At 36.8% G+C, this 121896-nt stretch overlaps 1 protein-coding gene across 1 annotated transcript; it reads left to right on the top strand.

Annotated features, from left to right (window-relative positions):
* Window positions 1-5233: 5233 nt before the first annotated feature.
* Window positions 5234-75512, top strand: LOC121342245 (pseudouridine 5'-phosphatase). The gene is made up of 4 exons (XM_041416522.1): window positions 5234-6147; window positions 33163-33381; window positions 47187-47416; window positions 74924-75512. Exons 1-4 carry the CDS (start codon window positions 5787-5789, stop codon window positions 75098-75100), a joined length of 987 nt encoding a protein of 328 aa, XP_041272456.1. The 5' UTR covers window positions 5234-5786; the 3' UTR covers window positions 75101-75512.
* The last annotated feature ends 46384 nt before the right edge of the window (window positions 75513-121896 follow it).

The raw sequence follows: 121896 nt of genomic DNA, 5'->3' as shown, positions 1-121896 counted from the left end.
ACTTTACAGAACTCAAGGTGAAATGTTTGAGATTACCTGATTAAGAGGAGCTAGCTCTCTTAGGGAAAAAAGTCAGGGCCTGATTGGCTTGACAACACTTGAACTTCATTGCATTCTTCTAGGACTCCCTAATGTCTAACCACCTAACTGTATTAGTATTTATGAGTGGTGTTCCTTGTTTTATAAATGTCTTATGAAAACAAGAGACTGCTATTGGTCTTCTACAAAGAACAATTCAATTGAAAGTCTAAAGCAAGAAATAAAGCTACATTGTTTCCTTATCTGTTTTGTTACAATACACAGAACCTAATTCCTTAAGATAGGTAAACATAAACTGAACTTAAAGTAAGTGGACAGCTTAGTGATGGAACTATTTCCTCACCCAAAACTTAGTCAGCGCCTTACTTGGTAGTGGTCACAAAGCCTATCTGCCACTGCCTGTACACAAGAGCATGTTCTGAGGTATACTACCAGTACTTTTGTGTGTCTGTACATGGGAGAAGGAGAACAGAGCCGTAGCTTCTGGGGCAAGAGAATTCAAAAAATTGAATTATGACTTGTTTGGGAGGCACACTAATTGGCAGTCAAGGAAAAGTCCCAGCTTCTACAGTAAGGAACAGCCTGGATGTCCAATACAACTCTACTGCAATGGGGACTCAAGAAGCTGGCTAAGTCTGCTTGGCGTTGCCCCTTCTCCTCTCTGCACTATTTCTTCTTCCCGATCAGAGTTGTTATTTTTTATATGTATCACTACAGTACTATTGCTTTTCTGCCTAGATAATTCTAGAAGCTGAGAATCACTGCAAAGAAAAAAAGGTCACAGTACTGTACAATAGCTGGCCTCCAGCTGCCTCCCTGCACTTGCCAGGCTGTCAGCATGTTCTTCCTGATCATGTAGCCATTCTAGGCTGAGTGTCAGTCAGTTCATTTATTTCTACTCAAATCTTCTGGATAGATGCAAACTTTTAAGGGCACACAGCCACAGAGTAGGCAGAATGTCTGAGCTCTGGAGATTCAACTCCCCAGCTTGTTGCATCCTAAAAAGGGAACGTGCATATAAAACCTGAACACGAAGCAGAATTACAGATCAGTGGCTTAGAGACCTTGTGACCCTGAGAATCACAATTCCCTCTCTCTTCTCCATCTGAAGATCTAATTACCACAGCCTTTGAAAAGTTTGAGCTTCGGAACCCAAGGCTGAAAGGGACCACTGGAAGGGTGACTGCATTCAGTTTCACCTTTACTGCCAGAAACCAAGTTATAGATGACTTGCTCAGAAAGGTTCACAGAATGTGCATTCCACATGACAGCAGAAATACAAAACTTTTTGATTAATCTGTAACAATCAAACTGTAGTAAAATGAACAAAAAAGCAATTAAATCCACATGCAGACAAGATATAAAACCAAGTTAATAACAAATATTTTAAGTTCCAGTAAGAATGGGAAGTTAGATAAATAAATGAAAGTCATACTATAACAAAAAAAAGTTACAGCAAATCCATATCACAGGAAAAATAAAGCAGGATACAATACTTCATATAATATCTGGAGATGCAATCCCTTCTGTTCTAATCTTCCTGATAGTTTAAGGCTAAGCAGGACCCAGCCATTAGGCACTTCAGGATTTTCATTACAATGACACACTGCTAATTACCTGAACAGTGTGCCTGTTTGCAGACAATATTTTATTAAAAGACCAAAAAAGTATGTCAACAAGCTAAGTCACAATCCATAAAGTAGAGTAAATGGTTCTCAGTGACCTTAACAAAAGCAATAATGGCCCTAAAGTATGATATTAAATCTTCGTTTCCCAGCTTCAGAAACTTTGTTCTGTTGTACAATCCCACCAATAAATACAGCAATTGACATCTAAAAATGAACCTTTCTATAGTGCCTCATCTAAATTTACTGAGATGAACACATGTAACACATATCTTCACTTCATTCTCCTGCAGCGTAACACATCATCTTCCTTGCCTTTGTAACTATCTCACTTGTAACTGGTTGTCAATACCAAAACCTAGAAAACACATGGCTCTCCTATCCCTGTTTGCCTGGCTGAGAGAAGACACATGTGATTGATTAAAAGAGCATATACACCCTTTTAACTTATGTAATCAATAAAACATGACCTAGATCAGGAGTTCCATGGTACTATTTAATTGCTTTAAGACATATGGTCATCTTCCATTTTGTACCTATAAAAACATGAACTGAAACAATACAAATCATATAATTCATAATCTTGAGGTGAAAAGCTCATGTTTGGTGACATCCAGCACTCAGAGGGGTTTCATTTTCTGAAAGCTTATAGGCTTAACTATAGCAACTGTTGAGAATCTCAGCTGATACCTGAATTTACATTTAATTCTTAATCATTCCAAGTAATTTGTTCCTAATAGTGGGTTTAACAGCTGTTTATGTAAAACATTATGAAAGCTTTTAAACTACTGGATTAATTCAAGTCTTTCGATTCTTTTTTAATACTCAAACCAAAATGGATTATAATCTGTTTATCCTCTTTGTCAAGGCGCCTGCAGAAAAAGAAAAATAAAGTCAGTCATTTCTGTGTGAAACACATAGTGCATGATGCTCCTATGAATGGCATAAAAAATAGGTAAGTGAATCGGTGCTTCGAGCACAGTATGAAATAATGAAATAGGAAACTGCAATTATTGAATCAAATGTATTACCTATGAAAACACTTAAGTATATTCTGGCGCTTTTATTCTCCAGGAAAGAACTCAGTCACATAAATTTCAGTGAGGTACAAAACTTCCAGCCTCAAAGTAAAGAAAACTCAAACAAATATAGAAGTTTAAAAACTATTACGATTACCTAGTATATGAAACATTGTGTTGCATACTTACTAACCCCACAGCACCTGAGTATTTTTACTTTATCTCACATTCAAGAACAATAAAACCAATGAGATTTTAACATATTATTACAAAACCAGAGAAAATAGATTTGTTTGGCATTAAGTACAGCTACCTACAGGCAGCTAATTTAAAATGCCCAGGTGTTTACAAAACTGGACATCCAGATATATATGTACCTTAAAACACCATATATCTGCTTTGGTGTATCCCCAGATAGCAACAATTATTTTTACAATGTACATGAAGTTAAAATTGTGCTCTTCAGACTTCCCAGGATTCAAGTCCAGTTACAGAATTACATCTTAATTGTTACATTGAAATTCATTCTTCTCAAGAATAGGCATACGTGAGGTCTGTAGGAATATAATTAATTATTGGTGTTCATAATTACTGCGCTTCAACTACAATATGCTTCCCACAACTCTAAAGTTATTGAAATCCTCATAACTTAAAGCCAGCTTCAAATAAGTAATAAAAAATAGTAGCAAGGGAAAAATCAATTCTACAATTCTTAATATCAAATTTTCAAAATCAAATTTTCACTCCCTTTCAAGGAAAAAATAACCCAACAACAAAACCAAATACTACTGATGAGTCGTTAGATATAGATATTTAAGACCGCTCAAACAAAACTTAGATCAGCACAATTTCTTCCTTATGTATTTAGAAAATTATGCTCTACCATGTTACTTGGACTTTTACTTCATTTCATTCTGTTAGTAAAAATACTTAATCACACAGAATAAACCTAAACAGTTTTCTATCTTGGGAAGATTTTCCTGTGTTTGAACACAGCTTTGAAGAATCAAGTAAGCTAACATCACACTGATTATCACTGATGAGCCAGAGCAAAGCAAAGCAAATTGAGGTCATCAGCCTGTCAGTAATGTGACAGTCCTGAAACGTGTACCATAGGATTTGTAACCCAGACCATTTAACCCTAAAAATGTTCAACTTCTGTATTACACTTTAATTTTGTGGACTACTTTCACATAGATTGCCTACGACTTATTTCCACTTTAAATATTGAAGAGTTTTGCAAAACCCTTGTTTTCTCAGATGAACTAGGAATTTACATGCTAAAAATAGTAATTTTCTCCCCTTTTTAGGAGCTAAAAGCAATGGAAGTTGTGATCAAATACTTTTTTCTAATTAGAACAATTAATCAAGGTAACAAGAAAAAGCTACATCTGTTGAATAACACATGAAGGTTTTACTCTGTTACCATACATACAATTAAAAAGCAGATTTGTACAATATTTGTTAATTAGAAAGTTAATAAATCTGCCTCAGGTACCACTGTCATAAAACATCATTACCCATCCCCTTTAAATATTTGTCTCTTACAGCAGAATCACATTCTTTCTTAGGACAGTGCAACACAACCATTATAACTACTGAAATTACTATTTTTTAATTGCCTTTAAGAGGTTAACACCTTTTTTGACCTACTGTATTTATGATTTTACCTCTATTGATTCTAGCCATGCTCCCACCTAAGTGTGCTACAAAAGAAACTATAAATATTTGCTGGAAACAAAACTGGAACATTGACTTGTTGCAAAGTATTTATTGCAGAAACAAAACAGCCGTGGGCATTTTTAATACTCATATATTGTAAGGTTACAAAAAAAAACCCTCAAAGCTCAGGAGCCATTTCCTTAAATCTACACAGGAACCAATTCCATGACTACATGCGGAATTTTTAAAAGATATTGAAGGTACTGTGCACAATCCTTTTCCTAGCCTACACAGACAGGGCCTAAGCAGCATTATCATTACAGAATGAGACATGATAAATAAGAGAAAACCAACCCAAAACTCAAAAAAAAGTTGTTTGAAAGTCAAGTTTTATTATTCAAAAAGTACAAGTAAAGGCCAAGGATGTTTTATTTGACTTATTTCCCGAACAGGAGAAGGTGTCAGGAGAATTCTGTGTCTACATTTCACACAAATGTAGGGTGAACGTACTTTCAAGGGACAGGTTTTGGGGGTAGGTAAGATGCTTAACAACCCTAAATTAAAATTCAAATATAGCTATGTGACACCTACAGTTAAGGCTTTAATGGCCCCCACTAACTTGCTAAAATGGTGAAACGTTGCCAATTCAAATGAAGGCACTGATAGGAAAATGGAATTGCTGCAATGCCTACCTCAAAATGAGACAGGAGGACTCCCCCTATGTGAAGCTGCCACTAACAACTACCCTCACACAGAATGGCACAGCAGTACACATCTTCAAGCCAGTATGTCACCTTGGGAGCCTGGTTCAGCTCTTTTCATGTCTGCCTCTGCAACTGGTGCTTCAATGATCTTGATGCCCAGTGGAGAGTTACCTGCATGAAAAAATACAAAAGAGAAAACTGATGAGTCGGTGCCCTCTTTCCCTCCCAACTGCCCAGTAAAAATTGGATGATGTGTCCATGCAGGAAGATTTTGTTTCAACTTAAGAGCAGTCTTGTTTCTTGAACTTCAGAACTTCCTGAATGTTTCAGAAAAAAACATACAACACCCAAACCAGCTTTCAATTAACCATTCTTGCACACAGTAAGAGATAGATTTACTCCTTCCTCACAGATTTTTTTCTCTCCATTACTTTACTCATCCCTCACAGTTTTACATAGATCTTTTTGTTTCAACTATAGTCTGGTGGTAATAGTACCCCTGTAAATCTCTACACATGTATGCAGAAGAGACATCGTCTAACACATCAACGTGAGAGCAACTGTTCTGTATTTCCCACCAGCAGCACCAAACAGGACTCAGGAGTCACAAAACAGGTCTGGTTGGAAGGGACCACCATGGGTCGTCTGGGCCAACCTCCCTGCTTAAGCAGGGTCATCCCAAAGCACGCTGCACATTGCATCCACGCAAAGAATTGCATCCAGATGGCTCTTCTTGAATGTTTCCAGAGAGGGAGACTCCACAACCTCTCTGGGCAAGAAGCGCTGTTCTGCAAGATAAGAGGCCCCAAGAAGAAAAATGGACTTTGCTTAAAAAAGTAGAAGACAGAACAAAGGTCCGGCAGGCCCGGCCCGGCCCGGCCCAGCCCGCCCCGGGTGCCGCTATAAACCGCCGCCCTACCCCGATCTCCCCGTTAGGTTTCCGGCCTGGCCAGTCTCGCACCGCGCGGGCTCCATCTGCCTCGGCTCCTGCTCCTGCGCTCCGGCTGCTCTGCCTCGCCATGGCCGCTTCCTCCTCCTCGGCGACCGCGCTGCGCCCGGTCACTCACCTGATCTTTGACATGGACGGGCTGCTGCTGGGTGCGTAGCCTGAAACCCTCTCCCTTCCACGGCCAGGTCCCGCTCCGCTCCGCCCCGCGCCGGTGGGTTCCACCGCGCCACCAGGCCCGGCCCGCCTGCCCCGACAGCGAGGGGCCGTAGCTGGCGGCGGGCAGCCTCTTTCCCTTCCCTTTCCCCTCCCCTCCGCCTCCCGCGGCTGGAGCAGCCCAGGCTGTGGCTGCTCATTCACGGCCTCCTCGCTCCGGGAGAGCAGCCAGAACGCCCCGGGCGGCGCTGCTAAAACCAGGGTGAAGGGATTAAAACAACATGAAACGAGTGAATTTCTTCTCCTGCTTCCGCTACTTGCTGCCTTTCGGGCGCAGATTTCGCCTTAAAGTAACAGACCAAGGGCTGGGCGTGAGCGGGGCGCTTGCGCTGGCTGGCGGAGGGCTGAGCGAGGCTGGGGTGCCTGTGCGGAGAGCGGTGAGGGGCGGGCCGGGGCTGGCAGCCGGGGCGAGTGGGTGGGGAGCAGAACGGGCATCAGCGTGGGGCTGAGGGACCCCCGGGCCGCGCACTGCCGAGGGCCGGACAGCGCTCGGCAGCCTTCAGAGCTACCTTCTCCAGCTGATGAGCCTGGACACCACTCTGATAGTTTTCTCTTAGTTTTGGTATTAGTAGACTTTCTGCTTTGCAGGGTTACTGTATAGCTTGATGCTTCCCCCTCCTGCAGCTCGATTAGATATTGATGTTTGAATAGTCGCTATAACCAGGACAGTTTTTAAGTCTGCTCTTAACTATTCGCTTAACTATCAGGACCCTCTGATGAAAAATAATGAAATATTTTGGCATGCGACTTAGTTATTGAAATAGTTATTGTGAGTTATTATACAGGAAGCAGTTCTGGATATACGTGAATTCCTAAAAGGTGTGAACTGCAGGTGTGTGCCTTCTTTCTACAAAACCTGAATTGTTGCAATTTCTGGGAAGACTGCTGTGAAGTCTGATGAATTACACTGTGTTTCCAAGAAAGGTGCACTTTTCCCTCCTTCAGAGCTATAAGAGGTGAAGGTGATCCACATTTACCTTTTAAAACAAAAATAGCTATGCTATGCAAAACAGTGATTGAGTTGCATTTAAATTTTAGTTACATTTTCAACTTCTCTGGAGTCTCAGATACCCTGGGGATACACACACATATAGTGTGTGTGTGTGTGTGTAATCCTATAATCCAGAACCAGTTATTTTAATTTCATTCTTAGAAGTGTCAGGAAAGCTTTTTTTTTCGTTACTACTGTTCTTTGTCAGAAGGTGGAAATCTCCTTCACACAGACAATAGTCAACTTAACGGGACAGTATTGGTAATGATACATATATGTGACTTCTTCTATTTTAAAAAGTTACATATAAAGTATGTATTGTATTTCAGAAATCTTTCAGCTGCAAGGAATTAGATTGAAAATACTCTTCAAGTATCTTCCAGTACAGAGGAGTAAAAGTGACACTATTTTGGTGACTTTCATTCTGTGCACTTCATTTCAGAGAACTTCAGTATGTTTCAGCCTCTGAATACTATGAAATGTTTAACATTCTTGGTGAGCCTATTTGTTTCATGGTGAGCAGTGATCCTTGGGAGGCAAAAAGGCATTCAGGAGACTGCTTGGACTTTCCCAAGATTCCTAAATGTTTCAAGAAATTTGGAATGATTTGGGGGAAAGACTGATAAAAGGCATGCACAAATTAGATTCCCTCTGCCCAACCTACCTACTGTAAATCTTCTGTATGAGACAAATGTTCATATTGATGTTAACATAAGAACCCCATAATTTTCTTAAGAATTTTTAATGTGTCCATTGTAGGTTATAAAATGAATAACATACATGTTTCAAGAAGCTACAGAAATGGCCCAAATGTATTTCCTTTCAAAGAGCACAAATAAAAGTTTTGTTATTGAATATCTATTATTACTAATGTTTTAAAGTGGTTGATTGCATAGTTTCGAATCAAATTTAGACATTTGATTGCAATTTTTAGAATCTGAAGCTTCAGGTTTTGCAAAAATTTTTCCAAACAGAGTAGTGTCTGCAAATGTACATGATTATTTTTATATGTTTTCACCTAAACCCTACTGATCTTATCGAACAAATATAAATTGATCTATAAATGATGAGAATAATCGAGCATTAAATTCATCAGATGTGATGTGCTATGAACTTGATTTCTGTAATTGACATACTTCTGATTAAGAAAGGTAGGATATCTTCTGATAGACAGATTTCCAAAATCTTTGTGGGTATAAAGTCCTTAAATGAGGAGTTTACAAGGTTCTTGACTTTGGAAAGAATCCAAGTGTTACCCTATAAAACCTGCAGCCTATACTTTACTGGCTAATCCTTGGCTGTGTGAAAGTGTTGCTGAGTCTGATCAACTGATATTTTATCTCCCCCCTCCCTCTAATATAATTGAGGCTGATTAAGTTGTCCTTGAGTTGCACCTTGGTGTATCAGCTTACTTTCAACACAGAAGTTATTGCCTCTGAGCTGCCTGTGGAAGTCCTTCAACCCTTTCATTCATAGTCCTTCTGTATCATTGTTTCAAAGGTTATCTAACACCAGTTTTTTCTGCATTCCTAATCAATGCAATGTACTCTTCCTTTTTTTTCATTACCTAATCTTTCCCTTTGAGCTCTTGGATGAAGTCTTAGGGGTGATCACGCACTGTTCACCTGTCTGTCAGCCTCCTTTGTCTGCATTTCTAATCAATGCAATCTACCCTTCCTTTTTTTTTTATTACCTAATCTTTCCCTTTGAGCTCTTGGAAAGAATCTTAGGGGTGATCACGCGCTGTTCACCTGTCTGTCAGCTTCCAGCAGGCTCCTCTCCTCAGGGGTCTGTCGCGTGACACCTCCTCCCAAGGTCAGGTCAGCTCTGTGCTGCCATGTGCTTCTGCAGGTGCGTGCCACAGCCTGCAGCTCAACTCCATCCCATCCCTTAGCATAAGCATAAGGTTCATTGAGTCCAGCTCCTTGCAGGACTTCTGAAAACTAAAGCAGAGGACTGAGAACCTTGTCCAAATGCTCCTTGAACTCTGACAGCCTTGGTGCCATGATGACTGCCTGGGGGAGCCAGTTCCAGTGACTGATCACCCTCTAATTAAGTATCATAACTGATTAGTGGTGCACCGTGTAGTACAAAGGAAGGACTAACTACATCTCAATTTTTGTTGTACTGCTGTACTTTCTCAAAAACAACAACAACAACAAAAAAAAACCCCAAGACAACAACAACAACAACAACAACAACAACAAAAACACAACAAAACCTCCCAGCACTTTAATTAAGGCATTACATTTCTTAAGTTAAATTTTTACTTGATTTCCTACAGCAAATAATGACATTAAATGCTCAGAATAGTAGATTGCTTTTTCTTAAAATGCGGTAGTCTGTACCTACAGAAGAGTACTGTTCTAACCACTAGCATGTGGTATAGTTAAAAATAATAAAAGAATCTAAATATTAATTAATAAATAAATTAATAAATATAATAAATTAAGTAAATATAATCAATTAAATAATAATATTAGAAATATTAAACCTACTTATGCACTTATCCAACAAATAGTACAGGGTTAATAGATAATAAGAATAACAACAACAGAAACTAGAGTTATTTGATTCCTAAATAAGTCCGGTTATTATGGTTGTACAGTTTGGATCCTGGCATTTTAGCATATTGTATAAACATACAAAATCAATGCTAAAGATAGAGAAGAAAAAAATCTATTAACTTGTGCAAAATATAAAACCAGAGCAATGCCCCCCAGGAGCTGTTTTATAAACTCGCTGCATAAGTTTCTTTTTAAGCTATGACAAGTAGCTTAAAAAGCTACAATTGTTATATAATTGTAGCCAATAGCTACCCTATTACCAAAACACAAATAGGATTGAATGTTGCCTTTCATGATGTGTGCTTAAAATTATAGGGGGTGGAAAACATTTAAAATTCTCTGCAAGCTACAGGTAATGTGAAAAACACATTCACTACCTTGTGAAAGTTTAAAAATTTTATTAAAGGACGATAGGAGGTATGGACCATAAAGGAAAGGTTATTACGGCCAGGTGCATCTTGGCTCTCGTCTAAGACCACACCATCACCTTCGGGGATACCCCTTAAATACCTTTTCCCTTACATCAGCTTGTTGTATGTTCATAGATCCATATGCATATCCATAAACTAGTTTACATTTTCCAGGAACTATTTTACACAGCTCCTCCTTGGGTCCGCCTTTTAAGAGCATGCATGTTTTTGGGCTGTGGTTTTGGCTCCTCTTTATCACTTCTAGTCTGGGCCTTGGCCCATGCTTCCTTCAAATGGTGAGCGCTGATATTTGGCATATCTCTAGCAGGTGTCCTCATCCTGTGTTTATTGAATGTTATCCCATCCAGCAGGCATTTAACGCAAGCATAGCTATTTCACTATGTCTAAGCTTAATTAACAACAGAAACACAAACTATATCTTTATAACAAAGTTACTTTGACACCACGTATATAAAACCCATTTTAATACTTGCAAAAAGGCAATATTATAATATGTATCTATTATACATAATAGTAACCTTTCCCAACTGACAAATGAACTTAAGAAAATGGCTACAAAGATAAGATATTTCTTAGCATTGTGCTTAAAGCTGAACTAGAGCTAAATTAACATGCAAAGAGCATAACACTTTAGTATAGAAAGTTTAGTCATGTATTTATTTTTGTTTAAATTTCTTGTAGGAGTAAGGATTGTTTTATGTAAATTATTATCCTTGTCAGTGCCCCTTAGTGTTGGAAAAGAGTATCTTTACATGAGATAAATCGGTGTGTTCACATATGAGAGATGGTTCCTAAAGCAGCTTAGTTTTGTAAGATACCTTCACCATAACTCAAAGTCATGTTGGACTGCACAGGCACAGGTATGCCAGCTAGTGACCATTTCCAGAGGGATGAAAAGTAGTTAAGACAACTGGGATCAGAAGTTGCTGCTTTAATAGCCGCTGTCTCCTTTGTGTGGAGACCGCTGTGTTTTGTGCCACTTCTAAGACACTTCTGCATGGCTGGCCAGACAGGTCATCTCTGGTCTATAATACAGAAGGAATTAGCTTGCAGTTAAATTTGTTGTAGTGTTGTGAGATTCACAAGAATTTCAGCATGTTTTCTTTCTCCCCAGTGTTACCTACTCATTGTCACAAGGTCAGAAGTCAAAAATGTACTCTTACTTTCATTTTATTGCACATGTTGCCTAGGAGATGGTTGTTACAAGGAAACTGATGAGAGTTCTGTGCTGGAGTTTGCTTATGTGCATGCTGTCTTTTATTTAAAACAGCTTCCTAGTTCTTCTGCATCCAAACAAATAACACAAATTCCATTAAACATCAGTCCTTTCTAGAATGGTTTATGTTATGCCTTAAGTGCAGGAATTAATCTTCTTAGGCTACAACCTGGCAATCTTTGTAAGCCTATTTTCTGCTTCTGTGTAGTGGAAACTTACTTTGTTGTCATTCTCACATTCCATCAGATTTTGGGAACAAAGAGGGAAAGGAAAATATTCTCTTGCCCCTGTGTTCAGTACTTGAAATGTCTTGCAAAATTAAAGAGATTAAGGATATTATTGGATTAGAATAGATGCTTCATGAGCAATTCTCGGACATAAGTAAAGCATCTCCTCTTTGAGAATTAACTAACCATAAATACGGTAAATAAGAGTTGTCATATGCTTGAAAGCTAACATTTTAATCTAACAGCAAGAAAAATTTTGGCGAGAACATAAGAAACATACTAACCCAGAGTCTGACTTCTGTTATTCCCTTGATTGATTTGCGAATTGCCCATCCACATGGTTGCTTGTTGTTTGTGGTTAGAATAATCCAGAATCAGTGTAAGTTCAGCATTCAACAGCGTATTTTTTTTTTTTTTTTGGTGGGTTTTGGTTTTGATTTCTGTAGTGGCTACCGCATTTCAAAATGCCATGGGCAGCATGAACAATGATTTTTTTTTTTCTTGAGAAATTAACCAAGGAATGCTCCCAAGCTGAAAGATCCATGATTTGATTTTAATGTTGCGCAGGAATTACACACAAATGCAATGTAATTTTGGTGCTTATTTATGAGTTTCCCCAGACCCAAAACATTTGCCTGTAAAGTAAGGAAAAAAAAAAAAAAAGAGAAACCACATGCCAAACAAGTTAATCCCAAGAGTTTTCCAATTTCCCTTTCAATAATGTGGCTTTTGTTTTCTGACTGTTACACACTTGCAATTGTATAGAGAGCCCGTAGTAAGTGAAGAGGTATGTTTTGAAAATGCTGGGAGTGTAAAGGTTCTGTTTAGTGATTTTAGAGGCGCATACAGCAGTTTGACCATTTATAATTAGTCTCTTGCTATGCCTAAAAGTGGATTTTCAAATCTGTTTGTAGATGATAAGAATTTGTTGCATACGTAAACTGTCATGTGTATAAAGTTCCAATTATTTTTCTTTAATGTAAATAATAAGGTGTCATAAATGGAACAGAATTACACACAAAGAAAAGGTGCATAGAATTTTCCATTATAATAACACAATTTCTAGCTGCTGTATTCCAATTTTCTTCTTACTTAAGAAAAACAGCATTAACAACCTTGGATTTATTATTCTACATACTGGCAATAGTTACACTCTGTACCAGCTCTGCAGCTCTTGTTCTGAGTAGCTGTAATTCATTCAATGTAGCCTTGTTGTGAGTTGGCTAATTGAGCTCTTGAGAGTGGAATTTTTCAGAACATCTTAATTTGGGCAAGGCAGTTTCTGGTCTATGAATTCTGCTGGTATATTTTCTCTGGGACACAATCCCGCTCTTGAATACTGGCATTTATACTTCTAATAGAGGAGGAGGAAGGGTGATTGTGGTTGTTATTATTTTTAACTCTTTTTCTTTTATATTGGCAACAGACCTTAATGGAGATGATAATTTTCACACTATGACCATTGCTCTTTTTAAGACCAGGAACTATGTTAACTAAAACTACAGAAGCAATTGAGCCAAATATCTTCTCCTCTCAAACTTTATTGCATTCATTATGGACATCTCTGGCATGAAGTAGATACTGTTAATGATTGTTGCTGCTCCTATTATGTGTTTATGTACATCTTTGTATTGATACTAATTTCTTTCATAAGACTACTGAGAATTATATAACAAAGATAATTTTTGTGGCTTACAGTGGTTCTCTCAGAGGCTCCTGACCTTGACTTATCCCTTTTTGCATCTCTTGAATTATAATATTTAAAAAATCATTGTTCTGACCTAAGGTTTGTTGAGGTAGTGTTAACCTTCATCAAGATTGTTTTTGATACTTAGGAGAAAACCATCCTGTATTTTTTAGTCTCTGCTTTTTCTTCCTTTGCTTCAATAACTGGGGAAGAATGTATCTTTTGTGGCTCTTTTTTTTTCATGGCTAAAAACTTTTTTGAACTTTTTTTTTTAAGCAATATTTTGTTTCTTGAAGGGTTGCATACCTGTTGACAGTATCAATTGTTGCTGTCTCCATGTATGTTTTCTGTATTTGTGCAGCTTTTAATAATCTTTTTATTCCTCTTGTAATGAGTACCATATTCAGTAGCAGTTTGGCAGTATATCTGATGCTGCATTTTGGAAAAACTTTCATCTAACCGTACATTACTCTTTCTCATGTACTTTTCGAAGGTATTGTTATATATAACAGCTGGTTTCTTTTTAAAATGTATTCTTACTTTTCTTTCCCTTTCTCTTTAGAGATATATGACAAATTTTTGTAAAAGTCATCAAATAAGTACTAGTAGACTGTGTCTCATGAAGCAAGTTAATTTCTAGTTCTTGAATGATTTCCTTTTGGCACTGTGGGAAGAGATAGGATAGAATTGAGTTACAGGCTGTGGCACGTACCCGCAGAACGCCGTGGTGGCACAAAGGAGCGTGTGGTGGCACAGAGAGGCTGTCTCCACCTGACCTTGGAGGAGGAGGTGCCGCGTGGCAGAACCCTACGGAGAGGAGCCTGCCAGAAGCTGACAGACAGTGAGCAGCACATGATCACTCCATAGAAGGACATTTAGAAAGTGTGTTGCTGACATGGCAACATGGGACAGGTCACATAGTGAGAATTACCATGTGAGGAAATACTATGCCTTGACAAAGTGTATAAAACCAGCTGGCTTCTTTGAATAAAGGATTCAGATTTCCTGCTGGTCTGAGTCTGTGCTTCAGTCATTACAGGGCACCACTTATGTGTTAGCACTCCAAACATGGCTTTTTTCTCTGCTGCTTGTTTTTGGATTGCCTCTACCTGTGTGTCGTTCTTTTGGATAAATTTCACATGCAGTTTGTCTCAGGGTAATGCAAGGCATTTAAGAGGAAAGCCCACTTTATTATTTGTCAGTCCAGTCTTTCTGTCTAACATCTCTGTGAATGTGCTCATGACCTTTGTCATTATGGGCAGTGTTACGTGTTATGGTGTCTCATTCTCCCAGCTCATTAATGTGTGCTCTGTGACCTGCTGCAACAGGGCCTCGTGTCACCTTTGCTCTCCACTGGATGGGCTGGTGCTAGCCCTTTGCAGCAGCCCTATGCTCGCACGTGCTGCACTCACTGGGTTTGCTGCCAAGCTGCTCAGCCCTGGGCATGGATTGTCTGCTGTGCATAAATATGAGTTCACTCAGGTTCTCTTTCACAGTGTCACTGTATACAGGAAATAATCTGTTTATGTCAGGGCATCTTTTGGAACGTTGTGTCCTCAAAATTATCTTCTGCTTTAATCGCTCCATTTGTGTGTAATGTAAGCTGATACAGAGTACCTATTCAAACTAATAGAATATACCTTTATTTGATTACTGACCTGTAATAAGTGGGATTATATTTTTTGGATTGGGATGTTTTATGAGTTTGACACTGGTACTGGTAATTTGGGAACATTTCTAAGCAAGAGGAAAAAAATTGTACTAGCACTAGAAGAATGAAATGAAAGATAATGTGTGTTTAATGAAAAAAAAATAGGATTATAGTGTATCAGAAGGTTTGAAGTACGAGAAATTAAATGGATTAAGGTGGAGCATGAGTATACGGAGACATATTTCATTTGAATAAATTGTTCTATGGTAAAGATATTTTTCTTTGTTTGTTTTGTAATTTACATACAGTAACCTCCTCTGACCTGTCTCTCCAGGGCAGAAGAGTATACTCATGCATGCCTATAAAGTGACATAACCTTGGATAAAAATCAGCATTCTGCTACAAAATCATTGTTACAAAAAATTACACCATGTAAAATGGTGGATCTTTTCATGCTAGGACTGAGTCTTCTCTATAGCATTATATTATTACTGGACTAACAAAATGTTCTTTGCTTTATGGCTCAGGGGAGATGGAGCCATAAAGAGCTTATCACAATGTAATAAATTTCTAGTCTTTAAAAATTAAAACCAGTGTTTCATGGGGAACATGTCTCAGGAAAATGAAAGTATTTGGGCCACTAAGGTATTATAGTCTATCTAATTGCTATTCTGCTGCCTAATAACTTTCACTGTTATTATTGTTGTAGATCATATTTTTCTTATATTTATCCTTCTAACATTTTTAATTTAAATGTTTTCATTTTTCATGGATGAAGGCATCTAGGAGTAAAGAGCAAGAAGGAGTGTTGCTGTTCTGGTTTTTTGTGTTCTAAAATGTCAAATGTTTTATGTGTCAGTTGATTGCAAATTCTAAAGTATTGCAAAATTTAATTCCTTGGAATGTTTGATTCAGAGTTCATTTTGCATAGTTTACTGTGTATCATGGCTTTGCCTTTTTCAAAATGGAAGTGAACTATTCCCCTTATTCTTTTGCAACTTGTTTTAGAGAGCAGGTAGTGAGTATATGGATTTAACAGTAACAAGATAAAATTCTAAGTTCTTAAGTTAAAAAAAAAGTTTTACATCTTTATACCTCTTTTCATGAAGTGTCAGTTGTCCTATTTGTAATAATAATAATAAAGAGTTCTATTTTAAGGATTTAAAAAAAAAATCAATTTTACTAGCTCATTGTATTCAAAGTTTTGAAGAACTTTTGATGTATGATTTACCTGCCTATTACATGAGTCTTCATACCTGCCTCTGCATCTTTCAATAACCTTATATTTTACCACTGCAAAATTTCTGGGTGGCTGTGACCTGTCAGACACAACCTCCCCTGCTCAGGCTAGCTCCTGACCTGCTGTCAAAGGAGAGCTTTCTGCAGTCTGCTGTGGCACCACTACGCTGTCCAGACCATTCCTCTCCTAGGGAAAGCAGGATGGTGCAGAAGGGTGACAGTCTGTGCATATATTGGGAGAAGACTTGAAATAACATGTGACATGACTGTTTCTGCGTCCTAGGGTGCACCCATAGCCTGTGATTTCCAAAAAATCTATACATTGGACCCCAAGGAGTAACTGCACTTACTAATGGCAGTGTTAACAGTGTCTAAGAGTTTATACTTACATGTGTGTGCAAATATACTTTATACAGCAGTTTTCATATGGCATCTTGGTCTCCTAGGGAATGTCTTAGCTTTGCTTGCTTCTTGGGAGGTGTCATAGCATTAGAATTTTTAAATTTATTTTATGTTTATTGTTTTTTCCAAGATTGCTCTAAATTCTGCATTTATCAGATATGGATATATGGATATCATTCCTTGGATATGTTATGTTAAGTGTTGCTTTTTGTCTCAAATACTTTTCATAAATAGAAGGTCTTTGAAATGTTATTATAGAGTTAGGCTTTCTGTATTGTTAATTAATTTTTTTGTTCTAGGAATCTGTTTCTTTTACACACTCTAGAACTTTTTAAATAATATTCCTTATGTTTGGAAATTTTCCAGTGCTCTACAAAACCCTACAATTCTTGTTTAAAGCTTTAGAGATAGAGGGGATGTCTTTTCATGTGTGTGTATGTATACAAAGGAGAAGATTCTTTTAATTTAAATAACTACTAAGATAATGAGCAGCTCTTCAGTAACTCTGAAGTTGTCAAAGAGAAATGCCTTAAAGATATGTCAAAAATTTCTTGAAGAAGTCTCTTAGCATAGTGGAAAGCTAACAGTAAAACTGGATTATAGGTCTTATGTTTATTAAACCAGGCCTGGTTTTTCCCTAATCAAAACTCCTGGCCTTAGGAGCTGACATTTCATGATCTGTAGCTGGTACCTGTCTGCATTATACTGGTTAAAGTGCTCTCAACATAAATCCTCATGTTTCCCCTGCCTCTCTCATAGACAATAATACAAGATGTTAAATTGTGTGTTAGCATATTTTTTCTCTCCTCATTCCCCTGGTTAGTTGAGAAGTGGCTCTATGTTTTAACTTAGAAGTTTATATTAAGAGGGGGAAAAAGGGAGATTCTTAAATTTATCACAAAACTATGGAAGTTATTCCTCTCTTAACCCATTCCCTTTTCTAATACTGTAGATCAACATGGAACAGATTAATGTTTTCTTTTTCTTCGTTCTCTTATAATTGCAGCTTTCAGGGACTAATGTAAGTATTCCTATTTGATCCAGATATTTTTGTATTTGTATGTAACAAAAAAGAAGGCATAGTACTTATTTTCCCCTATGTACTTTTCAATATATGCTTAGTTTACCTTTGTCTTCATACTGTCTTACATACTGAAATTGTGAGCTTCAGTTCTCTGCTTTACATTCTAATTGTATCTATGAGAAACTACATTGATACTCTAACATTCCTAAATATAGCTCAGGAGACTTAACAATACGAAAAATACTTTCAGTACCTATTCATTCTTTCAGGGTTGGATCCTACATGTACATTTCTTCTCTCATCCTGTTCCTTTAAAGCATTCTTGTGTTGTGAATTAAAAAAAGGCTTGCTTTAGAAAAACAAAAAACCAAACCTCTGTAAGTTTAGCTTCAACTAAGATTTGATCTGATTTTCCTAGAAATTATTCTTATTACCATCTTGAAATTCTCATTTTATCTGAGTCATCTTGACTTGGCAGCTGATTTGATAGTGCATATAAATAACTTTTCCCAAACCCAATTAATAATTAGGATAGAGAGTACTGTGAAGAAGAAATCCCTCTCCTGAAGAAAACAGCTTTATTATTTTTGTTCTTTGTGCCATTCTTTTTCTCAGAGGAGACCCTCATATAAATACATAATTCAGAAAAATGGTATTTATGACTGGTTACAAAGTGCCCAATACCTAGGTGATGTAGGATATCAAAGGTGTAATATGGAGTAGGTTACAGATGGGTAGAAGTAAAGGAATTGGTTACAATATCCTGTAGTTCTATTTAAATAACAGTAGCTACTCCCTTCCTTCAATCTATAAAAAAGTGGTATTGATAATGTAAGCCCAGAAGTGTAAATCATATATTCAACAAAATAATTTACAATTATCTGTGATTACATCTTTTGTATAACTGTACTTAATGGCAGTCTAATTTTGGAAAATGTATTACCCGCTTTAATTTTTACCCACTTTAATTGTCTATAGTGGAGCCTTGGAAACAATTGCAGACTACCAAAGAAATTATTTTTTTCACAGAATAATAATGATGATGCAATTTAATCACTTTGGAACTGACAGTGTAGATGACTCCTATTTCCAGTTCAAGAGCTACTTAAGCTCCTCTGTGAGTCCAGTGTAGGGAGTTAAAATCTCAAGAGACATGCTAGATTTTCTATAATTAATAATTAGGGTAGAGAGTACTGTGAAGAAGAAATCCCTCTCCTGAAGAAAACAGCTTTATTATTTTTGTGTAATTTCAATTTTATTTGTTAGTAGAAAAATTTTAAAGTTGTATAGAATACAAGTTCATAACAGATATTATGAGAGCCTGACAGCCCTGACAGCAATACCACCATGATCTGTGTCAACCTAGCACAAGGAGAAAATCTCCAATCTCTTTGCTTATGACAAGGTCAATGACTAAAGCAACCCTTTGTATTAGAGAATGTAGACAGTAGCTGTAGTCAGGAGTGTGTAGTCAGCAATGTGTAGTTCTCTCTTCTCTGATTGCAATGTTCTATACAATTGGATTCTTTTATTAATACTTAGATTTGCTTTTCAGAAAATAGAACAAAAAAAAAGGTAGTTCTGCTTGTTGATGCAAACCAAAATGCAAAAACCAAGTTTGCATTTTTGTGCAGTTTTTAGTCTCTTTGAAAACTACTACCCAGAGGTTGTTAGAAAGATGTGGCCTAGAGTGTATGCATCTCTTGCAGAAAAGAAAGGTCCTTGGTTGACCATCTATTTTATTATTATTGAACTTGTACACCTCATAGTTATTTTTCCCTTACATTTAGGAAACATGTAAGTTACCGTGTATAACTGGTTATGCAGCTCTAACTGTATGCCTAGGATGTGTTCTGTCAGTTAAATAAACATAATGGGTCAAAAAGGATAGGACTTTTTATCCAGAAGTCATTAAGTTCAGTGGCTCAGCCGAATGTGTTCAGCAAATAAATCAGACGCTTTTCCTTTTGCTGATTGTGGGAGAAAGGGTACTGGATTTTTTTTTTTCCTTCTTTAGTTTTTAGATAGAGCGAAGGAAGTTTAGGCTATTTTTGTAAATAAAGTAAAAAATCTCTTCTATCTGCTTATTGAGCCTATGATTTCCCAGCCTGTCTTTTGCAAGCAATGTTACAGTAAAACTAAGAACACCCCAGAGTAGTAACTCCTGTGTCAGGCTTATTAAATTTCAGCCCCTGGAGAGTGAAGCTGTTTGTGTCTCAAGATGTAAACTTTGACCTCAGCTTGCAGAACTGAGGCAGAAGGAAAGAAAGATTGAGGGAAAGGGGAATGACTTCTAGTTCAGTTCTCAGTATCTCTTTTTTTTTATCACATTACTCATATGGAAGAATGAAATGATGGACTGAAATTTCTTGCACTCTTTGAGTCTCTAAACACATTTTTTTTTATTTCATTTAGTGGGATACACGGCAGTGTTTCTTGTAACTCTAAGCTGTCACACTGAGAGTCATAAAGTAATATTTCCATTATGCCCAGAACCACTCTCTAGCAAAAGAAGATTCAGCCTCTCCCCTTTGAGATACCTAAGAATATAACCCTAATAGCTACTGCCGGAGAGTCTCCTTCCAGGTTTCCATTTCTCCTGTAGTCCTCATGTGAATTGGGTTCACTGACGTGTTAGTGAGATTCTCTCTCTGAACATTTTTGTAATTACAGTATTCTTTCAGGATTGTACTGTAAATAAGTTTTATGTCTTCTTATAAAACATCTCTGATACTGTTTTATTATTTTTACCTTTTTAAACAAGAGATAGTAGTATTTAGGCTAAATGCATTTTGATGTTTGAAGACCTTATGCTACTTTAAAGTTTTCATAATGTGCTAAAATAATACAAGGTCAGTTTGACTCAAGCATGGGAGTTAAGATTTCTTGATTACCTCCTCTTTGCCAAGAAAGGGACACTCTCAGAAAAGCTTTAAAAGCTAAAATACTTTACTCAAAGTGGGCGCTGGATCCAGTACTTCAGCCTTTAGGTTCCTGACATGTGCCAATCTTTTAAGTGTTGTCTGTGTCACTTCTACTACAATAAAATAATAGTGTGCAGTTGTTAAGATCTCATTATTGGGAGATGCTTCTATCTGAATTAAGGTGAAAGCAGGATCATATGCCCAAATCAAAAGTATGGATTTTATTTAACAGTAAAGTATGAGGTAGAAAGATAAAAAAGAGAGGAGGGAGAGACAGACTGACAGACAGATTAAGCAACATATAGTCACCACCCATGGATCCAGAGCATCCCATTGGTCCTTCTTCACCCTGGGCTTCTTGGTGGTGAGGGTCCCAAAGTTGTCAAAAATTTTTCACTATTTATACATTTTAGCAGACAAAGAAATTGGTGTTCTTTGGCTACATAATTCTCTTATTCTATTGGTTAAATGATTCCCTCACTTCTAATGCTAATTAATCCCATGCTCAGTCCTTCTGGGTTTTGAGTCAGCGTGTTTCTTGAGTCAGTGGGCTCTGATCTCCCCCTGTCGGATTTAGTCTGATCTGATTTTTAGCAGTGTTGATCAGTTGGTTTTCCTTGTCCATTACCAGTGATGTAGTCTTCTCCTACAGCTTTTTTTACCTCCCTCTAGTCTGAGATAACACTCAGACAACAGTACCACCTTTATATTTTCTCAACTTCCTGTCAGGTGGCTTAATTTACAGTCCGAGTTCCAGGAATCAATGCAGGTATATTTGGGGGAGACACCTTCAGTGGTTGCAGATGAGCATTTGCTTCTTTACATATTTTGCCACAATGGGCAAAATCCTTCAGTGGTAACAGGGTTTGAGGCAGGCAACCATAATTTTTAAATTCTTACGACAGCATAGAGGTTGATGAAGTTTTTTGCAGATGAATGTTCCTGGGGTGGTTTCAAACTGAGGTGATTTGAAATCCTTTCACAGGTATTTTGCATCAGATATTTAATTTTGAAATGTTTCTTTCATATCTTACTTGAACTGTAGTTGATGCTATTTGCTATTGTTTTTCAGGCTTCCTAATCTGCATCTGCCATAATAAGTAGAGATTTTATATGATGGGAGGTAGAAATTTTGGGCAATAATTTTCATGACAGAAGGCTAACTTAAAATATTCTGGTAAGATGTTCCACTTAATGAAAGTTAACTCAGTCTATTTTTAGTTATATAATAACTAAACTAGTTGTAGTTCTAACTATAGAACTGTAGTTAGAATTAATACTAATGAATAACTAGTATAAGTTCTATACTTGTATTACAAGGTAGACTAAAACATGTATGCAGAGAGGCTAAAGCTTTTCAGCAAAATTTCAGATGCATACTGGGAGAAAAACTATGCAGCTCTTCAGCATCAGGACTGAGAATTGTTGTGAAAATACTCATGAAGAAAATGAATGCTGTTAAAAATCTGTTATTGTGTACTAACCTCTGTAAGTGGCAGTTTATTGGGGAATATTGTTACAAAGACCTGGTACTGATACAGTATGACAGCATTTGAGTGACTTGCCTAATTTCCTGTGAATAGGCATTCTTTTTGCCATATGAGGTGTTCTCTATGCACAGCATTTGTCAGCCTGTGGTTCAGGTTCTGAAGTACAAATGGTATTTTAGCTCACAAACACAAAAGCATTGTATGTTGGATGGGGCTATGAGCAACCTGATCTAGTGAAAGGTGTCCCTGCCCCTGTCAGGGGGATTGGAATAAGTTGTATTTGAAGGGTCCCTTTCAACCCAATACATTCCATGGTTTATGTATCTATCTCCCAGTGGGTTCAATGGGGCTTAGTTAAAAGTTTCTATGGCCAAGTGTAAGTTTTATTTCATCCTGACGATCTTAAGCAAGCTGATTATATTCTAAAGCAAATTGCAGTCTTCCACTATTTCTGTGCTTTTGCCAATGGTGTTGGGAAACCAAAAGACCATAATTTGTGACAGTTCTAACTTTAGGTGGTCTTTCTCTGGGCTACAGGCTGTATTTGACCTAAGACTCAGTTAGAACTTGCCTCTGGCTTACTGCTGAGTCTGGAGACAGGACAACTCTTTCTGTTGTGTGAGGCCTTTGAGTACTCTGTGAGACTAGCTCTCTATTCTGATCGTCAGTCCCACATGGGAGGTGAGGGCAGTGGTCATGCATCTTCAGAGAAGCCTATGGCTCACCTGTGTGGAAGTTCCCTGTTATGTTGTGTTATGTTTTGTTGGTATCTATATAATGGGTTTGAATTTTCTACTGTTTTCAAACAGTCATTGCAGCTCATAAAACATAATTTTCAATTCACTGTATAATACTTTCCTCATGAATCTCAAAGGTTTTATTCTTTTTTGTGTATTTTAGATTATAGGTAGTCTAAGAAGTACTTGGTATACAACTATTAAAGAATTATTGTGGCCTGGTCTTCTGCAGTATTTCTGTTTCTTTGCTCTTGTATGTAGATAGTTAGCCATGATGAAATGTCCTTGCTCTTGGAAAACCAAGCTGTTTGATGATGTTTGGTTTTCTGCTCTTGGTGTTATCACTGCAGAGAAATCACTCCATCAACAGATTAACCTCAAAAATTTTAGGCACTCTTCAGTGGACAGAAGAGATTGTCTTTATTAATCTGTAGTTCTCTGTGCCTTCTCTGTGGTAGTATGTTTGACACATTGCCACCATTAAATTTAGAACATTGTTCAAGGCCTCAGTAGAAATGTAATTCTGTTTGGGTTTTTTTTTCCTATTGAAATCACTCTGTCTGAAAATGTTTCCACTGTTGAGGAAACAGACATTTTGACAGTATTACAGAAAGTGATTTAAAAACATGTAATGCTGAAAGTTGAACACCTTGAATTTGCAGCTTGATCAAGTCTTTAAAATATATATATATATATATATATATAATTTCTCTGAGAATATATGTATACATTCTTAGAAAGATGAAAGCTTTGTGAGAATAAGGAAATTGGTATAAGGAGAGACCTGTGGTGTGCTGAAGAGAATTTTCCCTATGGCCTGATTTTGTTGTGTTTCTTTTTGAGGAAGGAATAAAGTTTCCTGACCTTTTTTCTCCTTTCAAACCTTTTTGTTTTTCCATTTCTGCTCTTTTATGTTGTGGGTTAAACAGAACAGCTCTGGGATATCTGTTTAAGGAAGGTTATGTTTCTTATAGGTAGCTCTTCCCAGAGAAAGTATGTATTTGTATTTGGCTTTGTGTGGCAAGATTTTGGTAGCAAGGAGTTGTGGGGAAGGGTGGGTTACAGGGGTAGCTTCTGTGGGAAGATGCCAGAAGCTTTCCCGATGTCTGACGGAACCAATGCCAGCCAGATCAAGACAGACCTGCGAAGGCTGAGCTCATCAGTGACAGTGAAAGCACCTCTAGGATAACAGACTTAAGAAGGTGAAGAACACCTTGTGAACAACAGCAGCCAGGACAGAGGGGCTAGAATATGTGAGAGAAACAGGCCTGCAGGCATCGAGGTTGGTGAAGAAGGAGGGGGAGGATGTGCTCCATGTGCTGGAGGAGTCCTACCCCTGCAGAGAAAGGAACAGCAGAGATGTGTGACAAGCTGACCACAACCCTTCTTCTGTGTTCACCTGTGCTGCTCCAGGAGAGGAGTTGGAGAAGTTAGGAATAAAGCTAAGCCTAGGAAGATGGGACGGGTGTAAAGGAAAGTTCTTTAAAATTTGGTTTTATTTCTGATTCCCCTACTCAGATATAATTTCCCCAAATTGTGTCTGTTTTGCCTGTGATGGTAACTGGTGGGTGATCTCTCCCTGCCCTCAACTTGACCCATGAATCTTTTGTTATATTTTCATTCCCTTGTCCAGCTGAGGAGGAGGAGAATGACAGAGTAGCTTGGGGCTTAGCTGGGTACCTGGCCCAAACAGGGCCGACCCACCAGATTGTTAATTAAGAAGATACAATTAGCTATTCTTCTGCTGACTTTGATAACACAGTGACACTTCTGGTTTCATCTACCTTGTGGGGGAGTGGTTTTATACAAGTATCTTGGAGCATCTAATTTCAAAACAACCTTTTAAACCTTGTTTTGCATCCCTTGGGCCAGTGAACTGCTGCTCTGTGTTTTCAGCAACATCTCAAGAAGAGGAGATACCTCCTTGGTGAAAGGCTAACTCTCTTGTGAATATGCTATAAGCTGATAGGGTGTTCAGAGCTGGTAATTGATCCTCTGGTTGAGACCATTGCTTGTATGAATTTCCATGTTATAGTAGCTCATATACTAATGACAGTGTAACTGTTGCCTGACTTGAGTCTCCCCATACACATTTTAAGAAGCTGGTCTCTGTAAACTGTAGATTTCCACCCAACAGGCAGGGTTTTGCAGGCACGATATCAACTTTTGTTTGCATAGTTCGGTCTTTAATGGTTAAGAGCCTAAGAAAGCGTATCAAGCAGTTGCTATGAATCAACAGCTTTTCTATTTTTATACTAATGAGATGCTGTCACACAGATGATGCTTAATAAGTACAGTTTTAGAATGTTTTGTATTAAGTCATGTATATTTTGTATTTCAAAGTTTGATTCCCTCATGCTCTGGAATTGAAATGCAGACTTCTCTTTATGTTTTCATATGTTTTGCATTGGTGCCAGCGTACTGTTTACCACTCCACATTGAAAAAGTTTGCATGCTTTATTTGTGAACTGTTTCTTTCACTTCACTGTGGCATTAAGAAATAAGGATAAGGTGTATACATAAATACAAGATAGCATTAAGATATGTGTGCTGTATTAATGTAAACAAAAAGCCTTTTGTATTTGTTCAGAAGTTTCTTCCTCTCCCCATAGAAGTACCATGTTTTTCTGCTTATAAAATGAGAAATTGGCTTCCTCTGTAGCTGCCATTTAAAAATTCCCCTAGTAATACAAGCCCACAGGGGGAAATACGTGATACTCATTTGGGAACAGTTTCATGCAGCGGCTGTTGTTTGAGAATCAAATTTACTTCCTTTTTAAACCTGTTAGCAATTACTTGAATTCATGGTAGGATCTCTCAGAGAGGGGCAAACAGACGGACAGCACTGAATTAGCCAGTAGCAACATGTTTCTCTGGACTTAGTAAAGTAATCACAATGCAACATGTTTGTCTACATTGGAGTGTGCTTACATTAACATTCAAGTACAAGGTAAAATAAGAAGTAGGTTTGCAAAAATTAAAGCTCCAGAATAGTCTTAGACCTGCTCCTTACTAAAATGAATAATGGATCTTTTCAGTGAGTTTTTCTAAATGCTAATCAAAAACTTAATGGTTTACAAATCATTACTCAGTTAAATTGGAAGCAGTAATTTTAATTTTCAGCAATTATTTTTTTTCTGTATCTTTGGAAGTTATGGTTTATCAATCATGTAAAATGGATTACTAAATAATTTGTTCTTTGTAAGTAGCTTATGATTTTGAAGTAGCCATTATTTGGTGCTTGATGTTTGTTTTAATAGGTACTTCACCTTCCTTTAACTTCCAGGGAAGAGTAAGATGAATTTAAGTGGTGCTGGTTATGAGAGTGGAAAGGTACAAGACATGAATATGATAGCAGCATTTCCCTTGGTTTGGTGGTCCAGACTGCCTTTAGGTTCAGTTTACCTGATTGGGCACATCAGCCTTGACATTTAGGCATGGCTCAAATGTTTCACTTGAGCATGTGTGAAAACAGTGCTTATTTCCTCCTGTGGCAGTGAAGTGGGTATGTCTAAGATGACAAATTTAGATTTCATTTTTCTTCCTAAACAAGTTCATGGAAGGAATGGAGGAATACTACAATAAAGAACTGAACATCCCTTTTCTTTTTTGTACTTTCAGTGCTAAGCATTTTGAACCACATTCCTCTAATGAGCCCTTAAGTCAAGAGGCTCCAGGTTGATTTGTATTCATTGGCTAATACTCATCCTAAGTTTCCTTCTTTAAAGGACACTTTTGCCATAAAACACAGTTCTACACATACACCATATAAAAGTAAATATATTAAAAAAAAAGTCTGTATGCTTTACATATATATATGTATGTATATATATGTATATGTATATATGTGTGTGTGTATATATATATATATATATGTGTGTGTGTGTGTGTGTATATATATACCAACATATAAATGGTTTATCTGTATACAAGTGTATATATGTACATATCATAATAGCTTAAAAAAAATGTCAGGTTATGTTAGAAAACGGCCTTAGGCCCTTAGGGTGGATTGAAGGACTGAGTTTTGTTTTCTGAGCTAGTGCTCTAATAGTTAGGCTATTATGCAAAAAGTAATGTCTGTTGCCTGCCTTTCTCATCCCTACTTTTTCTGGGCTGCTGTAAGTGATTTTGAGGTCAGCTGTAAAACTGCTTTATTATTTTCCTTTTAGCCATCATGGGTGACCATAGTCATACATTTTTAAACTAGCTTTCATAGTAATGAAAGTGTGAATGGTGAAATGTTGAGGGGGAAGTGCAAAACTGACCTTTTAACACAAATTGCAAGACAGTTGTCTGCTATAGTTGTCTGTCTGTCAGTTGTCTTTTTAAAAAAAAATCGATCTTTATTTTCTCTTTGCTTACTGCTAACTTGCCTCCTGCTAACTCAGGAGGCTTCAACTCTAATTCTTAAGTGGTTCTGGTGATTTAAACTAACTTTTTCAATTTCAGACCTGTTTCAGCAGCAGTTGTATGCTTGCTACTCTTTTGCATTGTTCATATTGGTTTTATCTGTCTTGTTTGCCTCATCCCTACTTTTTCTGGGCTGCTGTAAGTGATTTTGAGGTCAGCTGTAAAACTGCTGCATTATTTTTCCTTTTAGCCATCATGGGTGACCATAGTCATACATTTTTAAACTAGCTTTCATAGTAATGAAAGTGTGAATGGTGGAATGTTGAGGGGGAAGTGCAAAACTGACCTTTTAACACAAATTGCAAGACAGTTGTCTGCTATAGTTGTCTGTCTGTCAGTTGTCTGATTAAAAAAAAAATCATCTTTATTTTCTCTTTGCTTACTGCTAACTTGCCTCCTGCTAACTCAGGAGGCTTCAACTCTAATTCTTAAGTGGTTCTGGTGATTTAAACTAACTTTTTCAATTTCAGACCTGTTTCAGCAGCAGTTGTATGCTTGCTACTCTTTTGCATTGTTCATATTGGTTTTATCTGTCTTGTTTGCTGATATTGTAAGAGGAAAGTCTCAGATTCGCTCTGAGAGAAATAAGGGAGAAAAAAAAGAATGGGGAATGAGTTATGCACAAACCTTTATTCAGTGACATAGACTATTGCTCCCTCAGCAACCATTTTTGGTTTTGTAGGTTTTTTGGGTCTGAGATGGAGCTGTAATTTATAAATTGTGGATAATAATACATTGACTACTTTGTCTTGAGAGGATGTTCCATGTTCCACTCTAAGTTTGCTGTTCAGAGGCCATTGGTTTCCCATTCTTTTCTCTTTTCCTGCTTACCAAAACTACCAGTAGAATCTTGCAAATTTGTGGATAACCTTGTGGCTTTTATCTTACCAGTGGTGCTTCCTAAAATTTGTGGCTGTCCACATACCATTTGGAAATGTGTTGAATGGCTCACTGTTTGATGCTCACATCCTCAGTTGTTGAAATCCACATATTTCAAGAATTGGTTCAAGTAACTGAATGAGCTAAAAGCAGGTACTTGTCTGTGGGGAGAGAGGTTGTAGAATGGCAGGATTGATGAGAGATCTCTTTAGAGTACAGAGACAGCTGAAAGACGTCAATTCCCTGGCTTTCATGCAGTGCTGCAGCATTTCTTTTACTTCTGAGTCTCACAGACTTGACACAACTGGTCCATGAGCTGCTCAGCCATGTCTTCCATGTGTTTGGGAGAGGGAGAGGAAGAAGAACTCTATGTACATGATTTTGCTGATATTGAAATAGGTGGATGAAAGGATCTGTGACTGAGCATGTGGTGCTCTGGACTAGACAAGCATAGTGTTCTGATGGGAAATCTGTCACTATTTTGGCTTTGCCACTGCTGTGTTTAAATCTCATGTTCTTTAACATTGTTCAGTTGATACAATGGGAGAATAAACACACAACACCAAGGCCTGTGTTATATCCTGATCAAAAGTGAGAGAAAATGTGAATGTCATTACTATAAGTGTAGAGGATATATCTAATCTTGATTGATCTAGTCCCAGTTGTCCCCATTTCAGCTCTTGTATAGATTTGTTTGCAAGTTAACAGTTTATACTGCACTAAATGCCACCAAATTAGTTGCAAAAAAGCAAAGTAAAAATTCACACTTCTATAATTATATTCTGGTTTATAATTGTATTTATCTCCTGTAACCATCTGAGCATTTCAGTAATTTGTGTGTTTCTTTACACTGTTGCATACTCTAAAGATGGATTATGGAAATAATGTGAAAGCTGATAGGAAAGCAAAATCATAGTTTTTAACACCTATGTTTTCATTCAGTATTGATGATGACAAAATCTAATGAGTCTTTCTCAGTCCTGGGCCAAAATGTTGGTGGAAATGACTGATTGTGTCTAAATTATGCTAAATTGAATACTGAAAATGATTCTCTTCTGCATGTGAATAGAAATTTCCTCACAGGTATGGACACAAGAAACTTAAAATTCTTCTCTTTGGTTACTTTTCTATCAATAAGAAAAATAATAATTTTTTAAAAAATCCTGCAGTTTAGTTGTCCAGAGTCTGATTTTGAATTACTGAAATATATTGAATGCACACACAATTAAAACTCTTTTTAAGATGGTTTAGGCTTCTAGCAGGATAAATCATAGGTGTACTTCATCTGGGAATCTTAATGCAAAATTGAGATGGGTTATTCAAACAAAGAACTCAAAACTAGTGATTAAGATGAGCTATGGCTAAAAGGAGGTTTCATGCCTACTAATCTCATCTACTTGATGAACTAGAGATTATTTTAGAATAACAATAACATAATAATCAATCACGAGGTGTATAACCTTCTGAAATTAAGTTCTGTATTCATGAAGTCATAATTTTCTGTCTTAAACTGTCTTTATGTAGAAGTGATGAGGCTTCCATACTGTTTTAATGTTTGCTGTACACCCAGCCTAGGTAGATCTGCACATCTAATTGTGACTCTGCAGTGATTTGAGCAGATCATGCACTTCATACGTTCACTGTCGTGTGTTTCCAAGTGACCTGCAGGTCTTCCTGAATACATATCAGCATATTTTTGGGCCAGATCAAAAACTGAGTAATCCAGTGCCTCTGTCATTTTGGTCACTTTATTTGTATTTATTGTGGCTGGCTTTTACACACTCTAAGCAACACCAGTGGAGCTGACGGTGCTTATATATTGAAGAAGGGTCACTATAAAAATGACTAGAAGATGATATGTGACTAGGAAATGAATATTACTCATTCTCAGAGAAATGTAGCAACCAGATGGACAGAATATTGGGCTGATAATGTCCATGTAAAAGATATTTCAAGAGATGAGATCTAGAAATAAAAAGAGTATTTTGAAAACTTATGCATTTACTCAGAATTGCAGAAGCTAAGGATTCTTGCTTTTCCTTTCCATTATTAGAACGGGCCACTGCCACATATGTCCTGTTGTGTTCTCCATTTGTATTCCTGATGGAGGCTAGCAGCTGGGGCTGGATTCACTTGCTTAAATGTGTGAGTGTGAAACACTTGGGATGCTGTAGGGCATCATCTGGCTGCTTATGCCATGAAGTTTGAGTCTTGCCCAAATTACCTATTTAACATTAGATGTGTGTGGATATCTTGAACATACCAGAGTAAATACTTGTAGGTGCTTGTAATTAGGCACTAGAGTTGAACTTCTAATTCTTCTTGCTTGTGTCATTTCATCAATGGGTTTTATTCATGTGTGGGAGATATAGTTTGTTTTGTATAGTGGATTTATAGCAGGATGAAATTATGCTTCACTGATATATTTAAACTCTGATCAATCCTTTGAACTGTGTGTTGTTTCTTTCTTGTTATAATGGTGAAAAAGCTAGCCTGCCTTTTTTTTGAGATTGCTCCTTTCCAATAGGAATAAGAAATCTTGAAGTTATATCATTATTTAATATTCATGTAATGCTCTTTAATTATTAGGGAAGCATATAGATCTTTCTTTGTCTTCAATCAAAAGAAACACGTTCTTATCTGTTACACATGTATGTAGAAATGCAGCTTTATCCGCAGTGATTTTCTCAGATTCCAGCTGGATTTTACAGTGTATGTGTACATAATTTTTTCCGCAGATTTCAGTTTTTATTCATGTGTTGTAGTGAAACATAACTATTTCAGAAAGTAAAATGCCTACATCCATGCTTTTGTCATCTACTCATGAAAATTAAAATCATGTTGATTTTTTAAAGGAAAAGAAATAAAATTTCATTTACAAGTCAGCTATGTAATATTTGAAATGCAGGAGGCTGTTAAAGTAGTATATTTAGCTATAAAGTTGAACTTTTCACTTCAAATAGATTAACGTGTAATTACTGTAGAGACCCATAGGAAAATTTTCATGTTCTAAAATTTTTGTTTCCTTGCTTTGTTTTAATTCTGCTTAGCTTGTACTATTTAATAGGATGAGGATTGATTTTCAGTTTCAAGTTTAAACTTAGAATAAGAATTTTATGTCCTTCACCTGATGAGTCTGAGATATGGAAGAAAAAATAGTCTTTTAAAAAAAAAGGAAAGTGAGGGCTGTGAATTTAAAAAATTGTATTCTTAATTTACGTTCCTAGCTTGCAGAGAGTACCAGCTGGCATTTTCAAGCAAAATTGAGGAATTTTTATTATTGTTCTTTTTTCCTTTCTCCTTTCTTCTGTCAGCCAGCTTAAAACTTTTCAGAGCCCCCATTTGCCTGTGTTTCAGTTGTGATACCTTTCCTGTGTGTTTGAGAGGTCTCCAAGATCCCTTGTCATTTTTTTCCCTTAAGTGTAGTTGTTTGAGGAGCATTTACAGTAGTACAGGGGTTTTTTGCCTCTATTTTAAGGCAGGAGGTTTTTGTGAACCCTTTGGTGCTCTGTTAAACATTCCAGACAAGTATGTTGGGTCTTCATGTGATCTTTTTGCCCAGCATCCCCTCTAGTTACTGAGAGGAGACATGGACTAGAGCACTCTGACAGGTGGCAGAGAATCTATTCTGCACTGCTGTAGGTTCACACCATGGTGAAGTGGCCCCTGTGTTTCTCATTCGCTTTCAGATGAGACTCATCTGCTGATCTCATGATGACATTACTGCGGTGAAGTAAAGAGTGTTTGTCAGACTGCAGGGAAGGTCTTGGCATCTGTTGTAGTCATGGGCTCTGTGCTTTTCTTCAGACTGTGTTCTTCATAGTACCTCTGTTAAAGCTTAACTCCTGCATAATTCTTATGTATTCAGGAAGTGACACAATATTCATATGAATAATTTCAGTATTTTATTATCTCCATTAAAAATATTTTACGTGGCAAAGGACACGTTGATAAGTGAAGTCCCTAGTTTCTCTAAATAAATCTTGTAAGAGCAACTTCTTTCTTTCCTTGCTTTTGCCTTTTGTTTCTAAAGTGATGATAATAGACATATCTTTAGAGATACAGAAGGCAGAGACATGCATGCAAAGGAAATTAAAACAATGGTTAACAGCAGTAGCTGACTTTTCAGAGGAGATTACTTAAAAAGATAAACACACTGGTAGAAAAGCCAATGTTTGAGATCTTTGCTGAAATGAAGACGAGAGCTGGAAGTACATGTCATCCCCATATTAGTGTTAAATTCAATGCTAATTACCTTCTTTTTAAAAAATGTGTAGGGGGAGGAAGGAAGGAAAGGATGAATTGTTTGTTTGTATTTAAAAAAATATCTTTAAACCTAATACCACCTTTGAGATATAAGCTGATAGTATATCTGCCAAAATTGAGTCTGAAGTTTGCTCTTGAAGGATGAATTGTTTGTTTGTATTTAAAAAAATATCTTTAAACCTAATACCACCTTTGAGATATAAGCTGATAGTATCACTGCCAAAATTGAGTCTGAAATCTACTGGAAATACAAGTGAGTGTGTTTTGCTTGAGTAATCTCTTGCAAATGCAGTGGTGCCAGCAGCTCTGTAATAATGACCATAATGTCTTTGAAGGCACTTAGAAGCTTCCTCTCAAAGGCACTCTTAAATAATTAAATCTTTTTTCTTTTTTTGATTTACATGGAATATGTAATGGCATCCCCCCAAAGTACCAGATTTCTTTCCTTCCTTTCTTTTCTTTCTCATGAAAAGCATAAATAGAGTATTTAAATTAAGACACTGCTTGCTAACTTGGGTAGTGAAGAAAGGTGATGAAAGAGCAGGTCCAGATAGTTGTTTGTTGAGATGCTAAGATACATTTTCTTAATGCAGAATGACAGCTTGAAAAACCTGGGTACCTCTGAGGTGATGGTAGAAGCCTTGGTTCCCTCCTGCAAATAAAGGGAGGCATTTTATCCACTCTGCTACATGCCCTCTGGCTCCTGGCAGTTCATGCTCTGACCTTTTATGTGGTCTCTTAGCAAGACCAGCTGTCTACTTGTTTATACATAGGTTTAAATTTCTTTTTTCTTTTATTTTTTTTCAGACACTGAGATTCTGTATACAAAAGTGTATGACGAGATCTGTCAGCGTTATGGAAAGAGCTATAACTGGGATGTGAAATCCCAGGTTCTGGGTAGACAAGCCCCAGAAGCAGCAGGGATTATTCGAGATATTCTAGATCTTCCAATAACCAAAGAAGAGTTATTCAATGAAAGTAAAACAATGCTGGAGAAGATATTCCATACTGCTGGACTGATGCCAGGTATGTTTCTTTGCAGCATTTATAACCTCTTTAGGGAATTATTTAAATGCTAATCAAAGTAGAAGTTTGTAATCTGCCTTCCATAAAACTGTCTCTCTTACAGATTATGTTTCATTGCTCTTGTTTTAAAAAAATTACTAAATCTGCCTTTTATTTACCTGTTTAAGAGGATATTTTGCCTTTTAATGTTGACAGATTTTTTTTTTTGCCCTGTTTACATGGAGAAAAGCTTTTTTAATGTTTTAAAAGAACAAAAAAGACTAGATACGTGTGCACGAATTCTGTTTGGTAAACTAGAGATTTTTTGTAGCTGTTTTTGGCAGCTGAGTTTTACGTGGCTGTGAGCATAGTCTGACTTTGTTAAACACAGATGCATTTGCCTGCACATATAAAAGTATGTGGACCCATGGGTTCTTTCTGTAGGAATTATTCTCGCCTAACCCAAATATTGTAATTCAAGTACAGTGTCTGAGTGTGTCAGTGGAGAAGGAGGGTTTTTCAGGTTATCCTAAGATGGGAATTTCCTTACCTTCTGAAGATAAGTCTTTTACCAGTGATTGTGTAGGATGCTCAAGTGAGTAGCTTCAACAAGGTAACTCAAGATAAGCAAGAGGATGAATCTTACCTGTAGTGTGAATGCATTCTTTTGTATTGAATTACATTTAGATTTGAAATGCTTAAAGAGAAATCTTCAGCCACACAACACTATCAGTACGTAAAGCTGGGATTGCTGCTAACTTTAAGTACAATTTAAACTTTATGGAGCAAGTATCAATAATTTATGATAGGGAAAAAAAAAACCAAAAACAGAAGGAGAAGACTATAAAAAAAGTATTAGAAGTGAAATAACAGCATGTCACTGTACATGTTTAACAGTTATTTTTTCTCTTTGAATGTGTGCTCATTTGTTCTGACAATTTCCACAGTACATTAATATTTTAATTTTTAGGGCAACTTTTTATGCCTCGTTTCATAATGCATTAGGAAGATGAAAGTTAAAAATATGTGATATGTTAGGAATAAGTAACAAGTAGCAAAAATAAAAAAGTGTGATTTTTTTCAGCAGCTTAAAAAGCTTTAGTATATTTTGTGTCTAACTTAGTTCTCACTCTTAGTTATCTTCCTAATGTCTTTTATAAGCAAGATTTTTCAAATTGCATCTCTGTCACTTATGCATCCACCTGACATTGTAAGCCTAGATAAACTTTCTAGAAAACAAGTTGTATTGATGTGTCTTTTGTTTTTCATCTCAAGCTTCTGGGACTGACTTTTCAAATATATCTTTTACAAGCCAAACAAAAACACCTTGTATGGGTTTAGAAAATGCCAGATGAACAGACTAGGTAAAATGTTGGGTAGCACAGAAGAGATATTCCATGCCTGCTGAAGACTGTGATAATGTGGCTGAGCTGGCTTGAACAGAGTTAGAAAGGTGGTGGAACAAATTAGCCAGAGGAAACATGAGGTTTTCTACTGTTTCAAGAAGTGAATTTTGTTCTCACTGAAGCTGGACTATTATGGATGAAACAAGCAAAATTTGTACTAGAAGAAGGAAGTAAACATTTTCATCATCACCAAAATTGTTCAACTATTATCTTTTCAGTTCAACTAAATACACATGATAATTTTTTCAGTTCATATTCTAAAGTAGAATTGATGTCAACTAGGATGCAAGCTGAATTGCCATGAATTTTGGGAAACCAGGTTGATGACAGCTAATAAGATAGGGGAAAATGTCTCCAGCTACTTACTATTCAGTTTCTTTAAGAACTGTTTACCAGTTAACCAGATTTTTAAATCCAATTCTGTCGTTTTGTATCTTCTGAGGATGTTTATTAATGGATTGTGCATTTATTCTACAGTCAATGTTGTTCAATTAAGCATGGGCTTCTTGAAAGTTTTGTGCAAGATGTAAGATTATGTTAACATTTTGAGTTTACCATTGTTCTCTGACTAAAATGATCTTTCAGATGGTTACAGGTAAATACAGGAAAGTGAAAGTTAATTGTCATGTTAACAGTGTAAGAGGACTCTAAAGTTCTGTGTCTCTGGTCGTCTTTTGACAGTTAATAGACAGGTGACATTCTATTTTTCAAACCGTTTCTAAAAGTTGTGAAAAAAATTAGATTGAAATTTGATTTGGTGGAAAGCACTGCTAAACAGTGGCCAATGATGTTTGAAAAAGTGACTCAAATAAAGTGGTACTTTTTTCTGGATGAGCTATGCACATGATCTTGCCAAAGATGATAGTGCTATAAATTCCTAAATCAAGAAAATTACAGATATGTCAGTGATGGCTAAGGAGAATGTGGAAGTTGAATGAATATTTAATTGGCAAAGCAGTTCTTCATCTGACAAGTTAGAAACTTGTCCTAGTTCTGACTGAGATAGAGTTTATTTTCTTCTTAGTACCAGGTGCAGTGCTGTGTCTTGGATTTAGTAGAAGAATGAAGTTGATAACACACTGATGTTTAAGTAGTGCTTACCCCAAATCAAGGATTTTTCATTTTCTCATGCTCTGCCAGTGAATAGGTGCACAATAAACCAGGAGGGAGCATGGCCAAGACAGTTTATCTGATCTGGCCAAAGGGATATTCCATACCATAGCACATCATGCCCACTGTATAAACTGAGGTTGTTACCCAGGAAAGGGACCAGCTGTGGCTTGAGGATGGTAGGGGCATCAGTCAACAGGTGGTGAGCAATTGTTGCATCACTCTTCTCAGATTTTGTCTATCTCTTCCCCTTTTCCTTTCATTTTACAACTCGTAGAATTAATATTATCATTACTACTTCATTTTTACTATTAATCTGTTCTTATCTCAACCCAAAAGTTGTTTTTTTTCCTGATTCTTCTTCCTGACCCACTGGTAGGAACGCGCACAAAGTGAGAAGCTGTGTGGTACCTAGCGTCCTGCTGGGGTTAAACCATGGCACAGGCTATATGACAGGCATACCACTTAGTGTACGACACCTCTGAGACTTAAGTGGCTGAAGACAGAATTTGGGCTATTTCAGTATGACCAAACTGACAGACAAGCTTCAATACATCAGGCTGTGTCAAAATACAAATTTCATTTAAGAAGAGGCACCATCCATTTCTAATATGGAATTTTCTGGTAACTATTTAGGAATTATTTTGGGTAGCTATTTTCACAGTTAGATTTATTTTTAGCTCTGAAAGAATCTTAAAGAATGGTAATTTTGATTCAGTATAGAAAGAAATTAATCCGAGAAGACACTTTAAAAATGACAGGCCTGTCGTTGTGCTGCTTTTCTAAATATTTCTGTCAGAATACAGACATTTTTATCTCTACAAGAGTAATGCAGTAGTCTTTCTGTTTCTGCAAATGCATTTTGAGTTTTTCTATGTTGCAGGGAAGTGTTAAGTCAGAAGAAGAGGGAATGACAAGCAGAACAGAAGAAAACCATGTGATAGGGAAAAAAAAAACACGTATATGTATATTTACCTATACGTATATATGTGTGCTTTTGCATAAACCTAGAATATATACAGAGTGACAAAAACTGAACTCCAAATTATGCAACTACCAACAGTTGCTATAATCATGTCAGGATTATGAAACTACTGTTATTCTTCACTGTATTCTCTGGGTTTTGGCTCATCATCTTTATCGCAAAACACAAATCTTTAAGGATCGTGTGGCTGTGTATGCCTTTCAGACATTTTCCATTCCTGGACCGTTTTCATGATGACTGGGATTTAGTTGTTGCATCACTTCTTCAGCCAGCGCGGAATGTGATCTGTAAACTATTTTCCAGTTCAAGTATAGTTGACTGTCCTTTGCAACCATGAGAAGATAATTTCATACCTCAATTTTAGTACCAAATGAAGCCAGTCAGAAAGCACAAAAAGAGAAGAAAGGATAACAGTTTAAATTTCAATGGCAACTCACTCCAAATTTCATTTTTTTTGAGCAGTTCAATTCAACCAGAAGTCTAGTTTGCTTAACCATTGCTTTCGTGATTCATGTTGTGCCCTTGACAGTTAAAGAGACTTCCTACCATGATCTTTTCTCTTCCTTACTGTTTTTGTTCTAATGGTGGGAGGCTCTAGTGAGTCCATGCTGGGCTCAGTGAGCCTGTAACCCCTAGAGATTAACTAATTAGCTGCAAACTACAGAATGATGCTTCCTGTTAGGCTGATACCAAACATTTGACCTTTGCATTAAGTCCTAAAGGACTGCATCCCAAACATGCTTTTGTCAGGAAATCAGCAACATAGTTGATGCAGGTTTTGAATGATATAAAATTTAATACTTATATTTCTTCTATGGTCATGCATGTCTCAGTATGTCCAGATTCAAATGAAAGTAATGATTTGATGAATAGGAAGTCTCTCCGAACAGAAGGGTCTGTGATACTTTTTAGGGAGCAATAAGATGAGAAGACAAAATTCCATATTTATAGTCATGGCCTTCCAAAGAATGGGGGTAGACTGGTAGTTTCCACTTCCACTTTTGTAGCTTAATGAAAGAATGCCATACCATTGCAAAAGGCATTTTTAAACAGTATGTCATAACAAAAAAGGAAGCAGGTTGATCTGAGAGTTGTGTTTCCATAGTTTCATGAGATTCAGAAATAGAATAGAGTAGAATATAACTATTTCAGTTGGAAGGGACCTACAAATGTCATCTAGTCCAACTGCCTGTTCAGGGCTGACCAATTTAAAGCATTCTTGGCAACTAAACCAAGCAGCGGATAACCCCACCTCTGTCACACTGTCATCTGCACAGCAGCAATCTTGACTTCACCTAAGGATTGAGAGCAAGTGTGTAAAATTAACAGTATCAGTGATGGGCTTGCCATTGTTGTAGCACACCAGACTTCATAAAAATATTTAAAATAATTTTATTACTTAAGTTAAGAAACAGTATCTTCTTTTTCTAAGTGAAGTTGTTTTGTTTTGCTGAGTGCTCTTAGTGTTCAGAGGCTGCTTAGGTTTCTTGCCATAGATTTGTTTTTGTGAACTTAAAAATTATTATTGAATTGGGTAGAAATCTAATCAACGTGACAAAGCTGAGTGCAAATGTTAACTTTGATTAAAGAAAGTGATGAAATCTTGAAAAGCTCTACCACATTCATGTGGTGTCATACCACATTCAGTGTGGGAACTGTAAATGATTTTGGAAGAAAGGAGTGGTCTTTTTAATACACAAGCTATATTTATCCTTGAGATTTCCATTTGTGTACAAGTGGACATAAATTATCAAGACATGTATGATGTATGCACAGTTAATTTAAACACTGCATGGACCACTTTGGTTTCCTTTAGTCTTTTTCTCAGCATTAAATCTTTTCTTCTGGATATACACCACACACTCTTGGACAGCTTGTTCTGTGCAACATTACAGCAAAATGAAGTGGATTTGAATATATGTGTCTAAAGAGCCTTGATTTTCACACAGAGATCAGGTGTCCTCTGTTCTTGTGCTGCTTTGTGTGAGTAGAAAAGTAACTGTATCTGCACAGTGGTGAATGAAGAGCAATGCTGTGGTAGATGTACGTGTAGGAGTACTGAATGTGAGACAAGCACAAAGTTGTATTTTACCTTTGCCATTTAACATTTTTTTTTTGGCAACATGGACAGTGGGATTGAGTGCACCCTTAACAGATTTGCTGATGATACTGGTCTGTGTGGCCCAGTCAGCATGCTGAAGGGAAGGGGTGTCATCGGAGGGGACTTGGACAGGCTTGAGAGGTGTGTAGAGGAAAAGCTCATGACGGTCACCAAGACCAAGTGCAAGGTCCTGCACCTGATTTGAGGTAATCCCAAGCACCAATACAGGCAGGAAGATAATGGATTGAGAGCAGCCATAACAAGAGAGGCTTGGGGGAGTTGACTGACAAGAAGCTCAACACAAGCTGGCAATGTGTGCTCGCATCCCAGAAAGCCAACTGTGAACTGGACTGCATCTAAAGAAGCATGGCCAGCGGGTCAAGGGAGGCAATTCTGCCCTTCTACTCTGTTCTTTTTGAGACCCCCACCTGGAGTGCTGGATCCAGCTGTGGGGCACCAAACATGAGAAGGATGTGCACCTGTTGGAACAAGTTCAGAGGAGGACGAGTGATCATCTGATCAGAGGAATGAAGCATCTCTCTTTGAAGGCTGACTGAGAGAATAGGGGTTGTTCAGCCTGGAGAAGAGAAGACTTAAGGGAGACCTGATAGCACCTTTCAGTATCTCATAAGAAATCTGGACAAGGACTTTTTACAAAGACTTGTAGTGACAGGACAAGGGGGAATGACTTCAAACTGAAAGGGAGTAGGTTTAGGTTAGATATTAGGAATAAATTATTTTCTGTGATAGTGGTAAGGCACCAGAAAAGATTGCCTAGAGAAGCTAGGGATGTCCCATCCCTTGGAGTTTTCAAGGACAGGCTGGATGGGTCTTGGAGCAACTGGATGTAACAAAAGTTTGCCTGCACATGGCAGGGGGTTGGACTCTTCCAGGTCCTTTCCAACATTCTACAAATTTGTGCACAAACTGCATGAGGAAAGAATATGGTGACCGATATCCTTCTTCCAACAAATATTTCAATGCACAGGTCTGAAAATCTGTCGATTAATACTTTGTTCTTTTAAAAAGTCTGTAGCCCATGTTGTTTCTTCTTCAGAATATGCTGCATCTCAGCTACAAGGCTTAGCAAGTGTGGTTGTATTAGCATAGGCAAAATGGCATAGACAAGGTCCAAAATTACAGTAGGGAAAGAGAAACAAACAATACATGTACATCAGCAAAGGAAAAGGGAAACAGAATAAAAGAGGTAGCAGATTAACAGATTAGTCAAACATGATATGAAAATAAAAATAAAAACAATTGTGTTTTTGAATGAGAGTAAGAAGTCAGATTAAATAAATAAATAAGTTACACCACCCCCACTACCCCTCCCAAGAAAGCTTAAGCATGTATAGATAGAATATACATAAGGAAAGATCTGGTTGCCCGTGGAATACAGTTTTTGTTCTCTGTTAAAAATAACTTTGTAATGTATTTCCATACCCTATTTTTTCAAACCACCACATTTCTTATCAAAAAGTTTGGAAAAAAGAAAACCTTTCCTTTGGCTTATCATTACAGTTGACATTAAAATAAATATGACTAATAGTACCCATTAGTACATAGCACAAAGGAAAGTGGTCTTCAAAACTTACTTAAATAAGGAGAATGAGTATCTTTTCAACAGAGAAAATTGACTGGCAACCAAATGATTGTGATTATAAAATATAGACAAACACAGCACAGGATGGTAACTGAATCACTTATCAAGTAACCAGTAACTACCTGGGGAGAGGGATAAGACAATCTGTAAAATTTCCTAAATACCTCACTTTTTCTGAAGTATTTTTGTAGTCCCCAAAACTATGTCAAAGGATACATAGCAGCAGTTGGTAGCACTAAAATTGTTACTTTAATCATAACTGTTTGAGGCCTGTGTGAGTAAATGTTGTTGGACCTGATGACCCTTGTGGAACTCTTCCAAGTCAGCTTATTCTGTGATTCTGTGAAATGAAAAGTAGTATTTTTATTGATCTAATCAGAGTGTGGAGAAGCTTTTGAACATAGTAAGTAATCTTCATATCACTTTTAAAATACACATTTTCTATTTTGAGTTTTCAGAGTTTGCATGTGTTTACTTTCTAAAAAAAAACAACTATGAAGAGAAAGACACAGAATAATCACCCTAAGCCTAGCTAAAGTTTTTATTTCCATACATGTAGCCTTTCACTTTCTGTAATAATTTAATATGAACTTCCACTTGAATCTGAAGAATACACAGAATCTACAGACACTTCACAATATAACCTGTTTTCATTGTCTACTTGGTGCTTCCATTTAATTAGGTTAAGAAATATACTGTATTTATGTATGGATATATTATTATTATTGTTATTGTTGTTATTGTTATTTACTGTCTTGAACTAAAGTAATCCTACTTTATATTGTTTCTTAGATTATTAGATGTCTGACACTGTAATTATTTTAATAAGGACAGTGATAATTTAGAAGAATATGAGGTATTATTTTATATGATGGTTCTCTCTTCCAGCCTGCTCAAAAAGTTTTCCAGTTGGTTAACAGTTCAGCTAAATTAGTTGTAAATTTTAAAGGAATATTATGTGTGATGGTTGGGACAGATCTGAAAGCCCTGGGAGCTGTTTGGATTTTGTTTAAGGGTAGGAAAACATGGATATGTCTGCGATATGTCCTTCCTAGCAGAGAATGCTAGCTTTCAGATAAATTGAGAGCAGCAACACACACATATTTGCTATTTCTCTCTTTCCTGTTGAGTTCTTGGTTTTCTTTCTGGGATTGCATTGTGGATAAAATGCTATTTATCAGAAATAAGATGTAATTGGTACCTAGGTGCCAATCAGGGAAGAACTAAGCAGTGGCAAGAGGGGCATAGTACACCGTGGTGTTTGTGAAAGCATATGCCACTGAAAATGACACTGTTTGTATATTTGAGGGCTTCTCAGCCATGTAGGAGATCCTGTAATGTAATTTTTAAGCTTAGTTTTCATAGAATCTACCTTATAAATTCTAGGTGTTTAACTTATTATGGTCCTATTTTCAGTGTATACTTTCTTGAGAAAAGGTCTTGTGAAGTTCATTTTTAAGGGCTTTTTCCTTACATAGCTTATGTTTATCTTTTTAGGATTGAGACATTAGAGAAGACAGGGGGGCTGTCTTTTTAGGTCTGAGTATTTATGTGCTCCTGCACTCTGTGCTGACAGTACACAAACCAGCTGTTTTCCTGAAACTGGAAGACTGTAGGACTTCAGCTGTGTGTATAAAACATCAAGCAGTGGATTTTCAGGCTAAGGTACTGTCAGAGCTTGCTGTGTGATTGTCTGCATGATGGTGCTATTCCTTCAAATATACCAACTGCAAGCAGAAATATAAACGCCAGTGTGGGTGAGTGGGGGTCCGTAGTGACACAGAGTCCCCCAGGCAGGTGCAAAGGAGAGCTGCTTTATTGCAAAACCCAGGCCTTTTTGAGCAGTTAGCCCATTATCAGCTACATACTTTTAAATCATAACAAATATAATTCAAATCATAACAAGCATAATTCACCATGCACTACGATGTGAACACACCATGGTTACGTAACTTGTTTTCTACCCCTAATTCAGCTGAGTCTCTTTCCCACAGTCCTTTTCTAGTTAACCAAAGCAACAGGCCTGAGCCATTTTATAAGGCCTTCCTTTTATAAGGTTTTACTGATATGCAACACAAGAGACATTCAGTTGGGGAACAGAGGAAACTGAAATTAGGGTTCAGTCCTGAAGTGGTGTGTATAGTTCTCTTCTTTATCTCACGTGTTTTACAAGTTTAGCATGGAGATCACTTTCTTGTTTATCTTGAAAAATATTCTTATATAGTGCTGTAACATATTCATAGATGAAAGTTTGGTTGGAGATTAACATTTTTAAAAAATAGAAGAGCTTTATAGTCTTTCCTTCTTTATCTGAAGGCATTTTAAAAGAAATAGATCTGAATCTCTATATACAGAATTAGTACAAGTTAAGAACAGTGTTTTGTTCAGGGAGAGATAAGTACAAGAAAAGGGATGGTACAAATTTTGAAATTATATAAAATAAAATGTAGCAAGAATGTATGTGCTGTTCACTGTTTTAAACTCTTGTGCATGACACAGAGATTATGTTTGTATAAAGCTAAAAGGAAAATAAAAATTCCCTTCGCTTTCAATCAATTTGAGTCAGCTTTCAGGAGTTTCATCTTGTTAATTTTCACTTCATGATCTACAATGTCATTTGATTATAATATATAATAGCTTAAAAGAAATAATGTAGAAAATAGTCTTGTAATAGCATGTAAATAATTAGATAGGGATTCTCATTAGATCGTTTTAGTGTAACATTATTTGGTTTCCTGAACTCCTGGTGTATATGTATGTATTAGTCAATTAGAAGGAAAATGTGACAGTTAGCCCAAGGGTTTTGTTGTTAAGTATAAGTTTTATTTTTAGTTTGTCAGTTGATCCAATCTATTAGTCACCACGTTATCAGCTGAATCTAAGGAGAACAACACCACATCTGGAGTCTAATGGAGGGATAAAAGTTCATTTTTCAAAAAAATAAAATAATGTATATGCTTTTCCGCAAGTTTCAGAACAAAAGAGCAAATCTCTTTCTTTTAAATGTGTCCGTGGTCTCAGAAGAAATAGGTCCTTTCTGTTCATTTAATTTGTTTTCTTTTTTCCCTCAAAGTTGATAACTTCATTGACATTTGTGATTAATTGGGTTTTAAAGATGCTGACATTTAAAGTTGATCCTCCTTCTTTACTGCTTCTGTAACAAAACTCTGCTTACAATTCTTTTCACCTATTTTTCTGTGCAATAGTCACTGATGCTTAGCTGCTGTAGTTAGTGTATATTAAGTTCTGTGTTGATCTAAAACTTCTTACTTAAAGAGATAGTGTAAAGATACAGTACATTCCTCTTTTACTATCTAGAAACAAGAGTATATTTGGAAATAAATCATAGCAATGTGGGATGTTTATTCCTAATTTTTTATAACTACTTGAAAAATTTATGTTGTTCTGCATAAGATATTTATTGCCTGTGGGCATATTTATTGCCTGTGTGCAACATTTGGAGTGTATTCTTATGCTGGAAAAACAGAGATCCTTATTTCTTTTGATATTTCTCAAATTTTTAATCTTGCTCTATGTTACTAAGCTTTCAGTAGGAGAGGTGGAGGGTAGTCCAAGAAGTTTAGCAGAGGGGTCCCTCTGGGATGGGTGGGCCATGATCCTTTACATGGTGCCACAAGTAAATTAGAAGTTAGGGAGATCAAGGGAATTTTCAGTATCCTTCATAGCCATTGAGTTTTGAATTGTCATTTCACTGAAAAATATTTGTAGCTATAGAAGATAACATGACAGTATTTGCTGGGGGATGTTTCTTAAGGATCTTTAAAGCAGTTCCTCAATTCCCCTTCTGTTGATATTTTCTTAAAAAAAAAAAAAAAAGCATTAGAAAGAGATTAAGGAAGATATTATCTTCTTAATGAAGAATTATATGCTGAATTAGTAAAATAATTGTGTCAGTAATTTGATGTAGTGGCAAAGTGTCTAGAACTAAACTGGTGGTAATTGATAAAAACAAAATAGATTTTCCTGATGTACAGCTTTACAAAGAGGAAAGCAAACCTGAAATTAAAATATTTTTCAGCTGCTACTGTTCTGAGCTTGTCAAGTTATGCTAGTTATTCTTCCAAATGCAGTTTAATTTTTTTTCTGGCAACTGATTTGCCCCCTGCAATTTTTTTCTATTTTGCTCTATTTACATCTATGCAAATAATAATTTTTTTAAGTGGCATGTTCTCTGAATAATGTAAATATTTTCTCTCTGGAGATATTAGGGGCAACTGCATTTTAGCTCCCTTGTTGTGAAGGAAGCCAAAAAGAAAAATCAAACACACATGCATACACATTTACACACTGAAATCATGACATGCTCAAGGAATACAAGAGAGAACCCTGGAGAAATAACATTTCTGCAACAGCTTCTCTCTGGCTGGCTACCTCCAATAGAAACATAGAATAAGCATACCCAGTGAGAGATGAACTGAAGCTGTGATGCAGTGGGACTGAAGAAAATTAGCTATTTGAAAAGAGTACAACCTTAGAGAAAACTAACCATATCATAGCAAGGGTGTAGGAGGTAGGAAAAGTCTTCTGCTTGTGTAATCCTTGGACTGCTTTGTCTTACAACACTTACATATGCTAACCTTGCTAAACATTCCAGTTTATTAAATTCCTTAGAATGAATGCATTTTATTTTAGGGAAGAGACACTTATACTACTGCTTTACATTAAGGAATCAGTGCTACCATTAATTTAATATAGACTTACTTCACATGATTCAGAATGAAGATATAAACTATCTGGAATAAAAAGCTAGCTCGTATTTAACATCGTATTTTAGTGAGAGGACATAGTAGCATCATTTTGGAAAAAGTGCAGTTGCTTAGTATAACCACTTAATGGAGCGTAAGAAAGCTTTTAAATAGCTGATGTATTGACCTTGGAGGAAGAGTAGTGCTTGTTCTATCTGTCCATCTCAAAATCTAACATTAGAGAAGTGCATGTATTTAATGGCCATCTTCAAATACAAGCATGGAGCTGGAAATGTCAGTTATTAATTGTTTCATTCGATTCTGGAGAATAAATGAGAAATCTGCAGAGAGTCATACCTACAAGTCCTATTTCCAGATAGATAGATTAGTTATTGTACCTATTCACTAATCTACATGCTTTGTTATCAGTAGCACTTACAGTTTGTTAAAGTTGGGCATATGACTGTACTTGGGAAAAATGTATGGCAGATAACACAGTTGTTTATAGAATTGAATGGCTGGATCACAAGGGAAATACAAATCAGAGGTGCTGAGGTGACAAAGGAGGAGTAGGAATGGTTTAAGGGAGTGGAGACCACTAATGATCACAGTGAATCAGGAGGAAGGGAATAAGATTATTTTTGTATAACCACGCATGACAAAATAGGATAAGAATTAATGTAGTTGAAATATGAAAATAGAATTGTGCTCAAGTTGTTTCAAGGAGCCAAAAGTCCACTGGACTCTACTTGAACCTAAACTAACTGAAACTAATATCCTGTGTCTGGTACAGTTGGGATTAATGCCAAAGAGCACAGCTGAAATTATTTTACAGGTGTGGAGGATTTTCTTTTGGGAATTGATAAAGACCAGACATCCACACTTGTTCTTCATTAGATAATGCTAATTGTTTTGTCTGGGAAAGGTATCCAGCATTTAGAATGCTTCAGCAAAGAAGCATTAAAAACCCTTCAGAGAAAACTCAAAATTTGCACTGAATAACAAAGTATGTGTCCCTCTTACACAGACTGGTTGTGTTTCACTGTTCACTGCATTAACCTCCCCTAGAAGACTGGATCAGATTGAAGTTTCTACCCATTAGGCTTGCGGTGTTCATTACTCTAAGTTCACAGCATCAATAGATAAAGCTCTGGTATTAACAACTGTGACTGACGGCTGCTCTCCTCTGCCCAGTGTTACTTGCTTTAGTAATTACAAAAGAGAGAAACTGAGCTCTTTTATGGGATGGTTTGAGCCAGCTGGATACCTACTTCAGGAATTAAAACTTTGCAATCCAGTGAGAAGAGTATACATGTTTGATTTTTTTTTTTTTTCCAGGAGCATAACTGTATATGAAAGAAAATGTTCTCTCAAACTTTAGAGTTTTAACTAATAAACTTACATAATGTGGGGACATTGTTTAATGAGTTTCTAGTGGGTTTCATTATGTAGTGATGTTAATCACATTTTTGACAGATTTTGAGAAAATAATTGTTTGATAACAGAAAAAGTATGTCTATAACTTACAGAATGTTCTATGATTTTTGAGTGTAGAAGGAACATTTCAGATACAGCAAGAATTTTCTTTTACACTGACTGTTTGAAATAGGTTTATTATATTCAGTAAGACAGCATTGTTGAAGTATTGCTAAATGCTTTGTAATTGTGTATAAAAATTAATACATATACCAACTTATATGCATATTTATAAAATCCAAAACCATAGATTTGATCTGGAAAAAAAAATAACCAGGAAAAAGAAAGGCTTTTGCTGAATGATATTTTTTTTGTTCCTCTATAATTTACAGAGCTCACATTATTTAAAATCATGCTTTTGGAATTTGAAATACCAGAATATTAATTTTTGATTTAAAAGAGTTTATAGTAAACTAAGATGTGTATATTTGTCTTGCAGGAGTGAAAAAGCTGATCCATCATTTACACAAACACAAGATACCCATTGGTGTTGCCACCAGCTCGAGTGTATCATCATTTGAGATAAAAACAAGCAGACACAAAGACTTATTTAGTCTTTTTCATCATATTGTGTTGGGAGAGGATCCTGAGTTGAAGCGTGGCAAGCCTAATCCTGATCCATTTCTACTTTGTGCAAAGAGATTTGAACCTCCTGCACCACCAGAGAAGGTAAGAGGGGGAGGGCACAAATTAAATTTAGGAATTTTCTGTTTGAGCTATATTTGGATTTATTTTTTTAATATAATAAATACTTAGATTAATATAAACCTTATTAAAATCAGCAACCCCCATTTTCAAAGATGTTTGTGCTGTCAAAGAGAGGGATTTCCATCCACTACATTTAGAGTTTGTTATGCAGATTGCTCTGATTTCCTACGTGGTAGCATGCAGTAATAGGAAAGTAATGATTTTCTGCTGTATATATAAAGCTGCAAACTTAACTTCACTATTCAGAGTTTGGAAACATTCATGGCTGATATACCTCTTAAGTGTCAAAACATTAAATATAGTTCTTTGTGATGAGGACATATATTTTTCTGAAGGTATATCTTTCCACTAGCAGTCTAAATCTCTGAGATCATAGTCCTTGTTTCCGATTTAAAACTATCAGTTTGAGCAATCTTTCTCAAATAAAAGATATGTTAATTTTTCCTGTCTTATATATAACTTTACAAACTATTCTAAAGTAGAAATCTGCAGGGAGAAAATTTCACATAAACTGAGAGTTAGTTAAAACAATGTCTTCATTTTTATTTTAAATTAAATTGCCTTTAAATTGCCAAGTAGAATGTAAGTTCTGAAGTTTTGGAGTTATTTTCATTACTGCAGAAAATGTGTTGCATGCTAATTTTAAGGAAGAAATTTATGTAGATTAGACTGTGATTACTGTTCTCTCAGTAGAATTATTGGTACTACACAAGTACCTATGGAATGATTAGCTAAGATTCCTCACCTTTTATACTTCAAGATCTCACCCAGAGTCTAAACAGTATTTTTGTTGCCTGGGAATACGAAGCAAATTAAATTTGGTGCAGTGTGGTTTAATTTTGAACAGAGTTAGCCAGACTGGATTTGGGTTTTGGTATGATTGTTTTTCTGTTGCAATTTCCCTTGATGTTCTGTATGTGTGAATCTACTTCTTTGTAAGCTTGCATGTTCAGAAATGACATGCCAAATGTACACAGCCAAGGAAATTGAATGTCAGCTGTGTTAATGGCAAATTAAACTATAATTTCATGGGAGGAGCAGGACAGCTTTTCCAAAACTCTTATTTTATGTGGTTCTGTTTCAGAAAACCCACAAGATAGTAATACTTAAAAAGAACAAAAAGTTTAAAAACAAACCAAAAGGAAGCAACAAAACCAGTGAACCAGTGGCACTGTGTAGATACTTGTATTCTTTAGTTGTGTTAGCTTTGAAAAAAAAATATGAGGAAACAATAGCATCTGTATTACACTTAATATTTTTAAACTTTAAAGGTATGTTAGACAATCAAAGTCACAGATCGTTAATAGTAGTTGTGTATTTTTAATTTTGTTAACTTTTCTTTGAAGAAGGGCCTAGATGTTTGAATCCATATTTTTATTTGTTAGAAGTTTACAGCATCAACTTCCCTGAGTGCAGATAATTCAGCTGAACTTTTTTTTTGTTTCATCTACAAAAGTCACAAATGTTAGTGTGGGAAATTTACAATTACACAGAATTCCCAAGAGGAAGGAAGTGAAAACAGTGCATGTGAAACTATCCAAAATGTTTGTGACTAGTTGCAGTGTAATAGTGTCACCTGCAGTGTTTTGTCCCAAGCAAAGAACTAATAGAGCTACAGGTTTGGGTTTCATGCCAGCAGTCATTAACATGCAAAGGTGCAGCCAGGTATCAGGAGGTAAACCTAATATCTACATAAACAAATAATTGGACTTAAGAAAAACAACTTGTTAGAGCATCATAGGCAGAGCTTGGGCTCATATATCTATGTTATTTATTATTTGAATGTTTTCAATTGGATTGGATTTACTGTGATCCTGGACTGAGATGAGGTTCTTTGGAGCTTTGTGTACTCTTAAACATTGGCGGTTGCTTGATGAATGCCTGCAGAGAACTTTCACTGGAGCTGCTGGCTAGAGCAACCTAGTACATACCAAAACTACCCAGTGAAACCAGCTATCGGAGAGAAAATGAGAACTTTCAAGTTTGCTTCAAAACTTTGTTGCTGCTGTTAGCAAAAAATACAATGTAGGCATAGAGAAAACCAAACCCAGAATTTAGCTGTAGTGTCATATCAGCAAATGGCTGTTGCAGGCATATTTGTGCAAGTAGACCAGTATTTAAGTGACATATAAATGGATATGATATTTGCTATGCTGTCATTGAAGGATGTCATAAATATCCATCTTGAAATTTGTTAGATGTTGATCTTTTGGTTTGCAGTCTTCGCTTAACTAGGAACTTAATAAGCATAATGATAAAATGATAGCACAGGAACTTCAAAAAAGATACAGCCTGCAAATTCAACCTAGGTTTCCTATCTTGTGCTGCATGAAGCATCATATGAACTTCCAACACTAGTGACAATGCCCGGTCATATGAGTAATTAAGTAAATCAGCCAGATAGTCAAAATATGATCTGGAAATTAAATACTAGAAATTTGTTTTTTAATAAAATTTATTTTTTAAATATATTCCAAATTCTGCTCTCAAATGCACAGATGCAACTTGTATGAAAACTATCTGGAGCTTTTCATAGTATTATTTCTTTTTGGATTCTGGTCAGGGAATACTTTAACAAACAGAACATTAATAAATCCAGGCATCCTAATTAGATGCACTCTCAAGTGCTGAGAGATCTGGAAGATGTCATTAAAAGAACATTTTCCATAATCTTTGATCTATCATGGCCATTGGGAGAAGTGCTCGAAGGCTGTAGACAGCAAATATCACTCCTGTGTTGAAGCCAGGCAAGAAGGATGACCCATGAAGCTGCAGGCTTCTCAGCCTCATCCCGATCCCTGAAAAAAGATGATGGAACAACTTATCCTGAAAATCATTTCCAGGCACAGTAAGGATAAGCAAACCATCAGGAGTAATCAGTATGGCTACACAAGGGAAAGTCATGCTTAACAAACCTGGTTAACTTCTTTGATGAAGTGACTGTCCTGGAGGACATGCTGAGAGCAGTGGCTGTTGTCTACCTGAACTGCAGTGATGCCTGTGACATTCTCGCCCATATGATGTGGATGAGCAGACAGTGAAATGGTTTGAAAACTGGCTGAGTGACCAGGCTCAGAGGATTGTGATCAGTGGCACAGTTGGGTGCCAGTGATTAGTGGTGTGCTCTGAGGGTGAGTACTGGGTACAGCCCTGTTTAACATCTGCTTTAGTGGTGTGCATGAATTAAGAGAATGCTCAATAGGATCTTATTAATGCATATTAATATCTGAAGAACGACTGTAATGAAGAAGGAGACAGACTTTTTTCTATGATGCCCAGTGATGGAACCTGAGGCAATGGACACAGACATACACAGGACACTGTGCACAAGGAAACACTTTTTTGTACTGTGAGGATGGCCAAGCACTTGCAAAGGTTGTCCAGGAGGTAGTGGAGATACACAAAGTATGTCTGGACACAGTCCTGTGCAATGGAGGAGGTTGGACCAGATGAGCTGTGGAGGTCCCTTCCAATCTCACTCATCCTGTGATTCAGTGATTAACTTCACAGATTTGATCTGGGAAAAAAAAAAAAAAAAAAGGAAAAAAGATAGGCTTTTGCTGAACAATATTTTTCTGTTCCTCTATAACTTACAGAGCTCACATTATTTAAAATCATGCTTTTGGAATTTGAAATACCAGAATATTAATTTTTTATTTAAAAGAGTTTATAGTAACCAGGCCATTTTTTGTGTGTATTTTCATAATTTATACATATATATATTTATATATCAACGATAACTTTTCAGTGCTATCTTGAAGAACTTTTGTTTCATAATAACAGAAATGGTATTCCATAAATTTATTTTAAATATGGCTCTGAATCAGAGGGTTTCTGACATTTGCATGCCAACATTTATTCATATTTCCAATATATTTCTGTCATCAAAACCACACAGATTAATTAACTTCCTGCTTAAGGGCATTGAAGGCTAAGGCATTGCTTTCCAGTATTTTGGTTGATTTGCTTGTAGCTTTTCTGTAAAATGAAGGACCTTAGTAGTAGTTTAAAAGCAAATACATCCATTTATATTCACTTTTTAAACAGAGGGATAGATTGTAGTGATACAAATGGTCATACCTCTCTTAAGAAGAATCAATCTGTTCTATTTAAAAAGTTCCAACTGATGTAAATCATTGCCTTAATTTAAAACACTATTTCTTTGCCGTTTCTTCCATTTCTAATTAATTAATTGATCCCATAGTTACAAATAATTTCTGTACCAAATCTAGAGAGAGCTCATTAAAATTTTTTCAGACTGATTAAATGGCGTTAGGATTTATGAATCTCAGTGGGCATTTTGTCATAGAATGGAGAAGTTCAAAGAGAAATTTCCTGTGACTTTTTTGCTCCAGAAGATATAACAAAAGAACAGTAGATTCAGAACATTATGACATTCCAATATTTTGTAATTTTATTCTATATTGTACAACTAAAACAGGATAAAGAAGGCTAATTTAGCACTTAATGTGACCATTGGTATTGTGGGCTGTTGTAAAAAAGGATGCTAAAACTGGTTTTCTCTATTATCCACTTAATTTTTAAACTTTTTCTACTTTTTTTCCCCTACTCAACTTCTCCATTTTTACTGTATGCAAGTAGTGTATATATTTTACTCACTATGGTTTTCAGATAAACGGTATTTAATTAGTGATGTTGCTGTTATTCCTTGTGTATACCTGGAGGTTGAATGTATTAGGAGCACTTTATTTAAAGTACAGAAATTACAGACATGAACAACCATTCATAAGTGGTGCACTGAGCTGTAAATTGGAATCCCTGCTGTTCAAATCAATGTTTTAGTCACCATAAATCTGTCCCTTTTCAATTTTATTGGCTTATACTCTTTCCTGAGTTTACGATTCACAATTTTTTTATTTTGGAAATAAAGGCATTAAGTGTAAAACCACTGACATTTTTCAGCTCAGTTCAAATATACATCAATGTCTTTTTCTTCAAGCTTGGCTCTAGTTTTTCTTTGCATAGGCCTAGATTACCAATTTTTGCTCATCTAAAACAACCTTCTAAATAGCTGTTCATGGTCTGAACCATTCTGATTTATCCAAGCCCTTCTGTCTTATTTCCTTGGACTCACAGTTCTCGCCAGCTGTTTTAGCATATCGTTAGATAGTTGTTTTTTCCGGTGGATATAACCTGTGATGGTAATGGTCAGGGTATAAAGTTTAAAGTGCTAGGCTGCATTCAGGAGGAGAGGTGACTAACAGTTTGTAGATGATCACTGTTGTTCTCAGACAGTGTGGTTTGAAAGAGGCAGATACAGCACAGACCAGTGGCTGCTTATTATAAAGAGAGATCAGTGTTGCTCCACAACTCTTTCTGGCTGAAGGTGCATTTTGAGGTAGAAAGCAGAATTTAGTCTTTCTTTTCAGAAGCTACTGGACTTTCTTTTCTCTACTGATGTATTACAGTTCATTAATGCATTTGATGGGTTAGGGTCAATAAAGAACTTCTTGCCTTGTCTGATTTGCTGATGCCAACTCCAGTGTAGCCATATGGTTAGTAGACTGAATTAAGGTCTCAGATGTTTGAGTGTTTCTGGGGTGTGTTTTCTTGTTGTCCCTCATCTGAGGGCTGTACTCTGTCAGTGTTCTTGTTAGCCTTGCATACTGTGCTACACAGTGACCAGCTTCCAAACACAGCAGAGAGGATTCTCCCATGGCAGAAGTGTGTCCTGGTGGGGATGGTACACCCTGGGAAGTGGTAGGACAGCTGAGCAACTGATTCAGTGCCATGAAAGGCTTAAACCACTGCTCCTGAGTAACACACCTTGCTTAAGTGGTTTGCAGCAAAAGCAGAGTTTACTCCCTAAAATAGATTGTAGATTAAATATAGATTACATAGGTTTCACTTTTATTGTACATGAAATGATTAAAAGGTGAATGAACTATGAATGCCCCAGCATTTGTGTGTGCCCAGATTAGTTGAGTTCTGTAATGTAAAACATGCCCTGAATTGTTGAAAGTGGATAGCAGTTGAAATCTTAAAGGGTGTATCTATGGGCTCGGGAAAAGAATGTTTCAACTTGTCTGCCTTCTAACCAAGGTGAGGTGCCAAGTCCAAGGATCCTCCCTTTTTATGATTTTGAAGCTTTTTTGGAGGAATTGTGTTTTTTACTTTATGTAGACATCCAAAATTGCCCAGTCTTAACAGGAAAATTGCCTGTCTTTTTATCAGGAACCAAAAATATCTAGCTGTTAGTCTTTTGTAAAGCATAATTGGAAAAGTAGTTCCAGCACATTTCTACACTGCCAAGAAAAATTCTCCACAGAGAACATAACAGCAATCTGGAACTTCTGCTTTCTTTTTAAAGCAGATCAGAAGAGACTTTTATGCTGGTCTTTTCCTCTGCGTAGACCACTTCGTGAAAAAAATGGAGGAAAACATATTTTTGCATACTTTTGAACCTGAGAAATTCAGTCTCCCAACCTTTTTTGCTTCCTTGGGAATTGTCCTAGTTTCCACATGATACATCAGCTCTTTACTCAGAAAGGTTCTTGGCTAGAAGTTTTTCCTGAATTCCTGAAGCCTTTACTTTTCTGGTTCTGCAATGTGACTGAAGGCATTTCTAGAAGGCAAGTTGTTTTTTGATTATTTAGTATATGTTGCTGGACTAGTTCTTGAATTCCTGCTATTATGGGGCACTGGAAAATAATAAACAACATAACTTCTTTTATGGGTTCCTCTCCCTGCTGGAGAAGCTATTGATATCAGATAAACACTGGAGAAATTTAAAGGAATAAATTATTAATGAAACTTACTTTTAAATTGTATACTGAGCAAATTTAAAGTAATTAGGTATCAAACAATATAGTTTAATATATATTTCTAGACACTTTACAGCTTGGGATGCAAAGATACAGCACTGTAGTGGAATGTACTCCTATTGTGATACACTGTTGGACAGCCTGTTGGCTGAATCCTGCACCTTCCTCAGCTGCTACCTAGTCTAAGAATGTAGCTCTTACTTGTGTCTCCCAGGCTGGATGATGAAGCCTGTTGTTAAGAAGCTTGCCTTCCAGCTGTAGAGAAAAGAACATGAGGTATTTCATTGTGTCTCACAGTCTAGGACTTCTGAAGATCTGCTTGTCACAACCCATGGGTAGAGGGTGTGATGTTGGTTATAAATTCTTGTCAGGTGGAACAAAGGCACTGGACCACATGTCAGGGAACTCTTATGTTTTATTATACAGTCATCTTAACTGTGGCAACCAGCCCAATGTTTACACTCAAAAGGTATTGGCTAAAATGCCCTTAAATTCTTACAATGCATTCCCACAAAAAGTATCAGCTAACAAGCCCTTAGCTTTGTACAGTACACTTCACAACTCCCACAGAAACACTTCAGAAAGTGCTGGCTCACAAACACGCCGCCACACCAGTACACAAAGGTAATGAGTTGGGGTGGGGGAATTGAGCACAAGTCTTAGAGGGGAGCAGAAAGTTGGCTCAGTACAGCACTGCCCCACCTCCACGGGACCCTTTCCTCTGATCCCTTTTCTTGTAGCAATACTCTGCATTTTGAGACAAAACAGGCTATGGTCTGGTACTCTAAAGTACTATACACAGGCATCTTTTCCCTAAATTCATAATAAGCCACTATTTTATACTTAAAAGATAATTAAAGGAAGGAGATTGTTTGTTTGTTCATTTTCAGGTTTTTTTCAATTATCATGCTCTCAGTTCCTATGGTTGATTTACTTCTTCCCTTTTCTTCTGAAGCATGTGTTCTTGTGTGTTCACATGTGCACTCACCCACTCTCCCAACCTACCCCTCCCCATGCTGGCAGTCTTTATTATATATTTGTGGAAGAAAAATGAGATGTTGTATGGCTTGCAAGTAATTTAACTTTTAAGTGTTCCAGACATTGCCCTTGTTACTGCAGTGCATATTTATTTATGGATGTATTTGTCTTACGGAGATGAAAAAGTCATTGAAATTCCGTACAAAAAGTAACCTGGTCAAGGTTTGCTTTCACTGAAGGTATCTTAATGATTGGAAGGGGTAAGAAGGATTATAATTAGTTCTTAGTCTTTGGGGTACTCTACTTGGGAGGGTGGAGAGGTAGGAATACTTTTTTTTTCCTTGCATTTGTCTTGATAATGTATCAAGTAGCTGCTAAGGGACTTGATGAAATGTGATGCAGAATAATAAATTATGCTCTGCAGCCTTCTTTGCTTCTACGTGAGGTGAGTGTGTAAGCACAAAAAGACTGGTGCACCTCCAAATTCAAAAAGCGTTATATTCAGATTAGCAGGTCACTGGAGATGTGTTGCTAATTGTTTTAGGGAACTCATTATGGGTATTATCACATATTAATTATGCATGGTAAGTAGGAAAAAAGAGGGGGAAAATCCTTGTTTTATGAAAACTTGCTCACTGATTTATCTTTTCTTTCTTTCAAGACCTTGAGCGTTTTCTTAGAAATGCCAAACAGCACAGTTCAGTTCAAATATACATCAATGTATATTGATTGTCATTGAATAATTAGATTTTAATTAACAAGAATTTTCACAAAAAATGTTTTTAATGTCATTTGAATTATAGCAAGCATGAATAAATCCTCTTTCAATAAGATCTAGTGCACTGATTCTCTCTGTATCTGGAGTTGCCTTTGTTATCACCCACAGCTTGTTGTAACAGTGGTTTTCAACCACTTCAGGACAAAGAATGAAGACTGAAAGAAGAAATTGCATTGTTGGCATTATTTTTGGTTGCTTCTTTGTAAATTAATGTCATGGGGAAACCTCTGTAAACCTATTAAAGACTACAGTCAGCTATGAGTTGTTTTAATATGCTAAGGCTAGAGAATGATGAGTTTTTGTTTGGTTTTATTTCCTTGCTCTCAGTTTGTTTAAATTATTTGTTCTTTGTGGAGATGTGGTTGTAGGCAATTTTCAGAGAGCTGGTATTACATGGTAGGCTTCTTCTTATTCTGTTGTGTGATAAAGAATTTGTAACAGTCTGTCTTTATGGCATGATTGCATAAAACCTACATAAGGAACCATCAATTAACACTGGTAAATTATTTATAGTCTAAACAGGGCAAAGATTTTTCCTCAGACTGATTGCTGCATCACAAAACAAGTGCACTTAGAAGGTGATTACAAAGTGTACTCCATAAAGCAGTACTGAAGATTTTTTTTGCATTGTTATTGTGATAGATGTTATAAAGATAAAAGACCTTGTAGTATACAAAAGAACTGAAGACTTGTCTGCTAAAAAAGGATGCTTAGCATTTCAATTTCAGCACCTTTTTTCTTAGAATAATAGCATAATTCAAAGCCAAGATGAAAATGGTTCCAGTTAAACTTCAGTTAAACTGGAATGATTCTGATTTAAAGTAAAATACAGCTCCAAGCAATGGTAGAAATGCTGTCCTTCTATTCCATTAGAGAAAAAAAAAAAAAAAAAAAGCTTTTCATTTTTGCTGAAATGATACTAAATACAGGAATTGCTGTTCATTTTCAGATTCAGTGTCTGGCTTATTTGGTACCATCTCTGGTGACAGCTAATTATCACAGTTTAATAATCCCCTTTTAGCTAGAGGGGGTTAATTTATCCACTTAAATTCTATTGTTCCCATATCAAGTTGCTTTTAACAAAAACAGACAAAAATAGGCTATAGTAACCCTCCCACAGGATCTGTGTTTTTTCTTTATACTGATGTGTGCCTGGGACAATGAATTCTGTATATGTTGCATATGTTCCAGTGTCAGCTTTTATATGTTATGAGTGACACAGATAAGAAGCAATTGATCTGCCAGTCAGTATTGTAAATGCTGCTTGTCACATCCCTTTTTATTTTTGCCCCTTAAATTAAGCTCTTTAGAGTCTGTTCAAAACCTGACCATTTGAAATGGTTGTCTTTGGGATTTTTTGTGGAGGTGGGGGCAGTGATATGGTTGTTTGTTTATAAGCATTCTGTTTGCATTTCTTCAGACTTTTCCTATTGAAACCATTTTAACATAGAATAATGTGTGTGGGATATCGTACATAGAGCATTCCAGATGAGACCATTTTATATATGTCTGTGAATATAAACAATATCACCCAAGCTCTAAGTTTTCACTGAGCTGGTCTTTCAAGTCTTGAGTTTTCACTGAGCTGTTTTCAGTGATGTCCAGTATTTAAACCAAATATTAGAAAATGTATGTAATTTATTTTCTTCCAACTAATGTGTACTGCCACACTTCTTTACCATTTCATTTAATTTGGCAATTGACTGCCCAATAGACTACTTTGTCACTCCAAAGTTCTTACAGATGTTATCCCAGATGACCTACAAAACTTTGTGTTGTCAGCAGATTTTACTAAATATAGAGATAAGGATTACTAGTTGATACTTCCCTGAATACCACCAGAATTATTTTAAAATTTAACTGCAACTATTTTCTAATATAGTGGCATGGTAATGGAAATGGCTTTTGATGTTAGTAACTCCTTCATAAGTTAGTTGCTTCAAAGCCTCAATGTTTTGCTGACTAGCAAAGAGTAGTTGATGAGATTTCATCCATTGCTGAAAATATCTTCTGTTACAGAACATGTTTTCCTCCATTGGGAAATTGTCTTCTTTCTTCTGAACAGACAACTGGTCACAGAGATCTACTCAGTTTGTCTCCAGAACATATTATTGCATCCTGTAGCTCAGTCTGGAGACATTAGAGATTGCCTATTTTCCTGAACTTCAGAACTATTGAAGAATCAAAATACTACTTATTCAAAAAAGTGCCATGGGCACTTTTAGCATAATAGTATGTAACCTATTATAGTATGTAAGATTACTGCTTTTCACTTTCATTAATGCAGTTTTCCCAAGCAAGCTCAACCAGAACCTTTAACTTTAGAAAGAATGATCGTGTATCTGAGGTAGGAAGCATTTGCAACCTGGAGATTAGCTACAATAGCTACAATTTGAAGACTGATATCAGTTGTGATTTTTTAAATTTTCAGGCCAAAAATTTTCATTGAGAGGATTTTTTTTTTTAAATTTCAGCAAAAAATGTTTGCAGTCTTTAAGATGTTCCTCAGAAGATGTATTTTTTTTTCAGTTGTAGTAATAACTAGTACAATGGTCATATGATAATTCTGTGAAGAGTTATATTGTGTAGGGTAGATGTTTGAATTTTGGAAAGGTGGAATTCCTGTAGTCATGTGTTCTAGAAGTCAGGAATAATGCTGTGACTAATACTGCATCTGGGAACGCTTCCCTGGTTTCCTGATGTTTGTATGCTGCTCAGTGTGGTCATCATATTTACATTTAAGTAAATGTAAATACATTAAACATTAAGTTCACATTAAGTAAACATTAAGTAACGTAAAACATTAAACCATGAGGGGATAAAAACCATCATATTCATGTATGCTGGATCACAGGCATGGAGCCTGCTCTGGTCAATTGTTGGAGCACTATGAAATAAATAGAAACATCTAAGACTATAAGAAGTACAGATGTAGCTTGTAATAACTAACCACTATAAGCACACACTGATTGCAATTTATTTAATGAACACTGTGGCTTTTTAAGTGAACAAGATTCCAATTTCTCATTTTAGATGGCAAGCAAGTATTGTCCCTCAATTCTCCTCAGAGTTAGAGTTAACAGAGGTCATTCCTAATAGAAATAAGAAGTAAATCAGACAAATCTGCTTTCAGCTGTGTTCTCTGCTGCCCTGGTCCAACAAGTAGCAAAAGTGATTTAAGCACGACAAATTTTAGTTAATAGCCCAGCAATAAGAAAGGGAGGAAGAAGAGCAAGTACCAATGATTCCAGAAAGACTGTATTTTTAAATATACTGCTGGAGAAGGATGAAGAATGTAGGCATGAAGACTGCACAAGGCACAGAAGTCAGCATGATATAAGACATACAGCTGGAAGTGGGAGAAAGAGATAAAGAATGCAATTAAGTGAAAGAATCGAAGATGTCTAGGGAGTAGAAGGAAATAAAAGCAAGACATAAGTAATTGTGGGTAAGATAATATAGGGCCTTGAAGGTGAAAATGAAAACTTTAATTTGTAACTACACTAAGTAATCTATATTACCTGCATTATAAATAATAAAGAGTTAATAGTGTGCAGTAGCCCATTTGTCCTTATGGCTTTCTCAAGCATTTTTTAGGGAGTGTAGATGAAGTGTGAGGAAATGGTCTATAAGTTAATGATGTATATACTGAAATAGTAAAAGCATTTACTTTTTTGAAACTAAGCATTCTGTCTCATGAGGATTGGTAGATGATGCAACAGACCTAACATTACAGCAAAAACTCTTCAAATATTGAGGATGCTACATGTCTAAATTTAAAACCTCATAAAGATAGTGGAAAGAAAAATCAGCTGCAAATGTGCAATTTGGCATGTCTCTCAAAGTAAAGAAGTTTTCTTTAGACACACTGATGACGGAGTTTCATCTTCTATCCTTGTATTGCATAAACTAGTAATTCTAAAATGTTTGGACAATTTATTACTGTCCCTTTCTCCTGTCAATTGTTTTTTTTTCCCCTTATCATCCTACCGATCTTGAGGAGCAAGTATGTTTGAAGGATCATTGTTGACTTTGAGTAGGCTGGTGGAAGACTGTTTTAGTGATATCTTCATATTTACAGCTCCTTTATACAGCTGATATTAGTAAGTGAGAGCCTTAATTTTCTTTAAGACGATTAATATTTAGTGCAGTAACATTCTTGTTTCTCTGATTTTGTTTAAATAAAACAGTGCTAATGAATAGTGAATGAATGTTCTGTAAGTAGAATACTTAGAAAAGGCCTTCAGTGTAGTTTTTCTCAGAAATTTTGAAATGTGTCTATTATTTGCTAGAACAATTCAGTCTCACCAGCTTTCACCCCATTTTTAAAAATCTGCCAATTGAGTCCTTAGTTTCTCTGTCTGAGTTGAGTGTGTGATCTGGCTTTGTGTAAAGTGATTACTAGTAAGAGCTTCAGGCTCAATGTCAGTCCAAGGATGAAGAAATCCATCACAGAATGCTGTATTTTAATAAAAGGATTTCAGTTACTTGGCAGTATAAAGACATAATAATGCGTGTGACATGGTGTGGTGTATTGCTGTAGGATCAAACTGAACATTGGAATAATAGCAGCATTGAGAAGAAAGGAAAAATAGGATGTCTGATTTGAGCATCATTTTTTCTTCTATTGATTTCTATATTTAGCATAGTGTATGGCATGTCAGGCCCTGGTTATAAAGACCTGTAAAAGAAACTACTTGGATTCCTGGTCTTGTATGTTAGGAATCAAGCAGTATGTGATGCATAAACTTGCACAGAGCTGGATGGATCCTAAGGAGGATCTGCTACCAGAGGCAGATGTTGGGGTTGCTGTTAAAAGCTTGTTTGCAGACCCACAAAAGAGCTGAGAGAGGTGACAGTAGGTGGGAGATCCCAAGTCACACCTTCCCAACAGTTCCTACATCTGTCACAGTAGTCATCATCCATCAGGTGCCCATCTCCATATGGTCAGGGCAGCACAGAGTCCCAAAGGTAGACATAAGCTCAGATTAAGATCTCAAAGGAAGGGACAGCCTGTTCAGGCCCTCCTGGGGCTGTCCCAGAAGCACTATCAAGGTAAATGCTGGACCAATTTTTTTGGACTGAGGAGAGCCTAGGGTGTGGCACTCAGTATGGAATGCAGGGAGAGAGAATTTGGGGTTCGATCAGGATTTATTGGAGGGAAATAGAGACATAAGAGAATAAAAGCATTGGATGTGTAAATAAGTGACACATTTGTCTGGCCATGCACCTTACCAGTATAGTGTGCCCTGTGTTAGCAAATTCCACTTCTAACTCTTCCTGGTTGAAGGACATCTGGTCTGTGGCCTCTGTGTGTGTGTGGCCAGCAACCAGACTCAGGCAGAGGCCCATGTGTTCATGGTGCCAGCAGCTGGAGCAGGCATGAATCTGGGTGCTGGCAATGGCAAAATGAGGTGTCAGCCCACAGCCTGGGACTGGAGGTCACAGGGGCTCAGCCCAAGCATCTCCAGAGCCAGTGGCCAGGCTAAAGTGCAAGCCTGTGAGCTCTAGAGAAGAGGCATGAATGACTCTGTGGGGTCCTTGGGAGTGCTGAGTATAATTGCATTGATCTGTGTGTCTAGCCTTATGTATATAGATATATATATATTTAGTAATTTATTTATATGTGTGTTTTCTGGTTCCTGCTGGGAGATATGTGCTCAGCCTTGCTACTGTTTGGGCCGGGGCATGGAGCTGTGTCTGCCTCCCCGTTGTCAGGCTATCAGATGAGGCTCTATCCCCAAACAGCAGTAACCCATTCCCTAGCATCACGTGTTTCTCTCTATAAAGGGAGATTGGATAACCTGGTCATGTTCCAGGTAGGTATCATGCTCCTTCTGTTTTAGTCTACTAATGAGCTGCCTCCTTTCTAAACATCTGTCATAGCCATTTGAGCTGAGCTGCGTAGCAGAAAATGTGCAAAGTAAACATGGAGCTGTGCCCCTATTCTGTTTGCCCTTCCCCTCTCCATACTACCCAAAGGTGAGGGATGTTTTCTCAGTTGAGGTAGTCACCATAAAAGTGTATAAGTTTGTAAATACTTCTTTCTTTTTCACTCAGAATTTCTCCTACTACTGTGCCTTCCTTCTTGCTTCGAGAGGAAGAAAAGAATTAGATTGTTTAAGCAGAGTCTGGATTTTCTGTTTACAGAGCAATAAATGTTCTGAAATGAACTGCAGTTGTATATGTTGTGAAATTGCTTTTGTTTGACGGGTTAATAAATCTTAGTCAAACATCTGAATGGCTAGAGATATTAAAAGCTTGTGTTGCCTGACAAAACCAAACAAGCCAACCATCTTTTTGCATTTCTTTATAAATACAGCAAAGGGATCAGTATTGTTTAGGTTGACTGTGGCTCTCATTTTATTTGCGGAAGTCTTTGTTTGTGGGTCTTCCACAGTTTGTGTGGCTTTTTTGGGTGGTTTTTTTTTCTTTGTTTGTTTGTTTGTTTGGTGTGGAAAACATAAACCAAAATCAACTCAGTTGGCAAGTGTTTAAAATGCTGTACTTCTTCAAAAAGTACCTGTGTTCATAGTGTAGACACCTTCCATTAATTTTTGCAGCTCTGAATAAGCCTGGGAATTTTAGAGAATTTAAATCAGTGTTTTCAAACAAATATCTACATTGATCTTGCGGGGTTACTCTTGTGTCACTTTCATGCATAGACATATGAGACAAGTCTTCCCTATATTCATCCTGCAATGAGGATCCTTCTAGCAGCTGGATTTAGGTAGTCAGTTGTCCCTGGATCCCAGTCTTGGGCTTTCATCATTCCTCAGAGTCTCTCCTGCACACACAGACAGATCTCTTGGACAGTCCCAAGGACTAACCCTGTCCCTCCAGGAGCCAGGACTGACTGTGCTCTTGCCCATAGGGTCATGCCTGGTTTTCTGGTTGCTTCATCTACTTGCCAGCTACTCCAGCATGTTCTTTGCTAGCCCTCACTTGCCTACTGTCATCACTGCACTGCTGCACTGTGGGCATGTGGGACTCCTGGTCCCATGGCAGGACTGACACTCCATGCACATTTGTGTGCACAACAGTAAACCTTGCCCACAAAAACTGTTAGAAATGGAGTTTAATTGGAGGAGACAGGACAGACTACACAGACTGATGCAGACAGCCCCTACTGGCACCCCACCAGCCTCTTCTTTCTCCCATTCGCGCAGGGTGCCCTGGCTCATGGAGCTTCTCCTGTTGACATGTCTATGTGGTTCTGGCCTTATGGAACCAGGAGTGGCTGGACCAGGGTCTCACAGGGCTGCTGGGGCTCATCCTGCCCCATCAGGCAGCACAGGAATGAACTTCTGGTAGGCTGCTGGTGTGTGTGGCTGCTGGGGTGTGTCTGTCAGCAGCTGACCCAGGGTGTTTCAGGCTCCCCCCATCTGCCCTTGTTGTTTCTGCTATTCTTCTTCCCCTATACAGTTCTATCACATGTTTATGTGTGTGCATATATGTGTGTATTTCTGCATATGAAAATGTTCAGATCCCTCTCTGTAGAAACATGTCCATTTTAGGTGCTTATGTTCCATACATGCTCTTTGAAGTAGTATTAATATTATGTTTCATAACCACAGAGGATTTGGAAGGAGAGATTCTTAGTAATTAAGATCAGCCTACCTGAACTGTGTTCCTTTTCTTCAAGGAAGGTAGCCAGGAAGGCAACCAAAGCAGAGAGAAAACTTTTTTAGTTTATGGGGAAAATAGTAAAACTTGAACCTTGGCTGGAAGCCTGCAGCACTACCACTGCAAAGCACAAGAACATCTGACTTAGAAAAACATTTTGAGAGTCATGAGCAACATCTTCACTCCTCATCAAGGTGTAAGATACTGGGTTATCTATGTGAACTAGCTCCAAAGGATAATTATCACTTGATTTTGTAAGATTTTCTTCTTGTTACTTTTTGTAACAAAGTTAAAATGTGACCTAGTTGAGCATATAATAACAGTGTTTCTAGACTGAGTAATTGTTTCTTTACAGTTTTAATCTATCATCTTGATATCCTGTAGAATTACCTTTTAAATTCATAGTTTTGTTGTCAATGAGGAGGCTGTTCTCTATGGCTTTAAAAGTACAGAAGTGGTTTTTTCTGCAGATGCAGGGTCAATGGAGAAAAAAAAAATTGTTGGTGTCTTTTCTCACACTGTTTTGTTTGCTAAGACTAGAACTTACAAAGCTTTGAAGACTATAAAACAGGTGTTTTTAGCCACACCTTCAAGATCTGCAGACCCAGAACATAAATCCCGGAGTCAGTCTTTATGTGTGGATGAGATTTTTCAGTCCTCAATCTTTAGACATATTTGCTATTTCATTTATCAGTTTTCTCCATTGAATGATGAATCTTACCCATAAGCTCACTAGAGGCAGCTGGAATCAATTAGCAAAGACCTGAAAAATAATATAAATAGACTATAATAGATCACTACAACTTCTTAAAAAAAAAAAACAAACCAAAAAACCCCCCAAAAACAGAAACAAAAGTAGGAAAAAAAATCACCTGCACCAATTCCTGTGTGCTGAATCACAAAGATTCTCTTTTGCATGTTCAGCTGAAAGGCAGCATGGTTTACCTGGTAGCCAGAACATATAATTCAGTGGACTGTGTGGCAGTGATACTTTTTTCACCTTGACACACCTGCTGCAGTCTGGTTTCCCTAGGGAATCTTTATATAATGTCTGAGTGCTGAAGCTTCCAAGTTATCAGTAAAATGCTGCTTGTAGCCCTCAGTTGCTTGCCAATTTATCCACATTCTTGGCAATATCTTGGCATCTATTTCTGAACTCATTGTATTACTTTATTAGAGGTACTTTCTTTCAGGTCATGTGTTGTGATGGTTAGAGCAATGTAAAATCACTCCAGTATGCCATGGTAGTTTAACTAATATATAAATACACATAATTTGTTTTTAAATAGAAGAAAGCAGAATGGACTGTGTTAACACAGAGAAAACTCAGATTTTTTTTTTTTTTTCCATCTGAGCAGTCTTATAAGCACATTAACTCTCATTGAGGTGCTTCTCTGTAATTTGACTGCAGCCATTTGCAGAGAACGCAATTTGTCTTTGATTTAACTATGAAGAAATGTGTTTATATCAGTATTGGGGTGACTGAGACACTTCCTAATGGATTGCTTTATATGCTCATCATAGGTTTTCTAATGGTCACTTAGCATTAAGTTTTGTCTGTATTTTTTGCACATTTTTCATTCAGACCTTTAAATTTACAAGTTCCATTACAGTGCCATCTGTCTCTGCAATGAATCTAGCTGCACACTTTTGAACAGGAAAGAAAACCCAATTGATTTATTTCCTGTGGTTAGAAAAAAAGGTAATTACAATGTCTGGTGGACACTGAGTTGACCATGAGTCAGCAATGTGCCATTGCAGCAAAGGTGGCTGATGAGGCGGTGTCGTGCCAGCAGATTGAGGGAATTGATCTTGTCCCTCTACTCAGCTTTAGTAAGGCCACACCTGGAAAATACTGGGAGCAGTTCTGCATTACCCAGTACAAGAGAGATTGATCTGCTGGAGGGAGTCCAGCAAAGGGACACCAAGATAATTAAGGGATTTCAGCATAACGCATTTGACAAAAGGCAAAGTGCGCTTGGAGAATAGAAGGCTCAGGGAAACATTAATGCAAGTAAATACCTGAAGGCAGAATGGAAAGAGCCAGGCATTCTTTAGTGGTCAGAGGCAATGGACACAAACTGAAAGACAGGAGGTTCCCTCTGAGCATCAGGAAACACTTTTTCACCATGAGGTTGACTGAGCACTGTTGCAGGTAACCCAGAGAGGTGGCAGAGTCTCCCTCCTTGGAGATACTCAAACACTGTCTAGACCTTGTCCTGGGCTGTAGGTGTCCCTGCTTGAGCAGGAGGTTGGCTCAGGTGACCTTCAGAGGTTGCTTCCAATCTCAGTCACGGAATCACAGAATCACAGAATATTCTGAGTTGGAAGGGATCCACAAGGAGCATGAGTCCACCTCTTAAGTGAATGGCCCATACAGGGATCAAACCCACAACCTTAGCATTATAACACCACACTATAACCAGCCATTCTGGAACAGTGTGATTCTGAGTCCATACAATACTTACATATCATTTGCACATTTTCTGTGTACATATGTATATTATGTGGGGTCCATTAAAAAGCAATAGTTAGTTAATGATTTTATAGCAAAATGATGTGGCAACAAGCTTTAGAGTAACAATTCAAAAAGTTTCAGAGACATGGACACAGCTTAAATGGGAAATTAACCACCCTCATCCCTTTTCTAAAGATTCACTCAAACTGTTGAAGGTCAGCTAATGCAGGATACTTCAGATCAGCAGATTCATTAAGTGATTCTTACTTTTAATATAAAGCCATTATTGTGTTGGATGAGCAAGTAGTTTTCACTTAAGCATATGGCCTGATGAAGTGTTTTGAGGACTTTGCCCATGAGAGGTTGTTTTACAGGAAAATGTGTGGTAGTTTTCTTTTTGAATTAGTCTGCCATCTGTCAGCTTTATACCCTGTTGAATCTGAACATTATTTGTGGTTGAAATATACAGAATGGGAGAGAGGTTTAGATAAAAAATTATATTGAGCTGAAAAGCTCATGAGAACCCAGATACTGATGAACTTGTTTCTTTGAAGAACTGAGTACCCAAAAGAAGTTAGGACAGAAGTTGTGTGACAAGCATAGTAACAAGTTGCTGATACCATGGCTGGTATTTCCAAAATAATGTTCATGTTAAGCCAGTGTCATGGCTCTGTCAGTTACTGATCTAATGGATCTCTTAAACTGAATAAGCCTTATGCCACAGAGAGAGACTATCTGTATGGAGACCATATACACCATGCGTTTGTCCACGGGTGTACATACAGAGTTAAATAAACACATTTTTCTATTTTTGTTCATTGTTTACTCTAATTATGCATTAATTTATATGCACACCTTATTCCTTTCATGGAAAATGACCCGTTACTCTTCCTGTAAGCATACCTGAGTCAAAAATAAGAATTAAGAGCCCTTGGTTGAGGTGACTGTTAGCATTCTCTTATCTGGTAGAGCTGGTCTAATACAAAAATAGGGGCAGCTTGATAACTGTGTCATCATTGCATTTTAAAAAGTGCTTCTATGTGGTATATAAAATGGCTAGATATTAGGGGAATTTCAACAAAAACATGTTGAAATATTTTGAGATTAAGACAACTTTCTACATGTGAATTTATTTTTAAGAGTATATTAACTTTCTTATTTACAGAAATATTTGGGCTTGGAGTTTTTAGTAGAAAGAAATTTTCTAGAGGAGCAGCCTGTTTTAATGGTTGATTAAACTGCTTGATATTCACTGGCTTTTCTTCTCTGCATTTTTCATAGAGAAAAATACCTATGTAACTATTGCTTCCCTAAAATAAACAAAGGAAGATGACAAAAACAAGCTAGAGATTAATGTGAAAAACACAACTTCTCTACTGGAATCTAAAAAAAAAAAAATTATGATTTTTTTCACTTTCCTCTTAATACATAATACATTTTTATTAAAAATTTTGGTTTTACCAATAATAATTGTATTGATCTAGTAGAACTTGAGTGCACTTACAGTTAATCTCTCATTCAGGGTTAGGAGAGTGGGTCCATGGAATTAATTATTTCTCATAATAAATAGTTCCAAAAGGAACTATATCGTAAATAGTGCATATAGAAATAGGGGTTTTATAATGAATTCTTTTACTTTTGGTGGTAGATTTCACATTTTTTAGAAATATTGTATTTAGCACACAGAAATAAGTTCTCAGGTAAAGAGAATTGGGAAAGAAATTTTGAGTTCTGAGTTTCATTTTCTCACAGAGTCAAAGCAGCTTTGCAAAGTAAAAGACTGAGAAGTCGTCTTTTGAAATCACAGGACAGTTACTTAAATAGATCTGGTTATTGATGTAATGAGGCTTTTCATTTCAGATGTGATATTTTTAGATTGCAGTTGCAAAAATAAATTGTAGAATTATGACATTCCTTATCATAACCCAATGGCCACAGGTGGGCTACTGTTGAAGGAGCACATTCAGAAATACTTGCACAGCTGTTTGTGGTTTTACATGTACAGTCAGCTTTAGGCATGCCAGGTATAACATGGTAGGTTGAGGGGATGAACCTGTATTACTCAGATACTGCCCAACAGGAACATTTATACTCCTCTTAACTTTAGGAGTTAATATTTTTTTTCGAACTTAGTTTTGTACATTCTTCTCTACTTCCCTCTGAAAATCTGTATTGAGAAGAGAGAATTTCCATTTTTCATGTGGTTTCTTTTTGTTTTTTTTTTCCTGTAGTTGAAATACATAGAAAATCCGTGTTAGAATTTTGTTAGTGTTTTGTTTGTTTTATTTAAAGGTGGTAGTTTCTGGCTTTGTGCTTGGAGTTTTATGCTAATAATCTTAAATATTTTCTACAATACCTCTCAGCTTTGAATTTTGAAAGAAAGGCTCTTTTTTTTCCTGATCAGGAAGAGCTAAAGTGTAATGCAGCTATATCTCACCAAGTCACTCCAGACTGGTGACACTCTTTTGTACAGTTCAGTGAGAAGCTTGTGTTGAATAGAAAAAAAAAAAGACCTTTTCCATTATGTTTTTGCACTCCCAATGAAAACCTGTTTAAAGGTTAATGCCTTTTCAGACCCTTTCTCTTTTTATTGAAGAAACTAGAAAATGACCTTATGTCTGAAGCATATGTGGGCTGTTATTAACACATCCATTAAAGATTATACAATCATTAAATAATGTTTAGATCAAATTCCTGTAAATTTCACTATGCAAGCTGATCTTTTTGTGTGGGAAAATAACATTGGTCAAGGAGGCATTATAGAACAAAAACAAACTATTGCCAAAATAGATTTTAAAAAATTAGCTTGTTTCATGAGAATCAAGTGCCTTTTGCAGCACCTGCTGAGGCAGTTGTAGGCAAGTGATGGTGCCCAGTTACCCAAAACAAACAGGAAGAGTACCTGCTCTGGCAGCCTGCACCTGTGGGTTTGTCCACATTCCCTGTGGCAAAAAGTTCATTGCTTTTATTCACGAAATACTTTTCGTGCCTACTTCCAGTTTCAGTTCAAGACTTAGAATTTGGATGCATCAAAACAGTTCCTCCTTTGGGTGTACCTGGTTTGTATCTCTGATGTGTTTGTTCTCAAGATGGGCCCAGCCTCTTTTCCAAGGTGCAGAGTGATCATGCAGTAGGCAACAGGCAGGAGGTGAAACACAAGAAACTCCTAGATTCTTGGAAAAACATTTTCACCATAGGGCTGGTTTCACCATATAGTTTCACCGTATGGGAACAGGTGTCCAGGAGGTATGTGGAATCTGCATACTTGAAAATGCTCAAAGCTCACCTGGCCAGGGACCTGAGCAGCCTGCTTTGGCTGGACATGTATTGAATAGGGTGTTTCCAAATAGCCTTCATGCACCCCCTCAGTGTATTTTGTCCTACAGTTCTGAGCTCTGCATGCAAGGTACATTGTGTTGTGTATTACACATTGTGTATTGTGTAACACAAAATGTGTTGTGTATTACATGACAAGGAAGTCAGTGGGTGTGATAAAGGTAGTTTTCTGTGGAAGGGAAGGCAGCACAAATTAACTATTTCATTGTACAGAATTACTTTTTAGGCCAGTTTTAGAGATAAGTGACATAAAACTTCAGCATCTTATGCAATATGAGTAGCTTCAGTAGAGAACATCTTGAGTATTTGCCTTGTGTTCTCCATAAAGGAACAATACCCTTCTATGGCTAATCCAAGCTGCAGTTGATTGAGTTAGATTTCTGCTGCCAGGATAATCGGACACTGTTTCAGAAACGCCTGAGAATTTCTTGAGGCCTGTAACACAAGTTACCATACAAAGTTCCCAGTGTGCTGTCCTCTAAACACACAGTGCTCTGTGAAAAGAGTGCTCCAGCCATCTGGAATGATCAGAGTAACCCCTCATGTAAATGTGACCTTCTCCCTACCTCACAGAGCCGCTGTGTCTGGGCCTGACTGTCACTCACAGAAACACTTTCTTTCATTTGATCAAGTCTTGAAAACAAGCAAGAAATATGAAACTTCTCTTCCTTCTTCTCCATCCAAACCATTTTAATCCTTCTGGCCTTCCTTGAGATAATGTTCCATGAACTGGTTTGTGAGAGAGGAACTGCTGGTGTGGTCTGAAATGTAAAGTGGCATTTATGTGAGAGCTAGAAACCCAGAGTGATCTAATTATGTGCAGATGTAACACTTTTTTTTTTCTGTTTTCCTTTTAGAAATTATGCTAATGATTTCTTTGTTTTGTACATTTTATCGTAAATAATTTGATTCTTATATTGGTCTGTAACATACTCCTAGTAGTGAGTTAATAAAAATCTGAATTAAAAAGCATATGTGCATGTAATTTCCAAACACTTCTTAATATGAATCATTGACTCATAAAGAATGGTGGTTGTAGTTAGTATTCTGAATCTTCTGGTGCTTAATTAAGTTGATTTTTAGTTTCCTGTTTATTCATTTGTTATAGCATTTAAAAATACCTTGGCTTACTTCTCATTTTCCTTAATGGAACTAAGTTGTAGGGCTGTAAGCTGCATTACTTTCTTAGCAGCATATTTATTATGATTCTGTTATCCCTGGCTGGTCAAATTGGCATGTCCTTAAAATAAAATGAAATGTAATTTATTACTGTATTCACTATTGGAATTTTTCCCAACTGTTTCTGGAGGGAGTGTAAGTCCAAAGATTATGAGAGAAACATTAAATACATTATTTCATTATTGTTTTTTCTTAATTCATCAGAGAATTAACACAGTAGGAGACCAAAACTGCAAATAATGCAGCTGCTTAAAATGGATTAATTCAACAATGTTTAAGTAACTTTGATGGTAAATGGGTCACCCAGAAATACATTTTCCCCTTGTTCCCAGGTATTTGGACAGTGAAAACATAAGAAAAAAGAAAATATAAGTTGAGCTACAAAATAGCCCAACATCTGTGTTATGATGTAAAAACTGTTGTTTCCTCTCTCATTTTGCAAGTTTCCACCACCTCCCACAAATGACAAACAGCCCCTTTTAAGCATCTCAGTATTTTGTATGGGATATGGATGGATCTGTGTTGTATTCTGAATTATATTATGGTTCTTAAAATTTTCTGAGTCACTCACATGACTAACACATTTGGTTAGTACTGGAATTATTTTGAAAATCTAAAAAAATTGAGCAAGGAAAAATTACAAAAGTTGTTGAACAAACCACAAGCTGTGATTACAGTAGTAATACGTTTCAGACTGATAATTTACTTCTTAGATGGTACTTAGTTTTGAATTTTAACCATATAGTGTGGGCTAGTTTTTTACAAAGAAAAGAGTAAAAACACTTCTGGCAATGGTCAGCAAGTTATCTGTAGAAATGGAATGCCTGAGCACCTTTTGGTTTACAGAAATCAACTGTCATTCTGATATCCACGAGACCTGCTGTACTTGGTGAATTTCTTCTTGCAGCCTGTGCTGGGGCTTTTTTAGAGGTTTTTTTTTTTTTAGGCTTTTATAATGACATTTAAATTAGTCCTTAAACATTTATAGAAGACTCTATTGTGCATATATATATATATATATATATATATATATATATAAATTAATGTATATGGGTATCAAATATTTCTACAGTGCAAATTTAAAAAATTTCCCATCATGCTTTTGACCAGTTGATTAGATTAGGAAGGGGAAAAACATCAATTAAAAAGGAAGAAGTTACAGAGTATGAAATGCAATCCTTAAGAAGCCCAAAACATAATATGTCACATTCTGATACCAAATGTTTCTTTGTGGTTGGAGGACAGGTGATGAAAACTTTCTTTTCATTTTTTCCTTACAGAACAATAGATGGTAGTGTTAAACTTGCAGATGAATTCTGTACATATAAATCATGGCATCTTTAGTCTCATCCTTCAGTCTGTTTTAGAGCTCATGTAGTGGTGTCATATGTAGTCAAGGATACTTGTTAGATAAGCAGTCCCTATGCATATATATTATATTCACAGATCTTCCAAAATATTAATTTTAAAACTGATTTTAATCTTTTATCCTTCCAGCTTTCTTGGTTATCACTAACTGCAGCAACACTTATGGATGTCCTTGTTAGTCACATTACTATTCCACCCAGACTTTTGCAGTATATAGGTTAGAGAGGGCCTGCTGTGTATACCAAGAGCCTAACTAACACTCTTTTCTTATATTCTTGCGTTTAATGTAGGAGGATGAGGTAATGAGGTGCTGCAGTAATATTATTTCTTCCTCTGGTTACATGATTAATTTTTCTTTTTCTAGATTCATATAGTGAAATATAAATTAATATACTTTGCTGTACTTTTTAAAGCATTTAGTTCATTCCAAAGTGAGAACTGTCCTATATTAGTATGACCTTTTGAGAGATCTCATAGAAGTAGTATTGATCAGTGACACAAGTTTTAGAAATAATGCAGAGAAGCAGCCAGAATCTCAGCTGAAGTCTGTATAAATCTCATCTGTCTCTCAGTTGGAGTGATGCTGATGTTGCAATACTTATGCAAAATGGGAAAGAACTTGGCTGCTTTGATATCTCTAAATTTAGTGTGTGGGTGGTCCAGGACAGTGAAGAGTTTCTAACATCTCTATGTATTAATAAATCCATTTTGTGTGTGAACCTCTGTAAACCTTTTGTCATCTAGTAAAAATGTGACTTACTGTTGACAGTAAGTTTCAGTAAAAAGAAAGACTTAAGGAAGACCTAATACACTTATTTCCTGTAACATGCTAGACACTGTAATTATGGGTCATTTGCCTGGTTTCTTTGGTAATTAAGAGTTTTAATTGTGTCTAGTTCCAGGGAAATAGTTAAGCTATGCATATTGCCTTCCATAATCATTGGCTCCTCTCATACAGTAAGCTTAGTGACATCATGGAAGTCAGTTAGGTCTTTCAAGGCAGAGCAGTGAAGTACATTCTTTTGTATGAGCTGGATCAGAAAAGGTTTCTGAAAGGCCTTGCTAATGCTCTTCTGTGCAACATTTAAGCTTATTCTTCAAAAAGCAAAGCCCTTCAGAGTTTCATTTATTGTCCTCAGAGTGCTTAAGGTCATGAACTAAGCTATTGTTAAGAACAAAACCTATAGGCAGAGCCATTCTTCCATTCTAATAGCAATTGTACGAAGCTTTCCAGGATCAGCTGGTTACATAGTTGTAGTTTGTAATAGTGATAATGATCAACTTTTAAAAGTATCACATTGTTCAAACAGGAATGCAGTGACTGTATGATTCCTCTGGCTCGCTAAAAATTATTAATTAGGTTTTACTTTATTACATGCAAGGTAGAAAGCACCTTTTACTTTTCACTTCACAAACTCCAAGTTGTTGCTGATATGTTGAAAGGCAAGAATAAATATTTTAAAAAGAAAGGAAATCAGGAGAGGGTTCTTTCATTTTTCTCCTTCCACAGTCCATATATGCCATCCACAGTCCCATATATACCATAGAAGGGTATATATAGGGTGGACATTTAATACATCTTGCAAAATGTTTTTCTTTTTATGTAATAAAGCTTTTGCAAGTTGCAACTTGGTTCCTTTAGAGAACAGCCAGAACAAACACTGTGTATCCTTTATGTTCTGCAGTGAAATAGTTGTGTGTTTCAGAACCTAAAAGGTGCAGTATAATGTTGTACGTTCATAGAATCATAGAATATTCTGAGTTTGAAAGGACTCACAAGGATTATCAAAGTTCAGCTCCTGGCCCCGCACAGGACAGGCTCAGGAATAACACCATGCCTGAGAGCATTGATTACTAGATGTGAGGAAAATTGCCCTAACTATCCCAACATCTGGTTTCAATTACTAAAATTACTTGTTGCAGTGATTTTGGCATTATAAGAGTAGCAGTTCTAATATTAATAATAAATGCAGTATGAATTGGAGAAGTGTTAGAAACCATGTGTCAGTATAGGTCAGAATTTTTCAGGTCCTTGGATGCCAGAAGTTGCTTTGGGTTATCCATGACCAAAAATCCAAACTGAATTTGCAGGTCATGGACAGAAAGAGGCAGGAAGAGACACTTCATTATATAAATTCTGGAATTAGCTCCAGAAACATTATCTTTCATTATATAAAATTTCAGACCATATGATTTTTATATGTTTATCTTATTAGTTTATTATTCAGTATTCCAACATTAAATTACAAAATACACATAAATAATGTATGATTATTTTTTAAAATTTTAGCTTTGCTTCCAAACTGCAGTCTGGAATGATTGTGACTATTGTAAGGCATGGAAGTTCTACCTGACTAAAGTCTTTCTTCTCTAAATGTAACCTTCCAATATAATTGCTTGTTTTCTTTCTCATCATTGATTTTGAAGAATTAAGTAAATAGAGTATGACTTTGACAGCACTCTTCTGATAAGTAGTGTCTGTCTCCACTCATCCGAAGTTCTATTGTTGACCTAGGTAGTTTAGTGCTCCCCATACCTTCTGTGTGTAGGAAATGCCACACCTATGAGTGAAAACACTGCTTTTGCCATTTTGCAGGTTTGAAAGTTGGTTTGAAAAAATTGAATTGCCTGCTTATTTAGGCACTTGCTTAATTTTACTTTACACTTGTGATTAAACACATCCCTTTTAAAGCACTTAGGAACATCTGGATAACCACTTTCTGGGATTTAAGTAAGTGTATTGATGTTTTTTGAATTGAAATTAATTAAAGGTTAATTGCCATGCAGATGTTCAAACTGAGAGGTTTGCTCTTGTTCTAATTAGGGGTGTCTAAGACAAGAATAAAATTTAGTTTTCCTACTAAGTTTCATTGAGGATCATTCTCTCTTTTAAAACAAGCTATTAGAAGTTCATAGTAACATCATAATTATTTTTTTCTCCTCACCTTCTTGTTTTTCAGTGTCTCGTGTTTGAAGATTCACCACAGGGAGTCAAAGGAGCCCGGGCAGCAGGAATGCAAGTGGTCATGATTCCAGATGAAAATTTAAGTCCAGATTTTACAAAGGAGGCAACACTGGTGCTGAAGTCCATGGAAGATTTCAAACCAGAACTGTTTGGTTTACCAGCATATGATTGATGCCTAATGCCTATGAACATGTTTTTGGCTGGAGATAAATTTTAAGTGAAATGAAATTTTATTTCAATTTTATGATTGTTTTTCATTTTCTACTTTCTTCCTCAAAACCAGAGCAGAAAAATCCTGTTAACTTTCAGTCTTTTGCACATTACCTTTGATAAATTGTCTGTAATGTTTATGATTTGTCCTTTTGATAAATGCAAAATTAAAGCAGCATCTTTCTGTTAAGTGAATCCAGCCTTGTTCTATTCACATCATAATGTTTTCTCGGAATATTATGGAGCTATTTAGACAGTTTATTGTAACTGCATTGGAAGCATCTTGTTCTGTTTCCACTTGAATTACTGTTTACATCTTAATCAGAAATCTGTTCTGGATTGCCTTTTATCCCATTAAAACATTTTTGACACCATTATTGCTATCAATATGTTTATTCTTTTCCTCATCCCATTGATGCCTTGGAGAGGCTACCTAGAATAGAGGCTAGACAAAGTTAAGACAATAAAGTGGGTATTTATTAAAGGCCTTCAATACATAAACCTTGGGCAGTCAAAAGCCTGACAGTGGCTACACCCAGGATGGACAATGGTCACGGGTTTTTCACACAAAGTTTGGTCTGTTTGCATATCACAGGTTAACTGTCCAATTCCAGCTTCAGGTAATGAAGTAATATTCCCCCAGATCACTCTGCACGCCACTCCCCCCTCAATTTACTTTTGTTTATACTTTTCAGGACCTCTGGCTGTAGAGTGTCCTTGGATTCCAGGCCCAGAGGAATTGTTTTGTCTGACCACACTCTGAAGACAGTAGTTAACACTTTATATGAAGTTTAGAGTTATGCACTAATGCTGCACAGGATTTGAAAAATATAAAGGCTAAAATCTTAATGCATCACCATGCCTGCCCATCTATTCCACTTGTGTTGTGTTGTCTTTTTTTTTTTTCCACTTCTTTGCAACAGGGATTCTATTTTACATTCTGTGGTTTTTTGTTTTCTTCGTAGAGATTGAATGAGATGACTTCCAGACACCTCTCAAAACCACTATTCTGTAATTCTGTCATTATCTTTTCTGATATTTTGATCACCTGCTATGAGCTATTCAACTTTATATGATCTTAGAATTGAGCCAAAATACTTTGCATCATGTTTTTTTCATTTCCTTACATCCTTCTTACAGTCCATGTGCCATGTAGCCTTCTCTTTCATTCTTGTGAAATAAGTGTGTCTCTCTGCTTCAGTTCTGATACAAAGTTATGGCCCTAATTCCTTTATCCAAATAGTTTTCAGTAGACTGTTCTTAGTTTCCATTCTTACCTTGTCCTTGAGTCCTTGTTTTTCACCAATTTTCCTACAGAGAATTTTACTGTGTATTTTTAAAGTGCAAAAATTGCAGATTTGGTTTAGATTAATACTTAAAATGTCTTTTTCTGGCTGCCATAACTTCTATTAAATGTTTATGTTGTCAGTTGTCCTTCTTACTCCTGTCTCTTTCTGGTATATTGTCAGTACAAGGGTAAGGGCCTCTTTATAAAATGCTAGGTACCTAGACAGATTTTGGTGAAGTTCACAATTTCATGTATGACATGATGAAAGCAATGTCTTTTACCTTGTCTAAAGAAAGCTGTAGTATTTATGTAGCTTTATGACAGTTTTATAAAATTAATTATTGTATTCAGCACTTAAATCCTTACATTTCTAATGGGTATCCCTGAGGTACTTTACAGTCTTGGTAAAATACCAAACTCCATAAATACAAGAGGGCTGAAATATGTCAAAACAGAAAATTTCCATGTATTGTGAGAAGGCTGCTCTGACATTCAGTTTTTTTAGTATTGTATGTTTATATATGATCTTCCTCACAAAAAAAATATTTTCTAGGCATTCCTGGTGTTTAACTGGTTTAAATTTAAGGGTGTTTTGTCAGGAAAAGAAAATAATCAGTTATGGACTCTTCAATATTCATGGTGAATTTCCTTAGATTTTCTTCCTTCTGTATTTATAAAAACCTCAAAATTTTACATCTTTTATGTAGACTGTTATTATTTTCTTTTATACTTGTCTTTTTATACCTCAAGAAATTAAGGACATTTTATCCTATAGGGTCAGTCAGGTATGACCTAAATTATACCAGAATCTTTTTGTACATACAGTATAATGCTTTGCAGTTAAATTCTTTCCATTCTAAGGATCTGGAGACATTTTTTCAAAAAAGAGTAAATATTGATTTAGTGTAAATATTCTCCATATTATGTTGTTTCTTTTGGCCGTGGATATTGCAGTCATAACTGTTTGTATAGTGACAACAACCTGTCCCATCCAACCTGAACTCCATTTCTGATCTTCCCAGATAAGATAACAGAACTACTGCTGTGCGATTCCTCCTTTGACTTATGTGACATAGCACAATGTTTTACTGTAGAGCAATAATTTTGAGCTTTCAAGTGTAAAACAGGTGCCTGTTGGGATCCCCTTCATTCATAATTACTGAATTTCAGCAAGGAAGTTACTACATAGAAGAAGCTTTAATAAGTTGTAATTAGTAACTTTTTCAAAGTTCTGCATATATTTAATTTCACTGGTGAGTTTTGCAAAAAAAGAAAGTGAGGCATCTCATTTATACTTTACTTTTAAAGAATTGTCATCAGAGTAATGAATTTTGGTTTTAAAGATCTAGATGCAATAAATATATCACTGACAAAATCAGAATTACTTCATCATGACCCCCATGATTAGATCAGCGTAGTTCTAATTTAATAGCCTTATATTTATGAAAATTGATAATCATAAAAATACTGCTCCTTAACTCATCAGTAATTCCTATTGTATACAATTATTTTTCTATTTATTTAGTATCCCACCTGACAGTTGTCAGTGAAATTATGGCTTCAGGTCACTGAAGTCTGTGAACCTGAGCCATGTGCCATAACCTTCCTGTCATTCTGGTAAAATTTCTTCCACATACTTTTCAGCTTGTTGTTCACTAACTTCCTGGTCCTGTGCTTATCCATTTAACTGTTACTAAAGTAATTTTGACTGTTGTTAGCTTTTCTCTTGACTGAATGAAAAATCAAAACAGCACACAAAATTAAATCCTTCTACAGTAGCCCTAAAAATCTTGTCATCTCCATTATATGCAAGGGAGATATTCATGTCAGCAGTAGATGACTATAGCCTGCCTGATTAACCACGTACCAAGTATCAACATATGTTTGTATATATTTCTTTACCCAGTTTTTGGTTGGATTTGTGTCTCTGTAGCTCGATCATCTCAACAACATCTGTTCAGAAAAGAAAAAAAGGAAAAAAGGATTAAAAACTTGGATCCCCTCCCTTCCTTCCATCTGCTGCTTTCCAGATGAAGTCCTGTTCTGACTGAACTGAAAAAAACCCGTACCAGATCCTGGCTACAGATCATGAGAACATGTGAGCAATCAGGACATTTGAATGCTCCATCTGTGTTTTTATGAAGAGGACTGTTAAAAACGAATCCAAAAAGTCTATCCTCTCGCTCAGCAAGCAGACTTCAATGCCAGTAAATAATTAACACATGCTTAATTAATTTTTATTAAGCAAAGAATAAGCACCAGCTTAATTTTAAGGATACATTTAATTTTATTTGGCTTAATATAGAACATGTGCTTCAGGCATATCCTGAGAAGGATTCCAGCCTCCAGAAAATAAAGGCAAAAATTTGTCACCAAGTAAGTTTTTACCACTGGAAAATAGGATCAGTGCAGCAAGATGGAGCTAAATTCAGTCATGAAGATAAATTTAAAAAAAAAAGACAAGTTTGTGATGTACAAACTATTGTACTGAAACTTAAACTCCTTTCTACCTCACAAATGAGTTAGGATTTACATTTTACTGGAACTTCAACAGGATTAATTTTGGTAGAATTTCCAGGTTGAAAACATCTACATAAATGGGGTTTCATTGAATATATTCAAATAAAAATTCATTGCCTTGGAACAGGATTAATTTTAAAATGCAGTCTGACTTCTGTGAAGCTTGGCATTTGCCTTCTACAAATAAAGATCAGAAAAAGCTCAGATATTCATTCCCCATTTGGATTGGATATCTTTCTAAAGAATGTTATACTTAAACCAAAGAAACTTCTGCCCAGAATCACTCACGTTGCATTTATTCCAAAAAATGTCTTTAGTAGAATCCAAATTAGAAAAGAAAAATTGTAAGAAAATTCATAAGAAGAAGAAATGCAATTATTTTCTAGTATTTTAAAATTCATATGTATCTTTAGCAAATAGAGAATGAAGCTTGAAATTTGCTGCTTTCTTGCTAGCTCTAGATACTGGTTTTCCATACAGAAATCTGAATTTTTTAAAAATCTAGATAAATTTAAAACCACTATCTAGTCAGTAAATTCCACAATTCCACAGGCCATATAAAAACTTGTTACTATTTTTTTAAATATTAGAATAATGTTAAACAACAAAAATATATCAACCCCTTTTTTTCCGATTAATTTGTTTCCATACATTTGTTCCTAGTTTAATCAGTTTGTATTTCGGCTAAATCTACTGGCATTGAGAAGGTAGGACTGCTTTTTTTTTTTTTTTTTTTTTTTTTTTTTTTTTTTTAACTAATGGAAATAAATGGAAATAGTGGAATGGAGAAAAAGAAGTTCTCTCAGAACACTTCTGTGTCCCAAGGGAAACATGTCTCTCATCAACACTTTATGTTAATCTTCCCTTTGGCCAATAAGTCTAAGTTGTGGGTCTAATTACAGTATTACGATGAAGGACAGAAGAAGGGCAAGGACTCAAACTAAACCCCTTCCACAACTTCAAGAACCAAGGAAGCCAACTCCAGCAGGAGTTGCACATGCCAGTGGCTGTGTTTACACAAGGTAGCTCAGTGTGAAAAAAATGTATGTATATAGTGGAGGGCAGGGGGAAGCATAAGAAAGTCTGTTGCTCTCTTCTGCTCTTCAGCCCTTTTTGATTTATGGGCTCTAAGCCATCATATTCAAAATGTTAGGTGCTGGCTCACTGTGGCCATTGAAACAAGCTTCAGCAGAAAGAGAGAACATTCTAGCTCTCACTTCTCTCTTTGTGGCTCTTTCCCCAGAATATCTCCAATATAAAACTGAAATATGAAACAAAACATTAACAGGATCATTGTTAATATCCAAAGTTCCTGTGATTCAAAAAGTAGCAGAGAAGGCATTATTTAGTGGAGAAGAACAAAATAGTAGAAGAAGGGAGCTGAAGACCAGGACTTGACCCATGGTATAAACCATCTAGGACTGAGCACTCCAAATGAAATGAAAGAAGAGAAACAGTAAAGTCTTCCACTTGTCCGTAGCAAAACTGTAAAAGCAGTAATTATGACAGGAAATTTTTTTACATTAACGGAAGCAAAACTCAACTCAAAAACACATGCAAAGGCACTCGGCTATGAAACTGAGGTTTCTACAGATTCAATCAGCCCCTATGGCAACTAGAGCAATTGGCCCATAGAAGGAGATATTGATTTTGACTGCATTTCATCCATGCTATCACGGTTACTTGAGTAAAGTGTTTTATGGTGGTCTTACTGACTAGTCTGTGACAGAAAACTTTTCCTCATTTAGAGAACTTCAGAAGCTGGATAACTGAGGTTAATTAAGTTTCCTGTAAATTTGACAAAGCAATTCCCACTGTATCATCTCAATATCTTGCTAGTAATTTAATTAATTACTTCTACCTACATACCTAGAGTGTGGGCAATGTGTCTAAGAGTAACAGTATCCAATCCAAATCACTGTATGGCTGCAGGTATAACTGCTGTCTTACACTCTAATGTGATAAAATAAAAAAAAAAACATTAGGAATTTCAAATGTCCTTTGCCCAGATAACCGTCTTACTTTTTGTGCAAAGGAAGTGTCTAGTAGGAGATCACACAGATCTACAACTGATAGTATGCTTGCCACCAGCTCCTCACAAAATAATGCAGCTTGTTCAGGGAAGAATATAAATATGGTATTTCTACAAAATAGTTTTATTTCCAATGACTTTTTCCAAAGATAGTATAGGTAGAAACATGTAGGGAAAAAGAAAGACACACATAGATCAATCATCCTTAGCCTCTGATTCTCTGCCAGGGACCATGAAAATGAGAAGAGTTGTTCTAGCTGTTAACTAAACAAATTCAGAAATGCACAAGTTTTATCTCTGTTCTCAGTTTTGCCTATTATACATGAACTTTAGACGTAAACAAAAATATGTGAAATGCAGTTAGGCTTAACTTGCAGAAAAATTTCTGCACACTTTGCCAGAAATACAGAGAAGTGACTTTGTGACACACAAGAGCAGCTGCTGTTCTCAGTGGTTATCTCAGCTGCTGCTTCTCGTGCTCCTGAGTTAACCAGCTGAGACATGGTCAAGCACTGGACCATGGTAGTTGCACTGAAGAAAGAGAAGGTAAGTGCTACACTAAGGAATGTTTTTCCTTTTCAGAAAATGCTGAAAGATGTTCAATAGTTCTGCACCTTGGGAAGTGTCTTTTTGCTGTAGCAGAATGCAATTTCAGCAAACACTAGTTTTGTGACATAGAAATATTTCAGGTATTTAACTTGCTGCATAACATCTGCAGAGACAAGGATTTCATAATCTGGTTTTAAGTAGGGAGAGAAGAGTTTTCATTACAGTACCCAAAAAATGGGACAGAACAGGGAACATGAGGGAAAACAAGTGTTAATTCTTGCTAAAATACCATCTTGATTTAAAATTGTGAAGACTATGCAAAATGTATTGAATCTTTTTTATTACTGTATCCTCATTCTTGGATATGATCCAGAACTGCTACATTTTACCTGAAAAATTGGAAAGCTGATTAAGTCAAAATGGATTTCCTGGAGGCCTACGACTGCAGCCTTGTAAACTGATCCATTATAGCCCTCAACATTGCTCTTATTTCAGATGGCTGCATCTGAAACATTGAAAAAAATTTGGCTTTTTCAGAGCAAACATATTGGGTAATTGATTTCATGGTTTTTGGTGCAATATGAGACAGAAAAAAACATGGTGAATTTCCCCCTCTTTAAAGCAAATCTTACTTGCTTTAAAGGAGATTTATTAATCATGTAATTTCATCCTGTCATATATTCTTAACCTACGTTATATAACTTTTAGCAAAATGATTTTATCAATGTTATGGAGCACATATGTGACTGAAATCCATGTTTGAAATTAATTTTTCTTTTTGTCTGGAGTGTCCTAAACACTTTCCATGTGTCCTAATCACATTCCATGTATCCTAAACATATTCCATTCATCAAACAATTATTTTTGTTGGTTGAAGGAACTTGGTTTGCGAAATTGTCTAAAGGGCACAGGTCCTTTCAGTGCTGACTTTCTAGTGAGGACTCAATCGTATCAGGAACAGGTTGCAAACCTCTCCTGGTACGAAGGAACTTTTTGACATCTACATGAAGGGAGCTGGTTCACAGCTGTCATCTGTGATCTTCTTAAAGCCAATTCTGAATCTGATTGGAAATTAATACCCCTTATAACCTCAGCAGAGAGTGTTGTATCCTTGGTGAAGTTCACACCTGTGTGAAATTTTGCAAAGGGGATGGGGGAAGGGAAGGAGGAAGGAAGGAAGGAAGGAAGGAAGGAAGGAAGGAAGGAAGGAAGGAAGGGAGGGATCATAAACCCAGCCTGTTCACTGCATTCATATGGAAGACATTTCTGATTATAGAATCTGTTTGGCTCTTCTCCATCCAAGCTTTAAAAAACCTTGATATTTCTCAATTATATTTACTTTTACTCTTTGCTGCATTTTGGCCACAATAACCCCCTGCAACGTTATAGGCTGGGGATGCTGTGGCTGTGTCTGTTTTATAGGAGTATTAGTTGGTTTGTTTGGTTTTGTGGGGGGTTTGGTTTTGTTTGTTTTTGTTTTTTGTTGCTGTTGTTTGGTTCATTTTTTGTGTTTGGTTATCAGAGTTAAGTAACTGCCAAACAAAATAGTCACTTCAGAGACATGCAAGTGGTCATGGTTTAAGAATGTTATTCTTCAATTTGGTGCTCCCACTAAACTCATGCTACCACTCACTCCACCCAATTTTTCCCTCCCTTTCTCCTTCAGAGGGTGGGAGACAAGAACTAGAGGCACAAAAAGTAAAGATCATGTGTTGAGGTAAGAACAATTTCCTGGCAACAGCAATGAGACAAGAAAACAAACAGTAACAGCAACAATATTAATAACAAATGGTATAAGAGAAGAAATTATTCACACAGAAAGACTCCCTGATAATAGACCATAGTGGATGTCTCCTTCTGCTGCATTTTCTCCACCACTGGAAGAAAACGTCTTCTCCCTGGAAGAGAGAATCCCTTCCTCCTCCCCCCAGCAGTAACAGGAGGTGGATCTCAGCCTGGCCACTCTTGGCTACTGCAAAAATTAACCCTGTCTTGTTTGGAACCAGGACAGAATAAAATTATTTTCTCGGATATCCTGTTTCTAAGACCTTGATAAGGACCAATTACCATTAGAGAAAAGAAAAACATCTGGCTTTAGGGGGGTTGTGATTTGCTGGAAGACTTCCATTAGTTCTGTGCACTGAGTTTGTTATATAGCTGAATAGCCAATCCACTTTGTGCCATCAGGCTAGTCAAAGTTCATCTGCAATTAATTGATGTGAACAATTCTATAGAAAACATTAAATAGTATTGCAGACTATAATGATTTATAACAAATTATGATAGCACCTTGCTACCTGTTTTGGTGGCAGTGATAAGACTAAAAGTGTGCCACACATTTTTTGCTTGAGTAGGACGGCTACAATGAAGGAAAAATGCCTCTCACGAGAAGCATGGGTAATTGCAGCTCATAAAATCTGTTAAATGGGCTATACATCACACAAGAATAGGCAGGCAATCTCCTTTTAGCCCATCTCTTTCCCCTGTTACCTCCTTCTTCCCATCCCCCTGCCAGGTATAAACACTTGGGCTTAGCATGTGTTTCAAGTTAAATGCAAGAATTAATATATGTTTAAATTCCTAACAATAGATTATTATGTTTGGCAAGATTGAACACTATGCTTCATATGAGTTCATCTTTGAAGATAAGAGGTCATCAACATGTATTTGAATTTAGTACTGGTGATTGAATTCCATCTTCCTTGCTGGGTTTCATGGCTGAGGTGTCATTGTTGGTATGGTATTTTTAAGTCCTGTTAGGTTTACATAAAAAGAAATAATATAAATGCTGACTTCAAATGAATGGCTATACATCAAAATTAATGTCATTTGCCTTGATAACCAAAAAAAAAATCAACTGTTCTTGCCAAATTAATATTATTTTCATAGCTGGGGTTTGTATCCATAGAAAAAGCAAAAAATTTGTTGTTCTTACCTGTTTTGCTCAGTAACTTTTCTTCTTAAAATATCCAAAGAAATGTCTGATAAAATTTCATATAATCCATTCAAAATCAAAAAGTTCAAGAACTCTGAGTTCCCACGATTGTTGGGACTTATTAATTAGGCAGAGTCCCCGTCTTCGATAACAGACCCTTACCCAAAAGATACCTAGATAAAACACAAGCTACTTCAAATGTGAAGAGAGAAAATGTGCATTCTACTAATTGAATTAAAAACAACCTGAGATTTGTTTGTCAAAAGGTAAAATGTATCACCTCATCAAGGATTTTGATGGGGAAACACCACCTAGATCTCTGTTTTACAGTGAATCTTATCCTCATATTTCTGAGTTTACAGCTCAGTATGCTGGCACAGTCATCGCTAGTGATTTGAACAAAAATCTCTTTTGGTGTTAAAGATTAAAGCTAATTCACTGGGATTCCTGAAATGCAAAGCCAACCCATTGCATGGACCACGTTGACCACGTACATTCAGAATTAAAAACCAAACTGTTGTAAGCTTGGAGAGCTTCTATGACATAAAGTAGCTGACATTAATCAATTATCCCAAGGGAATGATAGGAAAAATGTATCAATGACCATGAGGAAAATGTGCATATGAACAGAGATCATGTGACTGTTGCAGAGTGGCCAGATGGCAATTCAGATCTCACTGAATCCCCATTGGTGTCAGGAGCCACCTTCAGTGCCCAGAGCACCTTGCACCAGCAATGCAGAACTGTCTGTCTATTCAAAATGCTTGGAGTAAGAATCATCACTGCAAAGCCTCACCCCTTTCTAGAGTCCAACACAGAGCTGAGAATTCTTCAATTATCGCTCACTGATGATAGGATGATACTCCCCCTGCCCCATACCTGCAGGGGATTTTGGAAATGCATGCAAACTAGTTGAGTTATTCAACTCCTTTAGATGTCTGATTGCACAGCTGATTACAGACATAAACAATCATCAGATGTGAGCTTTGCCGATGGAATTAATCACAAAACACAAACAAAAAAGTATAATTGTGATAAGTTAAAAACTTACAAGCCAGAGAGCAAACAGCATTTGAAATATTGGAAACTTATCAGTGATGCATTTCAGCTTTTTAAATGAAATTTTCTTTAATATTATTATATTATATTTTAAGTAAATGATTTGTAATTAAGACCACTGGTGTCAGGAATGCTATACCTGTAACTCCACAACTTAATGGCCATTGAAAAGAAGATGTCAGATCTACCAAAATGAGCTATTTTGCCTATTTAAATTTACAATTATGGCTGTAAATTTTACAAATAAAAATTTCTGTGTAAGATCTAAAATTAAGACAAAATAAAGTAAAACAAACCTGTAATGGCAAACAAAAAAGTGGATCCTAAGTAGAATACATGTAAAGCCCTAGCTGTCCATTCTATCTACAAAGAGATGAGACTGCTCTTTTATCCCTCTTTTTCCCTTGTTCTCTTTTATCCCTTCAAATATGGAGGTTAATAAATCAGGATTACTAGGTGTACTCCCTCTGATCAGCACAGTAAGAAGTTAGCATCTCAGAATTATAAACAAGTATTACAGACTGAAGAAAACCAATTAATTTTCCCTACATTAAGCCAGGTTCCCTACATTAAGCAGTGTTTTTGAGCTATCTTTCCACACTGTGGATGGGAGCAATAGCTACACCAGGTCTAAGCTGTATGAAGTAAGGTTAAGATATCCATCAAGTAGATTTTGTTTGGATTGTTGATTCTGCTTCTTTTTCACTTTTATTCTAGTGTAAATGTGACAAATCACCATGTAAGGACATAGTAAAATGTAGTATGGAATTGCAACCCTTCAGCTACTTAGTGAAATTAATATCTCTGTGCCTTTTCTTACTATGTGTTTTCTTGGATTAATGTGACTGTAGAGCATGAGGAGGTCTCCTGGGAATTCTCCCATCCATGCCTACCATGGCAAAGCTGTTTCAACACACTGACCTAAGTTATGGACTCAAAGCTTCCAGGGTAGCAAATAAGCAAGGAGAATATGGGATTAGTTTTTCTGTTTGAGGTATGGCTTCTTTGTATTTGAACATGGAATAAAATAAAATATAATGAATACACAATGATTATCAGTGGACAAAGCAAAAGGTCTCCTTCAGTATCACTGTTCTCTTTTGGGAAACAGACAGATAATATAATCCATTCATAATTCACAATAAAAAAATTTCCATTACAAAAGTTACTCTGAAGGATGTTAAACTCTCCCTCTCCCTCTCACTTGGTTGTACCATCAGCATGTCTGTGTAATTTGCACCAAAGTATTATAACAGAAGTGTCAGAGGAGTTCTCTACACTGTCAAGGTTGATTTTCAAAAGTATTGAAATGTGGAAGATATTCAGGAAACATCTGGAACAAAAATTAATGTTGTGCCAATATATAAAAAGATGAAATAGAATAACCTCTTTAGTATAAGCTTGTCATAATAAAATCAGACTTAGAAAAAAAAATTGAATTTGTAGTATGGGACTGGGGATAAAATTAGAGGAAACTGAGAAGTAATATTTGCATCTTAACAAAAGGTATAACTGTACAGGAATTATAGGGTAAAATACAGTTGCTGTGCCCTGGATGGAATGCAGTTGGCATGCTCAAAAGCTATTCCATGATAATTCCTCACACCTATTATCTACATCCATAGCACCTGCCAAGGGGGATGGAAAAGGGAGAGAGGGGAGCAGAGCCGACACCATGGCCAGGCTCTGCTGAAATCTTTGCAGAGAGGGCAACCTGATGGTGCTTTGCAGCTGAGAAATGGCCCAGCACCTGCCAGCCAGGGCAGGCAGGGGAGATGTCCTGCTTGTGAGCCTGCAGCTGTGCTGAAATTGCACTCCTCCAATGAGCTTGGTTCATTGTATCCTAATTATAATATCAAGGCATGCCTCCATCCCAAAGTTACCCCCAGTCAGGGTATGACCACCCCTCCCTGGGCATGTGCTCTGTATTTTATTGACTATATCTTAGAGAGAAAAGTGAGAGAATTTTGCACCAATCAGTAACAAAAGTGACCAGAGCCATTTAAGCACCACCTAAACATAAGGACTCCTTTCACACAGAATGAACTGTCCTGGTAAGCCACAGCTTTGAAAACACTTGGGATCATACAGGACAGGTCCACAGGAAATGAGTTTCCAGCGCAGAAGCAAACAATATTGGTTTGGAATTGGAAAATACAGACAGGAGGCATGTCTCCTCTCCCACCCAGCAGTGAGCATGCCTGCAGACCTCACATGCACACCACATTGTTCAGTACAGTATTGTTCAGTAAACTGCCAGTTGCACAGGTAATGCAGACACACAGAGGCCTCACACAAACATAGGCAGTGCCAAGGGACTCATCCTGCCTGTTCCACCCTGCCTGAGCAGGGTGAGAGCTGGCTAATGAGAATATAGAAACACATGTCAGCATCGAGGCTCTTTCCCACAGCTGTGCTTAGACAGCCAGGTTGTGCACAAGAGCTTTTATCACACACCCAAACAATATCCTCAGCCTGGACATGTTAATTTTAGACATGTTAATTTTTGAGCCAGAACTAGGAACTTGCCATTGTAGTCGTCTACAGCTTCCCCAAGAGGGGAAGAAGAGGAGCAGTACTGATGTCTTCTCTCCAGTGATCTGGTTGGTTTTGGAGTGGGTTTTTTTGTATGGTGGTTATTGTTGTTTTTAATTAATGATTAATTCATGTGAGACCTAATTCAGGGAAATATTTCATTTTCTGTCAAAAAGTAGTTTGGATGTGAAGACCATAGTAATTTTACATTGCCTCATACTTTGTAATACTTATAAAAGCTTTAGGAGCTGTTAGGTCCTAGCTTCCAATCTGTCATGCAATTGAAACATTGAGTTGCAATATCCTTTTACACCATGTCCAGGTCTGCTATGTGAAGGGTTTTCTTCTAACAAAAAACAGCCAGACATAACATTTCATGCATTTTTAGTATCAGATGTATAAATCTCAAAAGGAATTCATCATGTTTAGAAACCATAAGATCGCTATCAGGACAACCATCATTCTTTAAGGACTTTAGGGACACGTGGCTCTATTGTGAAATTTTCACAATAAAATACAACCTCACTTTGCCAAATATGATTCAGTTTTAAATCTCCTAAGGTAGAAAGGTATAATATGTCAAACATACTCTCCTGGGAAATGCCTTGCAAATGAATTTTCAAAGTTTTGGGTTTTGTGGGGTTTTTTTGTCTAAATAGGAATTTCAAATACACCCCTTCTCACTAGAATGCTGAGACCTGTGGCAGCAATGTAACCATCAACTTTGCCTTCCTAGAGAAAAGCAAACCATTATTTTCTCAGTTCAGAGAAAGAAACAAAAAGGTAAATGAAAGTGCTGTCCCCCTAGTGATCTCATGCAAGCAATAACATAAATGCACTATGAAAGTATTAATATTTTTGCTGTAGGTTTTAATAGGATATTAACAAAATCTGAAAAGTGTGACCAGAGGGACGCAAGGCAAAGACTCCAGGGATAATTTTCTTATTTTGCTTAAAAGCAAAAATCTCCAAAACCCCTTATTTATTTCTATTACAGTAGATATAATTTAAAAATGCATTAGAATGTCACAAAATGGTTGTTGAGAAAAGGAAAATATTTTGTCTAGCGCATCTATAATGATTTTTAAAATCTTGATGAATGTGGACTCCTGTTTCTCAATATTATCAAATTCACAGTATTATATTCAAATTAGTCAGGTTAATATAACATGAAATAATAATTCATCAATTAAATAAATAATTCATAGTCCAACATATAAAATATCTATGTACTTAGGGGGAAAAATGGGATTTTATGATCTTTAGAAGAAGGCACAGGCACCTTGAAAAGACTTCAAGGATATTGAGAGGTTATGTGGGGAGAAAATTAAAAGAGCCCAAGCTTAACTACAACTTAATCCCCCAATTGGCACATAAGGCAATAAAAAACATTTCTCTAAATGCATCCGAAAAAAAAAATACAAGAAGGAGAGCTAAGGAAAATCTCCCTCTTTTATTCAATGTGGGGGAAAACATAGTGACAAAGAATGACAAAAAGGCTTGATTTAATTAAGGCTTCTTTACCTCAATCTTTAACAGTAAGAGCAATTGTTCTTGGGTTACCCTGCCCTTGATCTGGAACGAGATGGATGGGAACCAGAATGAAACCCCCATAATCCAAGAAATCTATGGGACTGAGGAAGCTGGTGCAAATGCCACTGAGCCATTTTCCATCATTTACCACCAGGAGTCCTGTTTGATTGGGGAGGTCTCAGTTGACTGGAAGTTAAAAACTTTGACACCAATAAAGATTGAAAGGAGGATTCTGTGAACTAAAGGCCTGACCTTGCTGTAACAGAAGGTCATGGAGGAGATAATTTTGAGTGTCATCACATGGCATGTACAGGACAACCAGGGGATCAGGGCCAGTCAGCATGAGTTTAACACAGGCAAGTCCTGCTTGACCAACCTGATCTCTTTCTACAACAGGGTGGCGTGCTTAATAGATGAGAGGAAGACTCAGTAAATGCCATTTACATAGACTTAGTAAAGCATTTGACATTGCCTCCCACAGCATTCCACTGGAAAAGCTGGCAGCCCATGGCTTAGACAGGTTTTTTGCTGGGTAAAAAACTGCTGGATGCTCAGACCCAGAGAGTGGTGGTGAATGTTCTCCAGGGCTCAGTGTTGGGGCCAGTCCTGTCGAACATCATCAATGATCTGAACAAGAGGGTTGAGCAAACCCTCTGTTAGTTTGAAAATAGCACCAAGTTGGGAAGAAGTTTGTTGTTCTGCTGAAGGGAAGGAAGGCTCTGCAGGGGGATCTGGGCTGGATGAGTCAATGGGCTGAATTCAATTGCATGAGGTTCAACAAGGTCAAGAGCAAGGTCCTTCCACCAAGTCACAACAACCCCATGCAGCTCTACAGGCTGGGCAAGAGTGGCTGGAAAGATGCTCAGTGGTAAAGGACCTGGGGGTGCTGTTTGACGGGGCTGAAATATGACCCAGGTGTGCCCAGGTGGACAAGAAGGCCAGAGGCAGCCTGGCCTGTGTCAGAAATAGTGTGGGTGGCAGGAGCAGGGTGATGATTGTCCCCTTGTACTCAGTATTGCTGAGGCCACACCTTGAGAACTGTGCTCAGTTTTGGGCCCCTCACTACTAGAAGGACATTGAGGCTCTGGATCACGTGCAGAAAAGTGCAGTGGAGGTGGAAAAGAGTCTGGAGCACAAATCTTAAGAGGAGCAGCTGAGGAAGCTGCAGTTTTTTTAGGCTGGAGAAAAGAAGGCTTGGGAGAGACCTTATTGCTCCCTGCAACTACGTAAAAGGACATATTGAACTGGAGGGTCAATCTCTTGTCCCAGGTAATAAGTGATAACACAAAGAGAAACAAACTCAGTTAGAGCCAGAAGAGCTCTAGATTGTATATTGGGAAAAATTTCTTCACTGAAAGGGTTGAAAGGGGAACAGGCTGCCCAGGGCAGTGGTAGAATTGCCACCCCTGGAGGTGTTTCAGAGACATGTGGGACTTAGGGACAAGACTTAGTGGTGGACTTGCATTTCTGGGTTTACTCAATGATTTCAAGGGTTTTTTCCAACTCAGTGATTCAATGTATATATGCATGCATTATATACATGCATGTTTTCATAACATACCCATTTTTGCATATATCTATATCTATATCTATATATCTATATCTCCATATTTAATAAAGAGGGGAAAAGCAATTATTTGACATTCAAAAGTAAACATTTAATTCCAGATGGTTTTGAGTGCTAAAGACATAGACTTGAAAGAATGGAACAACCACTGAGAGGAAAACAGATTGTCTAGCTGAATAGCTCTAGACTGCTAGACCAAAATGACCTTTTGATATAAAAGTTGCCTCCCTCTCCACCTCCCTCAGATTGAAAGATTTTAAGAGAATAACCTCTAGTAACCTCTTTGTGCTACAGTGACATTTCTGTTTTATTCCATCATGCATATATTATGTCCTTCAGTACGTACCTGCCTCATGTATTTTAATCTAATAGTGTAGCACAGATTTCCATAGAAAATGTCATCTTCCTTCAAACGGCTACAGACTCAAAAACATTCAGCTGCAGGATCTTTCTGCACGTTTTGATGAAATACAAATTATTGGTTTTACTCTCAGCAGTAGAAACATAAAATATAACTTTCTCTGGTGGATCTTCTAAAATCTGCAGTTTTTGAGGTGCTTGAATTGGCAGCTTGACTATTCATAGGTCCAAAACCAGTTACAGGATCCTCATTGCTGGCAGCTCCCTAAACTGAGAGATTTGAGGTCTGAATCTGTGCTTTGGGAAGCATGTGAGTTAGTTTTCACAGTTGTGAAGACCCAGGCCCTGTAGGAGCTTTATCTCCTCACTGCTCTGGGATTATTTTATTCACTGTGTTATACAAAAAATGACCACAGACTACTGTCTAATATCTCTCTTTAGAGGGCTGTAATACTCATAATCACAGTGTTTGCTTGGCATCAAATCTCTGTACGTTTTCCTCTTGTTTGTTATTCCCTTTGCCTACAGGCATTACTTTGCTTATTCTTTTTGAGCATTCTAGAGGCACCACCACTAGACTTGCCCTTCCTGGTGACAGATAACCCAGATTTACCTAAATCTTCAACAAATATCTACTAGCCAGATAATGTTTCAGCAATTAAAATATTTATATCTGCTCCCATTATCACATTTCCTAAGTACACACACCCTCATATAATGCAATGCTGTTCATTTTTTAAAAGTGAAGAAAGAGAAAAAAGTCAGTGTTATTGCTGATTTTTATAACTGAAATAATGCAGATTCACAATCAAATATACTTTATTTGAATTATATGACTTGAGTTTATAGTATCACACCCACAAAGCATTTAATTCTTCAGTGTTTCTTTAGAAAAGAGGCTATATTGCCAAATTTGGTTGAAGATGTAGACACTGGAAAACAGGATAAAACAACCCTCTATGAAATCATTTTAATAATGCAAAAAAGATAACCAGGGTTTGAAATTTTCTTAGGATAAAAATTTACTTATAGAATTTATAGCAATAAAATAAGGTATGAAAACTTTAAAAAGTAATTTGACTGGAAAGCTAAAATATATTGGTTTTTGGTATGCCCAAGTTTAGAGAAATTAAATCTAAAAGTAATTATAATAGTATGTTGCAGTTGGAAAAGGTCTGGGAAAATATGTTCTTCAATGCATAAAAGGGGCCATTTCTGTTGTTCGTTCTTGCTGACACAATATCTTAGTAAAACACGAGGAGTTCTGTGCTTTTGCAAGCACACCAGTTACTTTCAGTGATAGTCTGTAGTTTTCATGGTCCTTTTTTCCATCATCACATGTCTGGACCTAAAGTCAGGCATTTGATAAATGTACAGATTTACAGACTTGCCCATAATACTGTGTATCTTTGCCTTGATGCTTTTTATGCGTTTGTGAAGACAGTAGTTAATGGTTCAGCTTGAGAAGATAAGAATCCTTCTCAAAACATAGTTAATTCTTTTTGATCTGAAAATTAACGTAACTGATTAATTTACTGTCATATCTGCTAAAGGCTTTGTACCTGTAAGTTTCCAGGCACTACTGAAGTTTTTTTTTTTGTTGGATGAGGAGTTTAAAGTTCACTTACTCTGAGTTTAGAACATGCCATTTCTAATGGAGGTGTTCTAATGCTAAGCTTTTGGAAGTATCACTCTTCCATAAAGAGAGATGTTCATCCTGTCGCTTCTTAGGGTAAGCAAATCATCTTTGTCTTTCTCCTTACTTTGCAGAACAATTAGAAAAGGCAGTGTAAGTCTAAATTATCATACATCCACTGATGTAGTCCTTCTAACTCAACTACTTTGTCTTGGCCTACATTAGCTGTTTGTGACATCCGCAACCTACTCATCAAGTGTTTAGCAGTAGCATTATAACTAAGCTGACAAAAATTCCCATATGTATTAGATTTTTAAGCAATTAGAAGAATTGAAGGAAATGAGCCAACACAATTTCAAAGTTCACAGCCACATTCTCTTGATTTATCTTAGTATTGGGTCTCATTTTACTCTGTCAAACGTGCACAAAACCCATGTTCCATTGCTAGGAATGAGATAAAGGACCCTGAAGTGTTGATACAATCTGAGAATGCCATCCAGGATGTACAAACTTTTAATTTAAACAGTGCACACTGAGGGAGTCAGGATGCACTTATAAATTAGGCTTATAAAGTATTAATCAGATTCCTTTTGTGCATTGAACTACTGCATATGCATTATACATTTGCTTTGCCTTCTACATCTCTCTCTTGATCCTTCTGTATGCAATTCATGCAAACTTAGTCTCAAGTTCAGTTAGAATCACTGAACAAATCTGTATATTTGAGAAGTCTACAAGCTATGTTTCCCTACATGCCAGTTATTTCAGTGTGTGTCTGTGACTTTAAGGTCCAAAAATATAATTGTTTACAAACTTTGTACATCCACTATGGAACTGTTACAATTTACAAAGGCTGAGAATAATGTTCTCAAGAGTCTACTTCACAAAGATCTCTGCAGACAAAGTAAAAGGACTGAAAGATTGCAATTATTCAGATTTAAAATAAATATAGTTTTGGACTTTTGACCATAAAGTAAAAAATGTAAAACAGAAACAGAAATGTATGTGCTGTTTCTGACATGTTTTTTCATTTTCCTCCTCATCTTCTCCTCTTCTTTTCAGTTCCTCCCTGGAAAGTGATTGGCAGTTTTTACAACAAAGGAAAAACAATCCTGAAGATTGTTCCTTCCTTGTGTTTCAGAGACCTTCTTTCTTTGACAGAGAATTTAAGGAATCAAGGTAATTGCCTCTACTCAAGAGATTCTAATCCAATTTAAGAAGAAAAATTGAGTGAAGTGTGGGAGTTGAAAGAGGAACAAAAAAAGATTATCTTACATATTGTGGCCATGACTGAAATTTAAAAAAAGAGTAAGTTATGCTTACAGTGGTTATGCTGATGTAATTATCCAAAGAAACCTACTTTCTAATTCTTCTTAATAGCTCCAGTTTTAATGGGAGGTTTTATCCACAAATATATGCCTTAAAAAGGCAATACTTCTGATTAAAATAGCTACATTTACTTATAAAATATATCCAATGTATTCCAATACATTTTCTTTTGGAATTGCCGCTTCCCTGTATGTATGATGCATGAATGCATCACACATGTGAGTGTGTGTCAAAGAAGCAAAAGGATCACTGTCCTAATTGCAAGAGATAACGTAATTACCATATCTGATGGCCATCATGAACACAACTCAGCTTAAAGGAAATTCAAAGATGTAACTGAATGAAATGCTATTTGCCTACAAAGGAAATGCACAATGATACCAAAAACTTCACTGTTATAACAAAAATCATGAAAAATAAATTCTCAATGGAGACATAAAACACACTGTCTATAAAATCATGTATAGCCATGCACTGAATATTGACATCACAATATGAGAAACAGAGGAAAACTATATATGAATGAATAAGTATGTGTTTTACTAAACAGTAAGAAACCCAACAGTTTTGTATTAGTCTGCAGGTCATAAGTGTGAATCTAGTAGAGATTATCTCCACTGGGATTTAAAAGAAAACAAACCAGAACCAAACTCATCTGTAAACAAGTCAAAAGTAGCTGTTGTTCACTGTACACCTGTAATAAAAGCTCTATTATATGAAATAAATTACATGCTACCAAGAGACACTCTTCCTGCTCTGAAGACATAAGGGACATTTCAGTTCCGCCTGTGCGCTTGTATGGATGAGAGAAGGAGGCAGGGCATGACTCATTCTAACAGACAAAACCTATTCCCAGAATAAATGTTCAGACCCTAAAAATAACAAGACAAACAAAATGTGCAACAGAGAAAAAGGAGAAGACATATTACATAAATAAAGGAGTGGAAGGAGAGATAGCCATCTGAGATATCAGTTAAGTATAAAATAATGCATTGGTATGCAAGAAAGGAAAAGTAATCCTTCAGAGCTTAATGTCTTTTGCCATTAATATCATGCATGCATAAGTTGTCTCTTACAATATTGCTTCTAAAAATATCACATTTTTGTCTTTCACAATTTGCAAAAAGAAGTGCACTTCAGAACCATTAGCCACATCTCATTTCTGTGATAGATTCTCAGTTGATGTCAACCACTCTGACTTCATCCATGGCAGTGGAGCTTTATTATATTAATTAAAGATTTTAATATTTTCCTTAGATATTCTATGGAATGTAGAATTTTGTGCAAGTAAGAAAGTTATGGAAGAAAAAGTGTTCTTAGTATTCAAATCCAAATAAGATTCAAAACCAAATAAGCTCCCACAAGTAGAATATTTTTTTAAAAAATTATGGTTTTGTCAATACCCATGAAAAAGGTCCTCTCTCATTTCATTCTCTGGTATAACCCCCTCCAGGCACCATATTGCAATATCTCTTTTTCATCCAACAACAGTCCTTAGTTCCTAGACTGGCCAGAAGACCATTAGTGGGGAGAAAAATTCATCTATCACAGACATAATACACTATTTATTTATCATAAATACTCGATTCATTTAGAAGACCCCAAATCCTCTAGGGACTGTAGCAAATCTAAAAGCTGTTCCTAAATGATAAAGTAAATGTTTGAGTTTCTCAGCTGCCTAGCTACTAGGTAATAAAAAAAACTACACAAAACCTACAAAAATCCTGACAACAGTTTGTTATATGGGACATATACTTGCCTGCTAAACATCAGAGCTGGCACGCACCCCAAATTTTGCCAAGTGTAATGCATTAAACGTCAGTGAAATTGGCACAAAGCTGCCAGATCAGCACATACAAAGTCTGGTTGGTTACTGTTAGAGGGTTTTGTACTAGGAATAATGTCTTGAAGTCACTGAAAAATAATGATATTTTTGTTTTAGATTAAGATTGCTCAGCATCTTTATCTGTTGCTTGTTCTTCAGCAGTGCTTCAAGACATTTGAAAATGGCTATGACAGTAAGAAAGAATGGAAAATGCAGATAGGTAGAGACAATAAAATGCAGATGGGTACAGACAATATACTCACAGATCAAAGCTTATACTTTTTTCTGCATTGATAGTGATTTTGATCTCTAGCTTTTGGAGGAACCAGCATTTAGCAGCCCATTGGAAGATGGCCAAGCAGTATTTCAGTTTGATTTATTGTTTTAGATGCAATGCTTTGGAAATCTGATTTTACTCTCAGATTAAGAAAGCAGTACTCAGTGAAAATGTTAATTAGGCTCCTAGTGGTCACCTAACATAGCAGTCTTCTGTTCCAGAGAGCAGTTCTTCGTGTGCCACAAGGAGCTGCACCAGTGCCCAGTGGTACCTTTCCTTGGAGATTTCCAGCAGCAAAATTGCATTAGAAGATGGCAAAAAATGAGTTACTCTCCTAATATTAATTTTTCAAGTAAGTAGTTGTTTCATTTGTCATAGCAATGCTATATAATTGTATTTTGATGGTGGTGTGTATTATGTCATTATTGAGTAGAAAGAAGTCAACATTCTTTAATTAAGAATTCAGAAGGGCTATGGCAGACTTAAAGTACTTTTTCTGGTGTAAAATGGAACTCCTTGGAACAGATTCATATGGTAACATAATTCTTGTACATAATGTACGTAATGCACAATCTCCTTATCCCAATGCGTACCTTTCTTTTCTCCTGAAAAACAAATAAGCATCTCCCTATGCTTGCCTCCAGTTTACAGTCAATTTCGGGAGCAATGTTATGCTCATGTTATGGTGACTATACTGTGTCTTTTTGGCACGTAATTCATGCATTGAGCTGGCCTGGGTTGTTTGTAACATGCTATGAATGTGGAAACATGACTGATTTGCCAGATTTCAGAATGCACTAAGGGATTTAGGATACGAATGAAACATCACCTTTGTAATAAAATGCCATGAAGACAGAATCAAACACTAAACACTTGTTAGGTAACACAAAGGACAGTCCTGAGATTCAGTTATTGGTACAGAATAAAAAAAAAAAAAATCGACCCAGCTTCAGGTTCTGCTGTAAACCTCCTTTTCTTCTGGTCTCAGTATTGAAAAATTGTGATTGCTGAATTCTGTGATGCCAGAAATATGTGTTGGTAGAGGGACAAGGACATATCCCCATTTCTTCAACAGTAAATATGGAAATCTGATCCAAAAGTAAGAAGTGATAAGTCCCAGATCATCAAAGATGGGAAAAGTTGAAGGAAAATTAGATTTTTGGCTCATTTCCTAAGTGACTGTAGCTCTACTAATGTAAGGAAACCTTACAGACCCTGTTCTGTGTCCCTGGCACAGCAGAGTTGTCTGTATGACGAAACCCTTGTGTTTCCTCAGATTTTACTGTTTGCATACTGGGAAGCATTTCTGGCTTGTGCTATCTTTTGAACAGGAGCCAGACAGAGGTTATTTGGCACAAGCTGCAGCCATGCCTGAAAGCAAGCTGACCTCTGCATGAGATGCTTTCATGCCTGTACTTCAGACCATGCTTCTGCCAGATTTAATTTCCTAGGACAGATGTAACTAACAATGAACTGCAGTGACAGTACGGTTTACCAATATGATGAGGGACTGTACTTCTCAAGAAGAAACAAAATGTAGGAACAGCAGGAAGGACTTTTTTTTTTCAGGCTTTTATGCCTCAGCTTTTTGCATCAGAGCAGTTGTTGACATGCTGGGCAGACTGCAGCTCAGTACAGCTACACCAGCTCCACCTGTTGCATCCTCTCAATGGACTCTGCCTTTGGGCCAGGAAACGGACTAGGTGACATCCAGATATCTTTATTAACATGTTTTCTGTAAATCTAAATAAACTACTGCTCCTGCCTGCAGTACCTTGAGTGGATTTGGAGATATGTCTTAGTTATCTGCATAATTGCATATGGTGTAACAGGATACAGAAACCCAACTGCAACAAGGATCTCAGTCTTGTTCTTTTGAGCATCCTCACATGCAGTTTTCTACAGCCACTGCTTTTTAGTCCAGCATATTGAATCCACCACACACACAGATTAAAAGGAGATGACATGGCTGAGCTGAGTGAAAACTTGCTTTTCAGGTTCAACTATTCAGGAACTTTTTGAACTATTCAGCTTTCTGATCAAAGTCCCCTTCCTCCCTCACATTCCCTGAGGAAATTTGGATGAAAAGTTATTGAGAGATGATCAGTATGCTGATAGTTTCTCGGCTTGGCTTTTCTGACCGAAACAACCAATTCTGATTGCAAACAGAATTACAATGCCAAAGTTAGCATTGCCTGTGTCACCAGCTTAATAAACAGAGCAAAGAAGCCCTGGCACAATGCACAGCACAGAGCTGGAGCAAAGTCACTGCTAGCTACTGTCTCCAGTGAGGGAAAATACATTGAAGATTTCCAGGTCTGTGGATTTTTCTGCTGGCTTTATTCCAGATGATGGAATACCAAGGATGATGCATGCAAAATCATAATGGCTTTGTGAAAAAATGTGGATTTTTATGATATTACCTCCCAATGGGTATAGTCTGTCTGACAGCTTCTTATGGGTGATGGTCATTTCAGATGGGTTCTGTTGTGTCTGTTTATCAATGCCTTGCATTTATTTTTAGGCTGATTTTTTTTAAATTGTCCATATAGAATAAGTGCTGTAGTCCAAGAAAGTCAATGTGAAAACAAATAAAAGTAAAATCAAGTTCAAAATATAAAAGTATCCATTTTTAATACTCCAGACAGTAAGACTAATGGTCACAGGAAGTCCTAAATATGTCTCTTGAGTCTTCTTAAAATAGTGAAATAGTGTCCATATCCTCATAGCAAATAATATGAAATATGTTATAGTTTATATATATATATATATATACATAATTTTAAATAAACAAATCTGAAGATTCCAGAGGAAAAAATATATCTATTTTATCCAATGAACAACGAACGAACAACCACAAGGGAGTTAAATTGTACAGTTCTTTGAATATATGAGCAATGAAAAAGTCTCCAGTGTTGCACCTGATTTACGACTGACACATTTTTTATGTCCACTTTCAGGTGAGAAAATTATTTGGAGCTTTGCCATACCACCAGTATCTATAAGATACAAGTGAGACTGCTATATATGATGTAAACAAAGAAGATTATGTTCTGTAAATGTATACATTCACTTACTTCTTTTGCCACCTTCCAAGCTCTAAATTTCACTGTTGACAAAGAGACTGAAGTATTGAAAAATAAGTATTTTTACCTGCATGCAAAATATGACTTAACTACAGTAGTAGGAGGACTCAATAAAAGCAGTATACCAGTATATTTTATGGGCAGAAAACTGAAACTTACAAAATTAAGATTTTAGAAGTTTATAATTAGTTTTTGGATATGTCAGAATAAAATATATTCACAAATTATTCAAAATTTCAATTGCTTGCATGGAAAAAATACTTGCAAATTGATGTTTTTGTTATTGCTTTTATTGAGATTTTACTTCTGCATTCAAATATGATTTAATATTTGCTACCTGAAATAAGAAAAGTAAGCCTACTGGAATTCCTTTTTTTTTTTTTCCCTTAACTTAATCAAGTCAAAATATGTAAGGTTTGTGCAATAAAGTAAACTTAAAAGCTGAATATTGAATTCTAAATCCATTGTAATTTTATTCCACGTAATCTCATATTTTTTCTAGAGTGGAGATGATTTTTTGATTGTCCTGGGAAAAACATATAATTAACAGTGGGAAAAAAAATTACCGCAGCTATTTCCATAGTTCCTGTAGATTTATTGTAAAACACAGAGACATTAATCCAAAATTCAGTTATTTTAAATGCATGGAGATATTGATCAACACCATTTATTAATGATATCTGCTTTTCATAATTTCTTTGTGTAATATAGATATGTATCATGGCTTTACAGAGAACTCTGTGCTTGCTCTTGCTTAGGTTTTCAAAATATTTGTGTTAGGAAGTCTTTATATGACAGATTATTAAATACTTATGGAAAAAAATGTATCAGAGTAATTGGCATAAAATTTACCCTTTTGCTAACAAAGATATGAAGGAGGCTGTATTGAACTCTTGAAAAAAAAAATAGTTTCTTTGCTAGAGAAGAAGCTTTCTGAGAAATCACTTAAGAAGGAATGTGCACAACTAATGCATACAGTATTAGTTAATACATACAGAATTAGTCCCTTGAATTAGTTTACAATGTTCAAGCATATCCTTGAATCTGCAGGTAAATCAACATTAAATTATTACTCTATTTGTTTAAATCCTCATCTATATTTTTAAATCACATGTGGTGCTATGATTTTCCACATGGCTGCAGTCTTCTCTTAATCGACTCTGAATTTTGCTAGGATATTCTGTCCTTCCTCATGTGCCTAAAAACTTCAGAAGCCAGATGTGAATTACATTTTTAAGGAGTACCCCATACCATAAAGATTTCAAACCTGAAAGAGGTAATGGGAGAAAAGCCACTTCCTCCTGGACTAGGCTTTCATGTCACTGAAAAATTTAACAGCACTTTCCACATGTGGCCACATGAGGGACGTAAGTCTGACATGCAGAAATGCTTATTTTTATTTAATGAAAATTCCTGTTCTGGAGCAAATTATTTTTGAACAGTCATAATATCTTGGCTTTGGTTGTTTCAAAGTTTTCAAATACAGCATCTTTGGTATAATTTTAAACAACTGTATAGCTTTCACTTTATATACACATGAGGAAAAAAATTCTTATTTCCCTTCCTTCTGCCAGAAGATACTTCAATTTTCCTCACTTGTCAATTACTAGTGGAATGAAAAATAACAGACAAAATAAAATTTTCTCCATGCAAATGAACAGATGTTGTTCTTCAAAGTATTGCAAAGTTTTGCATTTCTCATTGAAAAGGAAAATTGTTGGGAAAATTAATTAAAACAAAAAGGAAATGTTGCCACAGACTTCTAAGACAGAACAAACTAGTGTAAAATCACATTAAAATTCCAGTAAGAGAAAGCCTAGGGGAAGAGACCAATTCCAAGAAATGTTTGACGAATCAGTCTTCACCCTGCAGGGCATCTGAGGAAGGCACAGTGCTCAACTTGAGTGATTTACAAGCTCACTATGGGGAACAAACAGGGTTATAATCAAAGATGACTTAGTAATAATACTTAATTGAGGTGCAGACAGCTACTATTTAATCTGAATACAGGCAACAAGCTAAATGAGAATGAATGAAGATTCATCATTTAAAAGATACTTCCCCTTTCACTATGACAATTTCAAAAAAAAAAAAGTAACAAAACATTGCAGTCAGCTCTTAAGATTTGCTTGTTTTGTTTGGCTTTTGATTTTGTTACCTTCAAGTACTTTGAAACAGGATTATTCCTTCCTGTTCCTTTTGCACTCCTGGGATATTTCCTAAAGACAGTTTTCTTTCCTACTCTCATGTTAATTAATACATGGCAGGGTAGTATTTTGTGTAGTGTACATTAGTGCTACTAACATTTTGCTTCTTCTCTCAGTAATTAGCATGAGATGATGACAGGAGAAATTTTTCACTAATGACTGCTCATACAGAAGTTTGAACATGTAAGACCCTATAGAAGAATGAAGCTCAAAATTTCCAGTTCTTTCCCTCAAGGTCTAAGTCCATGTTTGGTTGGCTTCATCTTTTCTCCTGTGGCTAAAACTTCTCATTTGCATATTGAATTTCAGTGATGTTAAACGATAAACTTAAAAGATTGAGAATACAGGAGGATTACAGTTTTTATTAATTGGAAAGACTTGTGTGAAAAAACAATGTGAACAATTTATATGCAATTATTGTAATGCTAACTTCCATAGGCTTCATATTTAGCTATATTACCAAAATTATTTCTTTCTTTCATTACATTGACTACACTTCTGAATGCTCATTCCTGAAGGAACTTATCTGGAAATATGAGATGAGTCTAACATAGTCAGTATGGCATTTTCCTGAGACCTCTTTACTACTTAGGTTTTGCAAATTTTTAATTGTTTTCCCTGAATATATGATTATTTTTTTCAGCTTTTGCCTTCTCACAGTCATACCAACTATCATCTCATTCATCAGCCTATTATTATGCAATTAATATTACCAACATGAGTTTTTGTATAGGTCATTGGAAATGAGTTAGCCTTATATAAATCAGAAGAGTAGACTGCAAACTTTTTTATTACCCTCATACTACAAATATATTGGAATCTGGCTAAAACAACATTGTGATCTCAGTAGGAAATATAAGTATTAGTAAGGTATCTGTTCTTTTTTCCTCTTTGATTTGTAGAAACTTAAAAAAGAGGCAGCACCTGTATTTTCTTGGAGAAAACAGTAATAGCTCCTCTTACTACTAAGATCAGTTGAGTTATTATATGACTAAGCTGATACAGCCAGTTTTATTGGTCAGCTCCTATTCAGCTAAAGATTTGCAGGTGGATATGACATGCTCTTTTCCTGTAATCACAATGATCTGCTCTAATGCTTTATCTCAGGGTATTTTTCTAAGTCATTGTCTCTGGCCCAATGCCTTCACTGTGGGGTTTTTACCAGAAGCTGAATAGTTTTGTTCCTTTCATTATGGAGGACTCATAGTTTCTTTGTCTGCGTTTTCTTCCTCCGAGAACTTTACCATGACCCATGGTTTAAGTAAGAGTTGTATGTAGTTCTAAAGCTTGCTTCTTGAATGTCCTTCGAATTCTGCTGATAACCATCTGCAACATGATGTTCTGGCTATATAATTCCTCCTCAGGTATTGCTTCAAAGGCTGACGTCATTTGTGCTGTAGTTTTTATGGGGTTACAAAATATTTTTCTAAAGATTCTTCGCAGAGTTCTACGTCACCTTTTCTCTAAGATACTCATTAATGAGTTTAATGTACTATTAGTGCAATTTTTTGCCCCTTTTCTACAATTTATCATCTGTATGATTTATTTTCATAATTCTGTTTAGAATCTTTCTATGCATTAGTGATTGCATGTAGCTGATCTAGCAGAAACCTGGTTTAGCATATTGGCTTCATTATTATTGCTGTGTCAAGAGCAGCTAAGTAAGACAGTGGGAATTTTCTATAAGCCTAATAGTTCCCAGATTGTTTGATAAACTGGATGTGATGCTTTGAACATGAAAATTTGTCATGGGATAAATTGGCTTGTGGAATACACAATGTTAGGCAGAAAAGTAAACTTTATCTTTTAAGTACAAAATTTTACAAGCAAAAATCATAGAAATGGGGTGGGGGTTGGGAATCCAAAGCAAAAGCAAACAGCCTCCCCTTGAAAGATGATTTACTTTCTGTTTTGAGGAAATTCAAGTATAGCCAGCCTGTCCATGTCAGAAACTTGTGTGACTTCTTTTAAATCTTGAAATTATACTGTTTTTATATCCTATTAAACAGCCTGTTCTAGCAAGTCTTATATTGAGAAGCACATTTTCCTGGTCTATCCAAAATTTCTTTGCTGTAAATTAAGCTGAATACTTATTGTACTGCATTCATGAGATATGATGAACAATTGATCATGCTCATTAATAGCAACTTCTTATACTGGAAAATAGTTCAGTCACAGTTTTTTCTAGTCAAAGGCAAATTCCTTTAACCTGTCTTGACATTCAAATTTCCAAAGTGTTTTTGGTGTCCTTTTGATGATGCCATTTTCAGTCAAAACTTTTCATATATGCCTTGTGAAAATAACGTCTTGTAAAGTTCAAAGGCTTTTCTATTGCTACTAGTGCTTATTATCTACTTCTACCAAAAATCCTACTTCTCTTTCCTTGCCTACCTAGCAAGTCTCTTTGGTGGTGTCGTTCGTATCAAGACAACTGATGATTTGCAATGGATCATTCCGAATTCTCAGGCTGTCTTCCAAAGAGCCCAAGTTCCCTTTCTGACCAATGTGATTTTAACATTTTCTCATAATTTTCTCCATTAAATAGGTTTTTAATGAAAATACTGAGCACTACCAGACTTACAAAAAAAATATATCCATAGTCCTGCAATAACTAGCTCCTGCTCTGTCACTTGGCTGCCAATATTTATCACTTTTAGTAGATGCTGTACTTGGTCTTAGCCAATTTAATCTATTTTCCCCCTTGCTGCTGCTGCTGCTGCTACTACTACTACTAGTAAATGTATCTTGAATCTTTACTGCTCCTTTCCCTCCCCTTATCATAGAAATGCATTGAGTTGCTACACATCTCTTAGAAAATGACCCTTTAACAGGAAATCAATGGGCATCATCCTCAAGGCACCTTCTGCAAGCATCTGGGGTGTTACCAGCTCTGCAGAAATTCTCAAAGACTAGCTGTAACATTCAGTGCTTGCTTTAAGCTTTTTTTAGGCCGCATTTCATCATACAATATCCTCACTGCTATGTTAGATGAAAGCCAGTTGTCTTGGTCTTGGTTCAGATAATTTCTTCCCAGTAGCTGATACAGTGCTGTGTTTCAGATTCAGAATGAGAATAATGCTGATAACACACAGACCTTTTGGGTTTTGCTGATTTGTGTTTATCCTAAGTCAAGGACATTTTTATGTGTGTGTGTCTCATGCTGTTCCAGTGAGAAGATACACAAACACTGAGCGGATGTACAGCTGGGACAGGTGATCTGAGCTGGCCACAAGGATACTCCACATCATAGAATATCATACCCATTAGATCAACTGGGGTGAGTTACCCAGAAGGGGGGACTGATCTGAGTTTGGGAAGAGGGGCCTGGCATTGGTCAGTGGATGGTGAGTAATTGCATGGCACATCACTTGTTTATTTGTGTCCGTTTTTCTTATTAGTGTTGTTATTATTATTTACCACTATTATTGTGTTTTACCTTGTTTTTAGTTATTAAGCTATTCTTGTCTGAACCTATAACTTTTACTTTTGACTCTCCTCCTCATTCCAGTGGGGTGGGGGAAGAGAGGAGGGTTGAACGAGCGGCCACATGGTGTCTAATTTCCAGCTGGGCTTAAATCACACCACCAGTAAAAAATTCAGTCTGTGTTTGTTTTCTTCTTCTGTACTTAAAATGGAGGAAAACCTTCAACCTTTTGAGCAGTAACAAGCACATACAGTAACAAACATGCTTGAAAATTATTAATCTTATTACTATATTAGGTTTTTAGTAACTTGTACAGTTAGTATAATGAAAAGAATATTTGGAGGGAAGTGTTGTTTAGGAGATAGCAGGTTTAGTCTGCTTACTAAAATGAAGTGTTGTTGAATGGAGAGATGTTGTTCCCATCTTCCATTCTGACCTTTTTGAGTACAACTATCTGTATAATATACCTCTACAATTAGCTCAGTAACTTTCCTGTATCCTGCTGGTGTGTAAGCAGAAGTTGAATACCACTTAGGTTCCTTAGGACCTTCCCAAGTGTTAACCAGTGAAAGAAAACCATATCTACACATACCAAGGAATTCCGTAATAATTTCTACCAGACTTCTGGAAGATTCATGCAAAATTTTTGAGTGGAGACTGCCTGTAGGAACATGGCAGGTCCATAAAAGGACTTCTGAAGTAATTTTTCAGGTAGCCATCTTTCCTATCGTATGAGTACTTATTTAAGTTCTCACTCCATTAAGCAGCTAGGATAAAGTCAGATCCCTGGGTACCCCAACACCTTTCTGATTAGTTTTGGGCTTGTTTATTAAAAGTTTGTCTCATCACCATCATGTTCTTGGATGAAATGCTGATTTTTTTTTTGTGGAAATCTCCAGCCTAGGCAGTGTCATTTATCACAGTTTCTGACATAGCAAACAACAATATGAAAGCAGAATAGAGACTGGCTTTCAAGGTGTAGCACATAAAACATGTTTTAATATCAAATCATGGCTAGAAGTGATATTTAAAGATGTCTCTTTTGTCAGTCAGCTCCAGACAGCTTTCAAATGCATTCTAAAATGTACCTTGTTCTGGATAAACATTTTTATGGCATTTTTTTTAAATTAGTCATCTGGGTCAATCCTTTTTATAATAATAAATATAGATATAGTTGCAGACTCTACCTGTAATAAATGATTTACTTCTTGTCTTGGGGATACACTGATTTAGATGTTATTTAGTAAACCTAAAGAAAGGTAGAAAGTGAAACAATGTAGAGCATAAAAAGATATAAACCAAATATCTAGAGATCCATTCACTGTGACAGAAAAAAGGAATGCAAAATATAATCACATTAGAGAAAGTATCTTTTGCAGAGACTGTGTGGGACCATAAATAACCATACAAAAATGCTAAGTAATACTGAATCATCATACCCATGGTTAACAAAACAACATGGAAGAAAGGCTAGGATATAATAGACTCTGATAAATAATTCAGATTGTATTCAAAAATATTTTTTGTCACAATTTATGAAGACTGTTGACTGGTCTAGTGCCTTGCTGAACTCAGCACATAGCTGATGAGGAGTTAATTGAAACTAAATCCAAGGAAAAAAGAGGTTATGCCTGCAGGCAGAAGAAAACCCCTAGGGAGCTTTCCATCATATTTGCTTCTTCATTTGAAGACATGTCACACAAATCATCAAAGCAGCCTTTGGTTTCTAGACGTCTCTCTGAACTTGGACTTATAAATAGCACGAGCACCAGGGCTAAGAGACAACTTCTCACTTTTTGTTTGGTGATGAAATGACCTTAATCATGTATACCTTCTTTATCTCATGAAATAATTATCATGATGAAGCTTACTGAAGCCTGAACACGATAAATACCTACACCCACGGCTGTGCTCTTGGCAACAGCTCCTTATAGGAAGAACACTGAGTCACAGTTAATGTTTCATCTAGTATCTTCCAGTTAGCTGAGCAGGGTCATAGTTACTCTGACCTTCAGAATTTAACTACCTAACTTCATGAGAAAGCAGGTAAGTCATCACATATTTGGAGATTAAAATAAAATAATGGAATTCATTGATTGGAGACACAGCAAAAGCCCATAATATTCAGCACTTTCTTATCCAAATGTGAAGCACAGTACTTAGAGATTTCTCATAAGAAAAAGTTGAAACTATATAAATATTTAAGAAAAATTGACCTTGAAAGACCAGATTTTATGAATGTATATAATATATAGAAAAACAATGGAATTTATTCCCCCTCTGAAAAATGAGAATGATGACTACTGGCAATATAAGTTAGGTTTGTGTAAAAAATATTCAGGAAACCTGAAAAGAGTGAAAGAAACAAAGAAGTTCCACTTAACTCTAAACTTCATTTCTTGATCATTAAATTTTTTAAAATCTAATGGTCTATGACACTTTTTTTTCCCCTTCTCTAAAGCAAAAGTTTAGTTCTACGTAATTAAGTTTTAATGCTATAGACTCCATGCCACACCAGAAATGTGAAGCTGATCTCCCCTTCGACTTCCAACATTGTTTTTATACTACTAGAATGGGATGCTGGAGACCCATTACAAAGATTACCTTTGTCTTGTCTGAATCCTTTTCCTTCCATACGGCACCTACCAACTTCTTCCTTACAGCAGCTACCAACTGGGCTGTAGGAAATACTGGGTTGTTTGCATGACTTACACTGAAAGTGATATACTTCATTTAAAATTATTTACATACTAATATTGAAAGAAATTATTGAGACAGTCAGAAAAATTGGTCAGAGGACATCTTTTGAATTAGATAAGTGGAGAAGAGATTCTATTGCTTAATTAGGTTTTCTAGGGATACTTCTGTTCATCAAAGTAATTCCAATTCTACATGAATAAAAACCAATGTTTTGCAGATGCAACAATTAACTACTTCAATATTTCATTTTTTATTCTTTTATCTTTTAGTACCCAAAAACTACTGCTTAAATTCCTTATAACCAGCAGGGTGTTGTGCTTTGGTTTGGTTCTTTCTAACCAGTGTTCCAGTAAAAGCCGTGTCAACCACTTATTTACTGATGACTGTACTCAAGGGACTTCAGAGTCTCAGTTGCAGTACTTCTGGAGAGACATCTCCAATATTGCTGAGGCACTCACTTCCAAAATGCTACATGAACCATTGTTTTCTACTGTGGAAGAGGTAAGTTATTACCCCTAGTATTATGATGTCAAGATCTGGAAAAGACAGCAAGATTCATAAATGACATGGACTCAGGACTTGACGGGGTACTAAGTTTTATTGGTGATAGTAAATTAGGAGGAGCTGTTGACTACCTTGAAGGCATAAAGGCCCTGCAGAGAGACCCCAGCAAATTAGAGGGATGGACTATCACCAGCTCTAGGAAGTTTAACAGGTGCTGGATTCTGCACCTGGGATGGGGTAACCCTGGGCTGAGGATGGTTCATTCCCAGGGCAATGAGAGGCTGGAGAGCTGCAGAAAGAGACCTGGGGGTCCTGGTCAACAGAAAAATATGAAGCAGCAGTGCCCTGGAAGCCAGGAGGGCCAAATGTGTCCCAGGGAGCATCAGGCACAGCATGGCCAGCTGGACAAGGGAGAGGATTGTCCCATTCTGCTCTGCACTGGGGTGACCTCACCTTGAATGCTGGGGGCAGTTTTGGGTGCCACAATGAAAGGAACACATTAAACTATTAGATGGAATCCAAAGGAGGGCAACAAAGATGGTGAAGGGTCTGGAGGTGAAGCCGTATGAGTAGTGGCTGAGGGCACTTGATCTGTTCAGCCTGGAGGAGACTGAGAGGAGGCCTCGTTGCACTTATGGCTTCTCCATGAGGGCAAGAGGAGAGGCAGACACTGATCTCTTCTATCTGGTGATCAGGGAAGAGCATGAAGTTGTGTCAAAAAAAGTTTAGGTTGGACATTAGGAAAAGTTTCTTCACCCAGAGGGTGACTTGGCCCTGGAATAAGCTCCCCAAGGAAGAGGCTGCAACACCAAGCCTGACAGAGTTCAGGACACATTTGGACAATGCTCTTGGACACATGGTGCAATTCTTGGGAATGGTCCTGTTCAGGGCCAGGAGTTGGACATTGATGATCCTTGTGGGTCCCTTCCAACTCAGAATATTTTCTGGTTATGTGACTCTGTGATTTGGCTTCCATTGTTATCCAGCCATTTTTCTCCTCTGAAAAACAATAAAGATGATAATGAATAAATTATCCATTTTCTCAAAATCTAAAATAGCTATAGGTAAATTTCAGTTTTATTTATTGCCTGTCTGCTCCCAAAGCAGAGTTATTAAGGAAGGAATATCTCACAAGACCATTCACAGACTTTCTCTTATATCACATGAGGCCATAAGGGAAGAAGAGGAGAGCTTGTGGTCATATTTTCACAAGCAGCTTTTCAGAAACCTGAGGAAGTTAATGGACAAGGCAAGAAATGCTGCCTTCCCAAGCTGGACAAAAGCCCAGCTAAAAGGTGGCAAAAAGAAAAGCTTTAAACTTTATCCTCGCTGCAGTCTGTAGAGGTCTTTAAGATACTTGTGAGTAAAACCCTACTCTTGCTCCTAGAAGGGAGATGTGGGAAGCATGCCCAGGACATGAAGGCCCCAGTGCTCACTTCAGCCATAGTAAATTAACATTCTTGGCAGCAATGTAGCAACTGTTTCCCCTTGTTAGCCTTTTAAACCATCCTTTGGGTAGAAAAAAACCCATAAAAGTCCGGTTCATTACTGGAGACCAAAATTCCAGCTAATTTGGAAGGTGAATGCACTGATATGGCAAAGACACAGAGTGGCATCAGCTTCAGGAAGAAGTTTTGTTAATGCAATGTGTGTATAGGAGTTAGTGCTGTAAATGCTACAGCTCACCTTTAACTTCTCTCTACCCATTGAACTATGCAGTGTTCAGGTCACCTCTTTCTATCTCTGTCTTGCTGAATCAGTGACCCACAAACCAAACACCTCCTCCAGGGTAAAAATTGCATGAGCTTGTTCTTTAATCCATGTCCTTAGGGTAAATGCTTATTTTAAGTCTCTCCACTGCCTATTAACTTTAGCAAAAATTGCTATATCTTCCCCATTAAAAAAAAAAAAAAGGAAAGAAAAAAACAGGGCTAGAATGTAATGAAGACTTTATTATCCTGACACAGCAAAGTGCCCTTTTTGCTATTTTGCTTTAAAGAGTATAATCTCTTGATATGCAATGGAAAGCACACAGATAATTAGTGCAGCTTTAATAATGCTTTAATTTATTGAGAAGGTAAAGTCTCAGTGGATGCTCTTGGAACACCCACAAAACACTCTGAGTTTGAAAGGTTTGGGGTGGGTTTGTGTTGGAATAGTTTACAATGATTGCATAGTGTCTAGAATAATGACCATTCTGGGTTTATTTTTTAAAATTTGCAATCTATTTTATTAATGACTTCATTTTAATATCTTTGTATCCTACAGGAGTGCATGGTACTAGGAAGCATGCCAAATAACTTTCAAGTCAATTTTATATATTCTTTCTAAGAACTTACAATTTTCTGACCTTACAAGTCCATAAGAACCTAAATTTTCTGACGTTGCCAGTCTATTTACTGAGCCTACGTCTCCGTTCACCAAATCATTCTTTTGAGTCATCATATCAAGTGTATAACTGCAGTGAACAAGCAGTAAAGAATTCTGTGCTGTGCTTGAAGATGATTGTGTGTCTTTAGAGACTTATATGTCCCCAGGCCCTGTTCTTTCCAGGAGAGACTGCTGCTGTTTCAAAGTCACTGGTTTGTACTTTCTGCCTGACTTCATTCGTATGGAGACACACACACAATAAAACTTTTTTTTGAGGACAAAACAAAAACAGAGAAACAAAGCTTATGTACAAATACTTTAAAATCCAAGTAGCTCACAAAACTCATTACATTTCAACACAGAGAAAGTCATCATGCTAAGTCAAGTAGAGTCTAAGATTTATGATACCATTTTCTGCCACCTACAGGTAAATAGCACTGACCTACTTTTGAACTTAGACTTTGTCCTGTTTATATTTGTTCATGTTAAAAATCATGACTGACTTACAGACAGAATCTTTTGTTGTCAGAATTTAATAGTTTAGAGAGCTACTAAACAAAGCAGCAATAACAATAACCAGAATGTGCCCCATTAGCTTTGCCGTTCCTCCACCCTCTGTTCTGATATTCTCTGTCTCTTTAAACCTATATAGTATAATCCAGTTTTAAACCAAGGTTTTTTTCTTTTTTTTCTCAATGTAATAAATAATTTTTAAAGTGGAATTGATTGTATTATACATTGAAAATGGAACAGAAACACATGCAACAATGGTGCTTAATCAGACAAGATGCAATTATCAGATATTTAGTAAATTGAGAGTATTCTACTCTGTCTCTGTCATTTACCCAGTTCCTAGATGAAAAAAACCCTAGATTTCTAAAAGAGTTTTAAATACCCTTGATTCATTGACAACATCTGGTAAGTTAAGGCTATTTTCAGACTTGCTTGTAGAACAGCATTTTCTTCTGAATCAAACCTTTTCTGGAAACTTATGCAACCTATGATTTTACAACTGTACAGCATTCCTTAAAATGTTTTGTTCTTGATCTGATGCATCTATTAATTGGCCAGCAGTTCCTGAGTTTCATTAAGGACTGATATATAAAAAGGCAAGTTTTAAATGAAAAGAAAAAATCGAGTAACTTGCAAGTTGATGCCACATCTCTATCCTTCATTGTCTATGTTGAAACTAGTAGTCAAAGAATAGTAGAAGAGATGTATGATTATAATTTCTTTTACAAAGGACAAACATTTCTTTTAAACAACAAATCCCCTAAAACTGCAGATCTGTCAGAAAATAGTTTTCATTACTTTCTCTATTTCTCTATAACTGTCCTGTAAAACACCAGGACAGTTTCAAACAAACACCAGTAAGTTACAATAAGGGCCACTGTGTTCTGTTCACCTAAGTGGAATGCCACAACAGCCTGCAGTATATTTTTAGCATCAGAATGTACATATTTTATATTTGAGTAGAGGAGAACCAGAAGATCTGCAGTCCTATCTTCACTGCAAATACTATGTGGAATGACAGAGATTTTTAAAACACTTAACATAAGTAACTGTGCTAGTTTTGGTTGGAGTAAAGTTAATTTTATTCATAGTAGCTGGTATGGGCCTCTGTTTTCGATTTTTGATGAAAACAGTATTGATAACAAAGAAATGTTTTTATTATTGTTGAGTAACACTTAGAATGTATCAAAGCCTTTTCTACCTCTCACTTCACTCCACCAGTGAGGGCTGGGGGTGCACAAGAAGCTGGGAGAGGAAACAACCAGGACAACCTTCCTCAAAAGACCCAAAGGGATATTCCATGCCGTATGGCATCATGCTCAGCATATAAATCTGTGTGAAGAAAAATTAAGTGGGAGGTAACATGCTTGTAGTGATTGCATTTGTCTTCCCAATTCACCATTATGTGTGACAGAGACTGACTTTCCTGGAGGTGGCTGAACCACCAGGTCCTCTGCCAATGGGAAGTGGTGGATGAATTCCTTGTTTTTCTGCGCTGACATGTGTGGCTTTTGCTTGACCTATTAAACTGTCTTTACCTCATCCCATGAGTTTTCTCACTTTTTTGATTCTCTCCCCCATCTCACTGGTGTTGGAGGGAATGAGTGGGGCTTACTTTCTGCCAGGTTTAAGCCTTAAGAGTAGCTGCTTCATTTGTCAGTCAGAAAGCAATTTATTATCAGTGGAGGTCACAAAACATAACTCTGAACCAAATTTTGGAGTATATTGTAACAAAGGTCTCAAGCTTCAGAAACTTCAATGGATGTGATAACTTCCTGTGCTCCCAAGTGAAGCTCAGAAATCAAGTGAAACATGTACCTGAAGGAAAGAAAAATATAGGGGAGATAATATAGTAGGTCCATGTCTTTGAAGGCATTTTGGCTTTGCCGTGACCTAGATGTCATGTTGCCACAAGGTATGTACATTAGCCAAGATTTTTCAGAAGGCAATTGCCATACACAAGCCAGTGTTGAACTGAAGAGAAAGAAGTGTTCCATCATTTGACTAACTCTGGTTAGGCAGGAATCTTTCCTTGTTTTCACAATTGCAGTGGAAAATTCTTATGCTTTAGATATAACTTTCCTGGGGTAACACAATTGGATATCTGACAGTGCTTTAGGAAGATTCTGTCTTTAGGCGTATTCCATACTTCCCATTGATTCAGGCTGCTGGCAAAAATGGTTTGGAAGATTGTGTAAGCTTCAGGTAGAGCAAAGCTCTGAGCCACTTACTGACTTGACAGCACTGGCTCTGCATATGTCTGGCAGCAAAAACGTGATTTCAAGCATAAATAGGTGACACTGATTATAGGAATTGTTTTAAAACTTGTTCTTTAGGTACATGTATGCCTGAAAATGTCTCAGATTTTAGTCCACAGGAAACTTTATTTTTCTAATTGATACTTTTTGACACTTCTAGTGACTTGAGTGAGGCGTGAGGCTACTGCAGTTGGTGAGATTGTTGTCTTAGTACTAAGGGGGCAACCAAATGTTCTAGAGGAACAGGCTTCTTGTTCAACTGCTAATTCTGCTGCTTTTATTGTAATGGATTTATCTGTCATGAAATATATGGATCTATCTTATGAAACATAAACTTAACAGATCCAATGGTCAAACCAATTTAATATACCAAAAGAATCCTTCTAGTGTCACACCTAAAAGTGAAAAAAAAAAAGAGAAAGGGAGAGAGAAGAGAAGAGAAGAGAAGAGAAGAGAAGAGAAGAGAAGAGAAGAGAAGAGAAGAGTTAAATGTAGTGTGAAGTAACTACTGTCGACTACCAATACCTGAGAGAAAAACAAAATGCTTTCAAAGCAGACTGCAAAGCTTCAGGAGCAGGTATCCAAAGACAAGGAACTTCACTGTTGTTCTTGATGTTAGCACAAAGTTCATAAGTCCTGAAGCCCATGGCATGGTTAGCTGGTCACACATTCCAAATGCTGGTCAGGATAAATAATTACACATGTTTTGAGTGCTCTTTTCAGTAGAAAATGAAAGAAAATAAAAAGTTGTGGGTTGTAAGTTTACTTTTGAAACACATTGTTTCACACAAACAACTAAGAAGTAAGGGAATATAACAGGGCTATTCCCGGTTATATTATCATATTATATAATATTCCCTCACTAAGAAGTGAGGCAATGTTATATGATATAATAATATAGTCTGGAACAAAGCCTACAGCCTTCTGCCTTTTAGAAGTATGTCACAAACACGCAAACAATTTTCCTGGGATACTAAGCCTGGATGCTGTCAATTCAAGTTTCTGTTTCATTTTTTCTCCAAACAAGGATTTGCTGACAGGTGAATTGTTTCCCTAATGAAGAGTCTAATTCCAATCTGCTTCAAGCTATTATCTTTGACCAGACGTAGGTTCAGTTTGGTTTCTTTTGATCTTCCTGAAGAACTTTGATGGACTTATTGCTCAGAAAACAGCTGGACCTATAATTCTAACAGGAATTTATTCCAAGATTACTAAGTGTCACAAGACAATGCTAACGTGCCTAGTGAATTTCACAGCTCTTAATTTACCTCATAGGATACATATGTAAGAGTGAAGCAAGGGACAGCTGGTCCCTGAGGCACAGGGGTCAAGGATGACCACATCACAGGCTGTGTCTTCTCTATGGGGGATAGGCCCATAGGGTGGGCAACACCAGGTACCAGTAACAGGATCATCAATAACCAGGTCTTACAAGGCATGGCAAATGAAGAGCAAGGGCAAGAGGCCACCCAGGGGCACCAGAAAGGGGCAAAAGGAGGTGGGCTCTTGATGGTCCACCCACAAGATGAATTATGTGCAGAGAAACTCAAGGTTCTTCTGAGTGGCAGGGCCAGAGAAAGGACTGCAGAATAACACCACAGCTGGGGCAGGGACTGATGATCCCCATGTGGGCCAAAAGGGGGATCCTGGGACCATGGGTGATGTGGGGAGTAGGTGGAGCTGGGCAGGGACAGTAAGACGTGGTAGTGCCCTCAGTGACCTGGTGATGTATCTGTATGGATGTCTACAAGGTCTATAAATGTATGGGGGTACATGCTTTACAAACAGAGATGGAGGCAGACACCGAGGTGTAAGGCTCAGGTAAATCTACATGCTCACTAGAAAGTCATCTGTCTGAGGCCAGCTACAAGGAAATATCATGGACCACTTCAACCACAACTGAACTGATTAATCCAACAAATTGAAACCTAACTTTTAGAAAGACATCTTTCTGGCTGCACATCACTATTCCCACTTTGGTCACTGGATAGTCCTGACAGACATTTCTCCTAATTAAAATTTTGTTTTCTACATTCTATTAATTTTAATCTTTATTTCAGCAGTATGAAACATGCTTTTTTGCATGAGTTGATTCTGTATGTCTCTTTGAGGGGTATTATGATGTGGAAAACTCTCTCTTATTAAACTTCCCTGCAGCAAGAAGGATGTTAATGGGGATCTGAAGCCCTGGTGATTGTGCAAATCATCTGTCCACAGAGTCATTGTTATTTTCGGGCAAACCCAGTGTTTTAGCATGCATAAAGCAGACCAGAGAAAGAATAAATAGGTTGCTGCCTGTGCTGCTCACAAGGAATGAGAATGTGAGAAACTAAAGTACAAATTCATACTCCAGATCAAAGAAAGGAATTTCATCTGATCTTCCATATTTCTTATACAAACCCTAATTATTTATTGAGAAGTAGTTTATTAACATTACTTATGCAGATTCAGAAGCTCTGAGCATGCCTGATGAACCAGAGCATGTGGGTAAGTGAAATAATTTTCCAAATACATCTTTTCCTTAGTTGTAAACTAAGGAAAAAAATCTGTTCAATTGTTCCCTGCACAAAGAGAAATTTGGGATTGTAGTGGGTAAATAAGTTGGATTTTTAAATTGCTATTGGCACGTAACAAGACAAATACTCATCCAAGTCTGCTTTGCAAATTTTGCCCTTTGTGCTGTTCTAGTCCTCCAGCATTGCCAGTGAAACTGTAGCTACTGTGACTAATCCAATTTATAATCAATCCAGTGCTGTGGATTTGCTTGAATGAATAAGAAGGTTAGTTTTAATCTAAAGTGAGACTAAAAATAGCAGTGTAAGGTGGCTGCTAAATTGCCTCTACAACTCCAATTAAATAAATTCAGTTAAAATACCTCAACTTTTTAAAAAAGGTATTTGGAACCAGTTGGAGTGCACAGATGTTGAAGTCATACAATGCTGATCAGCTAGAACTTAGGCACTAAGGTTTAAAAGTGTAAAACTCTTTTGCTCTGAGTGATTATTGAACAGTGCATCTGGCTCCTGAAAGAAAAGTTAAGTTTTATATAGTATAAATGACATAATGAATTGCTATTAATTAGCTGCATTATTACAGCAGCGGCTGTAGTTATAGACTACAGTTCCTCTGTGCAATCTTCCAGACACACTAAAAGTACAGAAAAAATGTTACCATCTCTTCCCAAATTAATGACTCTGCATATACTGTAGCAACAGCAACTTCCTTACCTGGTCGGTAATTAGGAACTGATTGTATTTGACACATGGTTAAAGGGAAAACTGATACAACTTTTCTTTAGGTTTTCAAGGTCAATTACTGCATCTCTTCACCTCTAAATTCAGTCTGAAATTCAACATCAAGCACAGGAGACAGAAAGATTAATTCTTTTTTATTCATAATTTTAAACTTCCTCCGTTAGTCTCTCCATTTGATATTAGAAAAAAATCTATCCTTACGTATAGATATTTTCATCTTTTTATTTCTAAGAAGAGAGTTATTTTGTGGATTATTCTCTACTGAAATTAATTTTTTTAATTGCATAAATGGTAAAACAGTGTGTATGTAAGTCCTTCAAAATGGGACACTTTTAGAGTTATTAATGTCACAAAAATAAGCAGAACTGCAGGTAATCCTTATTTTTTGCTCAGTCCTAGCCTAGTAATTATTCTTCTACTTAGAAAAAATCACTTATGTGCTATTAGAATTCTGTTATTTGCTGATTAAGCCAGAGTGAAATCCTTGTTTCTAACAGCCTCTAATGACTCTTTCTTCTAAAAATACTTTTTTTTTTTCATCCACGTATTCCAAAGGCTGTGTACTTCTTGCACCTTATAGTCCTGCCCCACAACTATTTCTGTTTGTTACAGTTCCAAGGATTTTTGACCTCCAACTAAGAAAACAAAACACCAGTCTTTTAATGCATTTTGCCACTTCATCCAGTGAGCTAATTAGAAACATTTGCAGAATACAGAATAGAATGCATTGGGGGGTTTAAGCCATAACTTTATGATTCTTTTAATCACAGAGAGAAAAATCTGCTTTTTCATTTGGCAAATGGGAACCGAAAAAAAGCAATCTTTTGAACATTAAAATGCAAGAAAGGAAGTTATAGCATGTTATAAAAGCAGTTCACTCCTTTCTGGGAAGTTTTAACTGAAAAAGTGAAAAAACCACCAATGGAGAACTATTTTACATTTTTCGGGAAGGAGGTATCAGATTTTGTATTGGGCATTAGTGCCCAGGAGTTGGTGGTAGAGGGGGAATGGCAATGTTGGTCTCCGTGAGGAGAGGCCAGGGGTTGCCCCATGCTGGACACTGCCAGCACTTCCAGCAATGCTGCTGGTGATGCCTTCAGGAAACATACTGAAGAAAGGGCAAAATGCTTCATGGCAGAGTTTGTGAGAGTCCAGTGAGAAAAAAATAAAAGCGTGAGATGTCATCCCACAGACACCAGGGTCAGTGAAGAAAGAGGGAGGGAAGGGTTGAGATATTCCTGCAGCCCATGGAGCAGCTGGAGGGAAGCAGTCTGACCCCCCACAGCCCATGGAGGATTATGGTGAAGATACCCCACTGCAGCCTGTGGAGGAGCCCATGCTGTGGCAGATGGATGTTCCCTGAAGGAAGCTGCAGCTCGGTGGAGAGACCTCACTGGTACAAAGAGTGTGAGGAAGGACTGAAACTGTTACAAGCTGGCCATAACTCCCATTCCCCTTGGGCTGCTCAGGATGGGACAAGGTCAGAGAGTTATGGATGAAGGAGTGTAGTAAAGCCTGACAATAAAGGGTGGAGGGAATTTTTGTTTGTATCTCACCATCCATATCTATTTTGATTTTAAAGAAATTAAATGAATTTTCTCAAGTCAAGTCTGTTTTATCTGTGACACTAATTGCTACAGCATCCCTCTGTCTTTTCCTCAAAACCATGAGCTTTTTTGTTCTCTTTTCTCACCCTGTCCTGTTGAAGAGGAGTGAAATTGTGCCTGCGTGGGTGTGTGGCCATTGACCAAGGTCAGCCTAACACAGTGACAAAACAGTTTTTCAAAACTCTGTTATGAAATTCTTTCAAGAAGAATACCTTCTTTTACTTGAAATCATAAATTTATGCAAAAAGGAGTTCTATTGCTATTATTACGGGACACAATATTTTATATGAATTTTTATATCTAAAATAACAGTCTGTTCAAATTTTTAAGTGTACATGTGCTTTTTCTACCACAATGACCCCTCTGGCATCTCTCACAGTTTTCAGCAAAACTGACTTATCTGTGCACAGCAATATGGGGGTAAATGCTTTTCATTGTAGGACAAGAGCATTTGCTGAAATCTTTCTGCGTCACTGGTCCATAGAAATTTAGGTAAATTTGTGGTGCCTAAAAAAAATTAATATCCACAAATGTAAACAGTCCTGGAAAATTGGAATAAATGGGGGCCAAGCACTCACATAACATAAGCACACAGAAATTTCAGAGGGGCTTCACACCACTTCAGATGCTTTCCTGAACCACTTGGAATCCAAGAGACAATCCAGAATTATTTGATTTTACAGTGCTCTCAGAAAGTTCCTATGCAATTTTATTAGTGCATTTATTTTTTTTTCCAAGTGTTTTCTACTTTAAGTGCTTTCAGAGATGTCTTCCAATAATATTAGATATTCACCTTTGTCAATATAGCCTCTCTTCTTTTACAAGAAATCTATACAAAAGATTTTTGTCCCAAATGTGATACATAAGCAAAACTGTAATAATCAATGTTTCCACCAGTGTAGAGTGGAAACTGTTTGTCATTATAATTCATGAGGGGACATATTGTTTGCCACTATTGAATGCTGGTCAATATTTTCCATGAGAAGTCAGTGAGTTTTTAACACTGTAAAAACCAGTGACAGTTGTGTCTGAGACTTAAAAACTGCTTAGAATGAAGGGCAAAATTAATATCATGCAGTTCAGTTCGATTTGGTTTTCACTTACCTGTGTAAAACAAAACAAAACAAAAGAGAACATTTTATTATCTGGATAAAGGGGGATTGCATAACATCCCACACAGGTGTCAGATGTCAGATGCTGTGTATAAAAATACAGGTTTGGCCATCTGGAATCTGTTTGTTAAATTGTCTTGTTAAGCTTGGGACAAGGCTGTAATTCCCTTGTCAGACCTGGGCAGCAAAAAGGCTGAAGGAACTTGGTCTGTCTCTGCCAGTCTGGCCCTAATGCAGGAGCAGCATGAGCTGTGCCAAAAGCTGCTTCCTGGGATGCTGCTCGAGGTGGTGAGACTCTTGTTCCCTGCAGTTGCTTTGGGAAGGAGGCAATATCATATTTACCTCTGCTGAAGCAGTAATAACTGGAAACTAAACAGTGATTTTGGTTACAAAATCTCTGTACTTTGTTACAAACTGAAAACTGGGCCCTAACTATTTCAAGAGTCAAATACTGACCTTGAAGTTAAAATCCCATCCAGACGAAAGATATCTACACTTCTGCAGGTGTTATGTTGTTCAGTCTGTCTTGACTGCAGAATGAACAAGACAGAAATCTATTGATTTAGGGAATGAAGGCTATTTTCACAGCCAAAGTGTGTGAGAATTTATTTTTACATGAAAGCTCCCATTCTGAAAAAAAAATATCAAAATCTGTAGAAGTTTATGGAATTCATTACTGTTGCCTTCAGTGAATATTGACTCGGTATTCAATGCTTTAAAATACAGGGGTTTTATACCCTGAGTCAATGAGTTCTGTGAATGATGATTGAGAGTAATAAATTTATAAATGTGATGTGATTTATGGACAGAACTTTTGAAATCTGATTTGCCCGTGATGGTATTTGGTGAGTGATCTGTCCCTGTCCTTGTCTCAACCCATGAACTCCTCATATATTTTATATATATTATTATATTTTCTGTCCCCTGTCCAGCTGAGGAGGAGAGAGATAGAGAACCTTTGGTGGGTGTCTGGCATCCACCAGGTTCAGCCCACACAGCTGAACAGATCTGTAGTGACATGACAAGTCTAAGGCTAAAGTGTATCAAGTTGGTAAGTCAGAGCAGGTTTGTCAAGGTCTCCATCCCAGCAGTTTGATCCCAGGTCACCCAGACGGGTACTGAGAAAATGCCACCAGTCTTGGCTTTTTCTCCCTTAGGCAGCCCTCCAGCTCTCCCTCAACAGCACTCAAGTAACCCATAAAACCTCACGTCCTACATTTCCAGAAAAAAAATACTAATTTTGTCAAATAGAGCACAAAGGACCCAGGGGAGATTCAAGACAGAGTGCTTTTCAGGACACACATGGGCAATTTGCATTACACAAGACCAACTTTAACAAGCATGGATGGGAATCCGTTCTTGCCACTTGATTTCAGGGTCATGGCTTGGTCATCTTCTGTTTAGCAGAATTGACTCTGGTGGTGTAGCACTTGAGCTGTCATGAAACAAAGACAAAATTAGATATATTCTGCCTGTACTCCTTTGGAAGATTTTCTAATTGAGGCTGTTTTGCTGAAATATTTTAAAGTAAAACAATCTGATTAATCAGTAAATTCAGGCCAGTCAAAATTTTTATGCAGAACTTCATTGAAATCTGAAATTAGTCATTTATCTATCACTACAGCAGCACAGTATAGCTTCTCAAAGCATGCATTTCTAAAATTGATCTGACCCTGTACCAGACTACTTTTAATTCCATCTCTGACAAAAGCACAACTATTCTCCATGTTGCAAGTCCAAATACTTTGTTGGTAATGACTTGACAGCATAATTCTATTCTTTTTGCCACCTTACTTCAGACAAAACCGTGGATCATAAAGTAAAAACAAGTGAATTACACTACATGCATTACAAGGGCACTAGCCATTTCAATTACATTACTGCTGCATGTCTGCAATGGAACAATTTGTTTAGTGATAGGTACCCTTAAAACAAAGGGAAAGTTTTGTTCTCCAGGCCAGAGAAATCTATTGCATTCCAGAACAGATTGTCTAAGGTGTTCCTTTTCATTTTTTTCTTATTCTTCAAGCAGCTAGTGACATTATTGGCATGTAAAATTGCAGTTCCTTCTTATTTCTGGCTACAAACACAGTGTCTTTGATTCTTGGTTTGCAGTCTATAAGAATGTAATTTGAGTAGCAATCATTAAGTGTTTTGTGTTTTCCAAATACACTAATTTTTTTTTTAATTGAAGATATGTTATTTTCCAAATGTCTGATAACTTTTGATTTTAAAAAACCCTGTCATCTGAGAAAGGCATAATCTTCAGGTGCACATA

This window comes from Onychostruthus taczanowskii, unplaced genomic scaffold (genome assembly GCF_017590055.1).
Source record: "Onychostruthus taczanowskii isolate IOZ18803 unplaced genomic scaffold, ASM1759005v1 scaffold52, whole genome shotgun sequence".
Classification (NCBI taxonomy): Eukaryota; Metazoa; Chordata; class Aves; order Passeriformes; family Passeridae; genus Onychostruthus; species Onychostruthus taczanowskii.
This window is presented reverse-complemented; position numbering and strand designations above follow the sequence as displayed.

Bases quoted from the DNA above. Each gene is read 5' to 3' on its own strand.
- LOC121342245 (XM_041416522.1), top strand. From the start codon at position 5,787: ATGTTTCCAGAGAGGGAGACTCCACAACCTCTCTGGGCAAGAAGCGCT. The intron at 6,148-33,162 runs GTGCGTAGCCTG...ATTTTTTTTCAG, and splicing joins CATGGACGGGCTGCTGCTGG to ACACTGAGATTCTGTATACA. The intron at 33,382-47,186 runs GTATGTTTCTTT...TTTGTCTTGCAG, and splicing joins TACTGCTGGACTGATGCCAG to GAGTGAAAAAGCTGATCCAT.